The following is a 144,179-nucleotide window of genomic DNA, read 5'->3' on the forward strand; positions in this document are numbered from 1 at the left end:
GTATCTGAAAAGCCAGGTATCAGGAAAGACAATTTTGAAACTGAAGTTTGATTTTAGAAAGCCTGTTAAATATATTAGAGGCTTAAAATACTTGCTGTTATGAAATAGAATTCTGGATTACCATAAGCTATTTATTTTGCTGAAATAATGACTAAGAATTTTTTTAAAAGAAAAAACCTCGTATAACCCTTTTATACAAATTTTGCTGAAGAGCAGATTAGTGCCTTAAGGATACCTTGCTCTGCTTTTATTTCAATGCTCAATTTACAGAAAAATTATATAATAATTTTTGAAGTTATTCAATATGTTCACACAGATAATTTTTTGCAAGATTAACTTTTACAATCCTTCCACCAGTTGTTTGAACTTTTAGCTTTATCTTATCTGATTTAAAACAAATCTTCAACCCTTGGCAGGAATTTACATTTTTATGATTTCTTATAAACTTTTATTAAAACACATTTCACTGTTCTTACACACCTTGCATGTAAATCTATTTCCAATAGTCTCAATTGCATGCCATAATGGTAACTTTTAGCAATTTTTAACTTTAACGTAAAACCTGGTAAGTTGTTTTGATTATGTGCTAGGTGCAGCCAAGGTTTGACTCCTTCGAGCATAATTAAGGACGTGTTTAGTTCCATATGTCCCCAGGCCTTACCAATTGTGAAGTCAGCAAATTGAAAAGTTCTCAAAAACCAAAAAAGCAGTTTATGGCCTTAAAATATTTAGCCAACCTAGTATCTGACCTGCATAATGTGGTCCACCTATTTACATTCTGATGACATCTGCCTTTTACCAATAATCATTAAGGCTGTTTTTATTTCTCCAAGATCAAAGTTACATGAACTGAAAGGTACCACAGCTTTTTATCTTCTCTTTTATAAAATATTTGATCCAAGTGCTTGTCTTCCTTTAGACAAAATTAATTAGAACTCTTTTTTTGGTATGAACATCACACACACAACACATATATAATTACACAGACAGGTAAAAGATAATCCAGTCCCCATAAGATCTTTCATTTGCCAATCTCCTAACTGGCTTATTGGCCTCTGGGTGTTTTTAATTTATGGGGTCCATGAGAAAAACAGAGGTCTCGCCCCTCTCATGCACACATTAAAAGTGGCAAAGCAAAATGCAGAAAAAATAATTCAGTTGACCAAGAAAAACCTTTTTCCAGCAAAAAAAGGTCCAAGAAAAGGGAAACCTAAAGGCCTTTTAAATATGACCCTAACTCGGATATCCACTTTTAATTAAGCTGAGGACTCCTTAAGAAAATCCTCTTAACTCCCTTATTATCTGAATTTAGCCACACCAAGTGGCAGTATTTCTGACTTGCAAACTCTGCTAAATGCTCAGAGAAAGGAAAATCCAAGGCAGTTCGTGGAGAGAAATGGAATCAACAAATAGCAAAAGGTCACGCAGATATGAAACCAGACAAGACTCATTCCCTAAGCCAGGATGGAATCCAAGCTACACAGAGGCTACACAAAAACCTTGCCAAGTGGTTACAGGCTTTGCTCCCCAGGATGTTAAACAAGATGGAGGTCCTCAGCAAATTTGCTATGGACCATACAGAAAGACATGCAAAGCAGACCAGATTGGCTACAGCTTAAGATCAACCTCACAAATCATCTCTCACAATTAAAACTCTACAGAGAACCCTCTGCTCAGTCCTGCAGCTGCCCACTGCCCTCCTACTGTCCACCATGGCCCTGCTGCACTCCGTCCGCGTCCTCTCCGGGATCGCCCGCCACCTTCCACCTGGGCCTCGCTGCCGCGGCCTCAGCCAGAGACAGTTCCTGATGGACCCATGTAGAAATGGGACCTCCAGATATCTTTCTGGGAGTCATTGAAGCCTTTAAGAGGGACAGCAATAGCAAAAAGATGAATCTGGGAGTTGATGCCTACCGGGATGATAACGGAAAACCTTATGTGCTGCCTAGCGTCCGCAAGGCAAAGGTCCAGATTACCACAAAAAGTTTGGACAGGGAATACCTGCCCACTGGGGGCCTGGCTGAATTTTGCAAGGCATCTGCTGAACTAGCCCTCGTGAGAACAGCGAAGTCTTGAAAAGTGGCCGGTTTGTCACTGGAACTGGAGCCTTAAGGATTGGAGCCAGTTTTCTGCAAAGATTTTTTAAGGTCATCTGAGAGGTCTTTCTGCCCAAACCAAGCTGGGAAAATCACACACCCGTCTTCAGGGACACTGGCATGCAGCTACAAGGTTATCAGTTTTATGACCCCAAGACTTGTGGTTTTGACTTCACAGGTGCTGTGAAGGACCTCTCAAAAATACCAGAGCAAAATGTTCTTCTTCTGCATGCCTGCACCCACAATTCCACAGGAGTGGACCCACATCCAGAACAGTGGAAGGAAATGCCAACATTGGTAAAGAAGAGGAATCTCTTTGCGTTCTTTGACATGGCCTACCAAGGCTTTACCGGTGGTGATGGTGATAAGGATGCCTGGACTGTGTGCCACTTCATCAAACAGGGCATTAATGTTTGTCTCTGCTGATCATATGCCAAGAACATGGGCTTATATGGTGAGTGTGTAGGAGCCTTCACTGTGGTATGTGAAGATGAGGTGAAACCAAAAGGGTAGAGTCACAGTTGAAGATCTTGATCCGTCCCATGTATTCCAACCGTCCCCACAATGGGCCCAGATTGCTTCTACCATTCTTAACACCCCTGATTTGTGAAAACAATGGTTGCAAGAAGTGAAAGGCATGGCCGACTACATCATTAGCATGCGGACTCACCTGGTCTCCAACCTCAAGAAGGAGAGTTCCACCCACAACTGGCCACGCATCACTGCCCAAATTGGCATGTTTTGTTTCACAGGGCTAAAGCCTGAACAGGTGGAGCAGCTGACCAAAGAGTTCTCCATCTATATGACAAAGGACGGCCGCATCTCTGTGGCAGGGGTCACCTCTGGCAATGTGGGCTACCTTGCTCATACCATTCACCAGGTCACCAAGTAATGTACCTGGTGCAAGGAAACAGATAGCCTTTCTATCTTCAGCCTCTGCTATTGGGAGCTTCACACAGAGGATAAGAGAGGTTGGATGGTGGTGAATGGATCATTTCCTTAAACCATAGTGTGTAACACTCAGCGATTGAGTGTTTATCGGAAAAGAACATGTAGTGACACAGGGCAGAGGGATCCGTGGCTGGCATCTGGAACATTGTGGCTCTAAACCAAACTCCCCACTGTCCTTTTATCTCCAACTTTTCTCAAAGAGTTTACATGTACAAGAAAGTCATCACACCAAAAAACCTGTCATTTATGCCATTGCAATATTTCAGAAGCTTTAACTGAAGTGTCATACAGTGTCAGGTTCCTCATGAGAAATAGCCACATTAGAGGCTTTGAGAGAAGACCTAGTTCTGTCATGAACACTTGGCCTCATGTCTGTCCTCCCATCATGGAGCAGCCTTGTCAATAGACTGCACTGCGGAAATTACGTTTTATGAAAACCAATGAGCCTGCTGCCACTACAGCAAGGAAAATAATGCAGTTTAAATAAGAATGCTCTCTTTTCTCCCTTGCCATTGCTGTTCTTTTCCTTATTTACAAAGATTTTTAACTAATGCAGATTTTTATCTCATTCTACTGCTTGAATGACCATCAACCCCATCCTATTGGGATTTTTTTAAGAATAAACATAATTTTCTGCTGATGTCATACCCTCGCCTTTCTCAGCAAAGAATAATGGAGAGTAGGTAACTGTACTTTATCTCAGCATCCTCTTGAATGATTGTGTAGTCTTCTCTGGTTGTGATGTTGTCTCTGCCCAGTTGTACCTCCTCTGTTGAATGTGGTTGTGCAGTCACTCGTCTCACCCCCTGAGTCCAGTGGCATGAGGTGGTACCAGGAAAGAGGATATTCTAGGCTTTGTGTGCTGCCAGCTGGGTTCAGGCTTCACCCCCTGGAAACCATGTAGACTTATTGCAGCCTAGAGATTTGTGGAACTTCGAACTTGAGGGAGATGATTTAGGGTGTCTGGCAGAAGAAACTTCTAAGCATTGAAGCAGTCAAGAGGTGACTTGCGTGCTGTTAAAATATTCAGTTTTGAAAGGGAAACAGAGGATAAAGTTTAGAAAATTTTCAGCCTGATGATGTGATGGGGAAAAAAAAAAAACCAAAAAGACATTTTCTGTTTCTCCATTGTGCAGGAGATAGGTGGAATACCTCCTAGCATTCCATACCACTGTATGATTACTATGGTTAAAAATACTATGTAATATAGTTTCAAAAAGCTAGGAAGAGGATATTAAATGTTTCCAACATAAAGAAATGATAAATGTTTGAGATGATAGATATGCTAATTACCCTAATAGAATTATTGTACATCATATGTATCAAAATATCACTACATACTTTATGAATATGTAGTTACTATTTATCAATTAAGAAACAAAAGGAAAAAGAAGAAAAAATAAAACTGTAACTAATCCCAAGTTTAAGTATGAAATTGGATTTCCTATGTTAAATGCCTACACCCACACTGTGAATGAATTTTATTTATATTAATATGTAAAGTTGTAATGTGACAAATGAGCTTATGAGGTTGCATTTATGACAATATTCTATTCACTGAAGAGAAAGAGTACCTCAGGTATTTCTATTTACCATTAAAACTAGAACTGATTTCAAAGATCTATATTCAAGAGAACAGAGAAAGAAATTTTAAGATAATTCCTGCAAGTTGAGGTTATTTGTTTCTAAATCTTACCCAAAATAATGCAAATGATGCCTTGTTTTCAAATTTTATTTTCACAAATCATCAATAACTATTTCCAACAAGTGATCCTGCAAATTTCATAATTATTCGTTATTATTTTACAAGCAGGTAATATGGGAATTTCAGATGTTTATGCACAGTTGGACTGTAGTTGACAAAATAACATTAAGATAACAAATTTTTAAATGCTACACAATTTCTCATGACTCATACACACTCATGTCACAAGTGACCCACCACTGAGTCTGATGGTACCACACTTGTCTATTTCCTGTCCAACAAGGTGGATTCCCCAACTTGGTTATTAAGGAAATGTCAAGTTGCTATATGAGTGTTTAAATGCTTACTCTCAATGTCTGTGATATGGTTTGGCTGTATCCCCACCCACATCTCATCTTGAATTCTCACATGCTGTGGGAGGGACCCAGTGAAAGGTAATTGCATCATGGGGGCAGGTCTTTCCTGTGCTATTCTTGTGATAGTAAGTCTCATGAGGTTTGATGTTTACTGTAAGGGGAAATTTTCCTGCACAAGCTCTCTCTGCTTGCTGCCATCATGTAAGACGTGACTTGGGGGCAGGTCTTTCCTGTGCTATTCTTGTGATAGTAAGTCTCATGAGGTTTGATGTTTACTGTAAGGGGAAATTTTCCTGCACAAGCTCTCTCTGCTTGCTGCCATCATGTAAGACGTGACTTGGGGGCAGGTCTTTCCTGTGCTATTCTTGTGATAGTAAGTCTCATGAGGTTTGATGTTTACTATAAGGGGAAATTTTCCTGCACAAGCTCTCTCTGCTTGCTGCCATCCATGTAAGACGTGACTTGCTCCTCCTTGCCTTCTGCCATGATTGTGAGGCTTCCCCAGCCACATAGAACTGTAAGTCCAGTTAAACCCCTTTATTTGTAAATTGCCCAGTCTTGGGTATGTCTTTATCAGCAGCATGAAAACAGACTAATAAAGTCTGTGTTTACCTCACTATTGACTCGTAACACATAGTTCATGAACTGCCACTGATCCATGGTACACACTTTGAGTAATACCACTCTAAGGTAAAATAAGAGATAGATGTATTGTAACTGCTATGACTGAGGAGAGAGAGACCCTCTCATATTGTTTTATAGTCAGTACCAGTTTTAAGAAAAAAACAAGAAAGTAAAACCAAAGACAGGCAGCCGGGTGCCAGGCCCAAAACCAGGCCTGGGCCTGCCTGGCCTAAACCCAGTAGTTAAAAATCAACTCATAACTTAGAAACCAATATTATTCATAGATTCCAGGCATTGTATAAAAGAACATAGTGAAACTCCCTGCCCTGTTCTGTTTCTCTCTGACCACCGGTGCATGCAGACCCTGTCACGTACGCCCTGCTTGCTCAAATCAATCACGACGCTTTCATGTGAAATCTTTAGTGTTGTGAGCCCTCAACAGGGACAGAAATTGTGCACTTGGTGAGCTCGGATTTTAAGGCAGTAGCTTGCGGATGCTCCCAGCTGAATAAAGCCCTTCCTTCTACAACTCGGTGTCTGAGAGGTTTTGTCTGCGGCTCGTCCTGCTACATGACGATGATGTTAGCAGAGGAACTGGGGATGTTACTATAGGCAGATCTAGAAAATCCAATAAAGGTTTTCTCATTTCAATTTTAAAAACTACATTTTTTACTGGTAGGTCCTTTTATTAACATGTCACCATCTAGCACTTCACATAATATATGACTCTTCACACAAATGTTTGCCATTTGTTTATTTAACTAGGTAATAATAAGGAGGAAAGATATGAGTAAGCATTTCTAACTGCAACAAACTTTTGCAAGTAATCGTTGTATTCAAAAGCCAAATAACTTACATTCTATGTGTGTGTCCTAAAAGAATTCTGGCTGTGTACTTATTTACATAACCTTTATTTATTGTCCTTTATATACAAAGGACAATAATGTGCAAGGTAGAACATTTCCTTTCTTCTGAGGACAGGGGAATTCTGAATGCAATTCCAGAAATTAACAGTCTTGTGCTTATGTATTAACTTTTTTTCATATATAATAGACATGAGCTTACATTTCATTTACTGTGATGATACGTATGAGAAACCTAGTCAAATTTAAGGCCCTGCAATCAGATCCTTTGATGCCTGTCTTTTAGAGTTTGAAAAAATAAAGAAAAAAAAATTTAAACCACCATGATGCACTCAAACTCACTCATTTTTCACAGACACTTTTCTTTATAAGGGTTACATTAGGATAGTTATAGCTATATAGTATTATTTTTATTATCTGTATGCATACATAGCAAAATATTTGTTACACAGCAACAAACTTAGATATTAACATCATATCTCCTTTTCCATACTTCCTCCGAGAGAGTTAAAAGGTGGAAGGACTTATTAAGGCACTACTTCTGAAATGTGATTGAGGCTGTTTCATTATCATGTAAGAAAATTCTAATCTTAATGTATCCTGTGGTGCAGAATACACACACACACACACACATATATATATATATATATATAAACAAATTATAAGTTAAATTGAAGGATGATTATAGGTTTCTATGTTACAGCTAAAAACAATCATAACACTGACAAAAAGTCATCTGCTTTTTAAAAATAATACATGTCATTTTAGAATAGTTTTAGGGTTGTGGAAAAATTGAGTGGCAAGTGTAGAATTCTCATTTATCACTTCTTCCTCCTGCACAATTTCCCTTATTAGTAACATCGCCCATTAGTGTTGTGCCATTTGTCTTGGTGAACAAATATTGATAATTATAAGTAAGTCCATCGTTTAGGGTTCCTTCTTTCTGTTGTACATTCTGTGGGTTTGACAAACGTATGAGATATATCTGAAGCAGCCTCGTTATCTGGGGTAAATACCAAGACCTTAGTCTCATGGCTCAAGGAGATCAAGGTCTCGGACACACACAGACAGAGTGAGTTTGGAGCAGGAGTTTAACAGGCAAAAGGAAAGAACAGGTCTCTGTTACAGAGAGGGATCGTAAGCAGATTGCCAAGTTGTAGTAAAAATGTCAGAGATTATAAATGGGCTCGTGAGGCGGGCCGGGAGGGAAGCTGGTGAGGAGGGGGCTTGTGAGGAGGGGATGTCTTGTCTTATCTTCCTAGGGCCCCAGGGTTTAGTTGGGAACAGGTGTGTTCTCTGTACAGAGCAGAATTTTTTATCATCTCTTATCTCATTCCGTGAGCACATAGGCCAACTCTAAGTCTGTTTCTTTGTCCTGCTTATGTGGTAGGAAAAGTTTCTGTGTCGATTCCCATACATCTTCTTGTAGCTCTAGGCATCTTGGTGCGCCTAAACAGAAAGGAATGTGCTTATTAAGGCCCACTGTTTTGCTGGGGCCTGTGGTATAAGTGCGAAGCTTGGTGATTACCCAGGAGACTCCCCGCTGTCCACCTCAGTCCTTCTGTGTCCCAGCTGTCTTTTCTGTGTTTTACTGTCTGCTCTTTCAGGTCTCTTGTTATTAGAAAAAAAGTGATTTCTTTGAACTGCATGAGGTTAGAAAGGGAGCTACTTTTGAGCTGCTTTTTGTTAAAAGGAAAGTTTTCTACCGGGGATTTGCCTTACCCTGTCTACCCAAATAATTTGTTTCTGCCTCCTATAACATATCCACCATTTCACATAGGGTAGTTTCACTGCCTAAAAAGCCCCTGTGGCCCACGATGGGAATAGGCCCTGGGTCCAGGCCTCCATTGGGTTCCCCCTAATTCCGGGGACAAGGGGATCCTCAAGACAGGGTAAGGGGTACACCAGACCCGGCCAGGCACTCCTAGCTGAAGGAGGGTCGCGTCCCTGCCAGAGGTGGAAAGAAAGTCCAGGAATCCCCTTCCTGTCTTTCCGGTTTGTCTCTGGGCTTCCTGCTCGGGTCACAAGCGCCACAACAGCGGGCGGCTGCGGTGAAACTGAAGGCGGAGGATCCAGCCCCAAGCAAATCTCCCGCGGGCGCGGGGGAGGTGGGGCCGGTGCTGGGCGCAGCCTCGCTTCCCGCCCACCCGGGGCTGCGGCGGGGACGCTTCTCTGGAGGATGTGCGGAAACTTGAGGTTTGGAGCCCGTTGGACCGGAAAGGGGCTGCGTAGGTGGGTGCAGTGTGGGCGCGAGAGAGCCTAGAAGCCTATGTAGGTGCGAATCCCGCAGCCCCAGTACTCCTCCCTCGGTGCTTCCCCGCCTTTTCTGCAGAGCCCCGCCCTGGAGTGAAGGAGGAGCCTTCTCCTGGAGCTCCGAAAAAAGCGGAAGGCGGCGGCTTCGCTTCGATTTACCCAGTGTGACCCCTCCAGGGCCTTCTCAGATGGGTGAGCATCCGCTCTGACCAGGCCATGAAAAGAAAAATCTGTCCGATGCCTCCCCACACGTCACAGGACTCTGACTTGCCTTTGTCGTCAGAGTTTGCAGAACTTTGGGGGACCTGAGAGGGGAGTGCCCCCTGGATGGGCCACGGCTGTCTGTGGCTTAAGGACTTTTGGAAAGGCGGAGAGAGGGAAACAGGGCGTCCTAGTGGCCTGCTTCAGGGCCACCCACAGGCCCTCCCCCAACCTGTCTCTGATCCGACTTGTTTTTCCAGGCTAGGTTGGAAACTTGTGGATGCTGTGACCTCAACAAGACTTGACATTTTATTTGGAAGATAGGCATCTATTTGCAACTGTCCTGAACCCCTATTTTCCTCCCACCTTTCTTGGGGAAACTTGTTTTTTAAGGAGGGGTGCCACTGTTTTTGTAACATGTTGCTCCTAGCTCTTAGCATTCCTGGTACTGTTGTAACCGTCCAATGGGTTCCCTTTGCTTGCTAGATAGAGCCGATTTATCAAGACAGGGGGATTACAGTGGAGAAAGAGAAATTAACGCAGAGCCGACTGTGCCGGACGGGAGTTTTGTTATTACTCAAATCGGTCTTTTCAAATCTGTCTCCCGGAGCAGTGCATTCCAACATTCTTTAGATGTTACAAATGTACCTTTTGGCTAAGTTACATTCTTGCTAAGTTACGATTCTTATGAACTAAGCCCAAATGTTACATTCTTACTAACTAAGCCAAATGTTATATTCTAAAGAATGTTTACATATTTATTTATTACCTGGTACAGTTGTGAAACTTGTTTTTTAAAATGCATCCTGTGGTTAAGTTTTACAGATCCTGAAACTGAGTAAAATTTGACCAGTAATAATGCTTTATTTATTTCTTTTTTTTTATACTTTAAGTTCTAGGGTACATGTGCACAACATGCAGGTTTGTTACATATGTATACATGTGCCATGTTGGTGTGCTGCACCCATTAACTTGTCATTTACATTAGGTATATCTCCTAATGCTATCCGTCCCCCTCCCCTTCCCCACAATAGGCCCCAGTGTGTGATGTTCCCCTTCCTGTGTCCAAGTGATCTCATTGTTCATTTCCCACCTGTGAGTGAGAACATGAGGTATTTGGTTTTCTGTTCTTGCGATAGTTTGCTGAGAATGATGCTTTCCAGCTTCATTCATGTCCCTACAAAGGACATGAACTCATCCTTTTTTATGGCTGCATAGTATTCCATAGTGTATATGTGCCACATTTTCTTAATCCAGTCTGTCACTGATGGACATTTGGGTTGCTTCCAAGTCTTTGCTATTGTGAATAGTGCCACAATAAACATACGTGTGCATGTGTCTTCATAGCAGCATGATTTATAATCCTTTGGGTATATACCGAGTAATGGGATCACAGGGTCAAATGGTATTTCTAGTGCTAGATGCTTAAGGAATCGCCACACTGTCTTCCACAATGGTTAAACTAGTTTACAGTCCCACCAACAGTGTAAAAGCGTTCCTATTTCCCCACATCTTCTCCAGCACCTATTGTTTCCTGACTTTTTAATGATCACCATTCTAACTGGTGTGAGATGGTATCTCATAGTGGTTTTGATTTGCATTTCTCTGATGGCCAGTGATGATGAGCATTTTTTCATGTGTCTGTTGGCTGTGTAAATGTCTTATTTTGAGAAGTGTCCGTTCATATCCTTTGCCCACTTTTTGATGGGGTTGTTTTTGTTTCTTTTGTTGTTGTTGTTCTTGTTTTTGTAAATTTGTTTGAGTTCTTTGTAGGTTCTGGATATTAGCCCTTTGTTGGATGAGTAGTTTGCAAAAATTTTCTCCCATTCTGTAGATTGCCTGTTCACTCTGGTGGTAGTTTCTTTTGCTGTGCAGAAGCTCTTTAGTTTAATTAGATCCCATTTGTCAATTTTGACTTTTGTTGCCATTGCTTTTGGTGTTTTAGACATGAAATCCTTGCCCATGCCTATGTCCTGAATGGTATTACCTAGGTTTTCTTCTAGGGTTTTTATGGTTTTAGGTCTAACATTTAAGTCTCTAATCCATCTTGAATTAATTTTCATATAAGAAGTAAGGAAAGGATCCAGTTTCAGCTTTCTACTTATGGCTACCCAATTTTCCCAGCACCATCTATCAAATAGGGAATCCTTTCCCCCATTTCTTCTTTTTGTCAGGTTTGTCAAAGATCAGATGGCTGTATATGTGTGGTATTATTTCTGAGGGCTCTGTTCTGTTCCATTGGTCTATATCTCTGTTTTGGTACCAGTACCATGCTGTTTTGGTTACTGTAGCCTTTTAGTATAGTTTGAAGTCAGGTAGCGTGATGCTTCCAGCTTTGTTCTTTTGGCTTTGGATTGTCTTGGCAATACGGGCTCTTTTTTAGTTCCATATGAACTTTAAAGCAGTTTTTTCCAATTCTGTGAAGAAAGTCATTGGTAGCTTGATGGGGATAGCATTGAATCTATAAATTACCTTGGACAGTATGGCCATTTTCATGATATTGATTCTTCCTATCCATGAGCATGATGTATTGTTCCATTTGTTTCCATCCTTTTTTATTTCGTTGAGCAGTGGTTTACATTTCTCCTTGAATAGGTCCTTCACATTCCTTGTAAGTTGGATTCCTAGGTATCTGATACTCTTTGAAGCAATTGGGAGTTCATTCATGATTTGGCTCTCTGTTTGTCTGTTATTGGTGTATAGGAATGCTTGTGATTTTTGCACATTGATTTTGTATCCTGAGACTTTGCTGAAGTTTCTTATCAGCTTAAGGAGATTTTGAGCTGAGATGATGGGGTTTTCTAAATATATAATCATGTCATCTGCAAACAGGGACAATTTGACTTCTTCTTTTCCTACCTGAATACCCTTTATTTCTTTCTCTTGCCTGATTGCCCTGGCCAGAACTTCCAACACTATGTTGAATAGGAGTGGTGAGAGAGGGCATCCCTGTCTTTTACCAGTTTTCAAAAGGAATGTTTCCAGGTTTTGCCCTTTCAGTATGATATTGACTGTTGGTTTGTCATAAATAGCTCTCATTATTTTGAGATATGTTCCATCAATACCGAATTTATTGAAAGTTTTTAGCATGAAGGGCTGTTGAATTTTGTGAAAGGCCTTTTCTGCATCTATTGAGATAATCATGTGGTTTTTGTCTTTGGTTCTGTTTATATGCTGGATTACATTTATTGATTTGCGTATGTTGAAGCAGCCTTGCATCCCAGGGATGAAGCCCACCTGATCATGGTGGATAAGCTTTTTGATGTGCTGCTGGATTCCATTTGCCAGTATTTTATTGAGGATTTTTGCGTTGATGTTCATCAGGGATATTGGTCTGAAATTCTCTTTTTCTGTTGTGTCTCTGCCAGGCTTTGGTATCAGGATGATGTTGGCTTCATAAAATGAGTTAGGGAGGATTCCCTCCTTTTCTATTGATAGGAGTAGTTTCAGAAGGAATGGTACCAGCTCCTCCTTGTACCTCTGGTAGAATTCAACTGTGAATGTGTCTGGTCCTGGACTTTTTTTGGTTGGTAGGCTATTAATTATTGCCTCAATTTCAGAGCCTGCTATTGGTCTATTCAGGGATTCAACTTCTTCCTGGTTTAGTCTTGGGAGAGTATATGTGTCCAGGAATTTATCTGTTTCTTCTAGGTTTTCTAGTTTGTTTGTGTAGAGGTATTTATGGTATTCTCTGATGGTTGTTTGTATTTCTGTGGGGTCGGTGATGATATCCCCTTTATCATTTTTTATTGCATCTATTTGATTCTTCTCTCTTTTCTTCTTTATTAGTTTTGCTAGCGGTCTATCAATTTTGTTGATCTTTTCAAAAAAACCAACTCCTGGATTCATTGATTTTTTTGGAGGGTTTTTTGTGTCTCTATCTCTTTCAGTTCTGCTCTGATCTTAGTTGTTTCTTGCCTTCTGTTAGCTTTTGAATGTGTTTGCTCTTGCTTCTCTAGTTCTTTTAACTGTGATGTTAGGGTGTCAATTTTAGATCTTTCCTACTTTCTCTTGTGGGCTATAAAGTTCCCTCTACACACTGCTTTAAATGTGTCCCAGAGATTCTGGTATGTTGTATCTTTGTTCTCATCAGTTTCAAAGAACATCTTTATTTCTACCTTCATTTCGTGATGTACCCAGTAGTCATTCAGGAGCAGGTTGTTCAGTTTCCATGTAGTTGAGCGGTTTTGATTGAGTTTCTTAGTCCTGATTTCTAGTTTGATTGCACTGTGGTCTGAGAGACAGTTTGCTATAATTTCTGTTCTTTTACATTTGCTGAGGAGTGCTTTATTTCCAACTATGTGGTCAGTTTTGGAATAAGTGTGATGTGATGCTGAGAAGAATGTATATTCTGTTGATTTGGGGTGGAGTGTTCTATAGATGTCTATTAGGTCCACTTGGTGCACAGTTGAGTTCAATTCCTGGATATCTTTATTAACTTTCTGTCTTGTTGATCTGTCTAATGTTGACAGTGGGGTGTTAAAGTCTCTCATTATTATTGTATGAAAGTCTAAGTCTCTTTGTAAGTCTCTAAGGACTTGCTTTATGAATCTGGGTGCTCCTGTATTGGGTGCATATATATTTAAGATAGTTAGCTCTTCCTGTTGAATTGATCCCTTTACCATTATGTAATGGCCTTCTTTGTCTCTTTTGATCTTTGATGGTTTAAAGTCTGTTTTATCAGAGACTAGGATTGCCACCCCTGCTTTTTTTTTTGTTCTCCATTTGCTTGGTAGATCTTCCTCCATCCCTTTGTTTTGAGCCTATATGTGTCTCTACATGTGAGGTGGGTCTCCTGAATACAGCAAACTGATGTGTCTTAACTCTTTATCCAATTTGCCAATCTGTGTCTTTTAATGGGACCATTTAGTCCATTTACATTTAAGGTTAATATTATTATGTGTGAACTTGATCCTGTCATTATGATATTAGCTGGTTATTTTGCTCGTTAGTTGATGCAGATTCTTCTTAGCATCGATGGTCTTTACATTTTGGCATGTTTTTGCAATGACTGGTACCGTTTGTTCCTTTCCATGTTTAGTGCTTCCTTCAGGATCTCTTGTAGGGCAGGCCTGGTGGTGACAAAATCTCTAAGCATTTGCTTGTCTGTAAAGAATTTTATTTCTCCTTCACTTATGAAACTTAGTTTGGCTGGATATGAAATTCTGGGTTGAAAATTCTTTTCTTTAAGAATGTTGAATATTGGCCCCCACTCTCTTCTGGCTTGTAGAGTTTCTGCTGAGAGATTTGCTGTTAGTCTGATGGGCTTCCCTTTGTGGGTAACCTGACCTTTCTTTCTGGCTACCCTTAACATTTTTTTCCTTCATTTCAACTTTGGTGAATCTGACAATTATGTGTCTTGGAGTTGCTCTTCTCGAGGAGTATCTTTGTGGCATTCTCTGTATTTCCTGAATTTGAATGTTGGTCTGCCTTGCTACGTTGGGGAAGTTCTCCTGGATAATATCCTGCAGAGTGTTTTCCAACTTGGTTCCATTCTTCCCATTACTTTCAGGCACACCAATTAGACATAGATTTTGTCTTTTCACATAATCCCTTATTTCTTGGAGGCTTTGTTCATTTCTTTTTACTCTTTTTTCTCTAAACTTCTCTTCTTGCTGCATTTCATTCATTTGATCTTCAATCACTGATACTCTTTCTTCCAGTTGATTGAGTCAGTTACTGAAACTTTTGCATTTGTCACATAGTTTTCGTGTCATGGTTTTCATCTCTATTAGTTCGTTTATGGACTTCTCTGCATTGGTTATTCTAGTTATCCATTCTTCCATTCTTTTTTCAAGGTTTTTAGTTTCTTTGCACTGGGTACGTAGTTCCTCCTTTAGCTCTGAGAAGTTTGATCGACTGAAGCTTTCTTCTCTCAGCTCATCAAAGTCATTATCAATCCAGCTTTGTTCTGTTGCTGGCGATGAGCTGCATTCCTTTGGAGGGGGAGATGCACTCTGATTTTTTGAATTTCCAGCTTTTCTGCACTATTTTTTCCCCATCTTTGTGGTTTTATCTGCCTTTGGTCTTTGATGATGGTGACATACTGATAGGGTTTTGGTGTGGGTGTCCTTTCTGTTTGTTAGTTTTCCTTCTAACAGTCAGGACCCACAGCTGCAGTTCTGTTGGAGTTTGCTTGAGGTCCACTCCAGCCCCTGTTTGCCTGGGTATCAGCAGCAGAGGCTGCAGAAGACAGAATATTGCTGATCAGCAAGTGTTGCTGTCTGATTCTTGCTCTGAAAGCTTCATCTCAGAGGTGTACCAGCCGTGTGAGGTGTGAGGTGTGAGGTGTCAGTCTGCACCTCAGCTGAAAATGCAGAAATCACCCATCTTCTGTGTCACTCACACTGAGAGCTGGAGGCTGGAGCTATTCCTATTCGGCCATCCAATAATGCTTTATTTCTTTGTTCTTCTGAGAGATAATTCCTAATGTTGTTTTTCCAACTAGAAGTCTGAAGAGTATTGTGTTCAGTGTGTACTTTAAGAGTGATATGAATCTGCAGGAGTCAGGACACACTATTAGAAAGGTAGAAGAGAAGTAAGTGAGCAAGAGAGGGAAATGGAACAAGATGCATGTGGGAATATTGCTGTAGGACCTTTCCTTATTTCAGCTAAAAATGGGATTCTTTGTCCCACAGCCATGAAAATTCAGGCTCACAGATACTTTAAAGAGTGTATGAAGCAGAGTTTTATTGGGTGAAAAATGGGAAAAAGGGGGGAAACAGTTACTTTGGCAAGGCCAGAGTCCTTCCGCTGGAGTGCTTCCCACCTGGCCGTTTGGATCCCAGGTTCCACACATAAAAAAGAGGGGCCAGACTCAGGCTTCTCCCTGCTGCGAACCTTGTGAACTTCCCAAGGCTCCACCTCAGTGGGCAGGCTAGTTGGAGTTTCTCCAGGGACCCCTTCATGCCTGGCTGTCTCAGTATTAGCAGGAGGAACCAGAGATATAAAAAAGAAGAAGAGAAAGCAGGGACATTTAGAAGATGATTAAGAGAGGCAAATGGGAGATTTGGGGGAAATTTTAAGGGTTGAGTTACACATTACCCTAGTAACAACGAAAAAGAATTATGGAAGTCTTAGTATTCTGAACCTGTAAGACAATTTTGCATTAGTGTAGAACCAGAAAGAATAAAGGCTGATATTTTTATATGAGCCAAAATATCCGAACAATATTTACTGCTTAAGATCATCCAATCTTACCCATCTTTTCCACTGTCTAGAACTGAAGCTGAAGCTCCCTGTTATTCTTGTAGATGTATATTAAATGAACGAAAGTTGGCAGGGACTTTTAAAGTATTACAATTTATATTCAGTAAAATTCACTCTTTTGGTGTAGATTTCTACAGTAAACATATATATTCATGTAACTGCCGTAAAAGTCAAGATATAGAACCATACCCGCCCACTCCAAATTCCCTCATGTCCCTTTGTAGAATGTCTCTTCCTCTGCCCCTAGCCCTTGGCAACCACTGATCTCTTTTCTGTTCTTACACTTTTGCTTTTCCAGAATGTCACATCAATGAAATCCTGCAGCTGGCAACTGTAGAATCTGACTTCATTCACTTAACAATAATACATTTTCAAGTCATCTGTATTATAGTATGTATCATTTGTCAAAGAAAAACAAGATAGGGAGAAACTTTATTCAAAAGGACTGTTGCAATAGGAATAACACTGATTTCAAAAATATGTTAGTGGGCTGGCGCCGTGGCTCACGCCTGTAATCCCAGCAATTTGGGAGGCTGAGGTGGGTGGATCACGAGGTCAGGAGATTGAGACCATCCTGGCTAACATGGTGAAACGCCGTCTCTACTAAACAAAATACAAAAAATTAGCTGGGCATGGTGGTGGGCATCTGTGGTCCCAGGTACTCAGGAGGCTGAGGCAGGAGAATGGCGTGAACCCGGGAGGTGGAAGCTTGCAGTGAACCGAGATCATGTCCCTGCACTCCAGCATGGGCTACAGAGACTCTGTCTCAAACAAAACAAAGCGAAACCAAAAAAACCCCCAAAAAAAACAAAAAACAGCAACAACAACAAAAAACTTAGTGGTGTAGGAGACAGCAAGGGGCAAAGTGTAGGCGTTTCAACAGGAAATCGTGCAATGTGGGCAGGTTAAGGCAGGATGTTTTTTGCAAGTCTGTGCTTTGGGGCCTTTAGGCAAACTTGCAGGCAAACACATGTAGGGCTTGTGAGGAGGAGAAAAACCGGACAAAAGTTTGGCCAGCTAACACACAGTAAGAAATTGACAATTGTGAATGTATGATCAAGTTTTTTCTTTTATTAGGGATGAGGAATAGTGGTTCACCTCTTCAGCAGCTGAAGCATATTGGAGCTGTTGCTAGTTTTTTGTGATAATGAATAAAACTGGTGTAAAATATTCCTTTCAGGTTTTTGAGTAAACACAAGTTTTCACTTCCCTTGTCTAAATACCTAGGGATAGGATGGCTAGGGCATGTGGGGAATTTACATTTACCATAACAAACTGCTTAACCGTTTTCCAAAATGCCCATAATATTTTGCATTTCCAGTGATGCTGCATGAAAATTCCAGTTGCATCCTGTCCATTTTCGCACTGCTATAAAGAAAGTGCCTGAGACTGAGTAATTTGTAAGAAAGGAGGTTTAATTGGCTCACCATTCCACAGGCTGGCCAGGAAGCATGATTCTGGCATCTGCTCAGCTTCTGGGGATGCCTCAGGAAACTTACACTTCATGGCAGAAGGCAAAGGGGGAGTCCATACTTCACTTGGTCTGAGCAGGAGGAAGAGAGGAAGTGAGGGAGGGCACCACACAGTTTTCAACAACCAGATCTCACGAGGACTCACTCATCGCGACACAGTACCAAGGGGGAAATCTGCCCCTATGACCCAATCACCTCCCACCACACCCCACCTGCAACACTGGAGATTACAATTCAACATAAGATTTGGGTGGGGACACAGATCCAAACCATATCACATCCCTTCCTCACCAGCAGTTGGTTGTTCCTTTTTTTCTTTTGTTTTCTTTGCCACTCTAATAACCATGTAGTAGTCACTCATTGTGGTTTTAATTGGTATCTCTCAAATGGCTGGTTATTTCAAGCATGTTTTTATGCACTTATTTGCTATTCATATATCCTCTTTAATCAAGTATATCTCCAAATCGTTGACCCACTTTTTAATCTAGTTTTCATTTTCTTATTGTTGAGTTTTGAGTTCTTAATATATTCTAGATACAAGTTGCTTTTTAGAAAGCTGTTTTTCTGCCTTTGCTTGTCTTTTTATTCCCTTTTCAGGGTTTTTTTTTTTTCTAGCAGAGAATTTTAATTACGTTAAAGTTCAATTTATCAAGTTTTAAAATATTGATAATGCTTTTGGTGTTGTATCTAAGAAATTTTTGCCTAATTCAAGCTCACAAAAATTTTATTTTCCTCTTTCCTTCTAATAGTTTTAGTGTTTGAGGCTTCATATATGAGTCTAAGATTTATTCTGAGCTCATTTTCTTATAAGGTATTAGGTGTGAGTTGAGTTTCACTATTTTGCATTAAGACACTCAATTGTTCCAGCACTATGAGTTCAGAAAATATTACTCCTTACCTGCCTGATTACTTTCCACTTCTGTCAAATGTCAATTGACCATACATGTTTAGATTTGTTTCTGAAATTTTTTTCTGTTCCATTGATTTATATGTTTGTTCTTTTATCAATATCATACTGTCTTTGTTTCTGTTACTTTGTAAATTATGAAAGCAGGTTCCCTGATTTCCAAATTTGGCCATTTTTTTTCCTTCAAAATTGTTCAGCTGTTCTAGTTCTTTGATTTTTCTTATAATTTTAAAATTACCCGGCTTATTTCTACAAAAAATTCATACTGCAGTGTTTATCAGGATTGCACTGAATCTCTAAACCTGTTTGGGTATAATTGACATCCAGCAATATTGCATATTCCAGTCTATGAATATCTTATATCTCTCTGTTGATTCAAGTCTTTGATTTCTTTGTCACTTTGGTTTCCAGCTTCCATCATACTGATCCTAAACATATTTTGATAGATTTATTTGATATCTTTTGTGTTATTATAAATGGCAGTTTTTATATTTAAATTTCCACTTCATAATTATGAATATATGGAAATATAAGTGTTTTTTATATATGAACATAGCTAATCCTGTAGCTTTGCCAAATTCATTTATTCTCATAGCCATTTGGTAGATTCCTTAGAATTTTACATGCAGACAACTATGTTGTCTGCGAATAGCAATGCCTTTATTTCTTTCCAATCTGCATGACATTTATTTCTTTTTTCTTGCCTTTTTGCCCCTAATGAGACATCCAATAAAATGTTAAATTGAATTGGTGAGAGAGATCAGACATCCTTGCCTTGTTCCATGTCACTGGGGGAAAGCATTTATTCTTTCATCCTTAAGTTTGGTGCTAGCTGTAGTTTTTCTGTAGATGCCCTTTATCAGGTTGAAGAAGGTTCTTCAATTTCTGATTTGTTGAGTCTTACTATCGTGGATGAATATTAAGTTTTTCACATCCTCTTGCAGCATTTATTCAGATGCTCGTATGTTGTCCCTTGTCTCATTCTGTCAATATGGTGAATTACATTGATTTATTTTCTGCTTCCCCTGTTGCTTCTAACCAGCTGCTTTACTATGGGGCTAAATCTGGATTGTGTATGTTTCTTTTTTCATCACAATTTCTACTCTTTTTCCAATAACTGGAAGATTCCCTGGGCATGGGGGGAATTCAGTTTTTAGCTCTAGCCCTCTTTGGGCCATTATTCTAATTTATGAACCAAGCCCTTTTGTGAAAGGAGTTGGCAGTAGGAGAATTGAAGTACATCTGATCTTAGTGTTGATTCTATGATGCATTTTTTCTCCCTAGGATATTCCTGAGATTGAGATTCTGATATTTGTATTTTACAGATAAAACTCTGCAAAGAAAATGTCTAGCACTTATGTCTGCAGTAACTCCTGCCAAGGTTTACTGTTGCTTGTTCATCATTGCAGTCCTCACTACAAGTGTGATTGTACTTTCTATTGTTTTGTCAGGTAAGTTACTTGTTCTCCAAACTGTACAATATTCTTCATATGTTTTTGTTGTCAATAAATATTTATTAAGCTCCATTATGTGCTTGTCACTGTGTGAAATGCTTGAATTACATCAACAAACAAAACACACACAAAAGAATTCCTACTCTTCAGAACTTATATTCCAGCAGAAAAACACAAGTAAAAATAAATAAGAGTGGAGGTACAATGGGTTGCAATAGACTGACAAAACCAAGCTTTCTTGGGAAGATGACATTTCAGCAACCTTTTGAAAGAGGTGGAGGAACCTATTCCCGACAGAGAACAAGTAGACCAAAAGCCTGAAGGAGGACTCTTCCTGGCTTATTTGAGGAAGAGCAAGGAGGCTGCTGTAGGTAAAGCAGAGTGAAGATGGAGAAGAAGAGTGGTACCATGGGGCATCAGGAACAGAGGAACCTTGAGAGTCCGTTAAAGACTTTGGCTTTTACCTTCAGTGCAATAGGGAGACTAGATGAGGGGAGTTGTATGAGAGGAATGTCATGATGTGACTTTCATTGTAGAATAATCATTTGATTGCTATATTGAGACTAGGTAGGGGAGGGTGGTCAGATTCTGGATATTTTGAAAGCTGAGCCAACAGTATTTTATATCAAATTGGATAAAAAGTCTTAGAAAGAGAAATGTCTAAGGTAAGCCTGTCTTTTCTTTTGAGCCTTGGCAAGAATGCATTTGCCATCCATTGATATGAGAAAGGCTATAGGTATAGGAATTCCACTTACGGAACTATTTCCTGACAAGTTCCTCTCAGAATTGTCATTTTTATTAAAAATAAAGTAAGATCTCTACTTGAAATGTTTTCAGGCAAATCATCTGGCCTTAAGAGCTGGTATCTTCTACTGAAGCAGATTGAGAATGCACGAAAGTACAGAGAACTGTATACATAAAATCATCTCGTGTATACAGAGGTAATAGGTCCTCAGCATTGCTTTGTCAAGAGGAAGAAGGGCTAATATGAGGGAGAATATGGAAAAATCATCTGTATGACCTGTGAAAGTACAGTACTATGGAAGTCGATGCTACAGAAATTGATTTCCTTGAAACTGTTAGGGTCAGTGTAAATTTCAGAAAGTCAAGAGTGCAGATATCCAGCTGGAAACCACTGGACTGATGATTGCTGTGCTTAGGATAAGGCACTTTGTGATGAGTTAGGAAAACAGCAATCAGATATGTACACCTCAAAACTGACCTCAGGAAAGTAAGCAGAAACAATAGATAAAAGGGGTGAAAACATTTATTTATTATGTTTCATTGTGATTGTCTCACTTTTAGCAAGAAAGGAAAAGCGAGTGGTAGAGTCACCTAAATACGCTGCTTGGCCAAAAAGCTGGGTTAGATTTAGGAGTAAATGTTTTTATTTTTCTGAAGACATAAGAAATTGGATATTGAATCAAACATTCTGTGTCTCATTAGAAGCCAGCCTTGCTCAGTTTGCAACTATGGAGGAACTGGTAAGACATATTTTTGGATCATGTTTTCTGTCAAATACTTAGCCCCCTGAGGCAGGTCGGCTACATAGGGTTAAAGCTAATATACTAGGAAGAATCCCATTCCAGGGGCATGAGATGTGTTTTTATGTCTAACATTCGTTGAGGGTGTGTTCTCTGCCTGGAACCCTGTGAGACATTTTAGATGTATTTCCTCATGTAATTCTCACGGTGAACCTCTAAGATGAGATGTATTGTTCTCATTCTATTAAGATGTAAGGTAATTATATAATTTGTCATCTAGATTAAGATATATAGGGTATTAAAAGTGATCATTAATACATTGGTGGAATGACAAGCATAAACTGGGAATTTCCCAATGAAACTGGGATATATGCTCACTTTAAATAAAGTAATTTAGGATCAGAGACATTAAATGACTTAAGCTGAGAATTGGGAATTAGTCTCACTCCAGAGTTTATGCTGCTTAATTACACCATGCTGCCAGTCAAAAAGAGAAGGGATAGGGAAGAGAGACTCCAGAGTAACATGAAAGAAAGGGATGCACAGTGTTACTTTCTGTTTTATTATAGAATTTCCTGAAAAGATACAAAGCCCCTTCCAACCATTGGATTGGCCTTAGAAGAGAATCATCCCATCACATTTGGAGATGGATGGACAACACGGAATATAATAACACGCATGTTTTGAGACTTCTCATCTTTCTGCTGTGTTTATATATGGTTATGTGTGTGAGTTGTGTTTATGAGATAAGAAATGTAGTATGATGGAAAACTTACTGCAATATGAGGTAAGAAGTCTAAACTCTTTTTATGCTCTTCCATTTATTAGCTGTGTCTTTGGGAAAGCTTTACCTAACTTTGATTTCAGTTGAAATCTTTAACATGACAGTGACATTTGACACAATTTCACGCTTTCATCCACTGATTTAAAACTGCTGAAATCCCTGCTTACAGCTGATGTACAACAAAGGTTCTACAATCATAGGAAGCCACTGAGGAGCTGATATCCACAAGGCTGTTAAGCCCACTCTTCCTGCTGTTGCATCCATTTACAATAGGAAAGCATCCAGGGAACTCATGGGAATCTGTCTCTCCTAAAATCTTATCACCAGAAGGAAACTAGTAACAGTTCCTTGGACTGTGAACATTTCAAAGGGGTATTTTGAATATATTCATTACATTACAGCAGATAAAATGTAGGAACCCAGTCATATCCATTAATCAACGCTAAGCCCTTTCAGGAATTTACTAGTGTTTTGTTTGTTTGTTTGTTTTGTTTGTTTTGTTTTGTTTTGTTTTAATTTTCACACATTTATAAAACAATTTGGGAGGAGACTGGAAATCATCTTGATGGAAGACCACCAATGGCAGCAGTTCATTTGGGTGCAGCAGCAAGCATCAGTTAAATACCTATCAACATATCTGGGCTTGGTGTGGATAAATGATAAGCTTGCGATTTTCAAGCAAGGACCTTGAGGACATAAAGGACGCTAAATACAGAAATGGTTTATATTACTATGAAGCAATATTAATGACAGACTTTTGCTTTTCTCTTATCCACATTAAAATATGGAGGGGGTACAGAAGATGATAGGCAAGGAACAAATGCAGGTGTCTCACTTATAAATATGTAATATTTTTGTGTTTGGATTTAGGCTTGCTATCAGAGGAGGTGGAGAATGTGCCTTCCTGAATGACAATGGAGTCAGAATCTTTATAGACAGAAAACGGATTTGTAGCAAGCCAAACAGTTATGTCTGCAGTTGCCAGTTGTGTCCCCACTGGGATCCTACCTAGTAGAGCGTTGAGAAGAGGGCCACCATCCTCCAGAATCCAGAATGGTAGATTCATCAGCAGCTTCCACCATGCCCCTAGAAAAACTGCAAGGAACAGACCTGCACATGTATCCCCTAAATCTAAAATAAAAGTTGGAAAAAATGCAACTTTGATGTTAAGATGCACTGATACAAAATTTAAATTTTGGTCTCCTACATTAAAACAATATGAGTCTCTTAAAATATTGATTTGTTCTTAGTAAGATTACAAGAGGCTTTGATTTTTAATTCTGCAATGTTTCCTTAACAGCCATTCTCTGAATTACAGACTAATTCCTATTTCTGCCACATTCCTTCCTCAGAACTGTCCAGTCCTGGTTTGGGGTTTATCTTAAAGGTCTGGAAAGGCAACATTTTACTTCAGCGTAACTTGATTCTGTATTGTTGTTTTTTCTTAATGTGTCAAAATTGTTTTGTTACCAGGACTTCCTATGTTGTAACTAAACAAGTAACAACATATAATTTGATAAATGCAATAATTTGATAAAGAATCCTTTGTGAACAAATATGGAAGCATTTACTTTTTCTCTCTACTTGATTCCTGCAAGTAGGAATATTCCCCTGATCAAGGCAACTGGCCTAGAAAACAAAGATTCTGTGTTTTACCAAGATAATTCCCAGTGCTTCATGGTGTCTTTATTAAACTTTGACTGCTTAGGGAAACTGAGCTTTAAAAGGGTTAAGGTTTTTACATCCATGTAACTTTCTGAGGTCTTTAGGTTGTCACTCTGATTAAATGAGTAGTATTCTTGGCAGTGACTTATGATCTGTTGAAGGAAGTATTTTAAGCTTTTTGACATCCTTGGCAGGTTTCTCTAGAATCCAAATCCTAAATTAAGCCTTTTGGCCTAACATTGACTGGGATTTTTCCAGGTGGGCCCCCTAGATATGCCCCCTCAAAAGGCATATCTTTCTTGTAGAGATATTAAATGATTAGCTTCTTTGGTAAATACTACTGGAAGCATTGTCAAATAAGAAATGATAAGAAATGGTGTTTTACCTTTCTTTAAGCTATGTTTGTGTAAGTTCATCATTTATAGAAATGTGAAATTTTATGAGATTCCTAAAATACTGACATGCTGAGATACCTGTAATAATTGCAATTTTTTTGTGTTGGATGATTGTATGCCACAGAAATACTTAAATTTCCTTGTTAATTGATAACTTTAATCAGATCTTTACCTATGGCTGTTCTGGGTTTTTGTCATTCACAGTTATTATTTTAATTTCTTCTTTGGAAGCATTCGCAATCAGCTATAGTCCAAAATTGCTAATTAAGATCAAGCAAAACAAAATTAATTACATAAAATTAAGTCATAAGGATGTTTTTATGACTTCAATGTTTTGTTTTCCAGAGCGAAGGAAATTTTCTGTCACAAGCTATCAATCATTTGCAATAATTTGATAAAGAATCCTTTGTGAACAAATATGGAAGCATTTACTTTTTCTCTCTACTTGATTCCTCCAAAATTCAGAAACTATTTGTGAATATTTTTATCTTGAGTTATGCAAGTTCAGTAAAAATCCACTCTGTCTTTATAAGCAGGATCCAATGGGGAATATTGGTTATATTGCTAAGGTTTGGCTTGAAATGTCATATTTAAGAATATGCATAGAGGCCAGGGGTGGTGGTTTACACCTGTAATCCCAGCATGTTGGCAGGCTGAGGTGGGTGGATCACTTGAGACTAGGAGTTTGAGATCAGCCTGGTCAAAATGGTGAAACCTCATCTCTACTAAAAACACAAAAATTGCCCAGGCATTGTGGCACACACCGGTAGTCCCAGCTACTCGAGAGGCTGAGGCACAAGAATCGCTTGAACCCAGGAAGTGGGGGTTGCAGTGAGTAGAAATCACACCACTGCACTCCAGCCTGGGTGACAGAGTGAGACTGTGTCTCAGGAAAAAAAAAAAAAAAAAAAAAAGTGCGTAAAATGCCTTGCTTCATGAGTTCCCAGCTTCACAGGGAATGAGTAAAAATTGTCACTTTCTGGCAGGTTCAAAAACCTTGATTATAAGCAAAATCCAAAGGCTACTTTGGTTTTGTTTCCTAGCCTCAAGAGGTTCTAAAATCTAAGATCTCCTACATCATCAACAGGAGAGAAATGTTATGCTTCTAAGGAAAGCAAAGTTGCAACTGTTTTTAGATTTTAACCCTGTACATTGTCTTCAAGTCCTTGTTGTCTGCCTGTAGACTGAACTAGATCCTGGATTCTCCTAAGTTCCTCCAATATTAGATTATAACAGTCCTGATGGAGTCCCCCAACGCTCTTGTCTCGATCCTGACTAGGGATGCTCCAGGGTCATTCAGGTGACTCCCCCTTCTTAAAAATCTGACCAACTAGGGACATTAGATACCAGAATTGGGAACAAAGTAGATCCATGAGATACTATGGTCAGTAATGAGATCTTATTGGTCAGTGAACCTTTTTTTTTTTTTTTTTTTTTTTTCAGATGGAGTCTCACTCTGTCTCACCCAGGGTGGAGATCAGTGGCATGATCTCAGCTCACTACAACCTCCCATCTCCCGAGTTCAAGTGATTCTCCTGCCTCAGCCCCCCAGTTAGCTGGGGTTAAAGGCATGTGCCACCACACCTGACTAATTTTTATATTTTTAGTAGAGACTGGATTTTGCCATGTGGGCCAGGCTGGCCTCTGGCCTGGAACTCCTGACCTCAGGTGATCCACCTGCCTTGGCCTCCCAAAGTGTTGAGATTACAGGCGTGAGCCACTGCACCTGGCCTGCTCAGTGACTTCTAATGCTTGCTGCTGTACCTGGATAAATACTTCCAGTCATATTTAAATGGGCTTAAAGTTGGCAAAATCTCTGAAAGAGACATCTTCAGAAAGTCTCCTAACGGAACTTAGTGGATAAAGTTTCCGATGTCCAGATATATTCAGCTGGTTTCCCCCTGGTATAGGATTTCTTCTGCGTTCTACCCTACACGTCTTATGATACCCCTCATATTTTGGCTAAGCATTTGACTCCTCTTTAAAATTGTTCTAACTGGTTTTTAACAGATGTCTACAAGAGATCCCCACCAGGATCCTGCCCACGGAATCCTTGAGACTTTAAACTCACTCCCCCTGGAAATAGGAACCAACTTAACCCAAGAGACTTTGGTTCAAATGTAACCAGTACTTTCCTGAATGCCTCTCCTAAGTAAATGGCTCTAGCTGCCCTATTGGCCACTGCAGTGCCACTAGAATTCCTACAAGCGATCAGATGGGCCCAGAGCAGGTAGCCAACCACTTCTTTGTTGGATGGAATGCAATGCTGTTTGCCAGCGGGTTTGAGCCAGTCCTTCAAGACGGATTCTGAGTGACTAACTGGACCTAAATTTAAATAGCACCCATTTGCTAACTAGATTTCATACAAATGCTCTGAGTTCCTGGAAAACCCACACTCCTTAACTTTGGGACTTTCGAGACTCACCTAAATCAATCAATCAAAGCTCACCTGTGTCAGCTAATCAGGGATCAGCTGTATTGACTAACAAAAACTAAGGGAGTTTCAAATTTTAACCATTCATTTGTGAAGAAGACATGATTGGGAGCCTGGATATGAACATTTGCATAAAATCTGAGCATTCTCTTTGTTCTCTGGAGCAAATAATGTTAAGTTGTTAACTCTCTATACCTTTCTTTAGAACTGGATGGAAACAACTCCACCTGAAATGCAGCCCTGATACCAGGGAACTCCTATAGCAAAACACTAAACAACTTTATTACTCTAACCAATGTTTATGTCCCTAATCAGCAAGAAGTAGTTAGAATGGTCGTCATCCCTTTCCCTCAAGATTATGGAATGGACATAAAAAAGAAGGGGGTTTGTAACTGCACCATACTAATCTGTTGTCAGAAAGGTGCTCCTGAGCCAGACCCCAAAAGACGGTTCTTGGATCTCCTGCAGGAAGGAATTCAAGGAAAGTCACAGAGTGTGGAGAGAATAGACAGTTGATCGAAAGCTACTAAGTTACAGCGTAGGGCATCCTCCAAAAGCAAGAGGAGGAATGTGCTGTCTTTGTTTTAAACTCTTCTTTTATAGGGGTTTTATCTATGTTAAAGCTAAGCTATGTCTACATGTGGGTAGGCTGTCAGTATGACAAAATTTAGTACTTTGTTGATATAAAGAAACTTACCCTTGTCATCTTAGTGCATAAGTACATCAAAGTATGACTCCAGCTATCTTAAAAGCATGTATCGTTATGTGATATTGGGACATCTGGACATTCTGTTGTCATAGGAGTTTGTCCTTGCAGCATTACTAAATCACTTCCTTAGCTGTAAACATCTTATAACCGTAGGTCATGACTGGCAAGGAACATGCCTTGCTAGTTTTTTGATGGAGCTGATTTTAAAATAGTGTCACTCTGGCTTTCCTATGTTCCTGCTTTCCTAACAAATCTGGTTCAACTTTTTTTTTTTTTTGATTCAATATAATGTTTTTTTCCCATGCTACCTCATTTACAGCCTATAGATATGGTTGGTCTATGTGTTTCCTTGTTCAGCTATGATTCTTACTTTTTTCAATCACACATGCTTTACGGGGGCTTCCACTACCATGAGCCATATTTTCTATGTTACCAGCAACATGTTTGGGTTTGTTTTTTGTTTTGTTTTTATTTCAAATTTTACTATAGATTTAGGAAGTACTTGTGCAGGTTTGTTAACAGGGGTATATTGCATGACCCTGAGCTTACAATACCAACGAGCCCGTCACTCAGGTAGTGAGCATAATATCCAATAGGTAGTTTTTCAGAACTTGCCTTATCTTCCCTCTCTCCCTGCTCTAGTAATTCCAAGCCTATTTTTCCCATTTTTATGTCCACGTGTTCCCAGCATTTAGCTCCCACTTATAGGTGAGAATATGTGGCATTTGCTTTTCTGTGCCTGCATTAATTTACTTAGGATGATGGCTTCCAGCTGCATCTTTTGTTGCAAAGGACATGACTTTGTTCTTTTTTATGGCTGTGTAGTATTCCATGGTGTATATGTACCACATTTTCTTTATCCAATTCACTGTTGATAGGCATCTACATTGATTCCACGTCTTGGCTATTGTGAATAGTGCAGCAATAAACGTGCATGGTTCAACTTTTATGGTAACAAAGTTGTGAGTTGTTCTTCAGTCATCATGGACCCTCAGGTCATGTAACCTGAGCATGGGCAGGTGAAACAAGTATGCAACCACAGGGAAACCTAATCTTTCAGACTGAGGTACAGGCACCGAATGAAGAAGTGGACACAGGATGGCAAGATCCAGGATCCAACTGGATAGAACCCTGGCATCACTTCATGGCAGGATGCAGTCAGATCATGCCTCCCAGCATCACCTCATTGCAAGATCCAATCAGATTATTCCTCACTACCCTGTGCTTATAAAACCTGACCCAACTCCCAGTTGGGGCAGGCACTGCTTTGGGAGCTTTGTCCAGTGTTCTCTTGACTTTCTGTAAGTAATAAAATCTCCTTGCTAAATCCTCCCTGGCTGTGGTCATTGGGTTGATAACTGACAAGTGACTGAACCCACCTGCTGTGTGGGTAACATTTAGAACATATTTTCCATGTCTTTATTTTCCTTGACTCTCTGCATTAGTGTCTGTGCACCAGATAAAACAGCTTCCTCTCCAGTCTTCATAGGCAGGTCTCATACAGGAGAACACCTTTGCCAATCAGTCCAGACAGAGGTTCTGGGTGCCACTGAAACCTTCATGGTAGTTGAAACCACAATGTTTGTTCTTAATGGTCCTCAGGCATCTAGAGTACGCCAGGTCCTTTCAGTGCTCTCAGTTACGTGAGATAAAATCCAGTTCCTCAGGTAGCAGCCAGAATAACTGGGGTGCTAGTTATTTGGTCTGTGTCCTTTGCTTTCCAGAGAGAAGCTGGAAGCTGGGCTTGATCACTCTGCACTGAGCCAAAGTGGGGAGCAGGGGGAAGGACCCACATGCTTATTAAAAACTGCTCTGAAAGGAAGTACCAGGGCTGTAACAATTATTATTTTAAAAACAACTGCTGTTTTGTTTTGTGTAGCCCCAGAGGTTTAGCAGATGCTGGGCCCTGTCAGCTCAGCAAAACAGGGAAATTAGAAACCAGTCCCTCTGGTAGTCTCTAGAGAAGTTGTGATACCAGATACGTGGTCCAAACCCTTCACTCCTCAGGGATAGGCTAAGAGATGGGAGTTCCTTCCCGATCATATGGCATTGTATTAGGGCTAGGGATTATGATCAGTGTGTGAAAGTTTTTTCCTACCAGTTTTGATGTGGATAGTTTAACACTCACCTAGGGTGCAGGAGTGGCTAATCAGTTTCTGGATTTCCAGTGATGAGAATTTGCCTGTGTGTTGCTGTCGAATTGATGTGTCCAGGATGATGAAGGAGAGTTTAGGGCCTTCTATTCTGCCGTCTTGTGACTCTGACAGTTTCTTTCAATGTTAAACTATCATACGATCTAGTTACTACATTGGTAGACATTTCTCTCACACAAATGACAACTTATATTTACACGAAAGCCTGTATATAAAATGTTCATAACAGCTTTATTCATAATAGTCAAAACTTGTGAACATATATGTCTCACAGTGGGTGAATAATGAAGTAAACTCTGTTACAGGCATACAATGGAATACTACTCAGCAATAAAAAGGAATGGGCTATTGATACATACCACAACTTCCTTGAATCTCAAAGTACTTAGGCTAAGTAAGAAAAACCAATTACTGAAGATCACATTCTGTATGATTGAATTTATGTAACATTCTTGAAATGACAAAATTGTACAGATAGAGAATGAGGGTTATGGATGGGTGAGTGGAGTAGAAGGGGTAGAATGGAGAAAGGGTGGTGTGGATCTCTGTGGTGATGGAAGAGTTTTGTTCCCTCATTGTATCAATGGCATTATCTTAGTTGTGATATTATAGTGTAGTTTTTTAGATGTTACCATTGGGAGAAACTGAGCAAAGAAGATGTGGGATCTTTCTGTAATATTTCTTACAACTGCATGTGAATCTACAACTAGCTCAAAATAAAAAGTTTAATTATAAGATAAAAGCTACATGAAATGAAGCAAAAAATAATTCACCCTTTTCATGCACACAGAGTCAGAGACTGTGACATAATTTGCAGGATCTAGTGCAGAATACAAATGTAAAACATCTGGTTCAAAAATTATTAATAATTTTGAGACTTTGATGATAAAGCATTAAACCACCTATGGAGCGCTTTAAGCATGATGAACTGTGCTACCACACAGATTGCACATTCACATATCTAGTCCTGCAAATGGAATGAGTTTTGCCCATGATCCATTCACCATTGCCTCTTTGGCTCAGTGAATTTTCTTCTTCAGGAGGGTAATTTTCTCTTCTTTCTCTGCTAAGCTGTTTAACAGTAGTTGCCCTGCCTAATGGGCTTCATCCATTTCTCTCAGATTGTTTTCATGATGCACTAGGATGAAGCACACCCTTTCTCCTAGTCTTGAGGAAACATCGATATTCAGAATATTTAAATCCAGGCACTGACCAATCAGAAGAGTTTCTGGCCAATGTTCCACACTTGAGGGAAATGACATTATCTGAACCCTGAAGAAAAAGGTTGTAGATATTCTCCAGATCAAAGCATCGCCAGGAAGATTTTAGTTGTTGAAGTTCGTAATATTTCCTAAAGCAGGTATGAATTACTAGTAACTTAACAGGTATATTAACTGATGAAGTTTTCATTTCTCAGAACAAACCAGTCAAGGAAGGTGCTATTATACTCCTTTTATTCATAGAGATCTTGAGGCTGACAGAGTTTAATCAATATACTATAATTATTGTGTAATAATAAATTACCATAAACGAGGGGTGCTATGATCTCAATATTTGTGTCTCCCACTCCCAAACTCACACGTTGAAATCCTGACTCTCAAGGTGATGGCATTAGCAGATAAAAGCTTTGGGAGGTGATTAGGTCATGAGGGTAGAACACTGATGAATGGGATTAGTGCCCTTACAAAAGGGACCCACCAAAGTTCCCTTGTTCCTTCCACTATGTGAGGACACATCTAGAAGGTGCCATCAATGAACCAGAAAGTAGGCCCTCACCAGGCACCAAATCTGCCAGCGTTCTGATCTTGGACTTCCAGCCTCCTGAACTGTGAGAAATAAATTTCTGTTGTTTGTAAGTTACCCATTTTATGGTATTTTGTTATAGGCCACATGAACTAAAACAAGTGGATTAAAAACAACACAAATTACTATCTTACTGTCTAGAAATGAGAGATTCAAAATGGCTAAAGTCAGGGTGAAAATGATAGGGCTGCATTTCTTTTGGAGGCTCTAGGGAAGAAGCTGTTTCCTTGCCTTTGTCAGCTTCCAGAGGCCACCTGTATTCCTTAGCTTATGGTCCCTTGCTACAGCTTTAAAGCCAGCAGCACAGCGTCTTCAAATCTCTCTCTGACAGTGACATTCCTGCCTTCCCCTAATAAAGACCCATGTGATTAAATTAGGCCCACCTGGATTATCCTCTGTCTTTAGACCCTTAACCACATCTGCAAAACGTCTTTTGTCATGTAAAATAACATCCTTACCTCAAGGTTTTGGGAATTAGCTCATTAATGTCTTTAGGGGGTCATTATTCTGCTTTCCACAAACATTTAAAATTAACTATCAGGCCACAAAAGTCATAAATGAATTGAGCTTGTTTGCCCCAAAGGCTGTGTTCTTTTTTCTTTTTTTTTTTTGAGACGGACTCACTGTCGCCCAGGCTGGAGTGCAGTGGCACAATCTCGGCTCACTGCAACCTCCACCTCCTGTGTTCAAGCGATTCTCCTGCCTCAGCCTCCCAAGTAGCTGGGATTACAGGTGCGCACCACCAGGTCCAGCTAGTTTTTGTATCTTTAGTAGAGACAGGGTTTTGCCATGTTGGCCAGGCTGGTCTCCAACTCCTGACCTGAGGTGATCCACCTGCCTCGGCCTCCCAAAGTGCTGGGGTTACAGGCGTGAGCCACCACGCCCTGCCAGTTGTGTTCTTTTACATCATAATACACTGCCTTTTATATCCCTCACTTATTCAATATCATTACCATCCATCATGCTGTCACAAACACAGAAACCCAAGAAAAGTGGGATACAGGTCATTGAGAATAAATAATTTTTATAAACTTTTGTTCTTTCTTGTAACTTTTTATCAGTCGGCTATTCTAATGAAGCAAAATCTGATAATATATTGCTTTTATACTACTCAGTTGAGACATTCACATCTATTGAGGAGCAATGGGTACTTTGAAGGGGGTTTTTTCTTTCCTTTCATATCCGGTCAATTAGTCATCAATTTCCGCCTTCTAATATAGATACCACTAAAAAATTATATTTTGAAAGAAGAAATTTATTTTCTAAATGAAATTAAAATTACTCTGTATGTGTACTTCTTTTCCTCACACTGGAATTCTCTAGGGACCGTGTAAATGCACATCACTGTATCTTATGTTGGTATCAGTTATTTAACACAAGGTTGCATAAGAAAGTAAGCATGATGCTATGGCTTAGAAGTCATGAGATTCACATAGTTCAATATAAAGCTTCTGTGATAACTGGAGAGTTATTTTGACACATTTCTCCTTTCATAATTTATGCACCAGCCATCTCAGATTTCAGGTGTTTTCCCAACTCTGTGATATATTCTCTTCGCTCTGGGCCTAACTAAAGAAACAAGAAGACTTCCTTCAACTGGAAGACTTCTTCCTCTACCTCAAATGCCTCACTTTATTTTTTAAGTTAATTAATTAATTAATTAATTTTTTCTTTCTTTGAGATGGAGTCTTGCTGTGTCGCCCAGGCTGGAGTGCAGTGGCACGATCTCGGCTCACTGCAAGCTCCGCTTCCTGGTTTCACGCCATTCTCCTGCCTCAGCCTCCTGAGTAGCTGGGACTACAGGCACCCACCACGGCACCCAGATAATTTTTTGTATTTTAGTAGAGACTGGGTTTCACCGTGTCAGCCAGGATGTATTTATTTATTTATTTGAGACAGAGTCTCACTCTGTTGCCCAGGTGGTGCAACCTTGGCTCACTGCAACCTCGGCCTCTAGGGTTCAAGCAATTCTCCTGCCTCAACCTCCCAAGTAGCTGGGATTACAGGTGCAAGCCACCATGCCCAGGTAATTTTTGTATTTTTAGTAAAGATAGGATTTCACCATGTTGGTCAGGCTGATCTTGAACTCCTGACCTCAGGTGATCCACCCACCTTGGCCTCCCAGAGTGCTGAGATTACAGGTGTGAGCCACCATGCCCGGCCTAAATGCCTCACTTTATTTAACTAACTCCAGCTCATTTGATTGGTACTTTCTTGGGAAAACTTCTTCTGGGTTAAGTGCCCTCATTAACTGCTCTCCTAATAAATTATTCTACTGCCATTCACATCTTGTTACAATAAGTCATGCATACCTACTTATTTTTCAGTTCCCTTAAAGGAAGGGACATTACACTCAAAGTCCACCTGGCATGCTGGCTGAAGGGCATGAAGTTTGAAAATATTTGTTAAATGATTATGGACATCTTTAGGACTTCATGAACTTACTTTCAGTTTAGTTTCTACAAAAGGAGAAACTTACAGCAATGTAGAAACAAGAGATTGATATGAATAAATTATGTGACTAACTCACAGATAATATGTCATTTGATATTTGACCTTTAAAGTAGTTTTCATATCAGATCTTTCGGTTATGGGTTCTATAGCTTACTGTGAACTTAGACATATTAGTTAGTCCCTCACCCAAGATCATCTGAAAAATAAAGGTAATAGCCTCATTAGTTAGTTATGCCAATTAAATAAGAACACATGTTTAAACCTCATATTAATGTGTATGGAGCATAGTAAGTAGTAATAAGCTGGAGTTTTATGTTGTCATGCCAGGCTAATAACAGTAAAAGTAATAGTAGTTTCACTGGAAGGTTCAAGATTAGTGTAGAAATTCCAAGATGATGTGAAATTTATCAGGGTTTACCTTCTGTCCCCTTTAAGCTAACAATGAAATCATAAAACGACGTGAAAGGGAAAAGCCTGCCAGTTCATATCCACTTCTGTGTATGATCATATAACTGGAGAGACGTCAAACTCATGCTGAGAACAACTAGAAGGCTAGAGTTGAAGAAAAAGGATTTCATTAAGATTATTAGAGAGTGTTCAAGGCAACTGGAGGGGGAACAAAGATTCTGGAAAGGGGCCACGGGGAAGTGAGTCAGCATTCCAGGAGCCACCCTTCTCTTAGGGGCATCTTGGCAGTGGGTCAGATGCTGAGATTCTGGGGAGAAGGCAGTGGATACCAGGCATTTTTTGCAGGGACAGAAAAATCTCTTCCTAAAGCACTTGAAGGGCCAAAATCCCAAAGAGGAGAGAGGGCCAAAGAAATGAGAAAAATTTTTCTCTCAAGCAATTTTCAAATTGTTAAATTTCACAGGTTAGGAAGAACAGTGTGAAAAACAGACTTCAACTTTTGGCAATCACATGTTGTTTAGGAGACAAAACCAAATTCAACTTCCAACAAAGAGAAGCAGCTTTGATCAAAAGCAGGTTCTCAGATGGAATTACTAGAAGGCTTTATCATAGGTCCTAGGAAAAACTAGAAAGGATGAAATACTAAAGAAAAAGATAGATGGAATCTTACAGAAACTGGAACTCAGCCCTAACTCAACTTCGTTTCTATTCGATTAAGGCAATAGCTGTCCAATCTGGAACTTATTTCTCACAGGTAAGGGGGGGACTACTGTATAGAATTCAAAAAACAGGTAAAATCAATTTATGTTGTCAGAGTTAAGACAGAGATTATATTTGGGGTAACGAGCGTTGCAGGACGTGAGTAGGGCACATAGGATGTTGGTATTGTTTTATGTGGTTTTAAGATATACTTCATTTAGGTACTTGTTACATGTTATATTTGTAATGAATGTGTTTAGTTGTACGCTTATGATTTGTGCACATTACTAAAAACTATATTTTAGTAAAAAGTGCCCTTACCAGCATTTATATACAAGAAATCAATACATCTGACAAGAAGCTCCTGCTGCTAAAGAGCCTCTGTGCTCCTGGATTATTCCACAGGGAGCACAGAAGCTGCACACCGTTCAGGCCCATTTTTGAAACGTTGTTGTAGCAGCCATAGCAGCAACTTCCCAAAATATCTTGCAGAAATTGAAAACAAGATATTTTTTGAATGAACATAAACTCTTGGGAATGAATTTTAATTTGAGTTGTAGGCCGGGCTCGGTGGCTCAAGCCTGTAATCCCAGCACTTTGGGAGGCCGAGACGGGTGGATCACGAGGTCAGGAGATTGAGACCATCCTGGCTAACACGGTGAAACCCCGTGTCTACTAAGAAATACAAAAAACTAGCCGGGCGAGGTGGCGGGCGCCTGTAGTCCCAGCTACTCGGGAGGCTGAGGCCGGAGAATGGCGTGAACCCGGGAGGCGGAGCTTGCAGTGAGCTGAGATCCGGCCACTGCACTCCAGCCGGGGCAACAAAGCAAGACTCCGTCTCAAAAAAAAAAAAAAAAAAAAAGAAAATTGCTGTTGTCTTTACTCACCTAACATTCATTTCCTCTGAGAGTCAACTCCTTCCTTTCAATACATTCTTATTTTCTATCATGATATTGCTTTGTACCACATAAAATACAATTATACTTTTTTAACAGTCAAAAAATTTTAAGTTATCAAGCATTAGTTTCTTTTGTAACCAAAATACTGTTGGAGAAGTAGCTTCAACTTTTTTTCTTTTAAATTCTTACAAACACCAGTTTATTCTGTTGTGATGAGCTGATTTTTGAAATAATTTGTGTTTCATTTGTTCCTCTAGCTACATTTAATTTAAAGGCTTGAAATTCTGAGTTACTGGGGCAGTTACACACTGACATATTTTAGTAGTTGGGCTTTTCTTGGTTTCGTTTTGTTTCGAATCATTCTTGGGGTTGAAAACAGACTGTGGTTTAGATCACTCATGGTAACGGGAGGCAAAATGCATGACAGTAACAATGTGGAGAAAGACATTGCACCATCCGAATTGCCTGCAAACCCAGGTAAAAAGCTGGGATGTAGAGTAAACGTGAGGACTGGAATGGGAAGGTAGCGGTAGTGATGGGCTCACACAGGTAAGGTACTGATCCAGGAAGAAGTTTTCAAGGATAAGAGATGGAATGTGGGAGTCTATAAATTGGCTTATAATTCATGTGAAATATGCATATATTTATATTCACAGTTGTAACAACTAAGGAGAGGGAACAATGAAACATGTAAGACAATGAGATAAGGTTAAGTTTATGATTGAAAATAAAAATAGTGAATTTCACTAAAAAAAAACTACAAACTCTAAAGTGTTACTCAGATACAAGATACTATCATTATTACACAGGTAGAAAACCTACCATGGAAGCTCATAAGAGAGAAAAGGTAGAAAATAGTCTGTAAAGGACATTTACAAATCAACAAAGTAAACAAAGGTTGAAGTAAAAACTTAGGGCATTCTAATGTAATTATGTTAGATTGGATGCACTGGAACTATATATAGAGAGAGCTTTATATGATGATTTATATGATGACTTAGTAAGTGAAAAGCTTTATATGATGATTTAGTAAGTGGGAAAAAAAAGTCTTTTGCCACAGAGAAAATCAAGGTTTTATAACTTAGGACTTAAAAGTTTGGAGTTTTTTTCCTCCCATCTTAAAAGGTAATCAATTTAAAGAAAAGGTAATTCAGAGGGGGAAAAAGATGAACTTTAAATGTTGTTAAATGACTTAATTTGTTTCTTCATTTATTGGGTATTTTGAGCATTTTATACCAACTGCTTTGAAGTATTTGTCAGATAGTTCCAACATCTCTGTCATTTCCCTCCTTGGCTTGTACTGTCTTTCCCCACTGAAGTTTACATTTTCATGGTTCTTCATATGCTGTGTAATATTGGACTGTAATTTGAACTTTTGAATAAATATTTAGTTAGACTGGATCTTATTTAAATTTTGGAGAATATTGATACTATTGTTTTAGCAAGCAATCACACTGGTGGGATGAAGACAATCTGTGGGATCTGGTTCCAATGTCAGTTCCATTCTGAAAGCCTTTGTAGAGCTTTTCAGGTATATGCCTCAACCCGGGGTGAAACTGGCAACTGTGCAATGCTCTATTCATTAGCTCGGGTCTTAACATCTTTAGTATGCCAATTAGAAACACATCTAGGCATGCATAAGTTGAGGGGCAGGTGAATCCAGGAGTTTATAAATAATGTTCATGGATCTCTTTCTAACGTTTCTCCCTCTTCACCATCTGACCAGTACTTTCAGGTTCCCAAGGGATTCTCCTTTCCATCCTCCATGAAACGCGGGGCTCCTTTTATTCTGATGAACCATACACTTCTGCAGTCATTTCTGCATCTTTAAACTCATGTGGCAGAAGGACAGCGAGAAAGAAGAAAAAAAAGCAAGAGGTTTGGCCCCACTCTCATGGAGCCACAACTCTACTGAATGGAGAGGACTGACTTTTCTTTTCTTTTTATTTCTGAGACGGAGTCTCGCTCTGTCACCCAGGCTGGAGTACAGTGGCCGGATCTCGGCTCACTGCAAGCTCCGCCTCCCAGGTTCACGCCATTCTCCTGCCTCAGCCTCCCGAGTAGCTGGGACTACAGGCGCCCGCCACCTCCCCTGGCTAATCTTTTGTATTTTTAGTAGAGACGGGGTTTCATCGTGTTAGCCAGGATGGTCTCCATCTCCTGACCTCGTGATCCGCCTGCCTCGGCCTCCCAAAGTGCTGGGATTACAGGCGTGGGACACCGCGCCTGGCTGAGGATTGATCTTTCTCAAGGTTTTGGCTATTGCATGTTGCTGTAGTTTCCACTACCATCATCAGATTGCCTGAGGTTTGAGGCACATGGCAGTGTAGACAAGAGAGAGGGAGAAAAAATAAATGTGGTGTTTTCAAACTCTATTTGAGGTAGGAGTTTGCTTTTTTGTTCCTCAAACCATACCTCTAGTGCTTCTCCTGGAGCCCTCTATTTTTATGCTGACAGATGCTCAATTCCATGTTTCTGGCTGTATTAAGTTCAGGGCAGTGATGTTAGAGGAGGGAAATTTAAATTCACCACTGGTTTGATGGCTCTTTAAATTTGGATATTCTTGTAAGATCTGCTGCTAGTATATCCTTTTTCCTTTTGCTCTTTTTTTGGTTTAAAGACCATATTTTTAGAGCCATTTTGGGATCACAGCAAAATTGTGAGAAAGATAGTTTTTTTGTTGTTGTTTGTTTTTCATTTTCTCCTTGTTGCCACACATACGTAGACTCTGTCTTAGCCTGTTTTGTGCTGCTATTACAGAATACCCAAGACTGGGTAATTTATAATGAACAAAATCTATTGGCTCATAGTTCTGGAGGCTGGAAAGTTCAAGACTGAGAGACACATCTGGTGAGGGCCTTTTTGCTCCATCATCCCATGGCAGAATTTGGAAGGGCAAGAGAGCACATGCATAAGAAAGAGAGAGAGCAAGAGGCACCAAACTTGCTTTGATAACAAATCCACTTTCGTGATAGTAAACCCACTCCCATTATAAAGACATCATGACCTGATTCCCTCCCTGGCTCTTTCAAGTACTCCAATCAGTGGTAGGTTCAGTCTTTTTACATAGTCCTGTAGTTCTTGGAGGTTTTGTTCATTCCTTTTCATTCTTTTTTCTCTAGTCTTGTCTGTCTGCCTTATTTCAGCAAGATAGTCTTTAAGCTCTGGTATTTTCTCTTCTGCTTGGTCAATTTGGCTATTGATACTTGTGTTTGCATCATGATGTTCTCGTGCTGTGTTTTTCAGCTCCATCAGGTCATTTATGCTCTCGCTAAACTGGTTATTCTGGTTAACAGCTCCTGTAATCTTTTATCATGCTTCTTAGCTTCTTTGCATTGGGTTAGAACATAATGCTGTAGCTCGGAGAAATTCATTATTACCTACTTTCTGAAGCCTACCTCTGTCAGTTCATCCATCTCAGCTTCAGCCTCGTTCTATGCCCTCGCTGGAGAAGTGTCGCGATCATTTGGAAGAGAAGAGGCATTCTGGCTTTTGGAATTTTCAGGGTTTTTGCATTGTTTTTTTCCTCATCTTTGTGGATTTATCCACCTTTGATCTTTGAGGCTGATGACCTTTGAATGGGGTTTTTGTGGAGTCTTTTTTGTTGATGTTGTCTTTGTTACTTTCTGTTGGTTTGTTTATCTTCTAACAGTCAGCCTTTCTGCTGCAGATCTGCTGCAGTTTACTGGGGAGCCACTCCAGACCCCGTTCACCTGGGTATCACCAGTGGAGGCTGCAGAACAGCAGACCGCTGCCTGCTTCTTCCTTCGGAAGTCTCGCCCCTGAGGGACACTGGCCTGATGCCAGCCGGAACGCTTCTGTATGAGGTGTCTGGTGACCCTTGTTGGGAAGTCTCACCCAGTCAGGAGGCACAGGATCAAGGACCCGCTTATGTAGAGAGTCTGATGTTCCCTTAGCAGAGCTGGTGTGCTGTATTGGGGGAATCCCACTCACCTGGTTCATCTGGTCTCTTCAGAGCCAGCAGGAAAGATTAAGTCTGCTGAATCTGAAACTGCCTCTCCCCTCAGGTACTCTGACTTAGGGAGATGAGAGTTCTGTCTGTAAGCCCCTGACTGGAGCTGCTGGAATGCTTGCAGGAATGGCCCGCCTGGTGAGGAGGGATGGCTCAGGGTCCCACCTAAAGAGGCAGTCTGGCCACAACCTGCCACAGCACTTTGCTGCACTGTGGGAAATTTGGCCCAGTCCAAACCTCTCAGGCTCCTTTGCACTGTCAGGGGCAAACCGCCAACTACTGGTGGTCACCCCTCCCGGCAGGAACTTGGTCATTCCAGGCACACTCCAGACTACTCTGCTGGCAGCGGGGATCTCAAGTCAGTGGGTCTTAGCTTGCAGGGATCCACAGGAGTAGAACCCATTGATTGAGACTGCTGGGCTCTCCTCCTTGGCTTCGGCCCCCTTTCCATGGGACTGGATGGTTCTCCTGCCTCACTGGAGTTCCACGAACCACTGGAGCATGTAAAAACTCCCGCAGCTCAGGGCCTGCCTAAACAGCCACCAATGGGAGTGGCTGTCATTGGTTTGCCCAAGTTTGTGCTTGAGACCCAGGGCCCTGGTGGTGTAGGCTCATAAGGGAATCTTCTGATCTGCAGATTGCAAAAATCTGTGGGAGAAGCATAGTACCCCTGGTGGATAGGACAGACCCTCCCCACTTCCCTTACCTCAGGGAGGCAGGTCTCCCCGCCCTGGGCAACTCCTGGGTGAAGTCACACCCCACCTGCTTTCTCCTTGCTTTCTGTGGGTTGCACCAGCTGCCCAATGAGATGAACTTGGTACCTCAGATGGAGATGCAGAATTCACCTGCCTTCCACATTCATCTCACTAGGAGCTTCAGACCAGAGCTGTTTCTATTTGGCCATTTTGGCCCCTCCCGTCAAGTATGTTTTCTTTTGTAAGAAACTGCCAAAGTGGCTGTAGCATTTAGCTTTCTTACCAGTAATGCATGAGACTTCCGGTTGCTCCACATCCTTGCCAGCATTTGATATTGTTAGTGTTTTAATGTAACGCTTAAGTAATATGTAATGATATCTCATTGTTTTAACTTGCAATTCTCAAAGGACATATGATATTAATAATTTGTCTTCTCATTATTTTGATTATGTCTTTTGCAGATCAAAAGTTTTTAGTTTTAATGAAGTCCAGTTTATCAGTTCTTTCTTTCATGGATTGTGCCTTTGGTATGATATCTAAAAAGTCATCACCATACCCAAAGTTATCTAGGCTTTCTCTTATGTTATCTTCTATGAGTTTTACAGTTTTGTGTTTTACATTTAGGGCTATGATACATTTTGATTTATTTTTGGGAAAGAGGCAAAATCTGGGCCTAGATTCATTTATTTGTATGTGGGTGTCTAGTTGTTCAGCATCATTTGTTGAAAAGACTATCTTTTCTTAATTGTATTGCTTTTGCTCTTTTATCAAAGATCAGTTGACTATATTTATCTGGGTCTATTTATTTTTAGTCTACTTCTCTGCTTTCTATCCTTTTTCATTAATATATTTGTCTTTCTTTTTTTTTAAGAGTCGGAGTCTTGCTCTGTCGCCCAGGCTGGAGTGCAGTAGCGCGACCTCGGCTCACTGCAAGCTAAGCTCTGCCTCCTGGGTTCACACCATTCTCCTGCCTCAGCCTCCCAAGTAGGTGGGACTACAGATGCCCACCACTACCCCCAGCTAATTTTTGTATTTTTAGTAGAGACGAGGTTTCACCATGTTAGCCAGGATGGTCTCAATCTCCTGACCTCGTGATCTGCCTGCCTCGGCCTCCCAAAGTGCTGGGATTACAGGAGTGAACCACCACGCCCGGCCTTATTTGTCTATTCTTTAACAAATACCACATTGTCTTGATTACTGTAGCTTCAGAGTAAATCATGAAGTCAGGTAGTATCAGTTGTTTAACTTTGCTCATCTCCTTCAATAATGTGTTTGCTTTTCTGGGTCTTTTGCTTATCTATACAAACTTTAGAATCAGTTTGTTGATATTTGCACAATAACTTGCTGAGATTATTACTATCATTGCATTTAATCTGTAGATTAAGCTGGGAAGAATTGATATCTTGGCAATGTTGAGTCTTTCTCTCCATGAACACAAAATACTTCTCCATTTATTTAGTTCTACTTTGATTTCATTCATCAGTTTGTAGTTTTCCACATATAGATTTTGTACATATTTTGTTAGATTTATACCTAAGTATTTTATTTCTTGAATGCTAATGTGTATGGCACTGTGTTCTCACATAAAAGTCTGTTTGTTTGTTTCTGGCATATAGAAAAGTGATTGACTTTTGTAGATTAGCCATGCATTCTACAACCTTACATATCAATAACCTTGCATATCAGTTCCCAGAATTTTCAATTCTTCAGGATTTTCTACATGGATGATTATGTCATCTGCAGAGAAATACAGTTTTATTTCTTACTTTCTCATCTGTGTACCTTTTATTTCCTTTATTTCCTTTTCTTGTCTTACTGTGCTATCTAGCACTTCCAGAACAATGTCGTAAAGCATTGGTGAGAGGGACATCTTTGCCTTGTTCTCGATCTTAATGGGGAAAATTCAGGTTTCTCACCATACTTGAGGATGTTAGGTGTAGATTATTGTAGATATTCTTTATTAAGGTGAAGAAGTTCTTCCCTATTTCTAGTTTACTGAGAGTTTTTGTCACAAATCCATGTTGAATTTTGTTTACTGAGAGTTTTTATCACAAATGGCTATTGAATTTTGTTAAATTTTTTCGTATATATTGATATAACCAAGTGAATTTTTTAGCTTGTTAATGTTATGGATAACAATTGATTTTTGAATGCTGAACTTGCCTTAAATAGCTGAAATAAATTTCACTTCATCACAGTGTATAATTCTTTTTATACATCATTGGATTGGATTTGCTAAAGTTTTGTTGAGGTTTCGCATCTATGTTCATGGGGTATAGTGGCCCATAGTTTTCTTTTCCTGTAATGTCTTAATCTGATTTTCCTATTAGGATAAAGCTGGCCTCATAGAATGAGTTAAGAAGTGTCTCTCTGCTCTGACTTGTAAAACAAATTATAGAGAATTGGTATAATTTTTCCCTTAAATGTTTGGTTGAATTCACCAGCAAGTCCATCTTGACATGGTGCTTTCTGTTTTGGAAGGTCTTCTGTACATAACTTCTGTAATAAATGTAAACATATTTAGGTCATCTATTTCTCCATGTATGAGTTTAGAGAAATTATGTCTCTCAAGTGACTGATCCTCTGTGTGGACATAGAACTGTCCATTTTAGCATCCATGGGATCTGTAGTAATAGCTACTTATTTATTTCTGATACGGGTAATTTGTGTCCTTCCTCTTTTCTTCTTAATCACCCTGGCTAGAGCCTTATGCATTATTTTTAATCTTTCAAAACCTAGTTTTGGTTGTGATAACTTTTTCTATTAATGTCCCATTTTTTATTTTTGCTCTGATTATTTCTTTTCTTCTGTTTACTTTGTACCTGATTTGCTCTTCTATTTCTAGTTTCCTAAGGTATAAACTTAGCTAATTAATTTTAGATCTTTATTTTTTTCTAATAGATGCATTCAATGCTATCAATTTCTCTTTAAACAATGCTTTTACTGTATCCCACAAATTTTGTTAAGCTGTATTTTCATTTTCATTTAGTTGAAATATTTTTAAATTTCTATTGTGATTTCTTCCTTGACCCATATGTTGTTTAGAAACATATTGTTTAATCACCACATGTTTGTGGAGATGAGTGGGATTTAAAACTTTTCTTTGTTATTGACTCTAATTTATTTACATTGTGGTCTGTATGATTTCTATTTTGTTAAATTTGCTAGGGTATGTTTTACAGCCCAGAAGGTGGTCTATTATGGTGACTATTCCATGTAATCTTGAGAGTGTATATTCTGCTGTTGTTGCACAAAGTAGTCTATAGATGTCAATTATATTCAGTTGATTGATGGTGTTGCTGAGTTCACCTAAGTTCTACTGATTTTCTCCCTGCCAGATCTGTGCATTTCTTTCTTTCTTTTTATTTTTTCTATTTTGTTGTTTTTGAGACAGAGTCTCGCTCTGTCACCCAGGCTGGAGTGCAGTAGTGCAGTCTCATCTCATTTCAACCACTGCTTCCCGGGTTCAAGCAATCCTCCCCCCTCAGTCTCCTGAGTAACTGGGAATACCAGCACATACCACCACACTTGGCTCATTTTTGTCTTTTTGTAGAGACAGAGTTTTACCACATTGCCCAGGTTGGTCTTGAACTCCTGAGATCAAATAATCCAGTCTTTTTGGCATCCCAAGGTGCTGAGATTACAGGCATGAGCCACTGTACCCTGCTGGATCTGTGCATTTCCAATAAAGTGTTGTTGAAATCACCAACTAGGAAAATGAATTCATTGATTTCTCCTTGCAGTTCTATTAATTTTTGCCTCATGTAGTTAAATACTCTCTTGTTAGGTGCATGCACATTTAGGTTTGTTATGTGGAAACATAACATAGTTTCTTGGAAAACTAATTCTTATACCATTATGCAATAATTTTCATCATTCCTGATAAATTTCCTTGCTTTGAGGTTTGTTCTGTTTGAAATTTGTATAGCTTCTCCTGCTTTCTTTTGTTTGTACCAGTATGATATATATACATGTACATATATTTACAATCCATTTACTTTTAGTTTTTATATTTAAAGTGCATTTCCTGCAGATATCATGTAGTTTAATCTCTGATTTTTAACTGGTGCATTTAGATCATTGATATTAAACTGATTATTAACATAGGTGGATTAAATATCTACCATATTTCTTTCTGTTTTCTATTTTTTGCCTTTGTTCTTTGTTTCTATTTCGTTTTTCACTCTCTTCAGAGACAGAGTCTCATTCTGTTCATTAGGCTGGAGAGTGATGGTGTAATTATAGCTCCCTGTACCCTTGAAATCCTAGGCCCAAGTGATTCTCCCACCTAAGCCCTGAGTACCTGGTATTACAGGCATATGCCACAAAGCCTGGCTAATTTTTATTTAATTTTTGTAGAGAGAGAGTCTTGCTACGTCTCCCAGTCTGGTCTTGAACTTCTGGCCTCAAATGATCCTCCTGCCTCAGTGTCCGAAAGGGTTGGGATTATAAGTGTAAGCTACCACACCCAGCCTTGTCTTCCATTTTTTTCCCTGTATGTTTAGTTTTTAACTTAGCATTTATAAAGTTCTATTTTTTTCTCATTCTTGGTATATCAATTATACTTTTAAAAATGTGATTTTAGGCCAGGCGTGGTGGCTCAAGCCTGTAATCCCAGCCCTTTGGGAGGCCGAGACGAGCAGATCACGAGGTCAGAAGATCGAGACCATCCTGGCTAACACGGTGAAACCCTGTCTCTACTAAAAAATACAAAAAACTAGCCAGGCGAGGTGGCGGGCACCTGTAGTCCCAGCTACTCGGGAGGCTGAGGCAGGAGAATGGCGTGAACCTGGGAGGCAGAGCTTGCAGTGAGCTGAGATCCAGCCACTGCACTCCAGCCCGGGTGACAGAGCGAGACTCCATCTCAAAAAAAAAAAAAAAAAAAGTGATTTTAGTGGTTACCCTAGTGTTTGCAATATACACTCACAACTAACATAAGTTTGCTTTCAAATAATACTATACCATTTCACAGGTACTGTGAGTATCTTCTAATAAAAAAATCCTAATTCCCTGCTTTTATCCCATGGGTCATTTCTGTTATTTATTTTATTTACATATAAGAATACATAAGCATATAAATCTATATATATAAGCACACATATTTAATATATTGGTACTATTATTATTTTGAACAAATTGTCATTTGTTAGATCAATTAAGAATAAGAAAAATAAATAGTTTTATTTTACCTTCACTTATTTTTTATATACTTCCTTTTTCATATAATTTATGTTTCTAACCTGTATAATTCTCTTTCCATTTAAAATAATTGCATTTACCTTTTTTGTTTTTTGATATAAGACAGGTCTACTGGCAACAAGTTATCTCAGTGTTTGTCTAAAATAGTATTTGTTTGTCATTCATTTTGAAGAATTTTTTAGGCTAAAGAATTCTAAGTTAATAAGGTTTTTTTCTCTTAATACTTTAAATATTTGTTTCCACTGTCTTCTTACTTGCATGGTTTTTGAGGAGAATGTAAAAGTCATTTTTATCTTTGTTTCTCTACATGTAGAATTTATTTTCCTCTGGATTCTCTTATGATTTCTTAAATATTTTATAAAGGGGGTACAGGGGCATATGTGAACTCTATATTTTTCATTCAGTATTTCTGTCAACTTAAACTGCTAAAAACTAAAATCTGTTGATTAAGACAAATATCTTGGGAAACATCAGTGTAAAGCTTGCTAATGTCTCTAGTGTTGCGGGGAATGTTAGAGAAAAATACGCCTATTTAGCTAAGGACAAATCTAGATAAATTAACTAGAAGTGTGAATTGTATACAAGAGATTGTGTCAGAACAGGGTTCCAATAATAAACTTTATAAGAGGTTTTAGATAACCTAAGACATTTTGAAATATAACACAGATACAGGAAATTATACAATACAAATATGTAGCTTGATTAATTATTGTAAGATAAACACCTTTGTTGACTCCTGATATGGCCTAGCTGTGTCTTCACCCAAATCTCATCTTGAATTGTAGTTCTCATAATCCCCACTTGTCATGGGAGGGACCCAATGGGAGATAACTGAATCATGGAGGTGGTTACCCTTCATGCTGTTCTCGTGATAGTGAGTGAGTTTTCGTGAGATCTGATGGTTTTATAAGGGGCTTTTACCCCTTTGTTAGGCACTTCTCTCTCCTGCTGCCACGTGAAGAAAAACATGTTTGCTTCTTCTTCCATCATTATTGTAAGTTTCCTGAGGCCTCCCCAGCCATGCAGAACTGTGAGTCAATTAAACTTTCCTTTTAAATTATCCAGTCTCGGGCAGTTCTTCATAGCAGTGAGGATGGACTAATACAACTACTAACATTGTCTGAGAAAGATCCTTGTTATGTGGCTCAGAGACCTTCTATGTATTCTGAACTATTCACTCTCCTATCCTTCCAAGAATAACACTAATTTGACCTCTACCATAATCACTTTATCATTTCAGTTTTGCCTTTTTTCCTCCAAAACAATGCCTTTTAAGTCTATTTTAATCAATAGATCTCCTCTTAATATCGTTTAAAAATATTTCTTTACATTTTTAGACAGGAATCAGAATAACTTGCTATGTTGAATTTCCAACGATTTGGATGTTGATTTCATTCCTGTGGTTTAGTTGACATGAATCTCTCCAATTGAAAGGGTAACCTGAATATGGTAGCTGGAAAGTTAAAATCAATTCTTTTAACTTTTGAAAATTATTACACTGTAGAGATAGAATAGTAAGTTCATAAGATGACAGGTCATTTGCATCCTCTAGTGAAAAGGGAAGGAATTAAATAAAAATAACATTTTGATGGTTAATGTTTCTGGCAGTATTATGTATGTATTTAATTGCTAAAATGTTTTTCAATAATTTTTTCCAGGTTATCGGCATTCAAAAGAGCATTCTGGTAAAGCTACCTTAATTTGGCCTTTATTTTTCTTAATCATGTTTCTGACAATCATAGTGTGTGGAATGGTTGTTGCTTTAAGTGGTAAGTGAACTGTAATCTTCATTCATCTAGAGAGAATTATACTTGTAAAAAGAAGAGAAAGAATCTAAATAATTTTACTATTCTTTACAGCTTTTAATATATTGTCTCACTAATTGAGTTAGACTCCAATAGCTTTTTAAGTGGCATCAAAAATTTTAATTATGTAAATAGGGTTCACACTATTCCAAGTTTAGTGAAATGATCAGAATCTTCAGAAGGTAGAAGACAGACCACTATTCCTTAAGAATACTGATGCAAAAATTTTAAAAAATAGTAAACTGAAAAATAGTCCCTTATCCAATCTAGGGACATAGTTAATTTTACCTCCACAACAGCCTTGTTTCATGAAAAATAGCAAAACAGATGGTTTAAAGTATACAAAACTACTAAGTGGCTATAACATCACAGGCAGCCTGGTCTTTCTTCCTAGCTGTTTGAGCATGTTCTGGCCCTTGTTTTTTTTAGCATATGTAGCCCATCTCCCTCGAAAACAAACTCCTTTTAGTGATTGTACCCTAAAAGCAATTTAGCTATAAAAATTATCTTGTACCTCAAAACATGCTTGCATTGCATCTAATATAAACCAAGCTGAGACATAGAAAACTACAAAAACACTTTCCCCAAACCTCATGCCACTCTACGTATCAACCTAAAATCTACCCCCATTATTGGATTCTGAAGTAATTTCAGAGAGACCCTTCAAATACTGCTTACATAACTTAGAGTCAGCAATACTTGGAACACTCCATGTTCTAGATAATTCCTATTCATTTGCGAATCTTTTGCTTATTATCTTTTGCCATTTTGAAACCACAGATACATTATAACACTTTATACATTTATGAAGCAAAAATAATTTTTTTATTTCAGAGACTTAAGTCAACTAATTATAACTATTTAAGAAAGATTGGAAGGAGACAATTTTTGTGGTCTGTAGATACCTCAATATTAATCAAGGGAATGTATTCTAAAATATAATTTAAATTTATAGCCTTTTTTTTTTTACAGTAAGCATATGAAATTGACACTTATGATTGTTTTCCTTTATTATCCATTATGTGTTTCTCTTCCTTTCAGCTAGCACTTTGACTGGAAATGATTTCTTGTGTGGAGCCAATAGCTGGAGCCATCTTTTAATCTGGTCATTTTCTTTCTTTCTTTTTTTAAATGTGTTATTATTTATTACTTTGTATCATTTTTATGTTTTATTTAACATTTAGATTGTTAGTTAACTATTCAGATATGGTATTTCCCCATTTAGATCAAGTTTTTTTTTTTTTTTTTTTTTTTTTTTTTTTTTTGAGACGGAGTCTCGCTCTGTCGCCCAAGCTGGAGTGCAGTGGCCGGATCTCAGCTCACTGCAAGCTCCGCCGCCCAAGTTTACGCCATTCTCCTGCCTCAGCCTCCCGAGTAGCTGGGACTACAGGCGCCTGCCACCTCGCCCGGCTAGTTTTTTGTATTTTTTAGTAGAGACGGGGTTTCACCGTGTTAGCCAGGATGGTCTTGATCTCCTGACCTCGTGATCCGGCCGTCTCGGCCTCCCAAAGTGCTGGGATTACAGGCTTGAGCCACCGCGCCCGGCCTAGATCAAGTTATTAAGATTGGCTTTAGTTATAAAAATTCCTAATAGAGCTTTGCAGTTATAGCTCTGGTCCCCGACTTTTTTTTTTTTTTTTTAATTATACCTTAAGTTCTGGGATAAATGTGTAGAACCTGCAGGTTTGTTACATAGGTATACACGTGCCATGGTGGTTTGATGCACCCATAAGCCTGTCATCTATATTAGGTATTTCTCCTAATGCTATCCTTCCTGTTCCCCCCAACCCTCAACAGCCCCAGTGTGTGATGTTCCCCTCCCTGCATCCATGTGTTCTCATTGTTCACCTCCCACATGTGAGTGAGAACCTGCAGTGTTTGGTTTTCTGTTCCTGTGTTAGTTTGATGAGAATGATGGTTTCCAGTTTCATTAGTCTCCCTGCAAAGAATATGAACTCATTCTTCTTTATGGCTGCATAGTATTCCATGGTATATATGTGCTATATTTTCTTCATCCAGTCTATCACTGATCAGCATTTGGATTGGTTCCAAGTCTTTGCTATTGTGAATAGTGCTGCAGTAAACATACATGAGCATGTGTCTTTATAGTAGAATAATTTATAATCTTTTGACTATATGCTCAGTAATGGGATTGCTGGGTCAAATGGTATTTCTGGTTCTAGATCCTTGCGGAATCGCCATGCTGTCTTCCACAATGATTGAGCTAATTTACACTCCCATCAACAGTGTAAAAGCGTTGCTATTTCTCTGCATCCTCTTCAGCATCTGTTGTTTCCTGACTTTTAAATGATTGTCGTTGTAACTGGCCTAAGATGGTATCTCATTGTGGTTTTGATTTGAATTTCTTTAATGATCAGTAATGATGAGCTTTTTATCATGTATTTGTTGGCCACATATATGTATTCTTTTGTGAAGTCTCTGTTCATATGTTTTGCCCATTTTTTGATGGAGTTTTTTGTTTTTTTCTTGTAAATTTAAGTTCCTTGTAGATTCTAGATATTAGCCCTTTGTCAAATGGATAGATTACAAAATTTTTTGATAATTTTTTTTTTGTTTGCTGTGCAGAAGCTCTTTAGTTAAATTAGATCGCATTTGTCAATTTTGGCTTTTGTTGCCATTGCTTTTGGTGTTTTAGACATGAAGTCCTTGCCCGTGCCTATGTCCTGAATGGTGTTGCCTAGGTTTTCTTCTAGGGGTTTTATGGTGTTAGGTCTAACATTTAAGTCTTTAATCCATCTTGAATTAATTTTTGTAAAAGGTATAAGGAAGGGATCCAGTTTCAGCTTTCTACATATGGCTAGCCAGTTTTCCCAGCACCATTTATTAAATAGGGAATCCTTTCCCCATGGCTTGTTTTTGTCAGGTTTGTCAAAGATCAGATGGTTGTAGATGTGTGGTGTTATTTCAGAGGCCTCTATTATGTTCCATTGGTCAATATATCTGTTTTGGTACCAGTACCATGCTGTTTTGATTACTGTAGCCTTGTAGTATAGTTTGAAGTCAGGTAGCATGATGCCTCCAGCTTTGTTTTTTTGCTTAGGATTGTCTTAGTATACAGGCTCTTTTTGGGTTCCATATGAAATTTAAAGTAGTTTTTTTTTTTTTTTTTAATTCTGTGAAGAAAGTCGATGATAGCTTGATGGGAATAGCAATGAATCTATAGATTACTTTGGGCTGTATGACCATTTTAATAATATTGATTCTTCCTATCCATGAGCACGGAATGATTTTCCATTTGTTTGTGTCATCTCTTATTTCCTTGAGCAGTGGTTTGTAGTTCTCCTTGAAGAGGTCCTTCACATCTCTTGTAAGTTGTATTCTTAGGTATTTTATTCTTTTAGTAGTGACTGTGAATGAAAGTTCACTCATGATTTGGCTCTCTGTTTGTCTGTTATTGGGGTATAGCAATGCTTGTGATTTTTGCACATTGATTTTGTATCCTGAGAATTTGCTGAAGTTGCTTATCAGCTTAAGAAGTTTTGGGGATGAGGCGATGGGGTTTTCTAAATATGCAATTATGTCATCTACAAACAGAGACAATTTGACTTCCTTTCTTCCTATTGAATACATTTTATCTCTTTCTTTTACCTGATTGCCCTGACCAGAACTTCCAATACTATGTTGAATAGGAGTGGTGAGAGAGGGCATTCTTACCTTGTGCCAGTTTACAAAGGGAATGCTTCCAGCTTTTGGCCACTCAGTATGATATTCGCTATGAGTTTGTCATAAATAGCTCTTATTATTTTTAGATATGGTCTATCAATACCTAGTCTATTGAGTGTTTTTTGCATGAAGGGATGTTGAATTTTATAAAAGGCCTTTTCTGTATCTATTAAGATAATCATGTGGTTTTTGTCATTTGTTCTGTTTATGTAATGGATTACTTTATTAATTTACATATATTGAACTAGGCTTTCATCCCAGGGATGAAGCTGACTTGATTGTGGTGGATAACCTTTTTGACATGCTGCTGGATTCAGTTGGCCAGTATTTTTTGAGGATTTTTGCATTGATGTTCATCAGGAATATTGGTCTAAAATTATCTTTTTTTTGTTGTATCTCTGCTAGGTTTTGGTATCAGGATGATGCTGGTCTCATATAATGAGTTAGGGAGAATTTTCTCTTTTTCTATTGTTTGGAATAATTTCAGAAGGAATGGTACCAGCTCCTGTTCACACCTCTGGTAGAATTTGGCTCTGAATCTGTCTGGACCTGGGCTTTTTTTGGTTGGGTAGGCTATTAATTACTGCCTCAATTTTGGAACATGTTATTGGTCTATTCAGGAATTCAATTTCTTCCTTGTTTAGTCTTGGGAGGGCGTATGTGTCCAGGAATTTATCCATTTCTTCTTTGCCTGGGTATTGCTAGCAAAAGCTGCAGAAAAGCAAAGATTGCTACCTGCTCCTTCCTTTGGAAGCTTCATCCCAGAGGGGCACCCACCAGATGCCAGCTGAACTCTCCTGTATGAGGTGCCTATCAACCCCTGGTAGGAGGTATCTCCCAGTCAGGAGGCATGGGGGTCAGGGACCCACTTGAGAAGGCAGTCTTTCCCTTAGAAAAGCTCGAGCTCTGTGCTGGGAGATCCATGGCTCTTTTCAGAGGTGGCTGGCAGGAACATTTAAGTCTGCTGAAGCCACAACCACAGCCACCCTTTCCCCCAGGTGCTCTGTCCCAGGGAGATAAGAGTTTTATCTATAAGCCCCTGACTGGGGCTGCTGCCTTTCTTTCAGAGACGTCTTGCCCAGAGAGAAGGAATCTAAAGAGGCAGTCTGGCTGCAGTAGCTTTGCTGCACTGTGGTGGGCTCTGCCCAGTCCAAACTTCCCCGTGGGCTTTGTTTACACTGTGAGGAGAAAACTGCCTACTCAAGCCTCAGTAATGGCGGATGCTCCTCCCCTCACCAAACTTGAGCATCCGGGGTCCACTTCAGACTGCTGTGCTGGCAGCAAGAATTTCCAGTCAGCGGACCTTAGCTTGCTGGGCTCTGTGGGGGTTGGACCCACTGAGCAAGACCACTTGGCTCCCTGGCTTCAGCCCCTTTTCCAGTAGAGTGAATGGTTCTGTCTCAGTGGGTTCCAGGCACCGGTGGGGCATTGAAAAAAAACTCCTGCAGCTAGCTTAGTGACTGCCCAAACAGCCGCCCAGTTTTGTGCTTGAAAACCAGGGTTCTCGTGGTGTAGGCACTCTAGGGAATCTCCTGGTCTGTGGGTTGCAAAAAACCATGGGAAAAATATAGCATCTGGGCCAGATAGCACCTTCCCTCACAGCACAGTCCCTCATGGCTTCTCTTGGCTAGGGGAGGGAGCTCCCCCACCCCTTGTGCTTCCTGGGTGAAGCAACGCCCCATCCTGCTTCTGCTTGCCCTCCGTGGGCTGTACGCACTGTGTAACCAGTCCCAGTGAGATGATCCAGGTACCTCAGTTGGAAATACAAAAATCACCTGCCTTCTGCATCGGTCTCACTGGGAGCTACAGACCAGAGCTGTTCCTAATCAACCATCTTGCCCTCTCTGGTCTGGTCATTTTCTTTAAACTGGTTGATACAGGAGCAGTGATAGCACAACAAAGATGCACAGATTTGGGGAAAGTCATCCTGCCTTATGGTCTGGTTCAAGGAATTACATTGTAATAGTTATAATTTGGTACCTAGTTTGTGATACCAAACCAGGTACAATACATGTTTGCCTGGTGTTATGATTTGACATTCAGATTACACCAGTTATTATTCATAACCAAGCATGATTTCTCATCTCATAAGAGCCAAATCCAAGGATAGTGATGCCAATTGGTAGTAATGATTCTATGAATACCCAGCATTCTGGTCTATCATAGACACTTTCAGAACTGTTGAGTTGAAGCGAGAAGGGAATCATATAACAGAAGATGAACAGTCAGCTACTAGGTCCTCAGTGACAACTATCTGGAGAAACATTCATTGCTTTAGATCCCACGTGAAGAGAGCATTTCTCCTGATTATATAAGAAGTGTGTCAGAAAAGCCTGTCCATGAGGTATTGCTGCCTTCAAACTGTAGAAAACCTCACTAAATCTCCTTAGTGGAAGGAAGCTCACTGTACAACAACTTATTTCATATTTATGATAGTATTTAGACATATACGAGGCCTTTTCACATCAAGAAACCTTATTCACATGAGGTGTCTATGTCCTGCCCTTCATTTTACTAAGTCATCTAGAGCAGCAGTCCCCAACCTTTTTGGCACAAGGGACCAGTTTTGTGAAAGACAACGTTTTCATAGACTGGGGTCAAAGAATGGTTTGGGGATAATTTAAGTGCATTTCTTTTATTGTGCCCTTTATTTCCATTATTATTACATTGTGTAATAATATATAGTAAAATAATTATACAACTCAACATAATGTAGAATCAGTGGGAGCCCTGAGCTTGTTTTTCTGAAAGTAGATGCTACCATCTGTGAGTGATGGGAGACAGTAACAGATCATCAGGCATTAGATTCTCACCAGGAGCCCACAACCTAGATTCCTCACATGAGCAGTTCCCAATAGGGTTTTCACTCCTATGAGAATCCAATGCCACTGCTGATCTGACAGGAGGAGGAGCTCAGGAGGTAATGAGTGATGGGGAGTGGCTGTAAATACAGATGAAGCTTCACTCATTCATTCACTGCTTACCTCCTGCTGTACGGCCTGCTTCCTGACTTACCATGGACCAGTACTGATCCATGGCCTAGCGGTTGGGGACCCCTGATCTAGAGCACGTGGAGAACTATCTGTTCTCCAAAGCTGATCAAATGCTATCATTAATGTATCTAATATTTTAAGAAAGGTTGACACTGTTGAGAGCCAAATAGATACATGGCCCAGCGCAAGGTTAAGTAATTCCTTTTTCAGCTCACCCCCTGCTGAAGGCATGAGTTTGCATCTCAGTTTTGCCATTTGCTATGTAATGTATACAATTATATTTAGCATCATATTTCTCATTTGAAAAATGAAAATAATACATTTAATACTTAATGAGAGTGTCAGAGAGTATATTAGCACTTGGTAATTTATACAATACGATATAAAAGTATAAATTTTTATTTTATTTTATTTTTTAAATTTTATTTATTTTTATTTTATTTTCAGCAATAAGAGCTAACTGCCATCAAAAGCCATCAGTATGTCTTCAAGCTGCATGCCCAGAAAGCTGGATTGGTTTTCAAAGAAAGTGTTTCTATTTTTCTGATGACACCAAGAACTGGACATCAAGTCAGAGGTTTTGTGACTCCCAAGATGCTGCTCTTGCTCAGGTTGAAAGCTTCCAGGAACTGGTAAGAAAATAGTTCTGGTCAGAATCAAAGATTCAGGCCTACAAGGATATTTTTTCCTGTGAAATTATCTAAGAGGTAGGTTTAGACATCTGCCTTATATTGATTTTTTTTTTTTTTTTTTTTTTTTTTTGTATAAGAAAAGAGTAACCTAGCATGTATTACATTTTACAGTGAACCATCTAAAATTACCTTAACACTCCTGGCAGGAACAGGCCCAGAAGGCAAGCAAGCCAGAGGCTTCTTTGTGCAAATAAGGATTAGAAAAGTACTGGTAAAAACACCATTTTAAATGTGTAAGAAGTTAGCAACATTGTTTCAAAATAAATCAAACAAGGCCAGGAGCAGCAACACATGCCTGGAACCCCAGGACTTTGGGAGGCCAAGGTGGGTGGATCACTTGAGGTCAGGAGTTCGAGACCAGCCTGGCCAACATAGTGAAACCCCATCTCAACTAAAAAATACAAAAATTAGCTGGGCATGGTGGCACACGCCTTCCAGCTACTCAGGAGGCTAAGGCAGGAGAATTGCTTGAACCTGGGAGGTGGAGGCTGCATTTAGCCAAGATCATGCTACTGTACTCCAGTCTAGGCGACAGAGTGAGACTCTGTCTCAAAAAAATAATAAAGTAAAAACAGTAAGTCAAGCAAGAATGATGTCAGAGAGGATGGTAGACTAAAAAGCTACAGAAATCTGTTCCTCCACTAAGAAAACTATTAAACTGTCAAAAACTGTCTGAAGTAGCTATTTTGGAATTCTTGAGTCTAGTTAAACACTGGAAGCATCAAGGGAAGAGTTTGATAAAAAGGATGACAAATTTTGGTTAATGCCAGTCAATTTCCGCGTTTCTACTCAATAATAACTATTTTCCACACCCCATTATTGCAGGGAGCCATGGGAACTGCTGCCCATGTTCCTGTAATGAATTCCTGCTGCCAGGGTGGACAATAAGAATCTTTTTCTCCAAATATCAGGGTTATTGCTGATTTCTGCCTTTGAATGCTGAGGGGCAGACACAGAAGTAGGCTATCATTGCGTCAATCCTCATCAGCTGAAGTGGCTTCCAAAGGATTTAAATAAATAGTACGTGTTTTTCCTCGATTTGGGAAGCAGGCATTTAAGACAATTTTTGTTAAATAACTGGCTGACTGCAGAGATGACAGAACAGAGATTTCAATGACCATGCACAACAGTGAATAAAAACAGTTGGGAAAAATCATGACCAATTGACTCTGAACCACAACAACCAAGATTCGACAATCCCTGAAAAGCAAAAGAATTAAGTTACCAGAGTTACCACAACATAGTACTCATAATGTCCACTTCTAAAAAAAAAACACACACACACACAAGACATACAAAGTAAAGTATGATTCATTCACAGGAAAAAAAAGTAATCTGACAGAAACTATCCCTGAAGAGGCCCAGATATTAAAAATATGGGTCAAGAATGTTAAATCAGCAGTCTTAGGTATAACCAATGAGCTAAAGGAAACTAGACAAAAAGCTAAAGGAAACCCAAAACATAATAAATGAACAAAATTAGAATATCGATATAAAGGTAGAAATTGTAAAAAAGAACCAAGCAAAAATTCCAGAGCTGAAAAGTACAATGACTGAAATTTTAAAATAATTTAAAAAATTCACTGAAGAAGTTCAACAGCAGATTTGAGAAGTAAGAGATCAGAAAACTTGAAACTAAGACAACTGAAACAATCCAGACCAAGAAAAACAAAGAAAAAGAATGAAGACAAATAAACAGATTCTAAGAAACCTGTAGGACATGAGCAAACATACCAAGATACGCACTGTAGAAATCCAAGAAAGAGAAGAGAAAGAGAAGCAGAAAAATACACTTAAAGAAATAATGAACAACACTTTCCAAAATCTGGGGAAATACATAAATATATACATCCAAGAGGCTCAATGAACTCCAAAAGGGTAAACTTAGAGAGATCTACATTGAGACAAATTATAGTCAAGTTGACAAAATCCAAAGAGAGAATTTGAAAGCAGCAAGAATGAAACAACTCATCATTTACATAAGACCCTGAATAAAATTAATAACTAATTTTCTCTGAGAAACCATGGAGATCAGAAGGCAGTGGAATGGCATATTTAAATGTCTGAAAGAAAAAATAAAACTGCCAACCATGCATTCTATATATAGCAAAGCTGTCCTTCAAGAATGAAGGAAAAAAATAACACATTTTCAGATAACCAATAATTAAGGGATTTTATTACCAGTAGACATGTGCTACAAAAAATACTAAAGGAAACCTTTGAGGCTGAACTGAAAGGACACTAGAAAGCAATTCAGAACCCCCAAAATAAAGAATATTCATAAAGGTAACAATAGAGGTAAATATAAAACCCAGAATTACTGTATATGTCATATAATTTATAACTTCTCCTATTTATAGCTTTCTATATTTCTATTTATATATAATTTCATAGGCAAATGAATAAAAATTATAAATCTATGAGAGTGGTCATATAATGTATAAAGATGCAATCTGTGACAATCTTATGAAGCAGGAGGGATGAAGACATATAGGATCAAAATGTTTGCATAGTTATTGAAGCTATGTTGATATTATGAAATTATATTGTTACAAGTTCAAGATGCTAATTATAATTCTCAAGGTAACCACTAATAAAATTACTAAAAATATACAGAAAAAAAGGAAAAAATAAAAGAAAAAAAATAAAAGAAAAAAAAATAAAAGAAAAAAAAAGGAAAACAATACACTATAAAAAATCAATTAAATACAAAAAATGTCAGTAACAGACAACTTGAGAAATAAAGACGTATAAGATATGGAGAAAACACATGATTAAATGCCAAAAGTAAACCTTGTTTCAGTAATCACATTAAATAAAAAAGGATGAACCCATCCTATTAAAGGGCCGAGACTGACAAGTTGGCTAAAAACCAAAATAAATTAAAAAGAAAAACAAGACTCATCTATATGCTGTCTACAAGAGAGTTGCCTTAGATACAGGGACACAAAGAAGTTGAAAGTAAAAGGACTTAAAAAGATATTCCATACAAGCAGTAGTAACCAAAATAGTGTTGAGTGGCAATATTTTTGTCAGACAAAATAAACTAAGGTAAAAAATTTTACAAGAGACAAAGAAGGGCATTATGCATTGATAAAAATTTTGACATAGCAAAGTAATTATCAGTCATAAAATATATGTACTTACTAACACAGCCCCAAAATATATGAAGCAATAATTGCTATAATTTAAGGGAGAAACAAACGGTTCTATGAAAAGTTGGAGAATGAAATATTCCACTTTCAATATGAGATTAAACAACTAGACAGAATATCAATAAGGAAATCGAAAATTTGAACAACACTATAAACCAATTATCCCTAATGGGCATATACAGAATAACCTACCCAGCAAGAGCAGAATACTCATTCTTCTCAAGTGCACATGGAACATTCTTCAAAATAGACCATATGTTAGACCACAAAACCTAAAAAAATTAATACATTTGAAAAGTTTGAAGTCATAAAAAGAATCTTTTGCAGTTACAATGGAATGAAGTTAGAAATCGATAACTAGAAAAACCGGAAAAGTCACACATATGTAGAAATTTTAAAACCCACTCTTAAACAGCCAGTGGTCAAAGAAGAAATCACAAGGGACTCTAGAAAATACCTTGAGACAAATGAAGTAAAAATACAAATAGCACATTGATGGTATACAGCAAACATAGTTCTAAGAGGGAAATTTATAGCTGTGAACAGATAACTAAAAAGGAAGAAAGGTCTCAAATCGATAGCCTAACTGTACACTGTAAGGAACTAAAAAAAGTAAAGCAAAAATAAAAGTCATCTTTATGATTTGGAAGAGTAAAAGATTTACCTAAGAAGTCCCTAAATTTACTACTAATAAACGAAATTGTTTATATATTTAATTGCATTAAAATTCAGAACTTGTAATCATAAAAAGGACAGTACATGCTGACAAGCAAACACAGCAAAGGAAACCAGCCTACACTGCTGCTGTGAGGATAATTTGGTACACTTACATTAGTTTGGTGTCATTTCCTTCTTTCTTTTTGAGACAGAATCTCACTCTATTGCCCAGGCTGCAGTGCAGTGGTATGATCTTGACTCACCACAACTTTTGTCAGGTTCAAATGATTCTCACACCTCAGCCTCCCAGATAGCTGGGATTATAGGTGTGTGTCATCATGCCCAGCTAATTTTTGTATTTTTTTAATAGAGAGGGGGCTTCACCATGTTGGCCAAGGCTAGTCTCAAACTCTTGGCCTCAGGTGATCCGCCCACCTCGGCCTCCTAAAGTACTGGGATTGCAGAAGCCTGGCCTAGTGTCATTTCTTAAAGTTGACAAAAAGCATATCCTGGGGCCTAAAAATTCTATTCTAGGACAAGTGACAAGAATGTCATAGCAGCATACATTCCAAACTTGATAAAACCCTGGTGTCAACCAATAGTATAATAGATAAATTGGGGAAGAGTCATACAAAGGAGTACTATACAGAAACAAAAGTAACCAAATTATCAACAATTTGTCTCAGTTTTAAATTATCTTCTTTTGATATGTATAATATAGCATACCTATTCTGTGTGTGTTACTAAACAATACAAAATAAAAACGAAGAAAATTATGAGTAGTTAAGAATATAGCATAGCAGCAACATTTCTGGGAGAGGATGGGTTATGTTAGATTAATGACTATCATCTCTGTGTTTTCTGAAAGAATTTCCTGTTGAGATATAAAGGCCCCTCGGATCACTGGATTGGACTGAGCAGAGAGCAAGGCCAGCCATGGAAATGGATAAATGGTACTGAATGGACAAGACAGTAAGTTCTGAAAAATCTGGCAGTAATATTTGTATTTGAATTTACTTTGCATTAAATCTAAAGTATTCTCTGGTTACATGCTTTAAAATTTCTCATTTTAAGATTAATCATAAAAGAAGATGGTGCCAACTTGTATGTTGCAAAGGTTTCACAAGTTCCTTGAATGAATCCAACACCTGTCATGGTGAGGTAGACTGACTGTGAACTTGGCTCCAGGCTTCTCTATGTCATTTTCAAACACTTTCATTTCGAGCAAACCCTACAGTATCTTTAAGTCTGTTCCTGACCTCCACAACAAAATTAAATTGCACTTGTCCTCCTGATTTCACAGGGTTGATGTGAGGAACAGAGGTTTTGATGTATCAGAGAAAGATTATGAGTGACAGCAATTATACCTATTATTTAAAATAAGATGATAGTTTTAAAATTTGTAAATGGGTAAAGTTTGGCACTAGAAAATTTAATCTCAGTTGTGTATTTATAGGATCTTTAGATTACTAAAAATATTTGAGATAATGCTGGAAAAATTGGATTCACACAATTTCACTCAACGTTTGTCTGAGAGATGAGACAGTTTTGAAAAACTACTTTCTTATAATACATTCATCAATATTGGAAATATAACTTTATTTAATAAGAAGAGCCCCAGACTTGACATTGGCAGGTTTGAAATGAGTATTTTTCTCATTAGCTTTTGACCTTGGATAGGATGGTAAGTTTTAGAAATCAGAGAACACGTACATTTATACATTGCTGTATCTACACTGCCCAGTACATTGTGACTGCTTTATGAATATCTAGAATTAACTTTTATTTCCTATTTTACAATATGGAAGTAGTAAATTTTCTCTACCTAATTCTCAAAAATTTTTTTTGTTTGTTTGTATTTTTGAGAGACAGGGTTTCACTCTGTTACCCAGGGTGGAATGCAGTAGTGCCATCATAGCTCACTGCAGCCTTGACTTCCCTGGCTCAAGTGAGCCTCTCACCTCAGCCTCTTGAGTAGCTGGGACTACATGTGTGTGCCACCTTGCTTGGCTTTTTTTTTTTTTTCCAGAGATGGGGTCTCACTATGTTGCCTGGGATGATCTTGAACTCCTGAGCTCAAGCAATCCTCCCATCTCGGCCTCCCAAAATGTTGGAATTACTGGTGTGAGCCACCATGCCTGGCCTCTCAAAATATTTTATGGGTCAAATATATTGTTAACTAACCAGTTGTTGGAAACTGCTCATCACTTAAAGAAATGTGAAATATTATATGATTAAGGTCTAGCGTGTTTCAACAGTTAGCAAATCATATCATAGATGATAGTGATTCCAATGAGCAAAGAGGAGAAATTTATAATCCAAATGCTGACCTAAAATATCTGTGCCAAGTCATCTAAACTCAGCTAAATAGCACTGCAGTTCCAGTACTAAAACAAACAGGGAAGTCAGAGGAATAAAATCAAGCATGGTTTTTAGATATAGCTGCTGAGTCTTCAGTTATTTAAGGAAGCAAAATGTTGGGAAACGGTGTAAAAGAAAACAGGTATCAGACTTCTCCCATTAGCCAGCTAAGGCTTTGGATGTACTGGAAAGAATATTACACTTACAGACATGAAATAGGTTTGATTCAGGACTTTGCACTATTCCAGTAGTTGATTTATAACATCTCCTGCTAAGCAAAGCCCACTGACTAATTAGTCACCGCGACACAAGGAAAAACAACATTATTTTTAGAGGTTGAATTAATGTTAGTTTTCTCACTTTCTCATCTTTTTTCTCTCTGCTTTTGAAGACATGTTCAGTGACACACTGATTCTGCTTCTTCTCTTGCAGGTTTCCTATCCTGGGAGCAGGAGAGTGTGCCTATTTGAATGACAAAGGTGCCAGTAGTGCCAGGTACTACACAGAGAGGAAGTGGATTTGTTCTAAACCAGATACCTATGTCCAGATGGTACAGCAAAGCCCCAACTAATCTTTAGAAGCACATTGGAACTGATAACCCCATTTTCCCATTTTAGAATGAGCAACGAATTTATTTTTTTTAATTGTATTTATTTTTTGTTGTTGTTGAGATGGAGTCTCACTCTGTCACCCAGGCTGGAATCCAATGTCACTATTTCGGCTCACTGCAAGCTCTGTCTCCTGAGTTCACGCCATTCTCCTGCCTCAGCCTCCTGAGTACCTGGGACTACAGGTGCCCACCATCATGCCTTGCTAATTTTTTGTATTTTTAGTAGAGACAGGTTTCACCGTCTTAGCCAGGATGGTCTTGATCTCCTGACCTCGTGATCCACTGCCTCGGACTCCCAAAGTGCTGGGATTACAGGCGTGAGCCACTGCACCTGGCAAGAATTTATTTCTTATACTAACAGGTATATGAAAATGTACTCAATGTCACTAATAACTGGGAAAATACAAATAAAAATCATAAAATATTATGGGATAAAATGTGATGTTCTGATACATGTGTGCACTATGGAATGATTAAATCAAACTAATTAACATTTCATCATCTCACATACTTATCATATTCTGTGGTGAGAACATTTGAGATTTATTCTCTTGGCAATTTGGAAAGATCCAATACGCTATTATTAACTATAGTCACTATGCTGTGCAATAAATCTCAAAAGCTTGTTCCTCTTAACTGAAACCTACTACCCTGTGACATGTGGGGAACATCTCTCTGTTCCCCACCCCCAGTCCCTAATGGTTGAATACGCAATGGGGAAAAAATAGTTTTTTCAATGAATGGTGGTGGGAAAATTGTATATGCACATGCAGAAGAATAAAATTGGACCCCTATCTCATACCATATGTAAAAACCAACTGAAAACCGATTAAAGACTTAAAACTGTAAAACTACTAAAAGAAAACACGGGGGAAAGCTTCAAAACGTTGATCTGGGCAATAATTTTTGGATTTGTGCAGCAACAGTGAAAATCAACAAATGAAATTGCATAAAATAAAAAAAGTTTCTGCACAGCAAAGGAAACAATTAATGAAGTAAAGAGACAACTTACAGATTGGGAGAAGATATTTCCAAACTATTGTTGGGGCTCAGAAACGGATACCCTAAAATACAGTGATTTGACAGGTGGAACCAAAGAAGCCTCAAGGTGTCTGTGACCTCCTCCTCAACCCCTGTTTCTTAATCCTCTGTTTTCCCAGAGCACAGAAGGAAGTTGTTCTCTGAAGTTCCTTTATCTGCTTCAAGTTCAGACTCACCAAATAAGAAAACAGCTACTTCTGGTGCCTTCCATGGGTTTTCATTAACTGAAGTCACATTGCAGGAAAAAGAATGAAGTCTCTTAACACACCTGGATAGATTTTTCTCACAAACCATTGTCTTCTCTGCAAGCCCAATAGACTTTGTCCCAGGCCATTCGTGTGATCTTCACCCCATTAAGTTCTCCCCAAATTATTTACTATTCTCCTAAAATCATCCACACCTCTCCATCTCCCTTTCCTCTAAGAACAAGGGTATTTCACCATCTATACCCTATTGCTTGGTGGGGTGATGACTTTGTGATTCTCTCCATGCATTTTTACAGATTTGTTTGCCATTTATCCTATTAATCTACCTCTGTCAATTGATGTTTAGCAAAACTTCAGAGGGGGAGAAGTTTTACTTTGGGTCCTAACTGTATATTCAACAAGGGGTTAATATTCAAACTATATAAGGAACTCGAACAACTCAAAGCAAGAAAATAAATAAACCTGATTTAAAAATGGGCAAAGCACCCAAATAGACCTTTCTCAAAATAGGAAATACAAATGGCCTAATGCTACAGAAAAAAAAAAAATAAACCTCAATATCACTAATCATTTAGAGAAATGGAAATTAAAACCACAATTAGATAGCACCTCATACCTTTTAGAATGTTTGCATTCTCACCCATTCTGTTCTGAGGGAAAAATTATGTTTCATATTATCTTTTCAAATGCAAGAATCTGTTCATTCGGTTTCTCTTTTAAATCTTTCTCCAATGTAATTGCTTTGTTTGCAATTCAGTGTTTCCATATTAAGATGTCTAGGTGAAGACTAGGGATTAGGTAACTCCAGATGATACAGTAACTGGTGATCTGAAACCCCAGGTGGTTACTATCTTTGAGGTTCAAGGCCGTTGGTTGCCTAGATTTACACATTACTGTTCTCAGCAGAGCAGCTTAATAATGACCTTAACATTCAGAGTGGGAACAAATTCAGGCCTGAGATATTTCTCTGCAATGATTGGCAGCCCTTAGAGAAATTCCCATACCTTCAGCTTTGCCTTTAATGCAGAATTTTGAAAAATTTAAAAAGCTATATCTGGATTAATTTGGTTTGGTGGAAAGATCCCAGGGATGCTTTCCATGGGTAGTGTTCCCAGATTTAGCAAACAAAAATAGAGTATAACTAGGGTTATATTTAAATTTCAGATAAACTGCAAATCATCTTCTATGTAGTATATTCCATATTATATTTGGGACATACTGACAAAAGTTCTTTGCTTGGGAAAACTTTAGTCAGCCTTCTAAATCTTTGGCTAGTCCCATGTGTGGATTTCCTTATAAAATTCAGTTTTAGCAAATGAACTATCACTCTGGATATCTGATTAGGTTCCTCGTCCACCATCCTCCAGGTGATGCCTGTTCACCCTGACCTGTCTCCTGCAAGAATCCTGTTGGGTTACTTTAGCCAGAGTCCCCCTTATGCCTGATGTTCCTGTTAGCAATTTTCCATCCACTGACTCCCACACTGGTCCTTGGCTATAAACTTCCACTTAACCATGTTGTATTTTGAGTTGGCCCAGTATCTCTCCCTCACTGCAAAACCTCATTGCAGTGGTCCCTTTACCTATCCCGATGGTCCTAAATAAAGCCTTGCTAACAGTGCTTTAATAAGTATCATTGAATATTTTTAAAAAATAATATACTACAGAAAACCTTTTATCTGAAATTCATTTTTTTCTTTTTTTTTTTTTTTGAGTTGGAGTCTTGCTCTGTCACCCAGGCTGGAGTGCAGTGGCGCAATCTGGGCTTGCTGCAGCCACCATGTGCTGGCTTCAAGCAACTCTTCTGCTTCAGCCTCCCGAGTAGCTGGGCCTACAAGCGCGTGCCACCACACCCAGCTAATTAATTTCTTTTTTTTTTTTTTTTTTTTTTGTATTTTTAGTAAGGATGGGTTTCACCATGTTGGTCAGGATGGTTTTGATCTCCTGACCTCATGATCTGCCCACTTTGGGCTCCTAAAGTGCTGGGATTACAGGTGTGAGCCACCATGCCCGACCTGAAATTTAAATTTAAGTACACGACCTGTATTTTGTCTGGCAATGCTACCTGAAAACTGGTTTTACTCCCCTCATTCCCGGTCACCAACAATCAGGCCCTCATTTTGTCTCTTTTTGTTTAAATTTCGGAAACTGGGAGAAAAAAAACTCCAATAGACATCATTCCAGCCTTTAGTATCAGTAGGTGGCGCTGTGGAATACTGCCGTATTGCTGCTGGGCCTCCTATCAGGCTGGATCAGGAAAGCCATGTAAGCTTGGGGTAAATCCTTCAGCTCTTTTCCCTAGAGCACCAAATTATGTGATGCACAAAGCCTAGTACATATTAAGTACTAAGCACATTAAAACATTTGTTTTCCCTTTTTTATATGATTATCATTTAATTTTAAACAAATATAATTTGTTACATCTAAATATAATGTATTATATATTATATAAAATAATACACAGTGCATAACAATTGTATATTTATAAACTCTAATCCCAAATCTGCGAATTTGTTCTATATTCTGGAAGTATATAACCTAGGAGTGTTCTATAAGTACTTCTCCCTTTTCATTGGAATACACAATTTAATCAGCTGTAAAAAAAAAAAAGTCTTTTTTTTCTCATCAATAAATGAATTTTACTCAGGATTATCTCCAGCTGCTTAGCTGCAGCTGAATAAATTCCACAGGACTACAGTTCACTGTCAGTTGCACAATACCAGGAATGGGGGAAGAGTTGGAATTTGAGCCCAGATGCTGGCAGCACCTGGGTCTAGGGTCAAACAGGGGCACCCCGAAGGCTGTGACCTTTCTGTCATATTTGGCTTAAAAACCAAGCAATGACAATAAAGCATTATTTGTGTTGCTTCATATTTTCTAATTCTTAAAATCCATTTTCTCTAATTTATATCCCAAATAGAGAAACAGCTTTGCCCAAGCATTGGCTAGTATTTTTCAAGACTTGAAGAAAACAAACAACAACAACAAACAAAGCAAAAATATTCACAGATACAAGCAGATACAAGAGGCTCCTAATTCTCTCTTCCGCATTAACATACCAAGGTCATAGTTCGGAAATTACTACCCAGAACGTTTTATTATTACATAATAACCACTTTTTAAAATTAACATAGAGTGATGAAAAAGGGTTTGCTTTAAAACAACTATTTCAGTAAGACTGCTTCATATAAAATATTGGGCAAGACATTCTAATTTTTTTTATAATTTTTAAGAGTGCATTTCAAACAGTGCTATGGTATTACTGGATGCTTGGGATGAGGTTGGAGCCAACATTTCTCATTGCTGATTTCTATACCACTAAATATTTCCCTCAGTGGGCAAGTTATCGGCATATTTTGTGACTTTTAATTATTCTTAATGGAAAGACACTTCTGTATACACTGGAAATCTCAGAAAATTTCTTTTTTCCTTAAGCTTAATTAAAATGTTTGCTTTTCAGTAAAATTTGAAGCTTGAGTAATGTTCATGCCTGCTTTTCATTGAAGTAGAATGAAAAGGTTGTACAATAAAATATTATTTTCATGAAATTACTTCTAGTATAATTCTGAGTAAATACTCTGAAAGGCAGGGAACTGTAAATATATTACAGCTATCTCTCATTCTTCAGGGTGGGTCTCAATTATGCGAAAGATGATTGGCTTTCTGTTTTACGTAACAGTCAGTTTGAAAACACTTTAAAACTGTCAAGTGAAGTGTGATGGCTAATTTTACATGTCATCTTGACGGAGATAAGGTATACTCAGCAGGGAAAGCATTATCTCTGGATGTGTCTATGAGGGCTTTTCTGGAAGAGATTGGTGTTGGAATCACTAAGCTGTGTAAAGATGATCTACCTTCACCAATGTTGGCAGGCATCATCCAATTCATGCAGTCCCTGCCCAAACAGAGCAAAAAGTCAGGAAGGGTAAATTCATTCTCTTCTAAACCTAGGGCATTCATTTCTTCCTACTCTCAGACATTGGAGTTCCCCAGTTTCCCAGACCTTTGGCCTTACACTGAGAATTCTGCTTTGTTTGACTTAGGCATATTTTAATAATACTTCACGTGTTAGTCATGAAGACATTCCCTGGTTCTAAGGCTTTGGACTCAGACTGGATTACAACACTGGCTTTCCTTGTTCTCTAGCTTGCAGAAGACAATACTAGGAAGCTTGTACTTCCTACACAAATAAGAAGAGGAAACAAACTATCTGGTTTATAAACTATGTAACCAACCACAATTCACAAAGATTGCATAATTTCCTTGGCAGGAGGCCAAGATCTAAAGCCCAATATGATTGTGCTCCTCTTATCAGTTTTCTGTAAACACAAGAGTATAGAACTAAAATAGAGCTTTGTTAAAATAACGTTGATTCATTTGTACGAAATATCAGATCACAGAAAAAAAACATGTTTTTATAAAATATGAGCTCTGTCACATTGGCTTATGGGAAAATTAGGCTGTTTTTTCCAAATAACAAAAAGCCGCACGCAGCAAGCTGCCAGTGCTCCTGCAACACTTCTAACCAGAAAGCCTTATCTGACTTTTATGAAGTTCAGTATAATGCCCAAACTGCATATTTCAAACTCCTGCCATCAGATTCACCTGAGAAGACAAAAGATACATTGCCTCTGAACCTACAGTCCCAGAGCGCCCGACGTGAACTTGCTTACATCCAAGGCGGAGCAGCTTCTTATGTAGTGAATTCCCAAAGCATTGCTGAAATTATGAACAGTGCCCTGCTTCATACTGACAAGTGAAACCTTTATCTCTGATTGCCCAAAAATGTCTAATGAAGCTATAGCATCACTACAAGTTGGAATAGACACTTAATCCAGATTAAAAAGATATAGATAAAAATGAACTGAGTTCAAAGTCAAAAGATAAGAATAAATATGCCCCCCTCACTCCAAAAAAAGATCCTGACTAAATCCTTGGCAATGATATTAGAGATTCCTCGCAAAACTCCAAGGAATAAAACAAGAAACCATAAAGACAGGTAGAGATCCACACATTATAGTAAATCCCCCTTCCAACACTGTTTCTGATAGGGAAGTTAATGGTGAAACGACCCCTGCTGGCTGAGAACTGCAAATTCAGCAGGGCATATTTGAGAAGCTCTAAACGGACACAAACAGTTTCTGAAATGCCTTTTCAGTCCCAAAGTTGATTCCAAGCTTCAGGCTGAGGTCCCAAAAAGGAAAACCAGGTCTGAGGGATCCAAGGACAGGCAACAGACACAGCATAAATGGGCAGAACTAATTTCTGCCAATTGAAACCTCCACCCCATGGAAGGAGGCCATGCTTCGTGGCATAAACAGGCCCAGGGAACTCAAAGTTTGCCAACAGCAGGGAGAAAAGTAGACGTAGGTGAGGGCAGCTAATTCCTAGTCTCCAGATTTTCTCTACTTCATAGGTACCTACTGCATTGGCACCTATGTCACTTGCCAAGGTCACTGGGGCTTAGGGACAAGAGGTGGAAAGTGAAGGGGGACACTCACTTTCTCTCTCCATTACACCCTGAGTATTCGCTGAAAGAAGACAATGATGGACTCCTCTATTCCCTGTCTTTCAGAATGGGCAACCAGTTCTCTTCACCACCTCCAACTTATACTCCTCTGGAGTGTATCCTGCAGTTGGGACTGTTCTGACCCTCATAATCTGGAGGAAAAACACCTCATAGCCCTATGCACAAAGGTTTGGCCAAATTGTGATTTACAGGAAGGACTGAGTTGGCCTCAGGAAGGAATCATTCATTTCAATACCACTTGGCAGCTGGAAGTTTTCTGCAGACATGAGGACAGATGCTCTGAGGCCACGTATATGCAGGCTTTCTCTACCTTGCAAGGCAATCCAGACCTTTGCTAAGGATAGATCCAGCCCTCGTGTTTGCCATCTCAGGGAAGGCTGCAAGGGGCAAGCCTAGAGAATTAAAGATAGGAGTCCCAGAGGCACCTCCAACAGAGAAGCCAGCTCCCTTTAGCCCTGCTCTTCCAGGTCCACCCCAACCTCCCTATCCAGCTTCAGCCTCTCACTTGCTCCCTCCTAGAAATCCTCACCCTAAACAAGCCCCAGTCTCACTCCTGCCCCTCCAACAGATGCCCAGTGAATTTGAGCCCAGTAAGGTCAAGGTCTCCTTCTTCCTACAAATTAAGGAGGATATTGACAAGTTTTCAGATGATCCTTACAGATACATAGAGGCTCTCCAGAATCTCACCCTAATATTTGAACTCCCTTGAAAAGACGATATGTTACTTTTGAATCAGACCCTGATGGACACTGAGAAACAATCCACTCTGCAAGCAGCAGAGAGATTTAGGAATGAGCTTTGTATCCCATATAGCATCAGGGAAGGGGATGAATATTATCCAACTGGAAGAGAAGCAGTACCGGTGAATGACCCTAAATGGCATCCCGATGATGAGATGGAAGATTGGAGGAGGACACACTTTCAGGTATGCACAATGGAAGGCTAGTATAAATTTATTACTCAGGCAGCGCCTGATATCAGGAGGAAGTTGCAGAAATGAGCCCTGGGACCAGATAGTACATTAGAGAACCTCCTGAAAGTGGCTACCTCGGTCTTTAATAATAGAGATAGGGAGGCCCAGGAAGGAGAGAGCAAATACACAAAAGAAGCAAAAGCTTTAAAGGCCACGATGCAACCCGACAAACCCTAGAATTCCCAGGATACACCTGTTAGTTGCTAAAGATGTGGCAAGAGCAGTTACCTCTCTTCTAAAGTTTATTTGCCCCTGTACAAGGTTTCCTTTCTTTCAACAGTGTGAAACAGCTTGGGGTACAATGTTATTGTTAGTATATTTTTCTTCTTATCTCTGTAATATTTGGCACTAAATTCTTTCCTTTAATAATATACATGTTTAACCCTTGCATACTTAACCTTATAAAACTTGTGTTTTCTCTCATGCCCAGAAGTCATCAAACTTCATATGTTCAGGCAACCAGAGCATCAGATGATGGTTCCGCTTTACTAGGAATCCCTAGGTAGACCTCTCGGAAGCCTCTGACAGCCATTTACCCCAAAACAATGCCCCCTGTCAGCAGGAAGCAGCTAAGACCAGTCATTGTCCATATTCTAATGGCAGTTAGATACACCTCTTCAGAGAGGGGAAATAACATGGGAGTGCTCGGAAAGAGAGAACGTGGTCCCTTTAAATGATATGGAAGAGGGGAAGAGAAGTGCTGGGTAGAGGAGGGTGTGGACCCTGGCTAGGGCTCCACACCCCTGGACCTAATTGAGGACAGGCATTTCCTGCCCAAATGTTGCAATTCCCAAGACCACCCTGACCTGTCATGCCCCTATCTTGTGCCTATAAAAACCTGAGACCCTAGCAAGGCAGACACAGAAGCAACTGGACATTGAGAGGAGCACATCAGCGCAGGAACACACAGGCGGAGGTACACATAGGTAGCTGGACATTGATAGAAGCACATCAGCGGAGGAACACACAGGCGGAGGAACACATAGGTAGCTGGACATTGAGAGGAACACATCAGCGGAGGAACACACAGGCAGAGGAACACATAGGTTGCTGGAAATTGAGAGGAACACACTGGCAGGCACCAGCATGCTGGTAGGCCACTGACTGACAGAACAATGCAGAGTGTGGCTGGGGTAGCTGGAGGAGAGCCTGGGCCGCTAAGCAGCCTGACTCCAGGGGAAAACCATCTCCCTTCTACCTCTCCCATCTGCTGGGAGCTATTTCCACTCAATAAAACCTTGCACTCATTCTCCAAGCCCACATGTGATCTGATTCTTCTGGTATACCAAGACAAGAACCTCAGGATACAGAAAGCCCACTGTCCTTGTGATAAGGTAGGCGTCTAATTGAGTTGACTAACACAAGGCACCTAGAGCAGCTAAACGAAAAGAACAAAACTAGAAGAGAACACTGTAACACATGACTACTGGGGCTTCAGCTGCAAACATTCACCCCTAGACGGTTCTGTGGCATTGGCGCCCCACAGCCTGCCCGCCTGTAAGCTCCCCTAGAGGTTTGAGCAGTGGGGCACTGAAGAAGCCAGCCACACCCCTATCTCACACCCTGTAAGGGGATAAGGGAACTTTTCCCTTTTCACATTCAAGCCAGAACTGTTAAGAGAAACAATGGGTAATTTCCTGGCTTAATCTGGGTTCTAGAAAAGGTTGGTGTTCTGTTTCTACCTTCAGAATTGCGTTGGCTACTTAATCTAAAAGCTTTGGTCAAACGAGATGATTGTGGAGTTAACTGCTCTTCATTAAAGCTACTTAGAGCTTTTCCACTTCATATAAGAAACCCACCTATTGGGTATTATACTCAATTATACCTGGATGACAAAGTAATTTGTGCATCAAACTCCTATGATATGCAATTTACCCATGTAGCCAACCTGCACATGTACCCTTGGAACCTAAAATAAAAGTTGGGAAAAAAATGTTTAAACCACACATTTTATGTGATGATAATGTTAATTAATTACAGATGTTTGATAACTTAAGCATCAAATGCCTAATTATATATTTTTTCTTCTTAAAAGTAATATGAAAACATCAAAGATCTGGAAACTGGAAAATAGAAGACAAATGTAAAATTTGATCAAAACATAAGTACTATGGCTATTTCTTGACATTCATACACATATTTTATATAGGCTTTAATTACCTAGCTAAAACAAATTAATAATGTTGATTTTAATTTTTTTGTTAGTGACTATTTTCTTGAAATGAGGAGAAAATGATTTCCCTTTGGTATCAACATTGAGACCATAAGCAAGAAATTATAATTAGGAATTTGAAGGGCTTTCTTCAGTCAAACAATTAGGATATAGCCTCAAGCAAACTCAAACTTTTTTTCTATAAAAAAGTTAAAGGTAATTTATTTGATCGTTATGAAAGAGAAAAATAAATGAACAGAAAAGGAGGGTAGCCTGGTGAGAAAGTAAGAATAAATATAAAATTTGACTGGTGGTCAATGAATATTTTCTAGGGAAAAAGGAATCTTGACCAAGGAATTACATCATCACAATTTCATTTGTAAGTCTTTTCATACATGGAAACTGAGGGATTTGTACATTGAGGCAGAGCAAGATTGTCTCAGTTCTTTTTTATTTTGGTTGATGACAGGAAGAGAATTTACAGCAAAGGAGAATCTGTACTTTTGTTTTTTATGATGGTATTTCAGTGTGAATCAATACAGTTACATTTGATGTGTTTCTGAGTCTTATTTTTTAGTTTGCATAAGTTAGAATCCCTGAGCAAAAAACAACACTTCCATATCTTCACATGGATGGGCCAGATTCTTGCTGTGGGTATCTGTAACCCATAGCCCCTGGGTTTTTGGGTACACACAGTGAAAAAGTAGCCCTTTGTAACTGTTGCTCCTTGAATTCTTACTGTTTTAAAAAAGTTCCAGGAAGAAACTGAGCCCAAGAGATTGGATCCAGAGATATCTGAGTTGGAGACAAACTGTAGCTAACTCATTGTTACCGCAATAAAAGCCATCCCAGGGAGGGGCTTACTTGCTATTTTCTATACATGCAATGTATATGGAAGCATGATCAGTGACTGCACTTGTGCTCCCTTTACTCCATCTCTGCATACAATGACTCAGCTCATCAGCCCAATAAAAGCCTGGTTTTCGCTTTTGTTCGCGGTGGCACTGCTTTGGGAACTATTACCGATGCCCTCCTTATTTGCGGCAAGTAATGAAATCCTTAGGTTAAATCTTTCTTGGTTTTGGTCCTTGGACTCTCTGTCACTTGCCAAGCCACTGAACCAACATGTTGTGTAGGTAACATATCCTGTTCAGTTGAAATCAATCATCCCTTAACGTGAGAAGCAAACACCACTCCTGACGTCTAGGAAACAGCATAGTACTAACAGCTAGCCTTTGATGTTACTAGGTTCTGATGTGGCAGTCACAGTTAGACCTTGGGGTTTTCCTGCTGAATATGAGGAATATCACAGAGCACAACGTCAGCCAAGGTCATTCTGTGACAGTAATAAAGTGATGCAAAGAACACTTCTCAAAAACAAAAACAAAACAAAAATCAAGACCATCTCATAATTGTATCTAATCACAACAAAACAGTCATGAAACCCACAAAAATGCCAAATGCCATCTCCTGTCTCATGATCTCTATCCCTGCTAACATGACTGATGCTGCTTTTTTTTTACAAATTACAGCTATAGTCTCACTTTATTTTTAATTGCCTTAAGATGCATTGAGTTAAATATGGTTAACTGTTCAAAAACCAATTAGTTGAATTTCTTGTATTCATCTGGAGGAAATCTGTTATTTTTATTCTACATCAGCACTGTCCAATCAACTATCTGAAGTGATGAAAATGTTCTATATCAGTGCACCCAAAACTGTAGCCATTAGCTACATGTGGCTATTGAACAATTTAAATGTGGCTAGATTTTTGGTTGTATTTAATTGTAATGAATTTAAATTTATATAGCCACTTGTGATTGATTGGCGCAGACATTGCTGGACTGAACAAAGGAGGATAAATGTGTCAATAAAGACAAAGACAAAAGAGTATATTTGGACGAAAGGGTCAGTAGTCTCCTTGCTTCTGAGCCTCTAGAGCCCTTCATATTTATTGAGTGAAGGAGATAGGGAGAAGGAGGTGGTTGTCAGTCAGCTGCTTGACTTAGTACAGGCCTGCATGACTGCATTCTTTGAACAGTAGTCGCCAGATGTTCCAGCAGATAACCTCAAGGAGCACGGTGCCAGGGAGTGACTGCCTTGAGCACCGTGGAGTGACTGCCCTCAGCATACCTTCTGGCAGCAGGAGCAGAAGTGAGTTTCCCCACGTTCTGCATTCCTGATCAACAGTTTGCTATTTGATCATACAGCCTCCAGTGGAATGCTGAGTCTGTCATGACCCTTAGGTTTTTGGCTCCCTACAATTGATGGCTACTATATGGGGCCGAGTAACTCTGTAGGTCTGGTTTGGATCTAGTCATTACAGCACTTAGAGAACAATTGTTTCATGATAAAATTCCTTATGAGGAATGGGGTGGCAAAAGCAATACAAACTTCAAAATGAGCTCTTGATTACTGCTTGTGAAAAGTTGGTACATTTATAGATTATAGACATTAATCAGATATTTGTTTGCTATGATTACACAAATTAGCACCTACTCACAGCATAAGTCAAGGATTGATTTCAAAAGACCTGATGCTTTGGAAATCAGTTAGAAGAAATCGTGTTGGGGATGCAGTAAATTAGTAAAAAATTAGATACCATGTCTATAAAGTGCCCAGCAGGCTGGCAGATACTTGGTAGACACTCAAATCTACAAATCTATCTATAAATAAACAGTAGCTTCAAAAAGCAAGCAAGCAAACAGACAAACAAACAAAAACAAAACTAAAACAAAAAACAAATATCTGTGCTTCTACTCACCCCTAGGACCAAACTAGAAGCCCAGAGTTTGGTTGGTCTATTTGGATTTTGGAGAACACAGGCTCTACAGCTGGCCTGCTCCTTTCCATAAGACTACCTGAAAGAAAGCAGTGTACAAGTGGGAACCTAAACAAAGGCGGGTCTTATCTAAATTGCAAAAACAGGTAGCTTTCTCAATGCCTGTGGACCTTTATCATCTCAACTCAAATAGGATTTTAGAAGTGTCTGTCACTCCCACGAATGCAGACCGGAGCTTATGGCAACAGCTCCTAAGTGCCTCCCAGTGGTTACCTTGGGGATTTCGGACCAGAAAATTTCTGAATGGGGCCACCTGGCACACACCATTTGGGAGACAATCATTAGCTGCTATTGGGTATTAACTGAGACTGACTTAATGACTAAAGGACATAAAGTAATCATGAAATCTGAGATAGCTGTAATGTCTTGGGCGATGTCAGAGACAGGGTCTAACAAGGAAGGCAGTGCTCAGAAGGGCTTGACAATAAAATGGAAATGTACACAGGAGCATGCAAGCAGGGGGAACGCAAGGAGGCACCCCCCATATTCATGAACAGGTGGCCTCCTTTCCCCCAGGACTGACTTGGGAAGCATCTGAGTTGCTGCTGAAACCTATTGCCATGTAGACATGTGCCCTATGAGCAACTCTTAGTCAACTAATAAAGATCTGCTTGGGTTAGGCATGGCAGCTCCAATGTGAATGGATGGTTTCCTGTTGGAAACTTACCACACATTAAGGCCAATGGATGGAAAGACTCTGAAGAACATTAAGAATGAATCGCCCTAATGTGCTGAATTTCATGCTGTTTTTCTAGCAGTAAAGAAGTGAACAATAATAAAACTCCTATGTTTAGATTTTTACTAACTCATAGGCGGTAGCCAGTGGCCTGGCCCTATAGTCAGGTAGGTGGGTGATGGGAAACTGGACCCTTAAAGCATGTTCATAAGGGATGCCACCCTATGGAAATGACTCTGGGAATTTAGGAGTGCATGAAAGTGGGACATGTCAATGTCCATCATAACAACACTCATTCAGGTGCGGAAGGTGATTGGAAGCATCAAGTAGATCTTTTGGTGTGCAGCCTTGAGGTGGCCACTTATATCTATAAAATGATTGGAAAGGGTGAAGGGACTGTAGCAATTTAGAGATGGACCAGATCTGGACATTCCTATTGCACTCTCTAAGGCAGAAAATGCCAACAAGAATTGCTCTGCTTGCCAACATGGGAGATAGAGACTTCCGGTGGCTGTAGAGAAGATTCCAGGGTGTGTGTGTATGTGTGGGGAGTCTCCAATATCGCTGGACCAATGCCAGTAGCCCCAAGGAGCTCTAAATAATTTCCAACTGGAATAGATACTCTGGACTGAGCTTTCATACCAAAATATTAAGCTTGCTCGCTCTTTCTTTTTCTTTCTTCCTCTTCCTTTCCTTTCCTTTCCTTTCCTTTCCTTTCCTTTCCTTTCCTTTCCTTCCTCCCCTTCCCTTCCCTTCCCTTCCCTCCCCTCCCCTCCCCTCCCCTCCCCTCCCCTCCCCTCCCCTCCCTTCCCTTCCCTTCCCTAACAGAGTGTCGCTCTGTCACCAGGCTGGAGTGCAGTGGCACGATCTTGGCTCACTGCATCCTCTGCTTCCCGGCTTCAAGCAATTCTCCTGCGTCAGCCTCCTGTGAGTAGCTGAGATTACAGGTGCGCACCACCACGTTCTGCTAATTTTTGTATTTTTAGTAGAGATGGGGTTTCACCATGTTGGCCAGGATGGTCTCGATTTCTTGACCTCATGATCCACCTGCCTCAGCCTCCCAAAGTGCTGGGATTACAGGCATGAGCCATCGGGCCCAGCCCCAGGTATTAAGCTTTCATAGTAGATGTAACTGGTAGATGCAAGTGCTTGAAATACTATTAAATGATTGCAACAAAATATACTGTACCAATTTGAGCTGTTCAGTTACACTTTTTCAGACCACCGGACACATTTTACAGCTTGTAGTATTCAACGGTGGGCAAAGACATACCATGTCAAATGGACACAACATGTTGCATATCATCCTCAGGTAATAGTTTATTAGAGAACTGAAATGAGTAGTAAGAACATTTGTTAAGATCAGGGGAGATAAAGGCATGAAGCTCTGGCCTTCACGCCTTCATGATTGCATGCTGTCACTCAACATGAGGGGGTCTAGGAGAGAGACCCCACTGGATAGATTCCTCTGTCTTTCTGAATGATTTCTGGAAGAAACAGTGGAGGAAGGTGCTGGTTTAACTGTGTAATTCTTCCCAACATAATCTCAACTCTCTGTTTGTCTACCTAATACAGTGGTTCCAGAAACAGAAATGCAAACTGCAGATTCCTGAAGCAGAAATTATTCCTAAGCAGAAACTGTAACTATAACCTTATTATTATTATTACTTTTTTTTTTTTTTTTTGAGACAGAGTCTCGCTCTGTCAGCCCGGCTGGAGTGCAGTGGCACGATTATAGCTAACTGTAACCTCTAACTCCTGGGTTCAAATGGTCTGTCTGCCTCAGTCTCTAGAGTAGCTGGCACTGCAGGAGCGCACCACCATGCTCCGCTAATTTTTAATTTTTGTTTTGTAGAGACGGGGTTTTGCCATGTTCCCCAGGCTGGTCTTGAACTCCTGGGCTCGAGCCTCACCTCCCACCTGGGTCTCCCGGAGCGCTGAGATTACCGGCGTGAGCCACCGCGCCCGGCTGAACGCTTTTGTTTAATGGCGCCATCTTCTGGAAAGAGCCTGCACTGTTTGGCTTTGTTACCCGACAGACACAACAGGTGCAAGGACAGGCTTGGCAAGTCCCTAGAAGTATCTGGAAAATTTCCAGGGATTTGGCCCAGAGGTAAAACCATTGTTAACCGCATTGTGAGGGGACCGAGGAGGAGGAAGTTCTGGTCCTCTGGGCTTCTCCTTTCTTTGTTACCCGGCACCTGCCTCCCCTTACCCTTATAGGGAAATTTTATTCTCTGGAAATTCTCGGGCTCCTGTGGTCAATGTGTCCAGTCTAGCAGTTTATTTTGCAGTGCAAGGCCCTGTGTTAGACCTTCTCCCTTGTCTGCTGCCATTTGGTCTTACTTAGCCATAGAAATGTAACCGTCTCCGTCTAAAAAGGAAATTCTCTAGCCCAGGCTGCTTAGCTTTGGATTTGGAGTGAGTATGGATCTTTTCCCCAGTGCTTGCACTTTCCTATCCATACCGGATTTTCCTAAAGAGCCCTTGGGAAGTCTCTAACATTTTAGGCTGTCCCAGCTGCCTTTCTAGTAGCGGCAGGTGGTGCTCTTTTGACATTTTCTTGTCCCGAGACTTACAGAATCCTGAGACGTCAACCACGCAAGATCCAACTATCTCAAAGAGGATGGATGGGGTCTTCCTTCTAGGCCATTATCTTACTGTGGATACTTTACCCTGGAATTCTTGAGTGACCCTATAGGGGCCATCATCCAGCCCACTCTGACCACAGAGCTCCTGGCCTGCTGAATTTGGCTAAAGGGCCTGCTTAACTTCATGTTCCCCTCTCCTGAGTCCTATATCTTTGCTCCTGGGTGCAACCAGCAGGGTGACGGGTCATTTAACCCTTTGGGTCATTTAACCCTTCTTACGGCCAAAATGTCCAGCCTTTCAGAGTGATAATAACCCTGGGCCAACACATGCATACAAACATTGGCTTCCCAGTGCCCTAGGTTCTGTCTCCTCTGCAAAGGGAGGCTCAGTTGGCCCTCGTAATACTCAATTAGACTTGATGGATACAGATTTTGGCACGGAAGGAGGTTCTAGAGAAGCAGAGTCTTCAAGATGAACATTCTGAATTGATTGTCAGGTTTCTGGAATTAGTTCTCTAATCTGTTAGATTTGATTGCATGAGTGACTCCGTTTCCAGTGTAAAGACGGCACTGGTGCTCTATGGTGTATGTGGCAGTAGAGTTAGGTAAAACATCACCACCGAATCCTCCCAATCAAATGCCTATAAAACACAAGGTTCTGGGTGATTATGTATTTTATGCCTTAGAACATTTTAGTGAAACTGAGGAGTACAGTGAGATGAGCTACTTGTTGCTAACTGCACTGGAAAAACTGGGGGAAGGAAACAATGACCTTAGGACTTTGAATTCCCAGCTCAAGCTCTGTTCAAATAGTCTGAAAACTTTGATGTCTTCCCTGAAGGAAATCTTTATTTTCCATAGCCGCAGGGCTTAGATCTCTGAAAAACAAAACCCAACCAACCCCAAAACAACAACAAAAATCAAAACCAAACAAAACAAACCATATTCTTATTTTGCAAGGGCATAAATTGTAATGATCCCATTACAATATAAATGGAGTACCTAACCTTGCAGGATTTCTTCTGTTAAAGTGGTAGCATTTATGGAAAAAAAGGGATCCCGAAAATTAGAATGGGAATGTATGGAAATAGCCAAACCAAGCTAGAGACATCAAAACTCTAAATTCCGCTGAGTCGTTTTTGCCAGTAGAGGTCGCCCTTCCACCATTGCCTGTAGAAATTAACAGGCAATTTCCTCCCTTGACTGAAGAATCTGTAATGCCCTTCCTTGGATAGAACAATTCTAGGTCTAGCTAACAGAAGTCTAATTTGAATCACCAGCACAGAGTCACAACTCCAGAATCAATTTCCAGACTTGAATCAGTTTCCAGACCCAGAACCCCTTCAATTAAGTGAGGACGGCTAAGTCTGCAGAGGAAGGATTCTGTTAAGCTGGCTAAATGTATACAACTCAATCTTTCACTGACTCTTCCTCAAAGAGACATGTGACCACGCACCTGGGTGACTCCTAAGTCTGTCAGTCACAGACTGGGTGATTGTGCATTGGAATAAAAGAAAATAATCAGACTTTGAGGGGGTTACTGGACACTGGCTCAGAATTAACACTAATAGCAGAAGACCGAAAACATCACTGCCTTCCACAAGTGAGAGTAGGAATCTGGCAGATTCCCCACATTAACTGAATGACCTGTGATGTTAGAGTGATTATGATAGAACAGACCAAGTGGAAGCCACTAGAACTGTTTCTACTAAGGAAAATAAATCAAAGCAATACCACATTTTTAGAAAGACTACTGAGATTAGTACCACCATCAAATATTTAAAGTAGGGGTGGTAATTACTAATAAATCCTCATGCCACTCACCTATTTGGACTGTGCAAAAAAGAGATGGATTTTGGAGAATGACGGTGGACCATTGTAAATTTCACCTGGTAGTGACTCCAGTTGCAGCCGCTGTTCCAGATATAGTTTCAATCTTTGAGCAAATTAACCCTACTGGATAAGCATCTCCTGATCTGGCAAATACGTTTTTCTTAATATCTGTTAGCAGAGACCACCAGAAGCAGTGTGCTTTCACTGGAAAAGTCCAGCAATACACCTTCACTGTCCTACCTCAGGCACAGATCAACGCTCTACTCATATGTCATAATTTACTCCACAGGGAGTTTGATCATTTTTCATTTCCACGAGACATCACACTGGTCTATTACATTGATGATACTGGACCTGGTGATTGGACCTCGTGATTAAGAATTAGTGACTACTCTATTGACGAGACATTTGCAAGCCAGGGAGTGGGAAATTAATCTGACAAAATTTCAGGGAACTTACTTCTCAGTAAAAAATTTGAGGGTCTAATTGTGTGAGGAATGTCAAGATATCCATTCTATGGCGAAGGACAAATTATTGCATCTGGCCCCACCTACAACCAAAACAGAGGCCCAATGTCTAGTGGGCCTCTTGGGTTCTAGAGGCAAGATACGCTCTATGTCAGCACCAAATATGTGGCCCCATTTTTCCCGTAGCCAGTTTTCAAAGTTCTAGGAATCAAGGGGTGAAAACATCAGTGGCCCACACACTTTTATCTCTAGTGATCCACTAGAAAAAATGTTCTTTTCGTTCCTATGACCTTGTGCTCTGCTGGTCTAGTGGTCTGAGTTCCAAAGAGGATAATTCTTCCACCATGGTCACAATAATAGTTCCTTTGAACAAGAAGTGAAGACTGCCACTTGGCCACTTTGGGTTGCTCATGCCTTTGAATCAACAGGCCAAGAAAGGAGTTACTGTACTGACTGGTGTGGGTGATACAGATTCTAAGGGAAAACTGGACTTCTAATATACATTGGAAGTGAGGAAGAGTGTGTCTAGAATACAGGAGATCCCTTGGGGGCATCTTTTAATATTTAATACTACCATGTTCTGTAATTAAGGTCATTGGAAAATCACAATTCAATTCAGGATGGTCCAGACCCTTCAGGAGTGAATGTTTGTGTTACTCCATTAGGCAAAGAAGCACAGCTAGCTGAGATGCTTGCTGAGGGCAAAGGAAATACGGAATGCATATTGATGGAAGGTATTAATAAGTACCAACTATGATTAGGTAACTGTTGCAGAAATGAGGACTATAATTGTTGTATTTCTTTCTTATTTTGCTATGCATATATTATTTATATGTAAAGTCTATACAAAATATATTTTTGTGTGTATATATACAAAGAATATATACATATATAAAAATATATGTATATGTATATATGTATATTCAAGTAATATACATATATATTATTTACCTGTTGATATATGGTATATAGAGAGAGCACAAATTTTTTTGTTTTCCTCTCTTTCTTATCCTTTTATCATTTAAGATAAGATGTATTAATAACAGTGAACTTTACATGTATACCTGCCATCTGCCAGATTCCTACTCTCACTAGTGGAATACAGTGAAATTTTCAGTCACCCAGATACATGGCCATATGTCTCTTTGAAGAAGGGTGGATGAAAGATTTAGCTATTTAATGTTACATCTCAATATTTCAGTTACATGATTACCAAGAAGAGTGAATGTTACACAAAGACTTTGCATCCTTTTTTTGAGGAAAGGTTTTGCATATTCTTAGTTGCATGCAAGATAGTTGTGTCATTTTAGGCAGAATTATGCCTTTGTTATCATCTTTATTTGGAGATTAAGTATGGTTTAAGGAGATTATATATTAGTATCAGATTGACAACATGTGGACTGTGATGATTTGTTTTACATGTGGACTTGGCTAGGTTTCAGTCAGTACAGTCATTCAATCACACACCAGTCTAGATGTTGCTGTGAAGGTATTTTGTAGATATAGTTAACAGCTACAAATAAGTTTACTGTATGTAAAGATCATTCCTAATAATGTAGGCGGATCTTATCCAATCAGTTGAAAGTCCTGAGGTTTTCTGGGGAAGGAGAAATTCCACCGTAGACTGAAGCATCAACTCCTATCAGAGTTTCCAATCTGTCCTTCCTATGGCATGCCCTGTGATTTGGGATTTGCCTAGGCAGCCCTCACAATTGTGTAAATCAATTCCTTGCAATCATCATTCAATCAATCAATCAATCAATCACTCAATCAATCAAACAATCTCTCTTCCTTTCTCTAGCTCTCGTTCACAAATTTTTGGTTTTTTACTCCTCTACCTTCAGCATCCACTCTCCCAGCTGACACTCCAGAGGTCCAGTTACCATCTCCACCATCTCAGCTCCACTGTTGAGCTCTCTCCAGTTCTGGCCTTTATTCCATCTTCTTGTTCTGACCTCTCTTTGGAGGACTTTCATCATTGGTTCCGATCTTGGCTCTGATTCTCCCTTATCATCTTAGTTTTTCTCATTTTCTCATGACGTCACATTGGGTCCTGTTCCTGCAGCACTCCTTACTGACATCATTGGCCTCCTCTCTGCCATCAGAGGCCCCTCTGACATTGGCCTGCACATTTTCACTACTTTTTTCCCTCCTGCCCACAAATTGCCTTGTATCTTCTGCCTTCAAAGACTTTCTGGCCCCTGGGTTCCACTCATCCGTCATGTGTTCTTAGCTCACCTTCACAGTTGACTTGCTTATCTTGGTTACCTGGGCCTTCTCTGCCACGAGTCCTTGCTCCCCACATCTCCTTTCTGGCTCATTCTCACCACTGTGGTTCTGCCTCCCCAGCCCTTTGCATGACTGTATTTTATGTTCTTGTGGGACTGTCTTCTGCCCTCACAACTTGCCTTTTCCATGCTTTTCCTGGAGCAGGCAGGCCCAGGATCCTGTTCCTATATCTGTGTCTCACTCTGTCTCGGGACACCTTCTCTCATGATATTGTCTTCTCGCCAAACTTGGTCATCTTCATTTATCCCACTGATTCATATTTCTTTTATCTGCTATCACCAGTCACTCTTCCTCATCCTCCTTAGACTTCACTGTGTCTCTGACTAACACTAACTCTGACTCAGACAGGGCATGGCAACTTGATGAACACTGTCCCAGAGAGTTTACCTCCAGATGATTCTATTTATTGGTCTTGAATTTCCCAATAACCTGGAAATTGACTGTCTATTTCAGCCATCTCCTGGTGGCTGGTGGCTGCCAAGAACTTTTCCCATCCCTCTTGCTCAAACTGGGATATCAAGCAGAGCTTTCTTCTCTTCATCAGAGGCCTCTTCCTGAGAAGACCCCAGAGGCAGACATATGGATGCCTGTAGCCTCTATCTCCTCAGCACTGAAGTCTAGGAACTTCTATATGCATATGTCAACAAAGATTGGATTTCTAGATTTGAGAAGAGAAAGAAAATAATGAGATATCATTCCCAAAACATTTGAGGCAAAACCACTGAATGGATTATTATGGGACCATCCTAGAATCACTTGCTAGACTCCATCTTGGAATCACATGAGAAGTAAACCACAACTCCCATGTCCTTGTGTGAGCTGGATGCAAACCAGAGCACTGACACATCTCTAGCAGGGTCTGAATCTTAAGAACTTGGTGAACCATTAGCAGCATGAACGATGTCAAGTATTGTTGTGTCCATCCCTCTACCCGGCGAGTCCTGGATGATTATTATTCCTGGAAGTATTTCTGTGTTTTAAAATAGCTTAGTTTGAAAATTAGTGAAACAAAACTGGGCGCGGTGGCTCACGCCTGTAATCCTAGCACTTTGGGAGGCGGAGGCGGGTGGATCACGAGGTCAGGAGATTGAGACCATCCTGGCTAACACGGTGAAACCCCGTCTCTACTAAACATGCAAAAACTTAGCCAGGCGTGGTGGCACTCATGTAATGATGATGGGCGTAACGAGCAGAAACCCCGTAGCAGATCCAGATAATTATGTCAAAGAGACCACCTGTTGCATATATTCTAAGACAAGTTTTCCCCCAGTGCTAATGTTTTGGAATTGGAAACGTCTTATCAATGACTTGCAGTAGTTTAATGGGCAACTTTATTTTTGCTTTCTAATTGATATTAATCTTACACCTTATAATTGAAAGGACCTTAGATGCAATAAAATAAGTAAATATTTATCTTGCTTAAGCTTGTTTTGCTTCTCAGTCACCTACAGCTGAATTCACTTAGCATATTAAGTGCTATAGCTATTTGCTGGAAAATAGTAATTAGGCATACAAGTGAGATAATAGCTTTCCTGCATGAATTACCTTTGTACTATGTTAAAAACAACCAGTTGACTATATTTGCCTGGGTCTATTTTGAGCCTATCTTTCCAGTTTCACTCATGTATATATCTCTACTTTGACAGTTCTACCTGATCTTAACGAACTTAGCTTTATAGTAAGACCTGAAACTGAATAGTGTATGTCTTCCATTCTGCTTGCTTTGGGTTTAGCTTGCTCTTCTTTTTCTGTTTTTTTTTTTTTTCCTTTAAGTAGATGCTTGGATTATAAATTCTACATTATCTCCTTTTCAAATATAAGCATTCAATATTATACATTTCCCTCTAAACTCTGCTTAAGCTAAAATCCATTAGTTTTGATACTTTATGTTGTTATTTTTATTTTTTTATTTTTATTTTATTTATTATTTTTGAGACGGAGTCTCACTCTGTCGCCCAGGCTGGAGTGCAGTGGTGCGATCTCCGTTCACTGCAAGCTCTGCTGTCTCCCGCATTCATGCCATTCTCCTGCCTCAGCCTCCCGAGAAGCTGGGACTACAGGCACCCGCCACCACGCCTGGCTAATTTTTTTGTATTTTTAATAGAAACAGGGTTTCACCGTGTTTGCCAGGATGGTCTCGATCTCCTGACCTCGTGATTCGCCCGCCTCAGCCTCCCAAAGTGCTGGGATTACAGGCATGAGCCACCGCGCCCGGCCTATATTGTTATTTTTATACAACTCAGAATACATTTTTAAAATTTCCCCTGATTCTTCCTCTTTGGCCTATACATTATTTAAAAGTCTGTTGCTTAATTTCTAAATATTTAGGCACTTTCTTTCTTTTATTAATTTCTAGTTTATTATGATTTGAGATATACATTTTATATATCTATATTTTCCATATTTGTAAATATTTTCAGATTTTTATGTCCCCAGATATGATCCACATGAACATTTCATGTGCACTTGAAAAGAATGTATAATCCCTGTTGTTGTACAGAGTTTCCAATAATGTCAATTAAATCCAGTTGGTTGAGAGTGTTGTTTAGTTCTTCTGTTTCCTTACTATTTTTTCTTTTTGTCTATTAGTTTAATTAGTTACTTAAAGAGGTGTTTACGTCTCCAGCTACAATTGTGAATTTGTCCATTTTCCCTTTCAGTTCTGCAGTCTTTACCTTGGTGCATGCACATTTATAATTGACCCTTGCTATGGGCCGTGGGGCCCAGAGAGTGGAACATTATGGGCTGGATTGTTCTACTCCAAAATTCATATTTTGAAGTCCTAAACCCTCAGTATCTCAGAATGTGACTGTATTTGGAGACACAACCTTTAAAGATGTCATTTACTTACAGTGAGGCCATTGGGGTGGGCCCTAATCCAATCTGACAACGTCCTTACAAGAAGATATTTACATAGAGAGACATCAGAGATGTACAGACATTGAAAAGATGCCATTGGAAGGTACCGCAAAAAGGTGATCATCTGAAAACCAAGGAGAGATGTCTCAGAAGAAACCAAACCTGCCAACAATCTCGATCTTGGACTTCTAGGCTTTAGCTGTGAAAAATAAGTTTCTGTTGCTTCAGCTACCTAGTCTGTGATACTTTATTGAAACAGCCCTAGCATATTAATACAACTCCTTTATCATTATGTAATGCCCCTCTTTATTCTCAGGAGTGTCTTGGGCATTTTTGTATGTGTGTCTTTTCATATACCTCTTACTTGTTTGTTGAAAGTTGTACATCTTCATCTCGTCTAGGACAGTGGGAATTGAATTAAAATGCTTTTGTACTTGGAAGTGAGCACACAGGTCCTTCTCCTAGGTCTTTAATGTGGGGTTTGAGTTAATCATTAAGAGTTGGAGCCAGGTGCAGTGGCTCAAGCCTGTAATATAGCAACTGTTCATGACGCTGCCGTGGGAGGAACCCTTGAGTCCAGGAGTTTGAGAACAGCCTAGGCGGGGCATTGGTGGCTCACGCTTGTAATCCCAGTACTTTGGGAGGCCGAGGTGGGCAGATCACAAGGTCAGGAGATTGAGACCATCCTGGCTAACACGGTGAAACCCCAACTCTACTAAAAATACAAAAAATTAGCCGGGCGTGCTGGCAGGTGTCTGTAGTCCCAGCGACTCGGGAGGCTGAGGCAGGAGAACGGCGTGAACCGGGGAGGCAGAGCTTGCAATGAGCTGAGATCGCGCCACTGCACTACGGCCTGGGTGACAGAGCAAGACTCTGTCTCAAAAAAGAAAAAAAAAAAAAAAAAAAAGGAGCAAAAAAGAGAACAGCCTGGGCAACATAACTAGATGCCCATCTCTAAATAAATAAATAAGCAGAGTGTGGTGGTGCATGGCCTTCTGGAGGCTGGGAGGGTGGATCCCTTAAGCCCAGGAGTTCAAGTGGGCTATAATCATATGACTGCAGTCAGCCTGGGTGAGACACAGTGAGATCCCGTCTCTAAAAATACAACCAAACTAAAAAGAGTTGGTTTGGGTTTGTGATTTGTTCTTGCTGTGATTATCCTCATTGTTTCACACACTTTAGATTCCTATAATGATAGCTGGTGTTTAATCTGGAGATTTGTTTGCCAGAAAAATATCTTCTTCATCCTGGGCATTTTACTTTCCATTTGCGCAGTGCCTTGGAGAAGATTACTTGGCACATTCTGATTTCTCTTCTTTTTCTCTTCCAGCAGCATTCTCTTTCACTCCTTTTCTGAAAATGCTATCTTGGTAGTACAAGGCAGTGAGTGGAAGGGAAGATTGCTGTTCTCACTGGAATTCAGTCTTATGCACTGAGTGAGTGCCTGTAATGTTAGTACCTGGCCTGCTCAGATCTCTGCCCCTACCCTGGATATAGTCGTTGGTCCAGTGTGTATTCCTGCCCCTCTTACAAGAGTAGATTTTGTGTTTTGGCTCTTTCTCCCACCTGCAATGCTGTTCCCCCAGTTCCCGAAGCGCAGAGATGTTTGTTGCCCTTCTCCCCAGCACACACAGTAGGTCTTTTATTTTATTGTGTAGATAGCAGACAGGGGAGAAGGTGCTCTGTGGAATTTCATGCCATCTCTGTATTTTTTTTTTTTTTTTTTTAGATGGAGTTTCACTCTTGTTGCCCAGGCTGGAGTGCAATGGCTGAGATCTTGGCTCACTGCCACCTCCGCCTCCCGGGTTCAAGCAATTCTCCTGCCTCAGCCTCCCGAGTAGCTGGGATTACAGGCATGCACCACCATGCCAGGCTAATTTTGTATTTTTTAGTAGAGACGGGGTTTCTCCATGTCAGTCAGGCTGGTCTCGAACTCACAACCTCAGGTTATCTGACCACCTCGGCCCCCCAAGTGCTGAGATTACAGGTATGAGCCACCTTGTCCAGCCGCCACCTCTGTATTATCACTGTTTTCTCTCTCCAGGTCTGCATCACAATGGATACGAAGAATTTCTGCTTCTTTCTCATCATTTCTGTGAGAGTCTGGTGGAGTTTGTAGAGAAATAGCCTGGGCGAGGTGGTGGGATTCTCTAATCTCTGCAGACCCCAGGAGCTTCACACTGTTCTGCCACCCTACACTTAGCCCTAATCCATCTTTCAATTATCCTGGCTGAATTCTTACTGGAATCTGGTGTTGGATTTCTCTATCCTAAATAAGTGAGATGTGTCTCCTCTCTCTCGCATGTGCCTATCACCATAGATTTTGGCCAGTTGGTTGTTCTACAAAGTTCATTCTTCAATGGATTTGAAAAATACTGAGAAGTTAATTTGGCTATTTTCCATTATACAAGGGGTAGCAGCATTTCTCTGAGATATCTGCAGCATGGAAGTGAAAGCCATACATCTCCCTTACTTCTTTTTATGCCTCTTTCCCTGCCTCTCTGCCCTCCTTCTCCTTTTTCCTACATACTTCTTATTTTATTTGCCACATGATGACACTTGGATATCCTGGATGGACTAATAATCCTTTTTTTTTTTTTTTTTTTTTTTTTTTTTTTTTTTTTTGCCATTTTAACTTTAACTTACTTGAGAACTTGAGAATAATTGCTAGAAAATGATTTTATATTTCTTGGAGTAAATGTTCTTGTAACCTTTTATCTGTTTTTCACTTTTTTGGGGGGGAAGGTGTTTAGAAAGGGACATGCTTATGCATAAATCATACACTAATTCCTTTTAGATTCTTTTTTTTTTTTTTTGAGACGGAGTCTTGCTCTGTCGCCCAGGCTGGGGTGCAGTGGCCGGATCTCAGCTCACTGCAAGCTCCACCTCCCGGGTTTACGCCATTCTCCTGCCTCAGCCTCCTGAGTAGCTGGGACTACAGGCGCCAGCCACCTCGCCCGGCTAGTTTTTTGTATTTTTTAGTAGAGATGGGGTTTCACCGTGTTAGCCAGGATGGTCTCGATCTCCTGACCTCGTGATCCACCCGTCTCGGCCTCCCAAAGTGCTGGGATTACAGGCTTGAGCCACCGCGCCCGGCCTCCTTTTAGATTCTTGTTTATTCTTGAAAGGGAACAGTTGGGTCTGACTCATATATTTACTTAGGAATGATGTGAAGAGGTAAAGCTTAAACTGGAGGAGGTAAGTTTCTGTTAAAATGTGTTGTCTTAGACCACCATTCTCCTAAATCTGGTTTATTGTTTGCTGAGAGACATGTTTTTCTACATTTTCACATTTTTCCTTTTGATTGTGAGCAGGAGATATATGAGATTCTTTTTTTTTTTTTTTGAGACGGAGTCTCGCTCTGTTGCCCAAGCTGGAGTGCAGTGGCCGGATCTCGGCTCACTGCAAGCTCCGCCTCCCGGGTTCACGCCATTCTCCTGCCTCAGCATCCGGAGTGGCTGGGACTACAGACGCCGCCACCTCGCCCGGCTAGTTTTTTGTATTTTTAGTAGAGACGGGGTTTCACTGTGGTCTCGATCTCCTGACCTTGTGATCCGCCTGCCTCGGCCTCCCAAAGTGCTGGGATTACAGGCGTGAGCCAGATATATGAGATTCTTAGTGAAGTCATTCATTGTGCAATGGCTCCATGCTATTATTTATTGTTGATTCCTTCGAGAACACTCTTTTTAGATGCTTTTTAGTTACTCCCTGCTTCCTCTTTCTTGCTCTTTAAAATTGAGCTCTAGAAGAACGAAGGTCTCTTATCAATTGCTAATTCCATTCTTGATTTGGCTCATAGTTTGCTGCGCCTGACAGAGTCTTGCAGTTTGACATTTGGGGTAATGCTAGTTTCACTGAAGATATTAATAGGTTACTTCTCTTTTAGTTTTTCTTGGTGTGGATTTCTGTGAAACTCAGGAGGGACTTTTTCCCTCAGATGTCTCAACAGCTGCCCTTTTCTAAGTTCTGTCAGATGACCGATGTTCAACCAGGTTTGTAAAGCACTGCTAGCTATCGGGTTTGCAGAAACTGAGCTGTTGGCGTAGCTTGTGATTCTAACATACTGAGTCCCATGCTGAGAACTCTTATTTAAGATTGCAATTTAACATACACGTTGACCTTATCACTGAGAAGGTTTAAAGTAGTGTCCAACCTCCATTCAGCAAAACTTCAATTTAAATTAAGGCAGAGTTAGCTAAATGTTAGCTATCCTCTGGAAATACTAAATCTAAGTAAGAGATACTGTTCTGCCTTCCCTTTCTCACAGCATCATCCTTAATTTCAGCTGCCATGATATCTGGCTGTAGCCTTTATGAGCGTTGCAATAAACATGGGTGCTAAAAGCATATATTCAATCTCTTAAATTTTAAAATGAATCTGCTAAGAAGCGAGGGTCCTTTGGAGACAAGAACTTAGGTATAAAATATAAGATGAATGTCCACTCCTCCTAGCCAAGGGAAAAAAAAAAAAAAACCTCGAAGGTAATCATGTAATTCAACAATTCATTCAACTAATATTTTCATAGTTAATAGAACATGACGTTGAAACTTTTTTCACATACTTTCGCCAAGTTTGTAGCACAAAAAATTCACTGCCGATGTGGGGGATGCTGTCATCTCTAAATGTCAAATCTCACCATAGCAGTAATGTCTTGAATCACCATGAGATATGAATTTTTCGTGGCATAGTCATTTTGACTTTCGTTCCAAGATTTCTTAGTTTCAGCAATCCAGTGACATTTTCCCTTATGCACCTTTCCAGTCTTTGGCAGGACATGATTTAAGGACAGTAGCAAAGTTGAAAGAAACTGGGAGAAAGAAAGATAAGCAATTAAAAGAAATGTAAAACTGTATCCTAATGATGTATACTAATTGCAGGGTCTCAAATTTGGTTATATTATGTGCTAAGCTTTCTTTGAAAAAAGTATGTGCTTTGTTCCAAGGTACATTTGAAAAAAAATTAAAAGAATTGAAGTCATGTGTATATTCATTAATTCATTCACTCATCCATCCTTTTTCCCTTTAATTTATTCTTTTAAAAATATATCATGTTTTGGCCAGGCACGGTGGCTCATGCCTGTAATCCCAGCACTCTGGGAGGCCAAAGCAGGCAGATCACAAGGTCAGGAGATCGAGACCATCCTGGCTAACGCGGTGAAACCCCGTCTCTACTAAAAATACAAAAAGTCAGCCGGGCGTGGTGGTGAGTGCCTGTAGTCCCAGCTACTCAGGAGGCTTGAGGTAGGAGAAGGGTGTGAACCCAGGAGATGGAGCTTGCAGTGAGCCGAGATTGCACCACTGCACTCCAGCCTGGGTGACAGAGCGAGACTCCCTCTCAAAAATATATATATGTATGTATTTTTAAAAAATACACATATATATAATGTTTTCTGTAAGCTAGGAAATGCACCAGACACTAGGATAAAACAATGAACATCCAAGCTTCAAGGAACTAAAACTTTAAAGGAAAAATCGAAATTAAAAATTTTAATTAGTTGTCCACTAGCACATCAGAAATGTTGGGAGTTTATATCACACTAGAATAGTTACTCACAGGCAAAATTTGTGCTATAGATGGTCCCCCACAATCAAATAGATTCATCTCTACTATCACACAAAAGGATCTTGACATCTAAAAATGTGCTCTTAACAGCTAGTTCTAATTTATAATATTTCCCAGCAAATTTAGATGATGATACAGGGTATTCTAGATATACCAATAATTTAGTATTCCTGTAAATAAATATTCTTTACACAGACAGACGCACACACACACACACATACACACATACACGACCTGAAGTCATTGAAAGTAAACAAAGCCAGACAGATCCTGGAGGGGGGATGACACTTCAAAGAAGGTATGGCAGGGCAAAAGTTTATCATTTTTACAATTGTTAGCCTTAGGCCAATTTTAGTCCCATGTAGAGTGCGTAAAACATCATTAATAAACCTGCAGCCTTTCTAACCTGAATAACCGGAGAACAGAGTTAGAAGAAACCGCAGATGCTGAAAATGAAGAATCAATTCCATAAAATCAAAAACATAAAGGGGGTGCTCTAACTTGTGTGTATACTTTTTCCCCAAAATCTCTGACTGATGCAAGCACAAGCCAGGTTACAGTAAGAACAAGAGAACTGGACTGAGATTTGACCTGCTGCCCCAAAGATAGAGATTTAAATTTAAGTCCAACTACACCAGTTGCTTGCTAAGGAAGGAAAATTGGCCAGGTGCAATGGCTCATGTCTGTAATCCTAACACTTTGGGAGGCTGAGGCAAGCAGATTGCTTGAGGCAGTTTGAGACCAATCTGGCCAACACTGCAAAATCCCTTCTCTACAAAAGACACAAAAAAGTAGCCAGTCACGGTGGCATGTGCCTGTAACCCCAGCTACTCGGAAGGCTGAGGCAAGATACTTGCTTGAGTCTGGGAGGCAAAGGTTGCAGTGAGCCCAGATCATGTCACTGTACCCCAACCCTGGTGACAGAGCAACTCCATTAGAAAAAAACCAAAAAAACAAAAAAACAAAAAAAACAAGAAAGAAAGGAAAGTCAACACTTTCACTTTTTTTGGAGAAATATATGAGAAAACAGAGACTTCTCAATATAATTTTTACAGTGTACAGTATATAATCTCAAATGCCTTACATGAAAAACCAGAAAAATATGACCAATTCTAAAGGAAAAGGACAATCAGTGCAGCCCAGTATAAGGATGATGCAGAAATTAGAAGTACCAGGCAAATATTTTTAAGCAGCTATTGTAACTGTGCTTAATGACATAATAGAAAATACGCTTGCAAATAATGAAAAAATAGGATACCTCAGCAAAGAAGGACAGTAGGAAAAAAGAGCCAAATGAAATTTAGGATGAGAAATATAGTAAAATATTTTACATAAAAACCGTCTCTGGATATACTTAAAAGCAAGATTTAACAGGAAAACAAGTTATCGAACTTGAAACTGTCCAATATGAAGAAAAATGTTGGAAAATTTTTAGAACCTCAAGGACTTGTGGAATAATGTTAAAACACATGACATCCATAGAATTGAAGTCCCAAAACTGAAGAGAAGAGAAAGAAGAAGGCAAAACAGGTTGAAGATATAATTGATTTTTTTTTCCAAATTGCTTAAATCTATAAATTTACACATTCAAGAACTTCAGCAAAGCCTAAGCAGGGTAAATATTAAGAAATGTATATGTATGAATAAGACAGTCAAACTCCTTAAAAGACAAAAATAAAAATCTTGAAGACAGTTTTTGCACATTACCTGCAGGAAAACAATTATGCAAAAATCCTTCATCATCCTCATTATAAACTATAGGGGCTAGAATACAGTAAAAAATATCTTTAAATTGTCAAAGGAAAAAGTAACTGTCAACGAAGTATTCTATATCCAGTGAAAAATCTTCCAAAAATTGTGGGAAATTTAAGGCATTTTCAGAAAATGCAAAGAACCCCTTGACAGCAGATAATCACTATAGCTAATGTTAAAAGAAGTTTTCAGGCTGATGGGCAATGTTTCTAAATGAAAACTTGAATATTCAAGGAAGAACATAAAAAATGGCAGACATCTGGATAAGCATAAAAGTATAAGATATACAACATATCTTCAAAAGGCATTTGGTCTTGCTTACAAGTTAAGTTCATACCGTTGCCCAGCTTACAAAGTTCTTTCTCAGACTGATGTAATGTACCTAAATCAAACCCTTTCTGAATAAGTGTATAATTATGGTGAAAGGTAGAGCAACTATGTAGCTGAAAAATTTTAGGACATATTTAACGAAAACTATAAAAACTACATTTTCACTTCTCTGATAGACTAGATAGCTGGAAGCAGTGTTTCTCAAATATTTTTATATCATAGAATATAAAAAATGATTTCTAAAGTAGAACAAGATAGCTAAATAATAGTTTATTTATAGTCTGTCAAATAGCAACTTTGTTTTGTATAGTTCAGGAACTTTAAGGCATACAAACGTGTTAGGGCATGCAAAGAAACAACTTTAGGAGAAGCAACACTTCTCCTAAAGAAACAATGTCTCAATTGTTTCTCAGTTGAGAAACAATCCTCAGTTGTTTCTTTGAAGATGTTTTCGCTACGGGACAATTATAACCTGAAATAATTAGGTTAAACATATTGCTTTCCTTGTAAGAAATGAGGAAATCGCTAATGGAAGGCACTTAGCTAGAAGCAGAATGGGGAGCAGCATTTGGTAAATGAGTTCAAAGGGCAAGGTGGCCCTTCACAGTAATAATCTATATATTGGTGCTGGGATTCTAAGAACAAGCTCTTGGTTACTGAAAGGTGATGGAAGAAATCAATGAGATTTTCATCAGTCTGAAACCTTAAAAAGGGCCTCAAGACATCCAAATCATTAGCTACACTCTGCCCTCTTAAAGGTGAAAATGCAATTAATCTCTGGAAGAAATCATCCTTAATTTTTCCTTATGAATCCCATTATTGAGGTCAACCAATTTTAAAAAATCATCAAACACTTCAGGAAACAAGCCAACATATCAATAGGAAATCCAAAGAATGAATTTGGTCACCAAGGACTTTAGATATTTGAATAATCCTATGTATTATGAAAAATAATGTTTAAATCATTTTAAGAAGTAAAAGAAATAAAAACTGATCACATAACAAAAAAAATCAAAAGTCAGTAAGTTTGAAAATACATCCCTAGAATCAAAAACTCTTATCATTGAAATTAAAAACTCAGTGAATGAGAGCAGATTAGGCACAGGAAAAGGGATAATTAGTGAATTTAAAGATATATCTGAAAATATTGCTAAGAATTCAGCACAAATTGACAGGGACAAAGGTGAAGTTGGGTGAAATGGAGGATAGAAAGCAGAGACCCACTGCACATCTAATTTGAGTCCCAGAAAGAAAACAAAGAGAAAGTAGAGAAAGAATTTGGAATGATGGTTGAATACATCAACTATGTTTTACTTTAGATATTTTAAGTCTATTTTGCTATTTTAAGATCAAACACATTTAGATTTGATGTACTTTCCTAATCAATTGAAAGTAGAACCTTAGGAGAGGTACCTCATCCATCTATAACAATAGAATAAGGGTAAGAAAACAGATTTGGAAGCATTTAAAGCCAGAGCTTTATTTATTATCTCCCTGTGTCACAGATATAAGGACTACAAGAAAGTGCTTTTGCTTTGGGGATAATGTCTCACAAAGTTAAGAAAAATATTAACTTATGTTGTATGACATAGTCTTTAGATTGTGATTGAGGGGGCTTGGGAGCATCAAAATCCAATTTAAAGTCTTAATGAATCCTCAGAATTTGATTCTAGGTTATAATTTGGACATGATGAATAAGTTATTCTAATATAATTGTTGTGAAAAGATATATAATGTTTCAATACAGAATTAAAATGTAAATTAAAATATTAAAATCAAATAATCTAAGAAAATATAAAGGCCATCTAATGACTTTTAAAATATGCAAATACATTCATATGAGAGAGCAAAAGAAAGACTAACAAAATTACCATTTAAAATTCTAAATATGTAATAACACTAAAAAATTGAAAAACCATCTGCAATGACCATGAATTTTAAGCGAAAGAAATTTTAACCCTAACCTGTACTTGCACATACCCCAATAAAAAAATAAAATACAGTTATTTCAATGAAATACTTTTAAATTCATTTAAAACTTATGGTATAAGCTCATTTGTCTCATTTTGCCTTGTCCTTTTACATATTCATATTTTTATCATAATTGTAATGAGTCCATTAAAAGCAATGATCTAAACCATCGGTCTATTGTGATAGAGAAGTTTCTCTTCTATTCAGATATTGTCAAAGAAAATCAGGGCTACTGTTCATGCTTGGTTACTCAGGAATTTGGCAATACAAAATAACATTACCTATTGAGGTGATTGTTCCAGATTTGTTTTCTCCAGTACAGTTTTTCTCTCTGGGCTCATTATACAATTTAGTATCGGATAATGAATAGTATGTCACGCAGTGTTGAACTAGGCAACTAATGAAAGAAGAAACATGTTTTTCCAATTAGATGCAAAGCCCAGAACCTTTAGTTTGTAGTTACTCCATGAAGTCCAATAATATGGAAATTCCATATCAAAAGTTAAATGATTAAAAATTTAAGAGAAAGGCGGGGCGCAGTGGCTCACGCCTGTAATCCCAGCACTTTGGGAGGCCGAGGCGGGTGGATCACGAGGTCAGGAGATCGAGACCATCCTGGCAAACACGGTGAAACCCCGTCTCTACTAAAAATACAAAAAATTAGCTGGGCTTGGTGGTGGGCACCTGTGGTCCCAGCTACTCGGGAGGCTGAGACAGGAGAATGGTGTGAACCCGCCAAGTGGAGCTTGCAGTGAGCGGAGATCCTGCCACTGCACTCCAGCCTTGGGGACAGAGCAAGACTCCGTCTCAAAAAAAAAAAAAAAAATTAAGAGAAAAACATAACTACTTTTTCCAAGATTTAGAGTCTCCTTTGCACTCTTATTAACCTTAGCAATGTTAACTTTAAAAGAATTGGAAAAATATGACCAGAAGAATAAGCACCTGAATTTTTTCCTGGAACTGTCATAATTACTTTAATAAGCACAAAATGTTCAGCTCTGGATATGACTCATATTTAGATCATTTGTGTTTAGTGAGTTCTTGGTGATTATATCAGGTGTCACCTGGTTGATGTTTTGTATGTTTTGGCTTTGGCTAATGATTTGTTCCTTTGAGATTCTGCATATAAATGCTGCATGTATGAGATAGAGTTAGCCCAGAGTAGTTTTTTTCTGCAATGAAGAAAATATTTGTCTTTCTGCTGGCCATTTAACTGAAATTATCTTTGATAATTTATAGTCTCACAGCAATGTATATTAGGTTATTAGTATTGACCATCTAAAACCACATAAACATATCTGAAAGTAATAAAAGTAAATATTTAATAGTGCTTGCCATTTGCCAGGCATTAACACAAGATACCATATTCACAATATATTTAATTCATTTAATGTATTAAATATATAATCTCTAATTCTTATGTTGATACAGAGTACTTTTAATCCTTCAACATATATACGTCATAATATAGTGTATCCAATGCAAGAATTTTATTAGTGATGCAGCTGGGGTTTGAAAACAGGTCCTGGGTCTCTAGAATATCCATGAACAATGTTGCATTCTAGAGAAACTTTTTAAGAAGATGTTTTGTCTTTGAAATCTATGAGTAACATCAATTTTAGTAGCAAAAAAATCTGTTTTGCTAAAAAACTATTTTAGTAACGTAATATTTTAAAACTATTTAGTAAGGTAATTCTATTACCTTAACATAATGAAAAGAAGTAGAGTAGGGATTTTTAATGCTAATTATTTTTGCTCCCCCTACCCCCATTTTATAGCCCTAATTAGTCTATTGGCTAGTTACATTAAAGTAGTTAAACCACTTATCTCTCTGGGCTTCAGACTGCCCATCTAAACTAGACTTTGCTGATTTCTGGAGTCCCTTCTAGTTCTAAAGTTCTACAACTCTGCTTATTTACTTGTAATAGATAATGCCGTTCATAACTTACTAACATAATTCTCTAAGATTCAGTCACAGAGACGCTGCATTGACCCTTTCTAGGGTTTAGTTTAATCTGGAAGTCTGAATTACTTGGAATGTATATCATCTGTATATTATCTCTGTTCTGTAGATATTTGTAAAGAACTTTTCCCCAAGCATTTATTCAACAAAACATTAAAATAATTGCCATATGAATAATTGGGCTATATTTGGCTATGTCCAAAGTACATTAGTATAAATGTATAATGCTCAATTGAATTGATTTATTGTAGAAAAATTTCTCACCTGTTGCCACAAGATTGATGATGCTTAGGAGTAGTTAATATAAATAAGCATACAGAAATACAAGTCATAATTTAATTTGCTTTCTTCTGAACATGCTTTCAGAGACATCTGTGTATATCCCAATATCAGACTGCACTAGGAAATTCACTGCATGATCTTGATCATAAAATAAACAACTAATCTTGGCATCACTTCTCTTTTATCATTGAGATGAATTTATTATATTTTATCACATGGTGAAATTCTATAGAAAATCTCTAATTTTAGTTGTGTATGAAATTTTACACTTTTTGTGAAGTCGTATCATATTTTTAGGAACCATTTAAATAGGAAACACAGTTACAACAAGTTATGAGAAAAATAATACCTTGAGATGAACAAATAATATTAGTAATTACTTACCCAAAATATTCAGTACGATTACTGTTACCAGAAGGATAATATTATTACACATCCAACGTCAAGGACAATTCCATGGTGGTGAGAATCTACAAAATTGCATAGATTTCCCTAGTAAACCCAGCAGGTAGTTCCTTAGATGGTAAGAGATAGGAGAGGACCAAATAAACTTTCTCACCTATCATGTTCCTGAGTTACTTTCCTTTGAAATATGTAGACCCAGCTTCTTCTTCTTCTTCTTTTTTTTTTTTCAACACAAAGCACACATATGCGTGTGTTCTCTGGTTTGAATAAATATGATTTTTTCCTTGTGGATTCACTGTATACATTCCCCAGTATTGATCTTACTTATGATCACTGTCTGTGTCTCTGCCTTTTTTTTTTTTTTTTTTTTTTTTTCAGACGGAGGAGTCTGCAGGATCTCCGCTCACTGCAAGCTCCGCCTCCCGAGTTCAGCCATTCTCCTGCTTCAGCCTCTGGAGTAGCCGGGACTACAGGCGCCCACCACCAGGTCCGGCTAATTTTTTTGTATTTTTAGTAGAGATAGGGTTTCACCATGTTAGCCAGGATGGTCTCGATCTCCTGACCTCGTGATCTGTCCACCTCGGACTCCCAAAGTGCTGGGATTATAGGTGTGAGCCACTGTGCCTGGCCTCTCTGGGTTTTTGAAAACGGGTCCTGGGTCTCTAGAATATCCATGAACAATGTTGCATTCTAGAGAAACTTTTTAAGAAGATGTTTTGTCTGTGGAAACATCAGACTGTGGAACTCTCAAGATTCTCTAATAAGCTTATTGACAACCCCACTAATTTGAGTTGATCTTTTCTGTTTCTCCGCTTACATAATGTATCCATTTCCTGTGATAGATCATTGTAATTCCACAAAATCATACATTTAAACATAAAAGAAATGTTAGCGATTATTTTAACACAATACCCATGTGTTAAAATGGATATATTCAAGTTCACAGTCACACAGTTACTTGAGAGCAGAGCTGATATCTAACCTCAGGTCTCTTGACTACCAGACTAGTGCTGCCTTCGGTATCCACACTTCTCATTGCATTTGAAGTACTCAAAAGATAATAAATAAACCAAATAAAAGAAGTTGTACATTTAACTTTAAGCTGAAAGTTTAAAACAACAGTCTCTGGTACATACAATTTACAGTACATTGTTTCCACTAGATACGTGACATAAACACACAATACACTGAGAAAGTACTGAAAAGTACTGAAAATAGCTGATATTGAAATATAATCATATCAAGACTGATTAAGTGGAATGTTTATTTGGTAGATTATTATTGAGTGCATTGTTTCGTGTTCTAGTTATTATTGTTATTAATTAAAACATCTTTAATAAGAATTTATTAATTTTCAAAACATCAAAAGAAGTCCACATATTTTCACTCATCAGACAAAACAGTCAAAATTGTAGGAGTCAAGTCAGTCACAGAAAGAATGTGGTGATATCACTCTACGTTTCCTTTTTTTTTTTTCCTTTCTTTTCTTTTTTTTTTTTTCCTTTCTTTTCTTTTTTTTTTGACAGGCTTTTGTTCTGTTGCCCAGGCTAGAGTGCAGTGGCATGATCATGGCTCACTGCAGCCTCCACATCCCAGGTTCAAGCAATCTTACTGCCTCAGCCTCCTGAGTAGCTGTGACTACAGGCACGTGTCACCGTGTTCATTTTTAAAATTTTGGGTAGGCATGAGGTCTCTCTGTGTTGCCCAGGCTGGTCTCAATCTCATGGGCTCAAGCGATCCTCCTGCCTCGGCATCCCAAAGTGTTGGGATTACAGGCGTGAGCCATTGTGCCTGGCCACTACACATGTTACTAATATGAAGAACTGAAATTATGGACCCCTCAATTTAGGAGAATAAAATTGTAGATTTCATAAAAAGACTAACATAAAAGATATTGATCACTCTTTTAGGCCTCCAAAGTAAGAGTTAAGCCAAGCATAAATTTCTGGGATATTCTTAGTTCAAGCACAACCTCTCACTGATGTCCTGCTAAGCTTCCTGGTGACATTCCCTTATGCTTTGTATCTTGGAGAACCAATGAACATTCATCATCTAATGAGATTCATTTATTTATTCAACCATTTATAAATTATTTTACTTATCAAGCATCTGTTAATTTCCTGCTCTATATTTGGTACTGTGTGAGGTGCTAGAAACACAAAGATTCATAGATTAGGTAGAAAGATTCAGCAGTTTTCAGCCTCTGAAATGGCAAGGAATATGATAACCTTTAGGAGCAAAGAAAAGGCCAGTAGCCACAGCAAAATCAGAGAAAGTTAGGAAGTTAGAAGACATCAGGAACGATTGTGTAGGACTCTGTATGTAAGATAACAAAAATCTAATCTACCCAACAACTCTTTCCCTCGATGATGATGTGACACGTGAGAACAAAAGTTGCATTTATCTAACACCACACATACACAGCACAAGAACAATATGATATGTGACTTCTGGTCATAAGCATGACTATAGGTAGGTAATTTCATCTTCATATAGTTCGTTTTCTCATTTTTAACATTATAAGATTGAACTAGATCACATTAAAAGATGTCGTCCCCAAATCCCTAAAATGGGAAGAAGAACAAGGTTTTATTTATAAAAGTTCAAACCATAAACAGAAAGGCAATTAAACCCTGGAATGCAGAATCAAAACTATTGGTTTTCTTGCTTAAACTGAGTAAAATAACCTCTAGAAAAAAGAAACTAATTGCAGGATATTTTTGAAGCACAGGGGAATGAGACTGCAGTTGTAGTCCATGTTATTTTTCAAATTATGTTGCACTATTTCATAGGAAATGAAAGCACCTAAGCTGGAAGAAAAGAAAGTAAGTTAGCCTCTGCTGGGCAAAATAGAGAGGTAAGGTTTAAAACAAGAAACAAGATGCTTTTATGACCAGAAAAGGGCACACACTGGATTCATTTGATAAATATAAACTTTTGAAAATATAAAGAAGAAATACATTCCTTGGAAATACGGACAAACAAAATATCAGATTCATTCCACAAGAGCAAATGCAAAGGAGGAACCTTAAATTATTTAAAACACCTATATAAACTCTATGATACAAAAATTCTTACCCTAGAGCAGAGAATGGAACAGTAACATGACAAAGAAATTTCCTTAATACTTCAGGGAATAGAAAAGACACTGGCTATGGAAATCTATAATTTTTGAGGGGGTTTTGTGATGAAGGCACCATGTTAAGTTGAGGCATATGCTTATCTCCTCTGGTTCCAGAAATATTCAATTACCTAGTCATTAATTCTAGCCTTTATAAAATTAAATCTAACATTTCATGTTTTCTTAAGTTAGTTTAACATTTTTATCCTATTGATATTGTAAAAGAATAAATAACAATGTGAGTAAATTGCCACAGGTATTTTTCCCAGTGGAGATGAATTTATCGTATTATGTTAAAAGGACAGATTTGATTGAGAGTGAGCAAAGCTGTAGAGCAGAAAGGGGTGATCCCGCTAGAAGTTGCTGTGTGAATATAAACATTCATCACAAGAAATCAAGAAATAGAAAGGCTGCGAAAACAGAGGCAAAGTTCTACATATTAAAATCAAAGTTACAATTTATTTTATGAACCAGACATTTTGCTTCATTAAAAACATTCACTCTTATTCTTAACATTCAATGAATTTTGCTTTGAATCTAGTCTCCTATTTTCAGTTTGGCAAATAGAGACACAGGATAGAAATAAAGGAGATTACTAGTAAAATTTTAATTCTAAAAGGCACCCTAAATCCAGCTTACCAGATCTCTGAAGTGGAGACGGGAGTTCTAATGGGGAAGTCCTGACAGTTTTGATGTCAGCATAGACTACATCTCCAGCCAGCGCATAGACCAAAAAGAGACAGAAGCCCACAAATGATGTCCCACTGAAGGAACAGTCATATTTCTGCAAAGAAACTTCTGGTAAGTTAAGTAAATTGAGATGACAGATTTCCTTCTGCTCCCCAAGTGGGTGGTGGACTTCCTCCATGAATAAATGACAAAACCAATGTGTTCAGTCTTACTAATCAGGGTAGCAGATTTCCTGAATACTTGTATGACATGAAAGAAATTACTAACCATAGAGTAGGTTCTTGTTTTTCAGTTAGTTTTCTGCCTAAACTTGAAATGCTTTTAACTTTTATTAATACCACAGAAGATAGCTCATCATTTTCTTCTATAGGCCACTTCCTCTTTTAGTTCAGGCCTATATTCTCTGGCAGTAACTCTGAGTATCCAGCATCTTCTCCAAAGTAGGATAGCTGTTTGGGAAACAGAACAAGAAAAAGAAGAGATTTTATTATGAAAGTCACAGAAAGCGGCACTAGGTCTTTTATCCTCCTCTCGAAATGCATTGTATATCTAGATAGTACCTTAAATATTCTGAAAGCTATTTGCTTTCCTGTATGCTTTATAATATTAACATTAAACTGAGGTAAAACATGAATTATGCAGAGGACTTCTGAACTAAAAAATATATATTTAAGAAACAGAAATAACTCTGTTAAAATAATTCAAGATAATGGCATAAAAGAAAAAAAAAACTAATTTTAAAATGAGGTGTTCAGAAATTTACCATTGAATACAACAGAGCAAACATAGATTTTATCTCCTATTTCTTCTAAAATTCCACCAAAATTGTATTAAGTGAATAAAAATTTGTAAGTCTAAAACAATAACACAGAAAGGCTCAGGGTTCTATTAGTTGATGAAAAATTTCAATGAATCCCTGGAAAATGGAGAGTAGATGGAGATGTGATCATTGATGAAGAAGTAAAATGAGAGAAAAATGCAGCCAAAACCATACAGAGGGAAATAATGGAGGAGAGCCTAGCCACCTGTGAAACCGTCATAGGACATAGAACTCAGAAATGTCAGATATGAAAAATGGCAGGATCCAGTAGCTTATGACCAGTAGATTAACTGGAAATCTGCATATGGAAAAACTGGTTTACTCCATAACCACTCAACTGCTTTCTACAGAATTAATCTAAACTGCAATCACCTCATCCCTACCCCTCATCCAAGAAATTTAACTTAGGTTAATTAACTAACTAGAGAACAGATCCTGGCTTTGTGGCATTTAGGGATTCCTCAGTATAAAGACCAGCTTCTGACCCTGGATGAGGCTTGAGCACTGACCTCTGTCTCCTAAGACTGCCATGACACTGCCATGACACTCTCCCTTTTCTGGGCTGTTTTAACTGTTTGTATGTGACTAGACAATACCTACTACATTTTGATCTCCATTTTATACATGAAAAACTGACTTTTAGAGGTTTTATTATCTGCAGGTGGTTGCATAACCAGTACTTTTTTTTTTTTTGAGGTGGGGTCTCGTTCTGTTGCCCAGGCTGGAGTGCAGGGGCGTGATCTCAGCTCACTGCAAGCTCCGCCTCCCGGGTTCACTCCATTCTCCTGCCTCAGCCTCCCGAGTAGCTGGGACTACAGGTGCCCGCCACCACGCCCAGCTAATATTTTGTATTTTTAGTAGAGACTGGATTTCACCATTGTTTCGATCTCCTGATCTCGTGATCTGCCCGCCTCTGCCTCCCAAAGGTATAACTAGTACATTTTAAGAGTGATAACTGAGTTCTAAATCCATGCCGTAGTTCAGTTATGCAGTCTAGATTTTGAGGGTAAGACTCACATTTTATTATTTTTATTTTCATCGCTTAGTTTTGTGTGAAACATAACAGTCACTCAGTAATTATATGTTGAATTACCAAATCAGTTATGCTATGCTGAATGTTATAATTAGGCTATAAGAGTTTTCCAGAATGAGAATAATCATTTTTCACTAAAAAGTAGACTTTTATTCATATGAAAAATATGACTGATGGGCCATGGCTCATGCCTGTAATCCCAGCACTTTGGGAGGCCAAGACGGGCGGATCATGAAGTCAGGAGCTCAAGACCAGCCTGGCCAACATAGTGAAATCCCGTCTCTGCTAAAAATATAAAAAATTAGTCGGGTGTGGTGGCACAGGCCTGTAATCCCAGCTACTCGGGAGGCTGAGGCAGAAGAATGGCTTGAACTCAGGAGGCAGAGGTTGCAGTGAGCTTAGATCGAGCCATTGCACTCCAGCCCTGGAGACAGTGCAAGACTCCGTCACCAAAAAAAAAAAAAAGAAAGAAAGAAAGAAAAAGAAATATGACTGATGATCTAGTTGTATAAAAGTAAAAAAAATTACTAGCATGTAGAGTGTTAAAAAATTAGGATAAGTATGTCAGTTTCTGCCATAAAAAACGCAGCTAGGATTCATCAGATCAATTTTGGGAATACTGCAAACTGAGTAATACTAATTTTTTCAGTCCATAAATACAGAATCTCTCCTTTATTTAGATATTCCTTAATCTATTTCAAAGATGGTTTGCATTGTACACAGAATGACTCTTACACTTCTGTTATTAAACTTATTCTTTATATTCTTATTTTTGATGTTATTGTAAACAAAGATTTTTCTAAATTTCATTTTCGGATTTTTCATTGCTAGTCTGTAAAAGCACTATTAATATTTTATATTGATCTGTATCCTGTAATCTTGCTGAACTTGTTTATTACCTCTAATTTTTATTGTTGTTGTGAATGTTTTAGGACGACATGATATGCAAGATCATGTTATCTGTAAATAAAGACTGTTTCACTTCTTCCTTTCCTATTTGAGTCTGTTTTCTCTTTTTCTTGTTTTATTGCCTTGGCAAGAAACTCCAGCATAATGTTGAATAGAAGAGGTGAAAGCAGATCCACTCCATCATTTTCACCAATATCATCCCCAGGTTGGGTTATCAAGGACTGGCTTTTCAGTATCAGGGCAACGAGTCCTTGTTATGTACAGTGTGAAGACTTAGTCAATGAATTTAAAATCACTAAAGTTTATATTTACACAGTTCTCTTATTTTAGACGGAGTCTCCCTCTGTCGCCCAGGCTGGAGTGCAGGGGCATGGTCTTGGCTCACTGCAAGCCCCGCCTCCCGGGTTCACGCCATTCTCCTGCCTCCGCCTCCCAAGTAGCTGGGACTACAGGCGTCCGCCACCATGCCGGGCTAATTTTTTGTATTTTTAGTAGAGACAGGGTTTCACTGTGTTAGCCAGGGTGGTCTCGATCTCCTGACCTCGTGATCCGCCTGCCTCGGCCTCCCAAAGTGCTGGGATTACAGGCGTGAGCCACCGTGCCTGGCCTATACATGTTATTTTTTTTTAACAAAGGTTATCCTATTATATTTTCTCACTGTGTTAGAAGTGCTTAAATTAAAATTTAAATGTATATTGATGGACCACAAGTCATATCCAAGTCTGACACAATAATTTATCCAAGATAGACACATAATTTTGAGATCCTGGAGGTGAATAATAAAGAGAGTAAGTGCATAGAAGTATATTTCTCTTAATGGAGAGGCTTCATGTTTATTTATGTGTATGTTTTCAGTAGTGGTTTGTGTCGTTAAATTTTTGGAAAGGAAGGTTTTTTTATATTTAGTTTGAAAAGAAGAATGTGCTTACATAGCCAATACCTAAATGCAATTATAAAAGTGTTTTAACATCTTTGCATGCTTGTTTCTTCATTTGTGTCACTTCATGGTATTTTTTAAAAATTTCCACAGTTACTTGTTATAGTTCATATTTTCTGCTTCTTGGCATGTTGGATAATTCCTGATTAGATGCTGGATATTATGGTTTATGTTTACAGATGCCTTGACGTTGTGGTTTTTGTATAAAGCATGTTATATTGGTAGTCTTCATGTAAAGACTATCAGGCAGTTAACTTACCTTACATGGAGATACGTTTCATAATTTCGAAACCTGTTTTCAATTTTTGCTAGGTTATGAGCTAATCTTACCTCCTCTTCAGGGACAGTTTATTTCTGCTACCAAGGTCTGATCTCTCTGAAAGACCCTGGTGATCACTGATGACAGCACAAGAAGAGATTAAGTGTTAATAGCATTAAAATGTCAAAGATGCAGAACAGACAGTACAGTGTACTAAATAATGACATTTTGGGGGAGGCTAAGAAAAAGGAACTTTTGCAGTTACAAAAAGAGGAAATATGTTCTAAAATAAAGAGCAAACTATTAGCTTAAAAGAAATCAGTAACTTCAAATACAGATTAAAAAATTTGAGGTTTACACAAAAGTGGAGGTACCAGTATTCTCTAGCTAGTAAATGATGTCAAAGGTAACTCAGAGTCATTTAGTTGTAAGCACACGAATTTGCTTAAGAGAGTTTTGTTAACAAAGACAAGATGCATGAGAGAGAGCAAAAGAGAGAGAATAGTTTTCAGTAATTTGGCTGGAAAGAGTTGTATTGTTCTTATGTACCCGAAGTATAGTTGGACTGAATACAAAAGTTGAGATCTGTTATCAGATTTCCTCTGAATTTTAGTTGCACTTTCTGCCAGATGACATAATTATTAAAAAAACACAATACAATTTTGATTTCTGATCCTGTGTCTGAGGCTCAATTTTTCTATCTGGAGACTTTCAGGATCTATTCCTAGAATTCTATTCCTAGAATTCTTAAATTCTGCAGTGATGTGTCTTTTAAGTCTGTTTTTATTCTTTCCATTGGGCATTCAATGTGAAGCTTTAAACAGGAAACTCACACCCTTAGCTTTTGAGACTTCTTTTTTATACTTATTTCCTATTTTTCCTCATATCTTTATTCTAATGTCTTTTTTCTAGCATTCCTGTTAGTGAAACCCTAGTGCTCTTGGGCTGATATTCTACTATCATTATACTTTTTCTTTTACCTCTTCCTTTTTAGTGTTTATCGTCTAGGAAATTTCTCAAGTTTTTCCTCCACCCATTTTATAGAATTTGTTTTTCTAATTTATTTTCTTATAATTTTGATTTTCAAGGATTATTTCTTGTTGTCAAATGATCTTTTTTATAGTTTACTTTTTGTTTAAGTGATATAGTATTTTCTTTCCCCACTCCTGAGATTATGAATTATAAGAATATTTTCAATCTTTCTTTTATTTTTACCATCAATTCTAATTTGAACTTCATCTTATGTGTACTTGTTTTTGTTTTGATCTCTACTTTTTTTTTTTTTTTTTTAGATGGAGTCCTGCTCTGTTGCCCAGGCTGGAGTGCAGTGGCACGATCTCTGCAACCTCCGCCTCCCAGGTTCAAGTCAAGTGATTCTCCTGCCTCAGTCTCCCAAGTAGCTGGGATTACAGGCATGTGCCACCACACCCAGCTAATTTCTTTATATGTTTAGTGGAGACGGAGTTTCACCATGTTGGCCAGACTGGTCTCGAACTCCTGGCCTCAAGTGATCTGCCTGCCTCAGCCTCCCAAAGTGCTGGGATTCAGGCATGAGCCATCGGGCCCAGCCTGATCTCTACTTTTATTGGAGACTTTTCTAAATATCTAGTAGTCCTTAGGTGTCTAACAGTATGCAAGACTGAGGTATTAAATAAGCAAAGGGAATTTCTGTGTCTGGGATCAGTGGACATCACTGGATGTTCAGGCAGAAGTTATTTATTTCTTCTTAATCTCAATGTTTGTAGGTCTTTATTATTAAGCAGGTCAGTTTTTTCAAAGAAAAATTCTCCAATTTTCTTCTTGGGTGCCTTAAGTCTGATTGTCAAGGATATTGAGGTCAATTAGGAGATGGGTCAAAGCATCTCTCTGCTATTCAGAATTTCAATTAATTCCTCTGTCTTTAATAAAGCACTTTCCTCCCTTAGCCTTGCCTAGAAACTCCCACCCTGAATTCAGCCTCCTTTTGGTTCAGTAATGACAGGCAATACACTTCCAATCTTCAGTAGACACACAGGGTTGCAGTTTGGTTGTTCAAGGTGTTCCTTGTATATATTTTCTACTAATTCTCCAGTTTTTCCCCATATTGAGCCCATACTATATTAGTTTTCTATTGCTAAATAACAAATTACCTTAAGCTTTGTGGTTTAAAACAATGCACATTGGTTATCTCATAATTTCTGTATGCCAGGAGTCTAGGCATGGCTTGGGTAGGTGCTGTGCTTCCGACACTCACAAGGCTGCAGTGAAGGTGTTGGCTGTGGCTCTCATCTCATCCGAGGCTCGTCTGGGGAAGGATCTGCTTCTAGGTTCACATGGTTGCTGGCAGCATTCCCTTCCTTGTGGGCCATCAACTGAGGGCCTGAGTTTCTTGGTGGCTGCCAGCCAGAGGTAGCCCTCAGTTTCTTGCTGTAAGGACTTTCCCAACATGGCGCCTTGCTTTCTCAAAGCCAGCCATGGAGAGAGTCCCCTCTGGCAGACAGTTATTATAATCTCAGGTACATAACATTACATTCATGTAATCATGCATATACCATTACCTTCTGTATTTTATTGCTTAGAGGCAAATTACAAGTGCTATCCACACTCAAGGAGAAGAGATCACACCAGGGCTTGAAGACCAGAACACAGGGATGATGGGAGCCACCACAGAGTCTGTGGTGCACAGGGTCTCTGATGCTTTAGCATCCAGGGACCTATGCCTAAGTTACTCAACATATTCCAAACCTTGTAGACATTTCTCATCTATGCCTAGTTGCTCCCAATCATTTTTATTCTATTGAATGTTTTTATTAATATCGTTTTTACAGAGATTTGAGAGAAAGCAGAAACAAATACATCTGTTGAATGTTACCTGAAAGTACCCTATTGAATTTTTAGGTAGACTTTGTAAGTTTGAAAATTAAAACAAAAAACTTCACATCTATGAGAAAAAAAATCAGATATATTACTTTTAACACTTTATTTAATTTTCTTAATGAGCAACCTAATTTAGAATATTAATCAATTAGTTTTCTTTTCTTTTCTTTTCTTTTTGAGACGGAGTCTCGCTCTGTCGCCCAGGCTGGAGTGCAGTGGCCGGATCTCAGCTCACTGCAAGCTCCGCCTCCCGGGTTTACACCATTCTCCTGCCTCAGCCTCCGGAGTAGCTGGGACTACGGGCACCCGCCACCACGCCCGGCTAGTTTTTTGTATTTTTTTTTTAGTAGAGACGGGGTTTCACCTCGTTAGCCAGGATAGTCTCGATCTCCTGACCTCGTGATCCACCTGTCTCGGCCTCCCAAAGTGCTGGGATTACAGGCTTGAGCCACCGCTCCTAGCCAATCAATTAGTTTTCAAGCCCACTTCATATATATATATATATATATATATATATATGCCAAAAAGTTTCCATCTCAGAGAAACATTGGGTTGTATTTGTATTCATAGATTAATTTTTATGAAATTTCATACAAAATTTATAAGATTTATATTGAATTTGTATTAATTTATGTGAAAATATTCATATGAAAGTAATTCATACTAATAAATATAGTTTGATGATTTGATTAGCTAAAAGTTAACATTGACTAAGAACATTGTGTGTTTCAGGTATTAGTTCATTTAAGTCTTCTGGTATCACAACCATAGGAGCTAGGTACCTTTATTATCCCTAATCGCTGATGAGGAAAACAAGGTAATTCACTCAAAGTCACACAGAAGGATAGGAGTTGAGCAGAAATTTGAAACCAGATTACTTGACACCAAAGCCTATCAACTCAATAGTTAAACTATATTGCTTTCCCTGGAACTGGAAGTCGAGATTAAAAATGGTGTCCTCCCTTCAGGGAGCTGATTTTCTAGTATGTCAATAAGTAAGTAATTTACTGACAATTTATATACAAAACAAAAATGCCCCAACAGAGCACGCATGAGGTTTTACTGCAGCCCACAGGTGCATCAGAGAGGAAGTGCCACTTGAAATAAGATGTTACATTGAAATAAATAAACATTTAGTTTTACTAAGAAACAGAGATGATGAATCAGTGGTCTAACCACACTGAAATGGGCGGTGAAGAAGCATTTTCAGGTTTTGCAGCAATTTGTGTTAGGCTGTTTTCTCTTTGTCATTCCAGGGTTTAAAAAAACTTCATACAAATGGAATCACACAATCTTGTGATCATTTATGTTTGGCTTCTTTGCTTAACAGTAGGTTTCTGATATTTGTGTTTTTGCATATATAACGAGTATAGTGCTTCTTGTATGGATGCTGCAACATTTATCTATTTTATAGTTGATGGATATCTGATTCCAATTCAGGGCTATTATGAATAAAACTGCTACGAATATTTATTCCTTTCTTTGGGTGCCCATACATGTTTGTTTCTATTAACGAGTGAGCGGAATTCCTGGTTCACAGAGTATGCTGATGCACAGCTTTAGTAGAGACTACCAAATTAAGATGGTTATCAATTTGAACTTCCGCCAGAAGTTTATGAGCATGTCAGTTGATCTAAATTCTCACCAACCTCTGGTATTCTCAGATTTTACTTTTTTAATTTCTTTAAAAATTTTAGATATTCTAGTTGGTGTGTACTGACTCCTTTAAGTTTACTCATTTCTCTGATGACGAATTTGAGTGTTTTGATAAGGCTTTTTTTTTGCCATTTTGGTGTCCTTTTTCTGTGAAATTACTTCTGTAGTCTTTTTCTCACTTAAACATTTGTTGTCACCTGTTTTTTCAAATTGATTCATGAGTTTGAAAACTCTCACTCTCCCAGTCTTGGCCGAGAGACTTTGCGTGCACGTAGGAGCACATCCTGGATCCTCAGCAGGCAGGCAGCTCGCTGTGCTGTTCCTTCACTTCCTGCACAGGCTGAGCTTCAAGGTCAGCCAGAGGTGAGAGCTTAGGTTCTTCTCAGGTAACTCCTGAACCTGTATACAGCCCTGTACATTCACACTGCCCTGTGCTTGTGTACGACCTTCAAGATTCCAATAAATATGTTGGAGATTTTGAAGCCTACTATAGACATCTCATCTCCAGTTTTTGTTTTTTTTTTTTTTAAGTTTTCATCAGTTCTTTGTCTCAGTTTTTATTATATTGCTGCCTTGGGAAGTTAAACAATTATCCCTGGTGTTTTTGACAAACACCCTCAGAAATTATGGAAAGAGTAGATGAATTTAAATAGTCCGGAGGTGAGTAGGCAAGTTTCAGCAGCAGTGCAAGCTGGAAGAAAAGGAGGCGTTCTGCCAGTAGGGGGCCAGTGTGATTGAAGTTGCCGTAAACTTTAACAGAAATGAAACCAGGCATTCAGCTTTAAGTACATATATAATTTGAGACAGAGTCTCTCTCTGTCGCCCAGGCTGGAGTGCAGTGGCAGGATCTCGGCTCACTGCAACCTCCCCCTGCCACGTTGAAGTGATTCTCTTGCCTCAGCCTCCTGAGCATCTGGGATTACAAGCGCCCGCCACCACGCCCGGCTAATTTTTGTATTTTTAGCAGAGAGGAGGTTTCACCATGTTGGCCAGGTTGGTCTCAAACTCCTGATCTCAGGTGATCCACTCAAACTCCTGATCTCAGGTGATCCACTTGGCCTCCCGAAGTGCTGGGATTACAGGCATGAGCCACCATTCCCGTCCAACGTCCTATATTTTTATGTGTCAAAATATGTCATGTTTTTCCAAACTGCCAGATTGCCTGGGTATGAAGCCTAGATCTGAAATTTAAAGCCTTCTGGTAAAGCAATTATTTGTGACTTGGTTTTGTTACATATTAAATGAGATATTAGATCTAAGTCACAGGGCTGTTTTGGAGATTACATGAATTATATATAAAACATTTAGCGTCTAGCATGTAGAAACACTATAGAGATGTTGGTTATAATTATTGTCATATTTTAATCATCCTTATTGTAATTACCACCATCTGGTACACATTTTCATTACTTTTATTATTTTGGTGCTTTGGATAATGCAAGGAGCAAGAGTGCTAAAACTTAGCAAAGTAGTGTGGGTTGAAGACCACATCATATAGAACCAGCTATAAACCAACAGGATGTGACCAGTGGAGCAGACCGGAGCAACAGTTAAGAGAGAGGATTAATAAGCAACAAACAAGTTTTTAAGTACTCTCTGAGAATTCTTAGGATTATTCAGAAAAATATATTTTTAAAGGCAGAATGAGACTTCAAGTTATTTTATTTGGCTATTACGAAAAATATGGATAATCCATTGCTAGGCAATACCAACCCTCTTTCCACTGAGGACAATTTGAAAGGCTGGACAAAATGTTTCAAATTGCTATTTTAATTTAATTTAATTTAATTTAATTTAATTTTTTAGACAGCATCTCACTCTGTTACCCAGGCTCAAGTACAGTGGTGCAGTCACAGCTCACTGCAGCCTCAAACTCCTGGGCTCAAGCAATCCTCCCACCTTGGCCTCCCAAAGTGCTGGGATTACAGGCACAAGCCACTGCACTCAGCCTCAAACCATCATAAAGGCATCAATGAAATTATATGCTATTGAAAAATAAAGCAATACAAATCCAAGAGAAAACTGAAACCCAGAAATAAGAGCTGCTTTTCCAACAGAAAATCTTACAGATAGAAAATTTAAAAATTTTAAAAGATACTATTTTTTTATATTGCTGCAGTAACAAATTACCACGAATTTAGCAGCTTAAAACAACACATGATTGTCTTGCAGTTTATATGGCTCAGAAGTCCAGGCACAGTACTACTTCTGTTTAGGGTCCTATAAGGCCAAATTCAAGGACCCGTTTTTTTTTCCTGGAAGCTCTGGGGGGAAAAATCTGCTTTTAAGCTTGAAATAGTTTGGATGTTTGTCCTCTCCAAATCTCATGTTGAAATGTAACGCCAGTGCTGGAAAGGAGACTGGTGGGATGTCTTTGGGTCATGAGGAAGATCCCTCATGGATGGCATAGTGCTATCCTTTTGGTAATAAATGAGATCTCACTGTGAGTTCAGGCAAGATCTGGTAAGAGCATGTGGCACTTTGCCCCCAGCTCTCTTCACATGGTGGCTCCCCATTACCTTCTGCCATGATTGTAAGGTTCCTGAGGCCTCACCAGGAGCAAATGCTGGAGTCATGATTGTGTGGCCTGCAGAACCATGAGCCAATTAAACCTCTTTCCTTTATGAATTACCCTTCCTCACGTCTTCCTTCCTTCCTCCCTTTTCTTCCTTCCTTCCTTCCTCCCTCCCTCCCTCTTTCCTTCCTTCCTTCCTCTCTTATTTCCTTCCTTCCTTCCTTCCTTCCTTCCTTCCTTCCTTCCTTCCTTCCTTCCTTCTTTCCTTCCTTCCTTCCTTCCTCCCTCCCTCCCTCCCTCCCTCTTTCCTTCCTTCCTTCTCTTCCTTCTTTTTCTTTCTTTCTTCTTTTTTGACAGCATCCTCAGTCTGTTGCCCTGGCTCTAGTGCAGTGGCAATCCCAGCCCAATGCAGCCTCTACCTCCCAGGCTCAGGTGGTCCTTCCACCTCAAACTCCTAAGTATCTGGGATGATAGGCGCATGCACCATGCCCAGCTAATTTTTGTATTTTTAGTAGAGACTGGGTTTTATCATGCTGTCCAGCTGGTCTCGAACTCCTGAGCTTAAGGGATCCACCCACCTCGGCCTCCCAAAGTCCTAGGATAACAGGCGTGATCCACTGCACCTGGACAGGGAATTCTTTATAACAATGCAAAAAGAGTGTAATACAAAGGTTATTCAGGTTGTTGGCAAAACCAGTTTATTCGACTATAGTGCTCAAGTTTCCTTTTCTTCTTGGCTGAGGACTGAGAGCCTCCCTTCTTAAGGTCAACAGTCATTGTATTATTGATTTGTTGTCTAGATACATGATAGGTAGGTAGGTAGGTAGATAGATAGATAGATAGATGATGGGGGTGGGGAGAAACAGATTCCTTTATCAATTACACGTGTTAGAATGTCTTGCACTCTGTGACGACTTGTCCTTCTGTCCATGATATCTTTTGAAAACTAGAAGTCCGTAATTTTAAGTTTACAATGTGCACATTTTTGTTTGTTTCAAGTTATTGAAAAGTATATGTAAAATAAGGAGAAAATAAGGTGAGCTTCAGGTCTCAGAACCTAGAAATTTGGAAGTAAGTCAACTTGTGGTAACATAGTTCTTTAGCATATACGAAGCACTTTTACATGCATTATTTTAATTACATTTTATACTTGGCAATAAAAATATTGAGAAATATGGATGGGGTGCAGTATTATCAAGGGTTAGGTTTCACTTTTCTAGATTAAGTTATTTCCTTTATAACTAGAAAAAATATAAAAAGTAGTGTTGAGAGAGTGGTGACTACCGTATCTTTCCACTACAGAAATCAAGAATCATCATCCACACACACACAAGCCACTTGAGTGTAAAAATTTTGAAAAATTTTATTGTTAATTGACAAATTATAATTGTATATATTTGTGGAGTATAATGTAATGTTATTTGTACACAGTGTGGAATGATTAAATCAAGCTAATTACCATATCCCTATAATTATGTGAAACGTGCAGCTGACGTATTCCCCTTTCCAAAGGAAGAAATTGAAATTATGTTGAAAAAGCAACGCAAAACGCGGATAACTGATGGTTTTATTTTACATATATTTATGTAACTATTCAACATGAATGTAGCCTACAGAGCCTACAGAGTAAAAATTTTGATGATTAGCTAAAGGTTTGAATATGGGAGTATATCTTTAATATGCTTCCATCGCACCCTACATTTTTCCTATTATAACCTTCATCACACCGTATTAATTCATCTTCTTGCTTGTTTTCCAAACAGACCGTGAATTCCACAAAGTCAGTTGCCATGCGGAATTTGCTCAGTATTTTAACTCTGGTGTCCATCATAGCAGCAGGTGCTTGCCAAATGAAATTTTAAAAAGGTTTTCCGAAAACAAACACAAATAAGATATATTACGTAGAAATAGACATGTCTTGTAGAAACATTGCTTTATGCCAATACTGGAAATGTGAAGACATTGTGTTTCTAGTTATAATAATCATCATGAGTGTTTAATACATGCCCACGGTGTACTAGGGAGCCAGATAATGTTTTAAGTTTGTTTTCATGTACTAACTAATTTAATATCTAGCTAATTTTAGCTGAATTTTGAACGAGTTCTGATAAAATAGCTAGTCAGTCCGCGCGTGGCAGAGATGAAACTAGGGCGGTCTGGCCCCCAGTGCCTTGGCTCTGAACAGCGCCATGCGCTACATATTTTGTTCTATACTTAAAACAGAAGTGCAGTAATCTCCTACAACCACTAGACGGCACTGCAACTTTTGTAACGGGGACAGAGCCTGGGGCAAGAGGGGTTCTTGAGACAAACTCAGTTTTTATATTTGTAATTGCTCACTAGCAAGCAGAGTCATACTTTAAATAATAAAATTATTCCCTTTTAGAATTCTATTTTTTAAATCTATTTAAAGAAAGCAGTGGTCCTTAAGAATAAAATGACTTCAAATTATGTGTAAAAAAATAACTCTCAGTTATCCGTGTTTTATCCATTGCTTTTTCAACATAATTTCAACATCTTCCTCTGGAGAGGGAAGCACGTTAGCTGGTCATTTCACATAATTATAGGGATTCAATAAAATTATTTTTAAAAATGATAAAATTCATTGAATTTTTAGGTGATACAGTCAGTATTCAATGAGTTAAAAACTATCATACTAATATAGAAATAATATTTTTAAGCTTGCTCAGTTTTCATAATTTGATTAGATTTTATGCACATAAAAATATGTTATAACTAAAATATTAATCACAAGACATTGTTTTCTAAGATGACTCGGGAGTAGATTGTTCTTAACGATAGACTATTAGAGCTAGGAAGCTGCTTGTTTCATTTTTTTCCCACAGCTGTGGGAAGTCAGGAGCGCAGAGGTCGTTATTTTTCACTAAGCAGTGTCTGAAATCCACATTTCCGTTTGCCATCTGTCAATAGTTTAGAGATACCATACACATCACACATTTCCAACAGGCAGAGAAGAATATTGCAAATTACATTTATAAAACAATTTTGAAGGTAATCGAATGTATTAGGCTATTCTTGCATTGCTATGAATATATCTGAGACAAGGTAATTTATAAAGAAAAAAGGCTTAATTGGCTTACGGTTCTGCAGTTTTTACAAGCATAACACTGACACTGCTCAGCTTCTGTGGAAGCTTAGGGGTGCTCTTATGGTAGAAGGTGAAGTGGAGTGGGAGCAGGCATGTCACATGGAGAAAGCAGGAAAGAGAGGGAGACAAAGAGAGAGAGAGAGTGCTGCACACTTTTAAAAGACCGGATCTCCTGAGAACTCACTCACTGTTGCAAGGAGACCACCAAGAGGATGATGCTAAACCATTCATGAGAAATTCGCTCTCATGATGTCATCGCCTCCCACCAGGCCCCACCCTAACAAAGGAGATTACCATACAACATGAGATTTGGGCAGGGACACACATCCAAGCTACATCATCAAGTTTTTTGCTGATTGAAATATCCCATGAAGATTATGCCTCATTTCTATGTATTGAATTATTTTACGTAAATAACTAAAGTGTATATAGCACTTCAGAATTGAACAGGATACTTTCAGAGCATTGACTATGAGGAGTAATTATTACTGAGCATCTTCTATACACAGAAAAATGAATATGCATACATACACCCTTTAGCATATAAGTATATGAAAACAATTTGATATGTATAAGCTGTTGTAAAACTAAGAGTTTTACCCTAGATGGGATTTTTTTCTAAGTTATAGTACTCTGTTTTCTTCTTTCTCATACAGTATATACTTTTAAATGTATTTTGAAGGAATGAACTTTCTTGGGAACCATTGTGTTTATTCTACTTTTATTTCACATACATGAAAACAGCTTATAATTGTACTGAACACAAAATACAAACAAATACATTTTATTGCACATAAAAATATTTTAAAAGAAGTATTGAAGTATTGCACATAATAGAATTGATTAGGAAAGTCACAAACCTATTATAAGACTAGTATTATTCTAGGTTTGAACATTACAGAATATTTCCTGATAGAGATTTGCCACATCACATATTGCACATTTTCCAACACTTTTCTAGGTTTTACAAATATTCCTCATACTCTTTGCTTATGTCTTTTCTCTGTAAAACAATGTATAAAAGATTATAAAGGTAAAGAAATATGTACCATCGAAAAGGACCAGTCTATGGCTGAGGAAGTAAAAAAATAAATACATGATCATCCCATTCTTTTTGGGGAAAAATAACAAAGTAAATTGGCAAATTTCTCTAAAAAGAGAGAAATATCACAAATCTTAGTTTCATAAGCATTTGTCCATTTATAAATGCTCCCTGAGTTTAAGGGATTCAATGACTAAATATGTATGTTACCAGCCATAATTCCTTTGTTTACATTCAGTATCTAGTACCAACATCTAACTCCTTCCAATAGTGCAAAGGCATGAAGCGCTCTCACTGTTGGTAGTCATTCAGCAATAAATAGTAAGTCCATGCCTAGTTATTTCATTATTTCTGGATTCAAAATAATATAAAGTGCATCCAAAGGTTTCATAGTCATTCTTCTCATTCTTGGGCATGGTTATCAGTCAACCTGTTATGCTTCCAGCTCATGGCAACAAGAGCCCACAATGAAGATTTTTCCTGGAATTTCTTCCTTTTTTCCATAGTTCTGTTTGGAAGAAAATTCCCAAGATACTACAAAAATTTTTTTTTTTTTCACAAAGTCTGCATGGAAAACTTCAGACCACAGAGCAGCATCCATTGACACAGATTTCCTTGAGTTCCATTCTACAATAGTCAATAAGTGAATATGTTTCCTTATGATTTGTAAGGTTTGTTACATATCCAGTATAAATTCTTCTCACATTCCATGCTGCTGACTTCCGTGTTTTTCAGAAAAGCGCACTTCTCAGACCCTGTCAAGTTGAACCTGTCAAACAATAAAGAAACTTACAATTATTTTCAGCTCATTGTTTTCATTCAGTTACATGAGAATGAACTCAAGATGGTGACCTCTGCTTCTTTTAAATTCTCAGCAGGATACATAAGTCAAATAATCATAGACTAATTTGTAGAGACAATGGACAAGAATTGAAAACAAAAGTATGTGGAAAAAAAATATGGAGGTAAGAGGAAAGCACGCCATTCATTTGGCTGGCATGGCACCAGAGAAGTGATTCTTGGTCATTTTTGAGTTCATAGATTTTTCAATAAATAATTTCACAAAATTATATGCATCCAACAGCCAGGCATACTAGTGCATACAGCTTTAGGGGGTTTATGGTTCCTGAAGCCCATCTGTGGATATGGAACCATAGGACAAATATTAGGAATCTCTTTTCTAGAGACCTGAATTTTAATCTCGATACTTTATCAGTATTATGATCAACAACAAACTTATAAAATGATCTTCAAACATTAAATGTATTTTAACTAAAAGTAATGAAAATAGAGTATCTAATTCTGGGGCAAATTTTCTTTCAGGTCTATAGAAATTCATAATTAGGCATTGAAACTATTCTTTATTCTGTGGAGATGAAAACTGAGAAATAGTAAGAGGGATTTATTTTCCAACAACTATCTCATTAGTAAAGACTAAATGTGACATTGAAAGTGGGGTTTTGTTGCATCATCATAATTATCATTAGAATATATCCAAATGAACCAGATCTATTCCTCACATTAGAGTTTGCTGAGAAAAATTACTATAAGCATTTATTTTATGTATTATAAGTGTGGATAAAGAAAAAAGAATAATAATAAAGGCTGTCATTAAAGAATTTGAGTATACGCATTCAGAAGAGATTGTTAGAGCTCTTGAAGAGCTCAGCCTTCGTATCTAAAGTGCTTTGAAAGGAGAAAAGGAAAATGATTTTCCTGAGATGCTCGCCAGAGGCTTCTGGAGACTTACCAGTTGTTAAATTCTTTGCCATTTGACCACTTCCATGGGTGACCAGGCTCCTTTTTCAGTCCAACCCAGTGTTCATCTCCACCTGCGTATCGTTTTAGAAAGTTCTTAAAGAAAGCACAAGGGAGTTGTTACATTAAACACCCTTCTAGGGAAGTAGATAGTAAATCCTGTTTCTCAAAAGCTGCAACTTGAGGCATGACAGCTCATCTGACCATTGACTCATTCTATATAGGATCAGCATATTTGGATTTCTGGTCTTTGAAGCTAAGCAATCAAGTCAAATTTAAAAGACTAAAGTGAGTAAATCTCATTTTGACCTCAGGCTGATCATATGGTTCTCTGGGGTGATATTTTCCTACATCTGAAATAGGTACAATATTGTTTTTTTCTTCCACTCAGAAACAGAAGGAAACCACTGATTAGCCATATTAATTAAAATAGTAATATTTTATCATTTTTTTCATTCTTACCATGTCCTTAACAGAATCAATGACAGCGAGAGTAGCACCATGTTCAGAACAAGCACTTTGGGCTGAAGTCCAGCTCCTCTTCACAGTAGAAATAAAGTAGCATTTCCTCTGGTAGCTAACCCAGTCATCAGAGCATGAAGAAACATGGCTATCTGATGGCATTGAGAATGTGTATTGGCCTGGACAATTGTATTGGCCCACTGTGAACAGAAAAATGCTTTGTTTTAGTAACAAAAGAAATGAAATACCCATAGCATGCAAAACTAGCCTTAGGATGCTATGTCGTGCTAGGTGGTGATAAAGTAAAGGATAAAAGCTAAAAAGGAGAATTCTGAAAAGGGTATGAAGAAAGAAAGTTCTCAGGACCATATCTGATTTTCCATTGAGCCTAATCGTCATTGGATGGAGGTATGAGGATGAGGGGATGTACCTTTGGCCATAATGTCAGAAAATGACAGAAATATAGAAAAATTCTGAAAATTTGGACTAGATATTTCTTTGGACTAGAAAGGGTAAAGTACATTATCTATTTCAAATAAGGTTTTGAATCTGAATGCAGAGGTGGAAGAATTTGAAGATGCAGTATTTATAACACTAGGTTGGAAAGATGAAGAGAGTAACTTTTAGGGAACCAATTCAAAATACAGAAAGACATATGGCTGAGAATATCTCAAAAAATGGTAAACATTCCCATTTGTAAAAGACACAAATATATCTCGGTATAGCTGGAGGTATTGAATACCGAATCACTACTGACTCTCTGGGAACTTTTAAATATAATCTTAATTATTCAGAACTACCATTCTGTGTCCTTTGAGATAAAACACAAAAGACTGACCATTTCCTGATGAATCTATGACTTTAGATACGATTTTTTCCATAATCAATGAATGTGAAGTTCACATTTTTTTTCCAGCTAAATAGCTATTTATTCAGAATTCAAATCGGCTCCCTTCATTCTAGATGTAAACGTCTTTTCAAATGCAATTTTATTCTACAGTAATATATAAATCATAGATACTTTAATACTTATAAAATATTACATTAATTATTTGAGGATTGTGGAATTATGTCTAGTATTGAGTAGGAAATTGGCCATATATGGTACATGGGATGATTCTAAATTAGCTACAATTGCTGATTAACTAGACTAAACTAATATTGATTTCAGCTGGGCATGAATGCTTACAGCTGGGAGGCTTTGAAAGACTTGATGACGAGCAGACCCACCTGATAAGGCAATGAGAGCTATGATTAAAATGGTGATGAAGACCACATTCATTACAGCACACAGGACAGGAACTTGGAAGGATCCTTCACGATGTGTTGAGAAACGGGGGCTGGTGGCGTCATCTGGAAGGGAGAAAGTTGAGGGTGAGTTCAGGCAGACTATAGAAGGAATATGCGATATTCTTTTCAGGCATTTAAATTTAACATTTCCTATCTCCTGACATGAAATTTCCCCATCTCTTTATAGAAATTTTTCAAAAGATGTTAAAATAATAGAGGAAATGTAACAGTATTATAGACCAAATATTCAGTGAAAGTTTTTTCATTTACCCTCTGTACAGTGGTGAAACAAAGTAAAAGCCTTTTTTTCCCCAACAAGTAGTGTTTCAGTGGAAGGATTTAGAATAGGAATATGATGTTAATGATAATTGATAGTTACAAAAAACTCTAGGAGGATATCTGTTCTATAGTCTAAGTAAATAACTGAGGAAAGAGAAAAGAGAATTTTGTGATTTAGATTTTGGATTTTAATTTTGCAGGATGAGCTGTTAAGATTCTTAACATGTGGCCCCACAAGGAGTATACAGGTCTGTGTTATGTTCTCAAACACTGAAATGTAAAATGGCTGCTTGAGTAACTGACAATGCAAAACAGTTTCAAAATAAAAAACATTCGATTTTTCAATATGGATGATTTTCATAACTTAAAAAAGTTTACATAAGACATATCCTGAAACACATGTATTTTTATCCTTCAAACATTTATCTAAAGGTAAACTGGACCAAGAGATGTTGCCTTTTTTCATAGCAATTTACTGGGTACTGGTGTCAACATCAACTTTTGCTTTATCTGGAAGCTCTTTTTCCCATCACAGATCTGCACTCAGATTTTGCAAGAGAAGTCTTTACTTCGCTGCCATCTAGCTCGATTTTCTCAACTTCTCAAAGTAAATTTTCCTTTTATCACCTGTGTAGAACCATCATCGGAAGCCACCATTGCTACCCAAGGTACCAAGTTCGGAGCTCTGTCTGGTTTCACTTCACGTTATGTGAGTCAGTTGTGCTGCTTGAACTCAGTATTGCAACAGCTCTGTCTCCTCAGTGAGCACTAACACACCCCAATAACCTATGGGCTCCAGGGTCTCACTCAGACCATTGGCTCAACTGGGGAGTAAGCTTTGAGATGACTCTCAGATGATACTTTACTCCCATTAATGTGGGCTATTGTTACCCACAGTTTGACTTATCTCCTAGGTGACAAAACATTTCCCCCAACACTTTTTCTTTGGTTTCAGGTCCCGCACATTAATGGAGAAGTTGAAAATAAACCCAATTTGCTACTTGTTGAATCACCCAAAGATGACGTTCAGTGCTTCTTCCTACTAATGAAGCACCTACTAGGGCAGCCTAAATTAGACATTCAAAAGAAAGTTGAAATGGTATCAGGAAAAGTTAAGAATTTCTGCATTAGGTCCTTATTTCAGCTATGCTCTCTATTTTATTGAGTAGTAATTATTATTATTATTTCTTTTTGGCAGCGCAACTGTACCATAAGTAACGGCTCACCTGATTACCTGAAAATTTGCTTGCTTTGCATTTGTTATCCACACTAAATTTTATGTTCTTAAACACAGGATGGATTTATGAGAGGTAACTGATGTTTTTCGGAAGTAAGCTAATATAGTAGACATATGCTTAGAAAATAATCCCTTTCTACAAGATCGTTTTAGTTCTGCTGTCTCTCACATATCCCTTTGTTACTAGATAGCTCTTGCTGACAAGTAAAGACTAATTCCTAAGTGCTAATGCTTTAGGGTACCTCATTAACCAAGGAGAAAGGAATAAATGGAAAAACTCAAATAAATTTTACAGAAATAAGGTATAAAAAATAGGCAAAATCCCAGTAACAGGAAGTAAACTAGATAGGTGGACAGAATAGACAAATAGAAGAGAGGAAAATTTCTAGGATGATTATATTTTGATGAGAAACAAAGGAAAGGAAGAAAAAGTCTAAGTTACATAGACTTTGAAGCCAGACATTGGAAAGGTTAACTAGAAGGATGAAATGGAGGAAAAAAGTCTGATAAAGAATACCAAAGCAGAAGATTGCATTTTCAGGAATTCTTTTGTGACTTTTTTTTTTTTAGTAAATTACACATGGACACTGTAAATTTTCATCTGCTCGTATAGCTATTCTCTCAAAGATGGCAAACTTGCCCGTTTCCAGCAACGATATGATGCTGTCATGAGAACACAGGATAAGGCACTCTGAGAGCAGACAAAGATGCAAAGGAAGGCAAACAATGTAATTGCTTATGTGGAAAATAGAATTTTTCATAAAGGGAGACAGCACTTCCTGGAGAATGTACACATGGATATGAAAAAAAAATGATGGAGAATAACTGGCCTACAGCAGAAAGTTTTCTATTTAAATCTAAATACTGAGATGATATAAACTAAAGCAAAGAGAAAGATCTTTAAAGATCTTCTGAAATTAATTTTTGCAGCTTTCTCTTATCTCAGACATTCTATCTTCTTATAGATGAAGAGGGATTTACCTCTTCCCTGAAGAAGAACCTGTCTTCTCTAAAAGACAAAGCCTCACTTTCTTCCCTAACAACCATTAGATATCACATATATAGAGATTAGCAGTATATTTTCTCTACGATGATATATCATATATAGAGATTATATATCACATGTAGAGATTATACATCATATACACATCATATATAGAGTATATCTTCTATAACTACTATTATATGTCATACACGGAGATACTAGACAGTAAATATGCAATCAGAGCTGACTTACTTTCTTGTCCACTCTCCGGATGCAAAGAGCTGTTCTCTGTTACGTAACAATGATCAGAGCTCATCTTTATTCTCGAGATTCCCTAGTTAATCTGAGGTCAAGTCGATCTACAGTGAAAGTCTTTCCTGGAGCTCTTGTTCAGTCTCTGAGGCTCCGAGGCATTGGAGGGAGTTTATACTCCCTGATGAAGTCTCCACCCCCTTCCTCTTACCGCCTACTTGCTTGACTACATTGTTTCTCTTTAATTTATGCTCCAGTGGACCAGACAATGTATAGTGTGTTGTTGTGGTGAAGTATGGGTTTTCCCTGTTGTCTGAAATGCGCTTTCTCACAACTGTAAGGTGTAGCAAGAGGAAAGTGGGATTTTCCCAGACTCTGAGACATCCTGCCCTAAATTTCTAGAAAACGCAAATAGTTTAGGAGACAGCATAATCTAAGTAAAGAATTAAAAGTTAGAGATTCCTGTCTTTGAGATAAAAATAATTTGGAGAAGGAGAGTGTAGTATTTTCCAGGAATCCCGTTCATCCATTTATTCATACATTTAACTGATATTTACTGAACACCTGCTATGCATCTGACACTGTCTGGGGCCCCAGGATTTATTGTTGAATATGAATGTTAAGATCTCTGTGCTCATGGATCTCTCTCCAGCCTGGAAGAGTTTTATTTAGAAAGCTACTAATTGGTTTTTGGAAGTGTGTCATTCACTTCTTCTCTGGCGACTAGATGTATCATGTAGTAAGAAGTTGTTTTAATGCAGGAAACAGAAAGCTTGTGGTCTGGAACTTCCTTGCTAGGCTCTAAAATTGTTTATCTTAAATTATCTGTTTCATTTATTTCCTGCTAATTTTCTTGTCACATTTTATTGTCATTTAGACTGCTTTTATGTCACCTCAGAAACATGTTCTTCAATTCTCCCCCTGTGCTCTAGGTTAGTCTCTTCAGATACCTCTGAGACTTCAGTCATTTGAAGTAGGATTATTATTTAAAACATTGCTGTGGTATCAGTCTCATTCAGAGAAGTAATGACAGTCAACACAAGATGAATGCAGAAAGCTATGTGTGGGGATTTAAGGAGGGAAATCAAAATATCACTCTGATTAACAATCTTGGTGCCCAAAATTTTATTATTAATATCACTGATTTAGAATAAAGACATTCTGCTTTCAGAGTAAAGCCTTGCTGAAATGTTATGTATAGGTGGGTTGGAAGTTATCATCTAGAAAAGTTAGGTGGACCATTAGATGCATTTGTCTACCTAAGACACAAAGAGGTACACGTTGACACTAAAGGCTCCCTTTGCTTCCATTCTATTTTCTAGTCAATTTCTTAGTCCCTTTTCCACATAGCAGCTAGAACCATTGTTTTATAATTAAGTCATATCATTTTGGTGAAGCATTTAACTCCTCCCCCCACTGCACTTTGAAAGGCTTCCTATCAAATGTACCGTAAAATCCAAAGACCTAATAGTTGAGAATGCTTTATACATAATATGGCCCCTGGTTACCTCTCCTACCATTTTTCCTGTTATTCAGTATCCTCTCTGACAGAAACCTCCTCCTTAAAAATGCCAAGCATCCTACCACTACAAGGCTTTTACATTTTCTCTGAAAGATTCTTTTTCCATCTCCCTGCATGTCTCGCTCTCCCTTTAACCGACTCACTCTTCAGCTGCCACCTGCTCAGAGAAATTGTCAGTTGCTGTTATACGTAAAATAGAACCTCCCACTCTGCCTCTACAGATCGCTGTAAATATCTGATATTATATCATGGTTTATTATCTGTTTCCCTTACTAGACTGTAAGCTGCTTGAGGGCAAGGGCTTTGACTTGTCTCCTCTGTGCCTCTAACACCTGCCATAGTAACTGGAATCTAGTATGAATTCCATGCCGTTACTGAATGAGTGAATGAATGAAAAATACGTATAAAACTCTAATAGTTCTAAAATATGGAGTACTATTTATTTGGGGTTTTTAGGATTGTTTGGTTGAGAAGTGTATGACCTTAGACTGCTACATGCAAAGAACAAGGTAATACATAGGGCCAGATGTGAGGTCATTTATATAGGTCTTGTTGAGGAGGTCATAGGTGGAATTAAATAAAAATGAGAGGAAAGATTTAACCATTGAAAATCTGAGAACAGAAAGAACAAGAGCTAGAACATACTCTATAAAACAAAAAGAAGTTTAGCTTCTTTAAGGAAAAGAATGAAGGTCTGTGCAGTAAACCAGTAGTGCCTCGGGAAATTTACCATACAAGTCCACTGAGTTTTGGCTTTGTTACCTGTAAACTAAAAATATAATATCCAATTTATAAGGTTTCTATGAAGAAAAATTATGAATTCTAAATTTTTTTAACATAGTATTTGGTACACATTATGCATTCAATGATATGTAAGGGAGTGACAGTCTGATACACGTCATGAAAAGAGAAAGTTCCTCATTCGATGTAAGGCATTCAGAGATAATAACTGAGAGCTCACAGCATAATTGCTGATGTAATGTGTCTCTTCTCCATCTGAGAAAGAGACAGAGGAAATTGCAGTCTCCTACAACCACCTCTAACAGGTTTCATGGTACTAAGACTCATGGGCTCAAGGTTTCTTGCTGCTTCAACCGTAATCAAGTTAATGGATGCGTGTACACACACAAACACACACACATATACACACACACACACATATATACATGCACACGTTTTTATATATATGTTAAATATAATATATATTTTGCATATATGCCCTAAGCCACAGAAAAATGATACCTAGGAATCTTATTTTGAGAAAATATTTTTAAACATTATGACATTGATCAAAATCTATTAACTTTATTTTACAGTCATTTTTCTCTTCTTTTTTTTTTTTTTTTTTTTTTGATGGAGTTTTACTCTTGTTGCCCAGGCTGGAATGCAATGGTGTGATCTCTGCTCGCTGCAACCCTGCAACCTCTGCCTCCCGGGTTCAAGCGATTCTCCTGTCTCAATCTCCTGAGGATCTGGGATTACAGGTGTCCACCCCCACACCTGGCTAATTGTTGTATTTTTTTTTTTTTAGTAGAGACAGGGTTTCACCATGTTGGCCAGGCTGGTCTCAAACTCCTGACCTCAGATGATCCTCTTGCCTCCGCCTCCCAAAATGCTGGTATTACAGGCATGAGCCACCGCTCCTGGCCCTTCTCTGCTTTTTTTTTAATGGGGACAGCCCAAGTATTTTGTTGAAATCAGTACTTGGGTGCACGGGAGGAGGCAGCCACTGCAAGAAAAAAGTAGCCAATGTACCAAGCATATAGTTGTCAGTGGCCTCCTGGATATCCACTGGGCCCCATGCCGATCAAGGTCTTCTGCAAGAGCCTGAATTTGTTGAAAAATTAACTTTTTCTTCATTTATCTTCCCTCCCTCCCACAATTCTTTCTATTTTTCTTAAGTGTAAGAAATCTCTTTTAATTTGAGAAAGCAATCAATTTAAACTCACAGTGAATAGTGGTTGCTTGGCATTGTCCTAGCTGACATCTGTTGTTAATTTTTAACAACATGTAATTATTAACGCCATGCTATTTCAGTAATTATGAAGAGTATGCTATTTCGCTTGTGAGAATGTCCTCTTAGGTACAATAAACTATATGCCCATGGTAGTAATCAATACTTGTTAAGCCAAAGGAACGTATCTCTACATGTGAAATTCCAGAGAAAAACAAAGCAAAGTGTAGAGGGTCAAGATGCAGTGTGGGAGAGATTTGGGGGTCAGAGGGGTTCTTCAGTACCCCTTATTTATCAAAACGCGGAAGCAAAGTTCTTGTGGTCAGCCCTGATGGGTTTAGTTCTTTAAAAAGAAAGAAAGAAAGAAAGAAAGAAAGAAAGAAAGAAAGAAAGAAAGAAAGAAAGAAAGAAAGAAAGAAAGAAAGAAAGAAAGAAACACATGAAGAAACAAATCTTGTGCAAACAAACCCTTTTCAACCTCTTTATAAAACACAGATGGCAATAATACGTAACTTTCCATTTTTAGGGAGACATTTTATGTGTCGTCTTTCATAAATGATATGTTAAAAAAGTAGGTGATATTTTTTAGGGCAGAGATTATCATTCACATTTCATGGTGTAGCTGAGAAAACTGAGGCTTAGAGAAATTAGTGTGGGGACAAAGTTGGCAAAAGTCATTCAGAGCACCAGCACCCAATGCAGCTTTCCTTCCGGTGTGACCTTATATGTAGAATCCGGGGTGAGACGTCAGACAGGAAATAAAGATGAGGTAATATGAGCTAGATGCAAAGTGTGCAGAGAAGGTGGGGTACACTGTGCTTATCAGACAGCTGCACCAGCAGGATGCTTTTGGGTACATGTGAAAAGGGACCACAGACTTCCGACCTTAGACAATTTCCGGAGACAACCTGCTCATCTTTTTGTTTTTTTTTTCTTTCCTTTCAATGGGTGATTTAGGTTTCTGAATGGCTTTAATCTTGTTGTGAATCAAAACTTCAATTTAGAATGCATCATCCTCTTTCAAATTAATACAAATTACTCAAATTGGTAAAACTTATTTTTAACCTGCAGGTGCCTGTGTGTTTTTGAATTGTTTACCGTAAAGGGTCAATGAAGGTAACCATGAGTAAATGGGGGATTTCCAGCTTTAAACACTTTCCAACCTTCTCTCCTCTTCAAGTCTTTGAACTTTCTAATTTTCCTCTTCAATGGAACGTCTGAAATACAAAAAATGACCTTGGAAAGTGTGAGCTGGCATTTTCTTCTTTTTGGCTTGAGATGGTGAAGGTAAAATATAGTGCTTGTGTACACATAAACTTGGACTCTGAAAAATCTGATATATTATATTGTCATACTGGATTGTTTGCCAAATGAAAGGTTTAGGTTAAAAATTCCATAGGAAGAAAATAAATTTATTCAGGCTGCAGTGGCAGGAGACATTTCTCAGGAGAGTAAGAGGAAATGGGTAGAAACTGAAGACAGAAATAAGCTAATACATTATATCATTGCAGTATTCTAAATGTGTGACAATTAATTGAATCTAAAGAAGAACGGGTATGTGCAAAACACTGAAAAGAGCTAGTGAAATGATTCTGATAACAGAAAATGTGAAGGTGATAAAGAGGAAATAGCTAAAGATGACTGAACTACTCAGAGTAAAAAAAAAAAAAGTGTTCCTTAACTAGCCAATATTTTCATAGGTTGTATTAACCAAAATAAATTTATGCTTTCCAGTTTTTCCCAATGTGATATACAAATCATTCCCAAGCATAGATGCAACCACGTCTTCATCATCCTTTAACAGGTATACAATTTATGCACCTGTTATTTTGTTTTCCATGCCAACACCATATATTCTCTTCTGATCAGCTGTCAAAATACGGCCCCATCTGTTGCACATGTTAATTAAATTCTTATTTTTTTCTCTTAAAAGGAGTCTACTTATGTGATGCCTCACAATCTCTCTTACTAATATTCATCAGAAATCTTCATTGAAAAATAATGAAGTGTTTGGTCTTATAAAATGAGTTTGTCAGTGTTTCCATACTTACTACTTTTCTGAAAAAGTTTGTGTATGTTTGTTGTTATTATTGCTTTGAATTTTTAAAAGAGTTGACTTGTGAAATAACCTGGACCTGGAGGTACTTTTTGTTGTTTATTTTGCTTTTTTAAAAAAGTATTTTTGTTTTTTTAATGGCAACTTCGGTTTTTTAATAGATATGAGGCTGTTTTCTGTTTCTCGTTGTGACAGTATTATTAAGTAGTACTTCCAAGTGTTTGGAAGTTGTTAAATTTATTGGTTTATTGTCTGCTTTCATTATCGTTTTAATGTCTACACAATAACTAGTAACAGTTCCTCTTTCATTTCTGATACTGAGAATCTGTAGGCTCTCTATTTCAATCTCTTTCTTTCATCAGCCTAGCTAGGAAATTGTACAGTATTTTTAAAGAGATAGTCTTTTGTTTCTTTCCTCTCTGCTTTCAGTTTTTTCTTTTTTGTGCTCTTATCTTTATTATTAGCTTCTTTCTGCTTTCTTAGGATTGAATTTGTATTTTTTGAGTTTTTAAGGGTAAGTTTAGATTATTGATTATAGAATTATTTTCTTTTATAATTATATGCAAAACGGAGATTAGCAAACTATGGCCTGTGGGCCAAATTCCTCCTGTTACTTCTTTGAGTAAATAAAGTTTTATTGGAAAACAGCCATGCCCACTTGTTTACATATTGTCTATTGCTGTTTTGGGGCTAGAAGATCAAAAAGGAGTTTTGTGATAAAGGTTATATGTCCTGCAACACCTAAAATATTTACTCTCCCGCTGTTTACCACACACACGCAAAAATGTGTGGCTGGCTGATTTAAAGCCAGAACATTCACTCCAAAAATTTTTTTAAACCTCTTCCCCCAATTTTCGTTGTTATGTTTTTATTACTGTTCAATTGAGAATATTTTCTAATTTCTTTATGATTTGACACATGCATTATCTAGAAAAGAGTTGCTTAATTTGCAAATATGTGTTTTTTCGATTTTGGTCAAAGAACACACTGAGATTTATGTATAGCTAAGTACATGGTTTATCTTAAACGCATGTGGTATGCCCATTCGGGAAAAAAGGGGCAATCTGAAGTTGATGGGTGTATTGCTCTGTACACATAAATTAGACCAAGGTGATTGATGGTGTTGTTCAAAACTTCTATGTCTTTACTGATATTTTGGTCTGGTTATTCTATCAATTATTCATAAAGGAATGTTAAAATACCCTTTGTTTATCATAGAATTGTCTATTTCTTCATTAAAATCAGTCAAAAATTCTTTAACAGATTTTAAGGCTATGTTGTTAAACATATTCGTATTTAAAATGTTTCTGACTCTGATGAATTAGCCTTTTAGATTCTGCAATATTTTCTGAATATATATTTAAAATATATTAATGTTTTTGTTTTAGTTCCCAATGGCCCATTAGACTCAGACTAGAACTCTCTTAACTTCTGTGGATGGTAGTTGTGATGGTTAATCTTCTGTGTCAACACGACTGGATCATGGGGTGCCCAGATATTTGGCTAAACATTATTTGTGGGTGCATCTGTGAGGGTGTTTCTAGATGAAATTAACCTGTAAATCTGGACTTGGTAAAGCTGTTTGCCTCCCCAGTGTGAACGGGCATTATTTAATCTACTGAGGGCCTGAATAGAAAAAAAAAAAAAAAAGGTTAAGGAAGGCAGAATTCACGCCTTCCTGACTGACTGCTTGAACTAAAATATTAATCTTCTGCTTACCGGAGCTTCCCTGGTTCTTCGGCCTTCAGATTTGAACTGAATTACACCACTGGCTTTCCAGGGTCTTCAGAAAATGGCATGTAAATATATATTTTTTAGTTTGCATTGTTTCCACTAATGGTCAGAAAATGGGTGTGTCTGTTCCAAGAATCACATGCAGACACAAGAGTCACCAACGAGGGAGCAGTAAATAACTGTACAGAACAGAACCAGTAAGATTATCTATCTATCTGAGAGAGAGATATATATAAGATACATGTATATATTTTAGTAAATGAAGTTTTATCATATACATATAACTTCATTTACTAAAAGAGGTGACAGGAGGAATTTGGCCCACAGGCCTCAGTTTTTATATATAAATATGCAATATATAGTGAATCCTGACCAATACAGTGGTACATATCTAATTTCATTTTGTTTTAGCTTTTGTTGCGTTGCAGTGAGACTGTCCCCTGTCCTGCACATGCCTGTTTCAGGGGCCAGCCTGGGTATTTTATAACGTTTGAACCCATTCTCTGGCTCTTTTCTTTCTGGGATTGTTGTTTTGTTGTTCTTGTTGTTGTTGTTGTTGTTTTGTTTTTTTTGAGACAGAGTCTCGCTCTGTCACCCAGGCTGGAGTGCAGTGGTGCGATCTCTGCTCACTGCAAGCTCCGCCTCCTGGGTTCACACCATTCTCCTGCCTCAGCCTCCCGAGTAGCTCGGACTACAGGCGCCCGCCACCATGCCCAGCTAAATTTTTTGTATTTTTAGTAGAGTTGGGGTTTCACTGTGTTAGCCAGGATGGTCTCCATCTCCTGACCTCGTGATCTGCTCGCTTTGGTCTCCCAAAGTGCTGGAATTACAGGTGTGAGCCACCATGCCTGGCCCTTTCTGGGATTCTTATCTCTTTCTGTGGTAACTACTATATTAGTCAGGGTTCTCCAAAGAAACAGAACCAATAGGATAGATAGGTAGGTAGGTAGATAGATAGATACATAGATAGATAGATAGATAGATAGATAGATAGATAGATAGATAGATAGATAGATAGATAGACTTTATATTTTTCTTTCATGACACATAAAATTAACCATCACACTACCATTTTCTTTATTCTTTTATCATTTGTGAAAATGGTTTTTTCAACACTTCACCCCAGATTTTGCCCATTGAACTTCCTTACCACATTTATACTAAAGCCAATCTTTTCACATGTATCTCCCAGGCAGTGAATTCGCTTGGTAGGACACCGAGGTAGGCATATTCCTAGATGTGGAATTCCTCAGGCAGGCAACCTTGATTTGATGATTCCCTATCAATCTTGACAAACATTTTTAGAACTGCACTACATTCTAAGGCTTGTGCACTCAACCTATTTTCCTTCCTTCTTTTCCTCACATGGTATAATATGAAAGCTCTACCCTTCTTTTCTAGAGTCTTCTCATTTTTCTCGGCTGTGTTTTGTCTAATAAATATGTTGCATGTCTAATTCTTTATTGAAGTCTGCTTCTCAAGGGACCCAGAGTAACACAATTTGTCTGGTTTGTATAGTTAGAAAAATTGTAGAGTTTTTATCGGAAATTTATCACTCATCCTGCAGTATGCCTGGAGGCAGAGCTGTAATGTCACTGGGAAACTCATCTTCATGCTGATAATTTCTCCAAGTTGTGATTATTTTCCACATACAACTATTTTAATTGCTCTTATTAAGTGTTTAGATTACTTGGGTTTTTTGTTTGTTTTTGTTTTTGTTTTTTGTATTTTGTCTAGATGACTTCTTTTTTTTCTTTTGAGGCAAAATCTTCCTCCTAGGTTCATGCCATTCTCCTGCCTCAGCCTCCTAAGTAGCCGGGACTACAAACACCCGCCAACACTCCCGGCTAATTTTTTGTATTTTTAGTAGAGACAGGGTTTCACCATATTAGCCAGGACGGTCTCAATCTCCTAACCTCGTGATCTGCCCGTCTCGGCCTCCCAAAGTGCTGGGATTACAGGTGTGAGCCACAGTGCCCGGCCTATATGACATATTTCTAATCAGTAAGTGTGTGGGTCTGTGTGTGTGTCTGTTGGGGCAAAGGGGAAATACTGGTAACACTACCATATAGAGGCAGAAATTTATTCATCGTTTCTTAATGTTCAACTTGTTACTTCTTACACACTAAGATTCCTCTTTAGGCTGGTTCCATTTACTTTTCTTTGCATTTGAATAATACGAATGACTTCAACTGCAAATAAAAACTTCTGTGTCAGTTGACTAAAACAATAAAGAATCATAATCACTTAAGAAAGTCAGAAGTAAGGGATCTCTACAATTATGATGCATGTGGATGTACATACCCGATAATTGACTCACCATGATTTAAACATTATTATCTCGTTGTAGGTTGAGAGGTGGTGATTTCAGCACTTCAAGAACCCAGGAGTTGTCTTTCTATTTTGCTATTCTTATTAGTTGGCATCATTTCTGCTAATAATTACAAAATGACTGTGTCCGTTCCAGGAATCACAGGCAGACACAAGAACAACCAGTAAGGAAGACATAAATAACTGTATGTAACTCATATTCTAAGTGTTAGAGTATTTTCCTTCAGGTTCTTCACACATGAACCAGAACCTTTAGCAATCTCAATGTTCTAGTCTAGATACGGCATAATTCCAAGAAAGCTTATTCTTGGAGAATCTATCCAATTCCTCTTTATCAGGGACGGTCAAGTATAGAATAATCGAGTTCAAATTATCTTAATGGTTCAATTTTTTTAACCTTAAAATGAGATAACATGTATACTTATCACATAAAATAGTTGCAAAAGTTTAATGAGCTCATACTTCAAAAACACTTAATATAATGTATGGTTGAAAGTTGGTGCTCAACCAATGTTAGCTACAAATGCTAGCCTTACTGGCTTTTTATAACCCAGTTGCTAGCATAGAATTGATATCACCATGGTTATCCGGACCAGTTAGGATTTGTCTTCTGAGTTACAGGATGGAAACTACTGCTCTTGAAACACCAGGGCCACATGAAAAATGGCGAGTATCTAAATAGATTCCAATTTCCAGTAGGAAAGGTGAAAGAAATAATAGCATGCTGGCTATGAAATCAACACAGTCTCTAACAATTATTGTAAAATATTTGCCAAAAAGAAATCTTTGTTACCGATCTTCATATTCAAGCTCTGGAACTTTATGTCCCTAACTCTCATTTGTCTTAATCTCCTAACAGGAAATTTTAAAACCACATCAGATGACTTGAAACTTAAAAGAAAAAAGAAAAAAGTGCTATTGTCCAAACACCATAGGGAGGTTTTCTATGAAGTAAAGTTTAGAGAAGTGGGTGGGGAATAGCAGAATCAGATAAAGAGGAAACAAAATGGAACCAGTGCACATCAGTAGTAACAGCTTCAAAGGGAGAAGGCCTAAGAGATACGTTCTGGTTGCAAGTTGTAGAGACTCAGGCTAGAAATCATAGAGGAATGTGATTTGAAAATTGAGTGCTACTAATGCATAAAATTAGATAAGTAATTGCATTTCACTGAATTGCACTAATTCATTTGATATTCAACCAATATTTAATGCACACTTACATTGTTCCAAACACTGAAATAAATATGTATTAAAGCTCCAGTATTGAGCAAAACAATGAAGCTATTCTTTTATGGAGGTAGTGGTCTAGCAAATAGGACACACAAATGAGTAATTAAGTCTTCTCTCCTTTTTTTGTTGGTCAGTCTAGTCAAAGTTTTAACAGTTTTGTTAATCTTTAAAAACAGTAACTTTTGGTATCACTGATTCTCTTCATTGCTTTTCTATTCTGTAGTTTGCTTATTTTCTCTTAAATTTTCATTACTTTCTTTCCTCTTGCTTTTGGTTTAGTTTGCTCCTCTTTTTTCAGTTTTCTTAAGGTGGAAGTTCAGGTTATTGATTTTGTTACTGGTGGTGAATCTGTACAGGTTTGCGGCAACCTCAATTTTTGCCTCCTCAGAAGAAAGAATTTGACCAAGGGGCATAAGGCAGAAGGAGAGACCAAGGTAAATTTTAGAGCAGGAGTGAAAGTTTAATAAAAAGTTTTAGGACAGGAATGAAAAGAAGTAAAGTACACTTGGCAAAGGGCCCAGCAGGCTACTTGAGAGATCAAGTGAACTGTTTGACCTTTGACTTAGGGTTTCATACATTGGTATACTTCCAGGGTCTTGTGTCCCTTCTCCCCTGATTCTTCCCTTGGGCTGGGCTGTCCGCATGTGCAGTGGCCTGCTAGCACTTGGGAGGGGAGCATACACAGTGTATTTACTGGAGTCGTATGCATGCAACTTGAGGCATTCTTCCCTTACCAGTTGAATGCCCCTAGAAGGCCATATACCAGTTGAACTCTGCCATTTTACCACTTAGTGTGCATGCTTGAGCCCACTCGTCCAAGTCCTGAGATCTTATTGGGAAACTAATCAGCAGTTTCAGGTTTTTCTATTGGGAGACTGCCTTTCCCTAGCGCCAGCTGCAACCAATTATTTTTGGAGGGACAGTGTAACAACTGCCTGACCATCGCCTGACATTCCTGGTCGAGCGGAGGACCTCTCCCACCCTTCTCATGTCTGCCTGAACACCTACTGTAACAATTTGAGATCTATCTTTCTTTAAATATAGGTGTTTATTGCAGTATATTTTCTTCTGAACACTGTTTTCACTGCATCCTATAAATTTTGGTATGTTGTGCGTTTATTGTCATACAATCCAAAGTCTAATTTCCCATGTGATTCCTTCTGTGACCCATTGGTTATTTAGAAGTTTGCCGTTTAATTTTCACATATATATGAATTTGCCAAATTTCTTTCTCTTACTGATTTCTATTTTCATTTTCATTGTGGTCAGAGAACATACTCAGCATGATCTCCATCATTTTAAATTAAGACATTTTAAAACTTGCTTTGAGCTAACATATGGTCAACCTGGAAGATTTTCCATATCCACTTAAAAGAAATGTGTTTTTGCCTGTTGTTAAGTGTCCTATAGATGTCTGTTAAGTCTAATTGATTTGTAGCGTTGTTCAGGTCTTCTATTTCCTTGTTGATCTTGTGAAAAGAAAATCTCAAGACTCCAAACCCACTATGCCAAAGGAAAAATTAAGTACAGGAACTGAGTCATGCAAAAACTGCCTTCCTTTTGTTACCAAACCAATAGCTGTAATTTCCCATGCTTACTTTATCTTATGTGAAATGTAGATTTACTGAGTGTAAAAGGAATGCATAACTGATTGTTCCTGTTACCTCTCTCACATATAAAATGTGGATCGAATGAATGCTAACCAAGGCCTCACAAGAATGTAACCGCTTGCTTGGTTGCTTACCCTAGCCTGCTTTTTTTTTTTTTTTTTTTTTTTTTTTTTTTGAGATGGAGTCTTGCTCTGTCGCCCAGGCTGGAGTGCAGTGGCGTGATCTCAGCTCACTGCAAGCTCCGCCTCCCGGGTTTACGCCATTCTCCTGCCTCAGCCTCCCGAGCAGCTGGGACTAAAGGCGCCCCGCACCGTGTCCGGCTAAGTTTTTCTATTTTTAGTAGATACAAGATTTCACCCTGTTAGCCAAGATGGTCTCCATCTCCTGACCTCGTGATTCGCCCACCTTGGCCTCCCAAAGTGCTGGGATTACAGGCGTGAGCCACCGCGACCGGCCTTTTTAAAAAAATCTCTCCTCTTTCCCCTCCTGTTCTCTTTTCCTCCTTTAAATATTGAAGTCCTCCAAACCTTCTTTGGAAAAAGCACATGTCACAGATCTTACTGTAACTTGTGTTTCTTTTTCCCAGAAGCATCCTCGACCTTAGCAAAATAAACCTCAAAACTGATTGAGACTTGCCTTAGTCATTTAAAAATTTTTTTTGGTTTACATTTTCGTAAACGTGAGGGGATTCTGAGTAGGGTTTGGCCCTCGACCTGTGGCGACTCTTTCATTGGTGCCTGGTACTGGGGTGGGCTATCTTTATTGGTTTGAGAGGAAAAGTATGCTGAGGTCTGGGGTCTTCTCCCTCCAGAGATCCCTGGTCTCCCAAAGATTTTTGTTGCAATCTGAGGTTTATTTCTGCTGTAGGACTCCTTTTTTGGGATTTTCTTCTGCTTCTGTGGTGACAGAAAGCGGCCTTCAGCATGGATTCCATCTGCAGCTAAAGAGATGGTTTGGGGTTTCGTTTTGGGATTTAGTAGCTGAAGGACAAGATCTGTTGTCAGCTAGTGGTAACTTTTCCTTATGCTGAGAGATATTGAGTATATGTAAATTGTGTGATCTTTTAAAAAATTTCTCTGGACTTTTTTTTTTTTTTTTTTTTTGAGACGGAGTCTCGCTCTGTCACCCAGGCTGGAGTGCAGTGGCCGGATCTCAGCTCACTGCAAGCTCTGCCTCCCGGGTTTACGCCATTCTCCTGCCTCAGCCTCCCGAGTAGCTGGGACTACAGGCACCCGCCACCTCGCCCGGCTAGTTTTTTTTTTGTATTTTTTTAGTAGAGACGGGGTTTCACCGTGTTAGCCAGGATGGTCTCGATCTCCTGACCTCGTGATCCGCCCATCTCGGCCTCCCAAAGTGCTGGGATTACAGGCTTGAGCCACCAGGCCCGGCTCTCTGGACTTTTTTTTTATGGTGGGGGGGAGTGTTGATTCATCTTCTGTTAGATTTGACCAACTCCTGGCCATCTCTAATGTTGACTGAAACTCCCACAGCTGCAGAAAGTCAAATTTCCACCTCTAAAAAACCTGATTGGTTAAGAAAGATAAAAAATTTGAGTACCTGAGAATTTCATCTGCATGACGAAGTCTCTCAAAGCTTGCTAGCCAAGCTTCTGCCTTTCTTTCCCTCATCACCTTTGTTGTCACTAAATCTGACTTAGCAACATAACCTGGTTTTGGCCACGGCCTGATTCTGCATTCTTTACTGCAGCTTCTTAATCTTATTGTTGGGAAGGTCTTCATTCTGAAGTCTCCTGTGTGTACAGATTAAATAAATTTGTATGCCTTTTCTCCTATTAATTAATCTGCCTCATACCAGTGATTTTTAAGCAAAACTTTAGTGGGCCAATGGCGATGGCCCCCATGATAGTGCAGTAAAGGACTCAAAGCTGTTCTTCATTTCTGGAAGCTGCTGAGAAGAGAACCCAGGAACCTGATCTGTTGGCAAAAGGATAAAGTACCCACCAGGCACCTGGACTCTGTGCACTCTGGTGAGCAGATGGTAAAAATCACTGTCTCCTCTGGAAGGTTTTGGTTAACGAGAAAAAAGGATTTGTGTGATGACTCTTGGATTGTAGTGACTCTGGTGCACTTTTGGTACTTTGTGTAGCATCTGAACCTTAAAAAGGCATTTGGATTGAGTCCCTATTGAATCTGAGTATGCCACCGACAATAAAAAATGATTTCAGAGATCTCTTATTCTAAACAATTAATAAAAAGGTTGAATTAAAATTAGGATACATAGTAACGTCATGGCTAGCCTTAAGACTTCTGTGACCTAAAAATTAAAATCCTTTGCAAGCTCAAAACTCTGCTTGCTCTAGTATTCTTCTGGGAAGAACAACAGAGACCACCCCATGCTATAATCCAATAGCTAAGGCTCTGTCCTTTCACCACAGTGGCTTGGCTTCAATTCCCAGTCAGAGTATGAGTCTTCTTTGGTTTGATATATGGGTGACTTTTGTAATTTCTTTTTTAGAAAAATTTTATTGTAGGTTCAGCAGTACATGTGCAAGTTTTTTTTATGTAGGTAAATTGTATGTCATGGGGGTTGGGTATACAGATTGTGTTGTCACCCAGGTAATTAGTATAATACCCAATAGGTAGTTTTTTGATCCTCACCCCTTTCCACCCTCCACCCTCAAGTAGCCCTGATATCTATCATTTCCTCCTTTGTGTTGTCCATGTATAATTGATATTTTAGCTCCCGTTTATAATTGAGAATAAGCAGTATTTGATTTTCCGTTTTTGAGTTACTTTGCACAGGATAATGGCCTCCAGTTCCATCCATGTTGCTGCAAAGAACATGATCTCATTCTCTTTTATGGCTGTGTAGTATTCCATGGTGTATATGTACCACATTTTATTTATTCAGTCTACCATTGATGGGCATTTAGGTTGATTCCATGTCTTTGCTATTGTGAACTGTGCTGTGATGAACATATGTGTGCATGTGTCTCTATGATAGAATGATTTATATTCCTTTGGTTATATAGCCAGTATGATGGCTAATATTGAGTGTCAACTTGATTGGATTGAAAGATGCAAAGTATTGTTATTGGGTGTGTCTGTGAGGGTGTTGCCAAATGAGATTAACATTTGAGTCAGTGGACTGGGTGAGGCAGACCCACTTTCAATCCGGGCAGGCACCATCTAATCAGCTGCCAGCACAGCTAAAATAAAGCAGGCAGAAGAAGATGGAAGGACTTCATTTGCTGAGTCTTCTGGCCTTCATCTTCCTCCTGTGCTGGATGCTTCCTGCCCTCCAACATCAGACTCCAAGTTCTTCAGCTTTTGCACTCTTGGACTTACACCAGTGGTTTTCCAGGTGCTCTCTGGCCTTCAGTCACAGACTGAAGGCTGCACTGTCAGCTTCCCTACTTTTGAGGTTTTGAGACTCCACCCACCTGGGCCTCCAAAAATGCTGGGATTACAGGCATGAGCCACCACACCTGGCCATTGTTGAGCCTTTGTTGGCCTGAAGTTTTCCCTTGTGTCTCTACCAGATTTTGGTATCTGGGTGATACTGGTCTCATAAAATGAGTTAAGGAGGAGTCCCTCCTTTTAAATTTTTTGGAATACTTTCAGTAGGAATGGTAGCAGCTCTTCTTTATATATCTGATAGACTTCAGCTGTGAATCCATATGGTCCTGGGCTTCTTGTCGTTGATAGGCTTTTTATTACTCAATCAATTTTGGAACTCATTATTGTTCTGTTCAGGGACTCAGTTTCTTTCTGGCTCAATCTTGTGAGATTGTATGTTTGCTGGAATTTATTCATTTCCTCTAGATTTTCTAGTTTGTGTGCATGGAAGTGTTCATAGTAGTCTCTGAGGTTTTTTTTGTTTTTTTTTTTAATTTCAGTGGGGTCAATGGTAATGTCCCCTAAGTCATTTGATTATTTAGATCTTGTCTCTTCATTGTTTATTAGTCTAGCTAGTGGTCTATTAATCTTATTTATTCTTTAAAAGAAACAACTCATGGATTTGTTGATTTTTGTATGGTGTTTCAGGTTTCAATTTCCTTCAGTTTCACTTCCAGATTTTCTTTGATTTTTGGTTATTTCTCATCTTCTGCTAACTTTGGGGTTGGTTTGCTATTGCTTATCTAGTTCCTCCAGTTGTTTTGGTAGTTTGTTAATTTGATATCTTTCTAACGTTTTCATGGTGTTTAGTGCTACAAACTTCTCTTTTAAAACTGCCTTAGCTGTGTCCCAGGGATTATGGTATGTCGTATCATTGTTCTCATTAATTTCATAGAATTTCTTGATGTTTACCTTAATTTCATTATTTACCCAAAAGTTATCCAGGAGTAAGTTGTTTGATTTTCATGTAGTTATGTGGTTTTGAGCCATATTTTCTTGATATTGATTTACATGTCTGTTGTGGTGTGTTCTGAGAGCATGGTTTATATGATTTTGCTTTTTGGAGTTTATTGAGAATTGTTTTATGTTCAACTGTGTGGTTAATTTTAGAATATCCACAATGTGCAGATAAGAAGACCATAAATTCTGTTGTTTTAGGAAGAGCATTCTGTAGATGTCTGTTAGGATCATTTGGTCAAGTGTTGAGTTTAGGTTCTCAATATCTTTGTTAGTTGTCTGCCTTAATGATTTATCTAATACTGTCACTAGGGTGTTGAAATCTTCCACTATTATTGTATGGTTATCTAAGTCTCTTCCTAGCTCTCTAAAAAGTTGCTGTATAAATCTGGGTGCTTCTGTTTATGCGTGTATATATTTAGGATACTTAAGACTTCTCATTGAATCAAGCCTGTTAATATTGTTTAATGCACTTCTTTGTTTTTGTGCTTTTTAACAAAAATCTTTGTTAAAAGATTTTTATCAAAAAATCTGATTTAAAGTCTGTTTTGTCTGAAATTAGAATAGCAATCCTTTCTTTTTGATAATTTCCAGTTGCTTGGTAGATTTTTCTCCATGCCTTTACTTTGACTATGGATGTCATTGCCTATTAACTGGATTTCTTGAAGACAGCATACGGTTGGGTCATGCTGCTTTATCCAACTTGCCATGCTGTGCCTTTTTAATTGGAGCATTTAGCCCATTTACACTTACAGTTAGTATTGATTTGTTCAGATTTGTTCCTGTCATCATGTTGTTAGCTGGTTGTTATGCAGACCTGTTTATGCGATTGCTTTATAGTGTCACTAGTCTATGTCCATAAGTGTGTTTTTTTAATGGCTGGTAAAAGTCTTTCCTTCCTATGTTTAGCACTCCTTTCAGGACCTCTTGTAAGACAGGTCTGGTGGTAATGAAATCCCTTAGCATATGCTTGTCTGAAAAGGCTCTTACTTCTCCTTTGCTTTTGAGGCTTGGTTAGATATGAAAATCTTGGTTGGAATTTCTTTTCTTCAAGATTGCTGAATATAGTCTCCCATTCTCTTCTGACTTGTAGGGTTTATGCTGAAAGATCCACTGTTAGGCTTATGGGATTCCCTTTGTAGGTGACCTGCCCCTTCTCTCTAGCTGGCTTTAATATTTTTTCTTTCATTTCAGCCTTGGAGAAAATAATGACTATGCATTGAGGGGATGGAATTCTTGTATATTATTTTACAGGAGTTCTCTACATTTCCTGAATTTGAATGTTGGGCTCTTTAGCAGGGTTCTGAAAATTTTCATGGGTGATATCCTGAAATATGTTTTCCAAGTTACTTGCTTTCTCTCCCTGTCTCTCAGGGTCACCAGTGAGTTGTAGATCTGGTCTTTTTACACAATCCCAGATTTCTTGGAGGCATTGTTTACTGTCTTTATTGTTTTTCCTGTATTTTGTCTGACTGAGTTATTCCAGACAGCTGGTCCTCAAGCTCTGAGATTCTTTCCTCATTGGTCAATTTTGCTATTAATACTTCCAATTTTATTTTAAAATTCTTGAAGTGAGTTTTTCAGCACTCTTAGCTCAGTTTGACACTTTCTTACAATGGCCATTTCATCTTCCATCTCTTGTATTATTTTATTGTGTTCTTTTGAATCCTTGGATTGGGTTTTGACTTTCTCTTGATTGTCGATGATATTTGTTCCTATCCATATTCTAAATTATATGTCTGTCATTTTAGCCATTTCAGCCTAGTTCAGAACCATTGCTGGGGAACTAGTGTAGTCATTAGGAGGTAAGAAGATGCTCTGGCTTTTTGAGTTGTTAGAGTTCTTGCACTGGCTCTTTCTCATCTGTATGGGCTGAAGTTTCTTTGATATTTGAAGTTACTGTCCTTTGGATGGGTTTTTATTTTTTGTTTTGATCTTGTTTGTTGTCATTGGGGGTTTGCTATGGTATAAAATGGGTGCAGTTGACTGACTTTGTTTCTGATAGATTTTTGGGGGGCCAAGATTCAGCTTGGCACTCCTGGGCTGTGCACTCTGGGAGGCTGGTATAGGGCTCCCAGCTTTGTTCTCTGGACCATCAGGGTTGGGAACCTGCTTCGCTGAAGGGGATGAGGTGTTCTCAGACCACTGGCAACAAAACTTCAAAGGGTGGCCCCAGCCAATGAACTTTGTCAGGTAGTGGCAGCAGGATCCATGCTTGTTCACTCATGCCAGAAGCAATGGCATCGCAGCATGGTGTGTAATTTGGTGGCTGGGTAGGAGTGCTGGCAGGCCCAGGGCTGCCATCCTCCATGCAGGCATTGGCAACAGCAGCAGTGTTGGTTTAGGGTGGGCGAGTGGGGACTCCAGTCTTCTTCTGTGCATTCGTACCTGTGGTGGTGTTGGCCCCAGGGTGGGGCACTGGTGGGCATATATATATATATATATACATGTATACACACACACATATACATACACACACATACACATATTATTTTAAATATATATGAGCTATATATATATTTTAAATTCTTTTATGTTTTTTCTCTTTTTGAATCCTGTTTGGGGATTTTTTTTTTTAGTTGACTGAAACCTTTCAAAATAAATTTTTGTGCATGGTTTCTCCGTTCACTTCCTTTTCTTAAAAATTGTTCTTTCATTTACTTTTATTCCACAGTATTCCTCCTTCCCCTTGCTATAATAAACACCAAGTGAAAAGATGTACACAAGGCTTCTAATGACTCAGACACCTTAAAGAACTCAGAATAAAGGTGCCACTTACCCCTTCTCTGGAGTCTTCTGGTTTCTTTGTGGAGTTTCAAGAGTCATGGTGATATGACTCCAATGAGTGGAGGAACACCAGGACTCTTGTCTCATGTGACATGGACACACATGGAGTGGTTTTAAGGAGCAGAGCGTTTAAGAGGCAAGAAAGAAGGTAGAAGAAAGAAAGAAGAACCTCCCTTTTACAGAGACAGAGGGAGGGGGCTCCAAAGCCGAGAGAAGAGACTCTCATATGTGGTGGAAACTTGGCTGCTTATATAAGGAGGTTGCAGGAGGTGGTGTCTGATTTTCTGATTTGCATAGGGCTCAAGGGATTGGTTTGACTCAGCATGTCACTCATGTGGCCCACAAAAAAACTGGACCCCCCCACCCTAGCCTTTTAATATGCAAATACAGGGCACCATGATGTTCTACTCACATGGGGAATATGTGAGGGGTGGCCAGGTTGCCAGGAACATGTGGGACAACAGCAAGAAGAAGGTGGTGGGAATCTCCATGTTTGGGTGGACCCAGTTTCTAATGGCCTGCATTTGCATGTCAAAGTTTGCCGCAGGGCCCTAAGAGTGGGCTTTCCTGCTTGACAAGAAACATTTCTGGAGCTGCTTTAAAAGAAATGAAAACTTTCCAAGGACCCCTTTTTCTCTCTATCTGCTTACAATAATTTCTTAGTAACTCCTAACACAATAGGTAGACAAAACTCTGCATTTTTTTGCATTGTGGTACTTGATCTTTTCAGCTTTTGGAGGCACCAGAAATAACTTTCCATTATAAGAGAATTTGACCTTTGGTATTTATAATGACTAAGAAATGGGCTGATTACAGAGCAGGCTGATTGGCTTTGGGTTACTCCACAGCCCTGGGGAAATATCCTTATAATTAGGTACATTGGAGGCATTACAGTCTCACCCCTTAATGTTTCCTTCTTTTTCTGGTCCCAGGGTTCAATGTAAAAATGAGATTTTTTAATTTTGCTGGATCTGTGTTTTGCCTCCCAGCTATGGCTGCTTCTGCTTTTCTTTTTTCTTTTTTTTTTTTTTCTGAGACAGGATGCTCTGTTGCCAGGATGGAGTGCAGTGGCGTGATCTTGGCTCACTGCAACCTCTGCCTCCCAGTTCAAGTGATTCTCCTGCCTCAGCCTCCTGAATAGCTGGGATTACAGATGCGCGCCACCATGCCTGGCTAATTTTGTGTATTTCTTAGTAGAGACAGGGTTTCACCATGTTAACCAGGATGGTCTCTAACTCCTGACCTCGTGATCCACCCGGCTTGGCCTCCCAAACTGGGATTACAGGCTTGAGCCGTCACGCCTGGCCTCACACATTTAAATATTAGGTCCTAAAGACTGCGTGCTTTCTTTCCCATATTTATTGAAGGGCTCCACCCTGAAACCAAGAATCTAATTAAGAAACAAGACTAAGTTAAAAAGCCAAAATACAACTTTGTAGCATTAGCTGGCTACCCTAAAAAGAAATGTATGTCTTTAAGGAAATCTCCTCTTGTAAGGGTGCTTACCTGTGTACATTAGGAACTCTTACCATTGTTTTAAATTTACAAATATGCTTTTGTTCAAGGTAATTTTTGTCAGGCCTCTGAGCCCAAGCGAAGTCATTGCATCCCCTGTGACCTGCACGTATATGCCCAGATGGCCTGAAGTAACTGAAGAATCACGAAAGAAGTGAAAATGGACTGTTCCTGCCTTAACTGATGACATTCCACCACAAAAGAAGTGCAAATGGCCGGTCCTTGCCTTAAGCGATGACATTACCTTGTGAAATTCCTTTTCCTGGCTCATGCTGGCTCAAAAAAGCTCCCCCACTGAGCACCTTGCCACCCCCACTCCTGCCTACCAGAGAACAACCCCCCCTTTGACTGTAATTTTCCTTTACCTACCCAAATCTTATGAAACAGCC

At 38.7% G+C, this 144,179-nt stretch overlaps 4 protein-coding genes and 1 pseudogene across 6 annotated transcripts; 3 read left to right on the forward strand and 2 right to left on the reverse strand.

Moving 5' to 3' along the window:
- Window positions 1-1,712: 1,712 nt before the first annotated feature.
- On the forward strand, window positions 1,713-3,037 carry LOC105499903 (aspartate aminotransferase, mitochondrial-like; annotated as a pseudogene).
- A 2,160-nt stretch (window positions 3,038-5,197) lies between these two features.
- Window positions 5,198-28,891, forward strand: LOC105499904 (uncharacterized). Its single transcript, XM_011772763.3, has 6 exons — window positions 5,198-5,261; window positions 8,398-8,827; window positions 8,928-9,040; window positions 19,963-20,088; window positions 22,145-22,362; window positions 26,430-28,891. Exons 1-5 carry the CDS (start codon window positions 5,198-5,200, stop codon window positions 22,192-22,194), a joined length of 783 nt encoding a protein of 260 aa, XP_011771065.2. The 3' UTR covers window positions 22,195-22,362; window positions 26,430-28,891.
- A 7,454-nt stretch (window positions 28,892-36,345) lies between these two features.
- LOC105499906 (C-type lectin domain family 2 member D) lies at window positions 36,346-64,731 on the forward strand. 3 transcript variants are annotated; one of them, XM_011772770.2, is made up of 5 exons: window positions 36,346-36,455; window positions 47,504-47,530; window positions 54,775-54,959; window positions 59,700-59,803; window positions 61,625-64,731. In XM_011772770.2, exons 1-5 carry the CDS (start codon window positions 36,377-36,379, stop codon window positions 61,761-61,763), a joined length of 534 nt encoding a protein of 177 aa, XP_011771072.2. In that variant the 5' UTR covers window positions 36,346-36,376; the 3' UTR covers window positions 61,764-64,731. The 3 variants fall into 3 exon arrangements, with proteins under 3 accessions (XP_011771072.2, XP_011771068.2, XP_011771074.2); XM_011772766.3 differs by having other exon boundaries at window positions 47,504-47,614; window positions 61,625-64,729; XM_011772772.2 differs by lacking the exon at window positions 47,504-47,530.
- An 11,581-nt stretch (window positions 64,732-76,312) lies between these two features.
- On the reverse strand, window positions 76,313-101,712 carry CLECL1 (C-type lectin-like domain family 1). Its single transcript, XM_071072235.1, is given in 5 exon segments — window positions 76,313-83,059; window positions 89,897-90,016; window positions 90,018-90,067; window positions 101,286-101,445; window positions 101,448-101,712. Coding segments are annotated over 5 exon segments (507 nt in total). The 5' UTR covers window positions 101,607-101,712; the 3' UTR covers window positions 76,313-83,041.
- A 14,421-nt stretch (window positions 101,713-116,133) lies between these two features.
- Window positions 116,134-122,890, reverse strand: LOC105499909 (CD69 molecule). The gene is made up of 5 exons (XM_011772774.3): window positions 122,736-122,890; window positions 119,923-120,045; window positions 118,693-118,892; window positions 118,223-118,326; window positions 116,134-117,241 (listed from the first exon to the last, which is right to left on the reverse strand). Exons 1-5 carry the CDS (start codon window positions 122,797-122,799, stop codon window positions 117,130-117,132), a joined length of 603 nt encoding a protein of 200 aa, XP_011771076.1. The 5' UTR covers window positions 122,800-122,890; the 3' UTR covers window positions 116,134-117,129.
- Between the last annotated feature and the right edge of the window lie 21,289 nt (window positions 122,891-144,179).

This window comes from Macaca nemestrina, chromosome 10, assembly GCF_043159975.1.
Source record: "Macaca nemestrina isolate mMacNem1 chromosome 10, mMacNem.hap1, whole genome shotgun sequence".
NCBI lineage: Eukaryota > Metazoa > Chordata > Mammalia > Primates > Cercopithecidae > Macaca > Macaca nemestrina.

Bases quoted from the DNA above. Each gene is read 5' to 3' on its own strand.
- LOC105499904 (XM_011772763.3), top strand. From the start codon at position 5,198: ATGGGGGCAGGTCTTTCCTGTGCTATTCTTGTGATAGTAAGTCTCATG. The intron at 9,041-19,962 runs GTGAGCATCCGC...TGTATTTTACAG, and splicing joins TCCAGGGCCTTCTCAGATGG to ATAAAACTCTGCAAAGAAAA. The intron at 20,089-22,144 runs GTAAGTTACTTG...GTTTTATTATAG, and splicing joins ACTTTCTATTGTTTTGTCAG to AATTTCCTGAAAAGATACAA.
- LOC105499909 (XM_011772774.3), bottom strand. From the start codon at position 122,799: ATGAGCTCTGATCATTGTTACGTAACAGAGAACAGCTCTTTGCATCCG. The intron at 120,046-122,735 runs GTAAGTCAGCTC...TCTCCCTTCCAG, and splicing joins TCCGGAGAGTGGACAAGAAA to ATGACGCCACCAGCCCCCGT. The intron at 117,242-118,222 runs GTAAGTCTCCAG...ATTGTTTGACAG, and splicing joins GGCAAAGAATTTAACAACTG to GTTCAACTTGACAGGGTCTG.
- LOC105499906 (XM_011772766.3), top strand. From the start codon at position 36,377: ATGGTAACGGGAGGCAAAATGCATGACAGTAACAATGTGGAGAAAGAC. The intron at 47,615-54,774 runs GTAAGTGAACTG...TTTTATTTTCAG, and splicing joins AATGGTTGTTGCTTTAAGTG to CAATAAGAGCTAACTGCCAT. The intron at 59,804-61,624 runs GTAAGTTCTGAA...CTTCTCTTGCAG, and splicing joins GGTACTGAATGGACAAGACA to GTTTCCTATCCTGGGAGCAG.